Source organism: Lucilia sericata, unplaced genomic scaffold, assembly GCF_015586225.1.
Source record: "Lucilia sericata isolate MDLA Ls3-8-SP2 unplaced genomic scaffold, ASM1558622v1 Contig000235F_arrow, whole genome shotgun sequence".
Taxonomy (NCBI): domain Eukaryota; kingdom Metazoa; phylum Arthropoda; class Insecta; order Diptera; family Calliphoridae; genus Lucilia; species Lucilia sericata.
In genome coordinates this window covers 182,501-312,500 of record NW_023994262.1, presented here as the reverse complement: position 1 = coordinate 312,500, position 130,000 = coordinate 182,501, and the positions used below count along the sequence as shown (strand labels likewise).

Sequence of the window (130,000 nt, the reverse complement as noted above, 5' to 3'; positions counted from 1 at the left end):
TTATTACTCAAAGATATAGAACAACAACAACAACAATATAGGGCCGATTAATAAAGAAGAACTAAAACATAGATATGTATGTACAATTATGTCTATATGTATGTATCTATATTTAATGTTGTTGCTTTGCCGTATGAATAACAATTGGAAATCCTCTTTGCAAAAAAAAATCGGGAAAAACATTTATGTGTCTGTATACTTTTAGACATTTTTATGTACATAAATATATATGAACTTTACATAAATATTTATGTATGTATACATATTTATCATAATGTTGTTGTATGTATGTATTTAATTTGTGTATGTATAAATAAGCTTTAGTTACAAGTGTTTGTGTATAAGTTAAAAATCATATGTTGTTGGTTTTAGTTTGTTTGTTCATAATCAATCATTCTCAATAAAAATCATATGTTTATATTAAATTTAAGTTAATGTTAAATTCTATTTCCTAATAAATTATATTTCCAATAAAACATATATTCTCAAATGGAAATTTCTCAAAGAAGAAAAAAGTACCGATAGTTCATAAATAATAAAAAATCCTGTTTAATTTGTATATCCCTGAAGGCCCAGAATCTAGCGACTATATAATCTGCAGATATTAAAATTTCTCTCAAATGTGGAACACCAATTTATGTTGACTAAGAATTTTCGCCTCGGTTAAAACTATTTTCAGATCTGAGACACATTATCCTGCAGCAAATCTTCCTTGTATTTCAAGGCCGATCCAGTAACAAAAAACATCAAATTCAAATCCCGATAAATAGGCCTCCATAATTCCAATTGATCAGACAATTAGCACGTTAATTGTCAAACATTCCATTACAACACTCAATTTAACTTTATACGACAATAAGGTCTTAGTCTTAAGTACCCCTTGGCTGCCCGATATCACAAAGATTCTTAAACTACCAATATATTTTGTCATGCACACCTTAGTAAAGATGATGATGGAATAGGTTTCCGACTGAGATTTATTTATGTTGACTAAGCAGTTCCGCCTGAGCTAAAAACTATATTGTTCTATGAAAGATCTGAGACCATAGTATCCAATAACAATCTTCCTAGTATTACAAGGCCGACCCAGTAACAAGCAACATCAGATCAAACTGCCGATCAAAGTCCTCCATAATCCATATTAATCAGACAATTAGCACGTTCATTGTCAAAGTGATTTTCACGAAAATTTGTCGTCGAAATTGCACGTTACTGATTCATTCAAATAGGTTAAAGTGGATGGAATCACTCAATCTAACATCATACGGCCATTGGGTCTTAAGTGACCCTCGGCTGCACGACATCTTTAACTATCAATCTTTCTCTTCAATCACTCATTAGTAAGATAAAGATGGAGTATGTTTATGTTGACTAAGCGCCTGAGCTAAAACTATATTGTCCTATGAAAGATCTGAGACCCTAGTATCCTGTTACAACTCTTCCTAGTATTCCAAGGCCGACACAGTTAAAAACAACATCAAATTAAACTGCCTATAAATAGGCGAATATTTCATTCATCCAATGTAGTCAAACTTTCCATTACAACACTCACTCTAACTTCATACGACAATAAGAGGTCAGGTGACCCTTGGCTGACCTATTTTACAAAATTTTCTTCAACTACCAATCTTTTCTTCAAACACTCCATGGTAAGGTAGGTTTTCGACCGGGATTAATTTATGTTGACTAAGCAGTTCCGCCTGAGCTTAAACTATATTGTCCCATGACAGATCTGAGACCACAGTATCCTGTAACAAATCTTACAAGATCGACCCAGTAACAATCAGATTTAATAAAGTCATTCTTAAATCCTAAAGATTCTTCTGGTAAAAGTTGTATCTCTGTTTGTAACTAGAGGTATCCATGAGGATGGAATGATATATACATAAGGAAGAATGCCATCTGGTCTAGGAAATTAATAGTGTCTAAATTTTAATGCAGCCTTTCCTAAATCCTAAAAATTATTCTGGTAAGAAGGGAAGTACGTGTAACCAAATTACACAACCCTCTTAAAACAAAGTCTGACTACTTTAAAACTCCGACATTATCAACTCTGACCAATAACCTGTTCCAAGAAATTGATAGTTTCTAAATTTTAATAGAGCCTTACCGAAATCCTAAATATTCTTCGGGTCAAAGTTCTATCTCTGTTGGTCACTAGAGGTATCCATGTAGTACGATCTGCTTTACACAATTCTCTTAGATCTAAATCTCTGACTACTTTAAAACTCCGCCATTAGCAACTCGTAATTTTTCAAGGTCAATCAGTGCTGATTTAATTAATAACCCTTTACGCCTTATTAGTCGCTCGTAATTTTGTAATAATATTTTGAATGGGTCTTAAATTAATTACGTGTGGTTATTGCTTTTTTTGTGACCTGTTGGCTTGGTTGGCATGTCACTATTAAATATGGCCTATAATTAACAGACTAACTTTTCGTCTCTTAAAGGTTCTTTTGATTAATGACAGAAAGTGGCAAAACATCCTTAAAATGAACAAAAAGTAAGAAAACAAAAAATAAATAAATAAACATTTCTGCTTAAAATGATAAAATGCGTCACGCAATTTTGACATTGGCCAAAAAGAAAAGAAAATAAAAGCACTAATAAATACTATGACACAATATACATTTGTATGTACGTTTTGTTTTCGAGGCAGGGACGGCAAGATTTGAAAGTTCCAATGGTACTATATGTAATTTGTATTAAGTATTTAAACATTTCTTTAGTTATACAAAAGACTAAGAGTGTGAATTGGCATTTTTATAAAAATCTTCTATACTATATGTTTAGTTAATAACAAAAACCCATATTCTGCGTATTGCCAAAAAAAGAGCAGTAAAAAAACAAAACACTTACAACTTTATTTATTACTTCTATCCTAAAACCGGCGACAAATAAATGGGGCCAAAGGAAATACAAATAAATTTAATACTCCATGTACAACTTTGTTTTGTGAAAATTTAAAAATACAATCATTTATGTATGTACGTTTGTTTGTTATGTTATTTTATTTTCAAGGTCAATGTTAAAAGCTCTAAAAGGACTTTCATTTGAATTAAAGGAATTTTCTAAGCAAATAACTATTTAAATTGCCATACCATGAAATGCGTGTGTGTTTGTGTTGACACTTCTTTCTTTCTTTTTTGTTCTAACAGTATTTACGCCATATTGTTTTAGTCTTTTGCAAAAATTCGTTATATTTTAATCTTTTCAAAAGGCAAGGAGCCTCTAACCCATTCAATCGTTTATGAAATTTTAGGGTGGCTAATAATATTCTATTCTATTTTTTGGCGTTTTTACGGCATTTGGTTTTATATTTTGTTTGGTTACATTTTTGTTGTTTTCTTAACTTTGCACACAATACAATGGTATCACGCGATTTACTTTATTTAGCTTGTAGCTAAAAATTGTGGCACAAACGCCAATTTGACGCCATGTTGGCACGCAATAGACACATGTTGTTGGTATGTGTTAAAATCAGTTGTAAAATTTTTCATATTGCCAACATTGTTTCATTTTATAATAATAATTTGGTAGATAATTAACACAGATAGATAGATAGATAGATAGATAGATAGATAGATAGATAGATAAGATGGATAGATAGATCGATAGATAGATAGATAGATAGATTAGATAGATAAGATAGATAGATAAGATAGCTAGATAGATAGATAGATAGATAGATAGATAGATAGATAGATAGATAGAATAGATAGATAGCTAGATAGATAGATAGATAGATAGATAGATAGATAGATAGATAGATAGATAGATAGATAGATAGATAGATAGATAGATAGATGATAGATAGATAGACGATAGATAGATAGATAGATAGATAGATAGTAGATAGATAGATAGATAGATAGATAGATAATAGATAGATAGATAGATGATGATAGATAGATAGATAGATAGATAGTAGATAGATAGATAGATAGATAGATAGAAGATAGATAGATAGATAGATAGAAGTAGATAGATTAGATAGATAGATAGATAGATAGATAGATAGATAGATAGATGATAGATAGATAGATAGATAGATAGATAGATAGATAGATAGATAGATAGATAGATAGATAGATAGATAGATAGATAGATAGATAGATAGATAGATAGATAGATAGATAGATAGATAGATAGATAGATAGATAGATAGATAGATAGATAGATAGATAGATAGATAGATAGATAGATAGATAGATAGATAGATAGATAGATAGATAGATAGATAGATAGATAGATAGATAGATAGATAGATAGATAGATAGATAGATAGATAGATAGATAGATAGATAGATAGATAGATAGATAGATAGATAGATAGATAGATAGATAGAGATAGATAGATAGATAGATAGATAGATAGATAGATAGATAGATAGAATAGAGATAATAGATAGCTAGATAGATAGATAGATAGATAGATAGATAGATAGATAGATAGATAGATAGATAGATAGATAGATAGATAGATAGATAGATAGATAGATAGATAGATAGATAGATATAGATAGATAGATAGATAGATAGATAGATAGATAGATAGATAGATAGATAGATAGATAGATAGATAGATAGATAGATAGATAGATAGATAGATAGATAGATAGATAGATAGATAGATAGATAGATAGATAGATAGATAGATAGATAGATAGATAGATAGATAGATAGATAGATAGATAGATAGATAGATAGATAGATAGATAGATAGATAGATAGATAGATGATAGATAGATAGATAGATAGATAGATTATTGTTTTGCAAACATGTAATGGAAAATGTTCACATAAGTATGTTTTTGCCTTAAAGTATGCTAGGTATCTTAAAAACATACACATGGCAACTCTATACAAAAAGTTGCTGGCAATAAATTAAACCCTTAAGGAGATGAGTAAATAAATATTTATAATTAAATATGTAGTACTATAGCTTAGACCACTACTCCTAAAATGTGTAATATGTGAATATTTTGCTGTTATTTTACAAGAATTTTTTATTTATTTATTATACATTTTATGTCGGTAATTACAAACATACTTATATACCTATTTACATGTAAATGCAATAGTAATTATATTTAAAACACGTGTATGTATTATTCGATATAGGTATTTACATATGGTATATACTTCCATATGTATGTATATTTAAATGTATTAAATATAAAAAGTTGCACAATACTTACAAACATATCGCTGTTGCCACCAAAAGTTTTGTTTTTAAAAATCATGTAAAATTAAAGGAGCCTTTATCTAAAGTTATTCTTAGAATTTTAGAAACCAGAGTACCTTTAAACAGTTTTGCTCCTATGACAACAACAGAACAAATCTTTTGGAAAGTTGTTAAAAAAATTAATGTAGGACTATTTTGGTCCCGGCAACCATATGCCTCAAGTGTGTGTTTGTTTGTTTGTTTGTCCCTTACAACATTTCATGGTCACAATTGTTTTGTGTATGTTTTCTTGTTGTTGTTTTATTCTAATTATTTAGTTTTTGTTTTCGAGTTAACTAAAGTTCATATGGTTCTTTTCAAAAGTAATGACAACTGCATTAGAATAAGCGCATGTATTACATACAAGCATTTTAAAGGTTAAAATTTATAAAAAAATGGTACGAAACACAAATATATGTATGTATATGTACATATATATGTATGTACGTATAAGTGTCAAAGAAAAAACTTGGTAATGACTAGCACTTACTTAACAAATTACTTTTCAGTGACAACTAAGTACATACCGTCTGCATTACTTATACGATTTTCTTTATCGGATATAGAAGTAATTATTTTCGAATATTGTTTTCTTATGTCACAATTATTTCCCAATTGGAGCGTTATTTAAGGTTCTACAATTTCAGATTACACTTTTTAGAGCGATATTTAAGGATCTACAGATTTTCCATATACAGTCCGCCTAGAGCTAGAGCTCTATAGAAGCAAGTTGTTTGGTAAAAAAGCGGTCAATACATGTACAGTGATTTCTTGCAAAACTTACTGTGTATCTTTAGCCTGCTGTAGCATGCGTCACTGATGATATATTACTTTAAAATATTTAGGAGGTTTAAAATCTAATATAATATATTATAGCAGTATTTTTTTTATATATTTACTTAAAAAAGTTTTTTGTAACATGGTCATCTTTAAATCAAAAATGCCATGCACATACATACAGTGGGAAGCAAAACTGTCCAGATGTTTTGTATTAAGAATGTAAGGTAATGAAAGTAATACAAATATAGGTGTATTATCAAATATATGTATTTTTTTATTTTATTGAACATTATTCCGAATTATAAGGAACAAAAACTAATATAAATTTCTTCACAAAAAATAAAAAATGGAAAAAACAAAACTTCACTATTTGGACACTTTTGCACTGTACAATTAATATCACTATATTGCTTTCTTAAAAGATAACAGTATTTGACCCGTTAGTTTTTTTTGTTTTTTTTTTTTTTTTGATATTTCGTTGTCAAACTTTTATTGCTTAATTTACGCATTATTGATTCACCTGTGAAGTATAATTTTGTGAATTTTAATTAAAAAATAAAAGGTCTTTCAAAATGAGAAAAACGCCATCTGACATTGAAAACAACGTGATAAATTTGTTGCAAAATAATTACTCATGCCGTAAAATTGCTGAAAGATTAAATTTAAGCAAATCCACGGTAAAAAACATAAAAACCGATGTAATGTAGCTTGCAATAATAACAAAGGGGGTCGACCAAGACTGCTTTCTGATGGTGATGCCCGGCACATTGAACGTTTGTTACATCATAAGGCCACCAAAACACCTAAAAATGCTGCAAAAAGTATTGGTAAGGATGTCAGTTCCTGGACGGTCAGACGCGCATTAAATAGAATTGGTTTAGTAGCCAGTGTGAAAAGAAAAAGCCAGCACTTTCCGACAGAAATGTGAAAAGGCGCCTTCAATTCTGTAAGACCCACAAAAATTGGACAGTAGATGATTGGAAACGGGTTATTTGGAGTGATGAAACGAAAGTCAACCGATACCAGTCTGATGGAAAAGAATATTTTTGGCATAGGCCTCAGGAGCGCATCCAAAAACACCAAGTGAAGGAAACGATGAAACATGGTGGCGGCAGTATTATGGTGTGGGGATGTTTTACTTGGTGGAATATTGGACCCTTGGTGAGAATCCAAGGTATAATGAAGAAGGAGGATTACTTGAATATTTTACACACAAATTTACCAGATTTTGTTGACCAGAGTGCCTATCCAGCCGAAGAAGTTGTTTTTCAGCAAGACGGGGATCCGAAGCACACTGCCAAAATAGTTAAAAGCTGGCTACAAAACCAAACTTTGGGACAATGGACTGGCCTGCACAAAGCCCAGACCTGAATCCAATAGAAAATTTATGGGCTATTGTTAAAAGAAAGCTGATAGCATATGAAAACCCACCAAAAATGTTGACGAGCTTTGGGAGAGAATACAACATGAATGGAGAGCTATTGACCGCGATATCATCCAAAAGTTGGTGGAGAGTATGCCAAAACGTATTAAAAACGTAATTAAAAATAAAGGCCTTTGGACGAAATATTAAATTGAAAACAATAAGTGATTTTCAACAAACTCCGCAAACAGTGCAGAAGTGTCCAAATAGTGAATTTTTTGTTTTTTCCATTTTTTATTTTTTTGTGAAGAAATTTATATAAGTTTTTGTTCTTTATAATTAGGAATAATGTTCAATAAATAAAAAAATACATATATTTGATAATACACTTATATTTGTATTACTTTCATTACCTTACATTCTTAATACAAAACATCTGGACAGTTTTTGCTTCCCACTGTAAATATTATTTAAGTTAAAGAGGCAACTATTGAGCAGGTCATGGTTTTGGGGTTTCTTTTTAAATAGGTATCCGTTTGATTTTTTCACAAAGATAAAAAATGACGTATTATAAAATTTGCATATTAATAAAAACAGTTTATAAAAAGTAAAAAAATTGGGGCTTAAAATGTTGCTATCAGTTAGAGTTGTTTTGAAATCCAGCAGCAAATAAATTATAAGACAATTTTTGCATAAACGTTTGATTAGATATGTATCATGTTTCGACACGTTTGCCTTAAATTCCCCAAAATCCAATAGCAATTATTTTGCAACCCCTGCTTAATTTGTTTAAATTTGATTTAAGCATCATTTATAGATGCCAAGTCATGTACAATAAGGTGTTTGTAAAACAATAAATCGAGGACTATATTCAATAGTCGCTATCTGTCATTTTATGAAAATGAGATTTTGATGGCAAAATATTCAGCAAACTATCGCGCATCAGTGATATAAATTTCAAAGAAAAAAAATATTTTTTTGGCAATTTTATAGCATTTTTTAAATTTCTCTATCTTAAAAAAAGTAAAATTCTGAATGCAAAACTCTCTATCTTATCCAAAATTGCTTCAAACTCGATCCCTTTGGATAATTTTCTGTTGCAAAACAAGTCTTCTTAATAATTTGGACATGCTGAACACAAATCCGTCAAAATATTTACAATCAGTCTAATAGTTTTTGAGATATCGCTCATTATGATACTAATTAAATCAATTTTATTGTCGCGTTTAACCATTATAACATTGATTTTGGACCAAAACATTATAATCTGTTGCTTTTTCAACAATTTGGTTTCTTTTCCTCCATTAAATTGTATAAAATATAATATTTATTGATTTAATTCAAATAAAAATTTTATGTTTCCATGAAAACTCTCTATCTGTTGGTTGAATGAACCTTTTCGTAGAAAAATAAGCTCTATCTGATATAAATTTGTGAATAATTTTGTAAATAATGCAAAAAATTAAAATTCTTTTTATATAATGGTTTAGAATATGGTCGTAAAAATATATTGTAAAAGAAAAAATTAAAAAATTTCACGAACTAGCGAAATAAAACGGTTTTTTTTTGCTCTCCTGAAAACTTGTATTATTTAGATAGAGACTATTGAATATAGTCCCTCGAAATACTAATTTAATTTATAATTAGTTTAATCATTTAGATATGTCTGAATGTATGTATCTGTGTCATTATAGAAACACTAATAATTTCTATTGAAAACGAAAGTTGCTTTGAACAACTTGTTTGCGGTTCATTTGTTTGCTGACAATTTTCTTTTTGAAAAGTTTGTTTCAGAAACTAATGTATGTTGGATTAAATTGAGGTGATCGATAAGACTACTTAAAGCGCTACATTTAAACATTTAGATTTTCTTTAATTTTAAAATTTCATTTTTATGTCTGTATTGAATATAAAAGAATTTCAACTGTTTGTACCATTTGGAAGTGATTACAGATTGACTTTATTATACCCTTCTTGAGAATGGTATATACAAACATACATATAAGTTTGTCATTCCGTTTGTAATTCCTATAATATTATTTTATACCCTTTAAAGCTCATGTACTCGAGCTTTTTAATCTCTGACCATTGCTGACCCGTTGTTTAACGTCGGAGATGTAAAAACATGACTTCGGTTTACAACCACGCAGATGGGTCTCTTAGCTCTGTTGAGTCGGTAACAGCACCTAGAGACTTAACCGGTAGACCGAAGTACGAATCCATCAAATAAGCCGAGACTTTGTTCTTATTCACAGAGGACACACTGTGGTAAATCTGGTATGAACAGAGTTTACACTTAACATACCTGGACCAAGAAAGAAAATTCAATGTTATCACTTGTATAAGTTACCTTTCATCCATCATCATTCAACACTGCACACTTCTCATTAATCCGACTCACTCTAGGAATACGGGCGAGTACGATCCATAACCCCTACAACGTTTGGTCCCACAGCCACTCCTCTGTGGGGTATCTTTTGACTTCGGCTACAGCACCGAACTTAACCCGAATTATAGATTTCACCGTGCATCAGTCCTTTAACCGACATATTCTTCTCCGGGAAGGCGACTTTGGGTTTAAACCATAGCCACTACGTGGATCCCAAAGGAACCGAAACCAACTGACCAGCCAGGACAAAGTCTTGCGGGCAACAGGCAGATTATGTGATTGTCTGGTTCGACCCCATGTCAAATCACTTCCAAGAAATGCCGAGGATACATTTGATCACCACCAGTTTACAGTCCCGGCAGACTAGAGGTACTGGTAGCACCTCTTTACCCCGGTATTGCAATACACCAAGATGAGGGTCTTTCACCAAGGAAACATGCCTCTTGTGTAGCAGTATGTCAGAAAATTTCAGACCTGCTGCTAGGCCCACTTCTGTGGATCTTTGGACTAATTTATCGATGCTTTACAAGCGGACTAACTAATCTATCTTTTGTATAAAAGGGATCGTGATATTCAGATATTAAAATTACTGTGATATTAGCTATAACGTATAACAATCCAATCCTACAGTAGGGTGTAAACATGCAGAGAGGTATATACATACATATGCAAAATATGTCCATATAATAGTGCTAATGTCATGGCCAAAACTGGCATGGTTCTTTTTTTTTTTTGCAAATCCTTTTTCGACAAAAAATTAAACCTTTTTTGCAGGCATTTTTAACCAAACATTCACCAGCAGAATATCAAGTAGGTTCGAATACTCATCCATAGTAAACAAATCACACGGCTTGTACATGCCAATTTAGGGTTTTTAAGTTTTTGGTTCAAACTATAAAACATACATATACATATATGTATAGGTATATACTCAGACTTAAAGAAATGAAAAAAGCAAGAACTGTATGAATCACAGTCTATACACTGATGACGACAAACAACTGCAGCAAAACAGTAACTATTAAAAGAACAAGAAAATAAAAACGGCCAACAGCTAATAGGTCACAACGGGAATAGAGGAGAATGAGTGAAATAGAGTATGGACTATATCTACATATATACTGGTCATACAAGACGAATTTCTATAAACTTAAATGTACAACAATTTGTGACAGTAGTAGTAAAAGTATTGTTGTTGATTGTATCTTAATTGTTGCAACAGCATTTCCACATTTAATATTTTTTGGATGGATGTCCATATGTGAGAATAATCTATATAGTTTTTTCTTAAGGTATGAGGAGAATCGCATAATTTTGATGCAGGGAGTTCAGTGCATATGCTACTAGGGTATAAGTGATGTCATGAGCAATATGTCAACCCATTCCACCCATTGAAACTTATACATATAAGATATGGCACTTACAGCCGAACGACCTGACAACTTAGGCGATCATAGGCGGTTAAAGGAGACGTCATAATGTATACTGTACATATTGAAGGCAATACAGAAACATCGGAAGTGCCCGATCGCATACCATACACAGAATAATATAACATTGAAATACTAATCGGAGATCGTATGTCATTGTCATGCGGAACATTGGAGGCAAATATCCGTAGGAATCCGTTGCTACCCCAAATGCTGTAAACTGGGGGACAATGCGTGCCTGGGTTTCATTTTAAAACCTAGAAATTTGACGTTTTCAGACGAATGTAGAGAGGACAGTGAAACTCTAGTGCCATTTTCTGCCATTGTCAACTTTCGCCGAAATTAGATCCAAATATATTGGGAGTGATATTAAGAATTACGTCCAGTTTCTGAACATAAGGCGACAAACATTTTCCATGAAAAAGGAGCGCACAACAGATCTGATAGAGACCTAGATGTATTTCTTCGGATTTCATGTAGTATACATCCTTATATCAACCTTACATAGTCTACTAAGTAGTCTATGGACTTGTTTATTCGACTAGTGTTTGAATAAGTCTATGGGCTGGCCTTTTTGATACTTTTGGACTAGTCGGCTAGTTTATTAACTACTCTATGAACTAATCTATGGTATGTCTACTAACTAATCTGCTGACTAGTCTAAGAAAAGTACTTAATGTGTCGGTGAACAGTTCGGTAGTTTTTATTGTCAAAGTGCTTATATAAATTTAATTTCTAACAACATTTGACCTCTAAAATATGTCATTATTGAAATACAATTGGAAACAGTGTAAATTGTAACACTTTCATTTCACGTGTTGAAGTTTTTCTGCAAAAAAAAAAAACTACAAATATTAAGTCATCTTGGCCAACTAAACCAACCGAAAAAGAACAAGCAAAAAAAACGTAGCAATGAACTAACTACAAAAACATTTTATTTTAAATTTAATACATGTTTTAAAATATAAATCGTATTTGTAAATTCTAGCCATTAAAGATTTACGTACGTACATATTTGGGACTAAACTAAATGTGTATGAGTAATACGGTTTTAGTACTAAATAATAATTGTTCTCAACACGTGTTTAACATAACCTTGATTTTAAAATAAATATTATATTTATATTTTATATTAAATCAAGTGCTAGGCAAATGTCTGCAACGGAATGTTTCATCATTAAGGTCTTAGAAGGCTAAAATTAATTATAGTGTTAGGAAATGCCACAATCGATTTACTGGAAGGACTTTTCGGTATAACACTTTGAGGGAAAATCCAAGTGATCGTCAATTTTCATCCTTTTGGCCCTAGGTTTTCACTAAAATAAATTAAATTGAAAGTGATCACATATTTTCCACATGTCGGTTATAGCGACTCAGATATCGTCAGAAAATGTTCGTTTAAAAATTGTATATTGGTTTGATAAGTCATATAGATCCTGATGGAGCGACAAAGACTCAAACCTAGAAACATAGAATTAAAGACGCAGCATCCTGATTGAATGGAAATCTATACAAGGGCACTTCCAACTGGTATTTTGTTTATGCTATAATAATTAGAAAATAAAAAAAGTGCCAAATGAATGATGAAAAAGTACCACAAAATAATTAGTAACTTGATACCACTGTGGTATTATCACAGTTACATATAACAGCACATATTTACTTAATAAAATTAAAAAATTTAAATAATATTTTCCTATCCCTACTTAGTTTCACACTCACAAATTTCCATCCCTGATTTGACAAGCTGCCGAGGCGCCAAAAGTTGAAAGTTGCAGAACTTTTCGCGGCAGACGCGTTACAAACTATAGTGTGTAACTTGTTAAATGAAAATACGCTATCCAACTTTTGACGGAAGCCTATAAACGCGTTTGCCACGCACAAACACTTGTTGTGTTTCCACTAGGGTTCTATAGTTGTGAAACCGAAAAGTCGACTTTTCGACTTTGTTGGCATTTCGTTAAAAGTCGACTTTTCGACCTTCGCCTTTTGCCATTTGATGAAAAGTCGATTTTTCGACTTTTCGACCTTTTTCATTTATTTAAAAGTCGACTTTTAGTATTTTATTAAATGGTCGGACTTTTCGGACTTTTCCTTCCGACTTTTTCGACTTTTTTTCGACTTTTTTCCGACTTTTTCCGACTTTTCGGCTTTTTCCGGACTTTCGACTTTTTGATTTTTTACGACTTTTGACTATTTTCGATTATTTCGACTTTTTTTTCGACTATTTTTTACTTTTTTCGAATTTTTCCGACTATTTTAGATTTTTGACCTCTTTTTCCACTTTTTTAAAATTTTTCGACTCTTTTCGACTTTTTCGACTTTTCGAACTTTTTCCGACTTTTCGACTTTTTTCGACTTTTCGACTTTTTTTCGACTTTTTCAACTTTTTCGACTTTTCGACTTTCCGATTTTTTGACTTTTCGACTTTTATTTACAAAGTCGACTTTTCGACTTTTTTTATAGGACGATAGTCGAGTTATCGACTTTTTTGGAACAAAATAGTCGACTTCGACTTTTCGACTTTTTTCGACAAAAAGTCGATTGTTCGATTATTCGAAAGTCGATTTATAGAACCCTAGTTTCCACCTTTAACATGTTGCTCTTTCTCTGTATTTGTTTTTATAAAGAAGCAAACTAAGTACAATAACAAAATTTCCCATATAAAGCTGTATGTTGTTTGTTTTTTTTTATTTCTGTCAATCATATACAAAAATGTAAATTTTTATGAAATTTTTAGAGGTTGTCCAGGATTTTTGCTCATATTTCCGTTATGCTGGCTTTAAATTGCGATGGTAACCCATTTTCTGACATTTGTATAATGAACACAGCCATCAGCTGACATAAACAAAATGCAATTTGACAGTTGTGTATTGTTTTGTTTCTACTTATAAAACTGAAAAATAAACATCTGTGAAATTATTTTTTGTTACATTTATTTATAGAACTTTTGTGATAAAAGTATTTCAATTAAAAATAGCAACAATCAAACATTTTAGTCAGTAAATCATTATAAAAAAGTAATTACAAGAAGCAAAACAAATACAAAACGTAATCTCGAAATAAAAGCAAAAATGTCACGTCGCCGAACAAATGCTGGTTCTTATGAACTATTAAGTAGTGAACCTGACGAGGAGGAGCAACATGATCAACCCGATGGCTTTGTAGATGAACAATGGGTGGAACCACAAAGAAAATTCCCCTGGAAAACAATATTATTTATATTGTTTTTCTTTGTGGCCGGAGCGGTGAGTCATGAAGGTTATTGCGCTAGATTTCGTTTATGGAATGTTTTGTTTGCCTTTTATTGCAGACCTGTTTGACTTTTAGTATTTTAGTATCGTCTGGTGTATTTAATGAAAAGTATGCTGATCGTGCTTGGCCCCTATTAATATTGGGTATCTTGATGTTTATACCCGGCGGGTATTATGGCTATATTTTGTTGTGTATATTTCTTAAACGTGATGGTTTTACGGTGGAAGACATACCCATGTTGTAATTGAGAGGAGGATAAAGAAAAAACGAAAAACAAACTCTGCCATTATTTTATTGGTCTTTTGTAATTTAGTGTTTAAGAGGAAATTTATTTATAACAATTTATATTAGTGTTATAAAACTATTATTTATAGCAAAATTGATAATAAATAATGTAATTAAAGGATTTGACTTATAAAAAAAACATGCAAATATGTACTTATTAACGGTTTTGTTATATTTTATTGTTATCGTTATTGAGCAAATCAACAGAAATCGCTATAATAGCCGCTTATAACAAATCGCTTAAATACAAGAAAAACAGCTAAGTTATCTACACAAATGTAAACAATTACAAGGTTGCATTTTCTTAATACTGTGAGTTTAGTTCCGGTCTATGTTGTGTTTTTAAACAAAATACCCCAAAATTTCTAATCTATCGTGTAGTTTTGGGGGGTAATTTAACTCTTTAAAAGTTCAACGTATGCGCATTGCTGAACGACAACAAATACCAACGTGAAAGAAAAAATTCGCATAACTTAGTTTGTTCTTTTTTTAAGTTTGCCTAATAAAATATTTTCCAGCTTTTTATTAACTAATAAATAAACAATAACAGTATTATAAACAAATTTAAAAGTGAAAAAGAAAGAAACCAATAATAACTGAAACCTTAAAGCAAATGTTTTCTCTATAAACTTGAATATTCGAAAGCAATGCACTCTGTTTTCGGTTGTTCTGATGTCAATGAACGTCTCTTGGCTGCTGTTCACAATGGCAATTATGAGGATACATTGTCCTGTCTTATGCAAGGTGCCAAAGCTACATTCATATCCTACTCCTGTGGCCGTACCGCTGTCGGCTTAGCTACTTTAATGGGAGATCCTGAAATATTGCAATTGCTCATACAATCCTGTGAAGAACCGGATTTAGAAATATTTCATCAAGGTGTTTTTTATTTATATTTGTGTGATAATGTTATAAAGTTATTTTTAACTAACTAGGTCATTTACATTTAAAAAGAAATCGATAATTGAAGGTAATTTAAAGTTTTTTACATACATAGTTCGTTTGAAAGGAGGATGTATGTTAAATTAAATCGGAAGATATAGGCCTCCATCGGAGTTCAAGTTCAGTTCTAGTTCGATTCTAGTGTAGTTCCAGTTCTGTTCTATTTCATTTCTAGTTGTAGTTTAGATTTAAATATACTTCAGATTCTATAATTCTATTATTCGCCATTCCAGGTGCTTCCACCACAAATGAAGTCGAGGTTGATACGACACCCGATGGCATGGACTGTTTAGAATGGGAGGATGAATTTACCGCTGATGCCGATCAAATGAACAATTCAAACGGCACAACCGACGAAACTATTGAAGAATTCACCTCACTCTACTATTATTATGCGAAAACATTTGAACGTACTGGTGATATAGTCAGTAATTTAGAAAATTATTGTTGTGGGCACAATAATTGCAATAAAATTATACACCAAGATCCGCACACAGTCGATCACATGACAATGGCTCCTTTGCATTATGCCGCCATTACGGGAGATGTTGAATGTGCTCGTATACTCTTAGAACATGGTGCTAAGGTAAATGTCACAACGGCTGTTGGTTATACACCTTTGCATGTGGGTGCGAATAATTGTGATATCAGTTTGCTGCTGCTCAAATATGGAGCCAATCCAAATGCCAAAACCTTTAATACGGGCGAAACACCTTTCCATGCAGCACTTAAAAATCGTAATGCTGCCGTTTGTCAAATATTGTTACAAACAAATAAAGTCAATATAAATGAGATTGATGAAGATGATAAGACGGTTCTAATTTATGCCATAGCTTATGAACAGATTGAGGCGGCCATAGAGTTGATATGCCGAGGAGCTAAAGTCAATTTGCAGGATAAAGATGGTAAAACAGCATTATTTTATGCGGTCGAAAAGAATAATATCATTTTGGCTTCCCGCCTATTGGAACGTGGCGCTAGACATATCACTTCCCATTATCTATTGCATCAATGTGTGGCCCATAACATGATGGACATGTTAAAATTATTGCTATGCTATGATGATCACAGAAATAGTCTTAAAGTGCGCAACTCGGAGGGCTATACACCCATACAAATTGCCATTATCAATAAAAAATCAGACATGTTGGAATATATGTTAAAATTAGATGCAACATCATTGCAATTAGAAATGGATAATAATCTTTTATTGGCGGTGCAATCTATAGAGAATTTAGTTGAAATTAAGTGTATTTTAAGAATATTATTTGCTTATGCCAATTGTTCCGTTTGGCATAAGAGATCGTCGAATTTTATGTCAACTTCTAGTGCGGGCTGTTATACGCCATATTGTCATATGCCTTTATCGCGTGCAATTATGTTGAATAAATTGGATATTGCAGAGTTTTTGATAAAGGAAGGCATCGATTTGCAGCAACAAATATGTCGCGAACATGTGGTCAATCATTTAAGGACCTTACAGGCAAAAGGATATAAACAATTAACGAAATTATTAGGTGAGTATAAGATTAATGTGAAATTATTGGGTTTTGAGAATTTAAGTTTAGTTTAGAATTTTTAGTTCAGTTCTAGTTTAGTTCTAGTTCAGTTCAAGTTCAGTTCTAGTTTAGTTCAGTTCTAGTTAAGTTCTAGTTTGGTTCTAGTTCAGTTCTAGTTCAGTTCTAGTTCAGTTCTAGTTCAGTTCTAGTTCAGTTCTAGTTCAGTTCTAGTTCACTTCTAGTTCAGTTCTAGTTCATTTCAGTTCTAGTTCAGTTCTAGTTCAGTTCTAGTTTAGTTCTAGTTCAGTTCTAGTTCAGTTCTATTTCAGTTCTAGTTCAGTACTACTTCAGTTCAAGTTCAGTTCTAGATCAGTTATAGTTCATTTCTAGATCAGTTCTAATTCAGTTCTTGACCAATTGCAGTTCAATTCTTGTTCAGTTCTAGATCAGTTTTAGTTAAGTTCTTGTTTAGTTCAGTTCTAGATCGGATTAAGATCACTTCTAGTAGATTTCTAGTTCTTTTTCCAGTTCAGTTCTAGTTTAGTTCTAGTTAAGTTATAGTTTAATTCTAGTTCAGCTCTAGTTCAATTGTAGTTCTGTTCTAGTTTAATTCTAGATCAGTTCTAGACCAGTTGCAGCTCAATTTTTGTTGTAGTTAAGTTCTAGTTTAGTTAAGTATTAGTTAAGTTCTAGTTTAGTTCAGTTCTAGATCGGATTAAGATCACTTCAAATACAGTTCAAGTTCTAATTCTAGTTCAATTCTTGTTCAGTTCTATTCAGTTCTAAATCAATTGTAGTTCAGTTCTAGATCAATTCTAGATGAGTTCTAATTCAGTTCAAGTTTAGTTCTAGAACAGTTGCAGCTCAATTCTTGTTCAGTTATAGAACAGTTTTAATTAAGTTCTAGTTCGGATTAAGATCACTTCTAGTTCAGCTCTAGTTCTGTTCTACATCAGTTGTAGTTTAGTTCTAGTCCAGTTTTAGATCAGTTCTAGTTCAATTCTAGTTAATTTCTAGTTCAGTTCAAGATCAGTTCTAGTTCATTTCTACATTAGTTCTAGTTCAGTTCTAGTTTTGTTTTAATTCAATTCTATTTCACTAGTTAATTTATTAAATTGAAATTCTTTTATCCATTTTCAGTTTTTAAACGGTTTTAAATTTCCCCAACCCAAATATCCCTCTAGTATAACGAATAAATTTTCCAAAGAACGACAAGATTACGAAGACTACATACAGCAATTAACCAATCAACCCTTGGAACTGAAGTCATTAACACGTATACAAATACGTAAGCATTTAATGGAAACATTTTGTAATTCCACCGTAGAATTAAAACAAAACTATCGGGCAACGAATGATAAATCAACATTACAACAAATGATCGAACAATTAGAAATACCTAAAATATTACAAGAATATTTAATAGACTTTTATGATTGTGAAACTGTGATGCCGTTATATGTGTTAAACGGAAAATGAAACTAAAATATAGTACCATCTACTCCTTTTCTTTCACACATACACTAACATTAAAAATTCTCAAAAAGAATATATTTTGAAAAAATAAACAAAAATCTCTCAATAATATATAACGGATAATAGTTTTTAAGAATATTTATATATATTTATTTTTTGCAACATTTTTAAAAAAGAGAAAAACAAAATTGATATTTTTTTATAATACTTAAATGTTTAAAATATTGTTTATTTGTGTTTTATTTGTTAAACGAATACTATTTTTGAAAGGATATTTTTTATTATTATTAGTTGTGATTCTTTATATATTAAATTAAATGTATATGATTTTATTTTTTAACACAATAAATTATTTTTTTTTTTATATTCAAAATATTTATTTGGTTGTTGAAAGTAACAAAGAATAAAAACAGTAAATAATAGCTGAAAGAAAATATATTTAAACCATATTTAAAAGTAATATTTCTTAGAGATTTTTAGAAACTATTTAAGAAAAAAAAATATAGCAAAACCTACAACTACAATAGTAATTCCGTAATAAAAAGTACACATTATACCAACAATATAGTTTTAGAGAAAACCCTAGAGTTTTGTTTTTAAGAACATTAACAATTTTAAAAGTAAAACAAACAAACAAAAGAAAATGTTTATCTTAAATGTTACAACAATTACCAGACAACTAAATAAAAACTAAGAACAATAATGACAAATTGTTAAAGGAAAAAAAAAACGGTTTAAAGGACTTAATAATATATAGACTTTATTTGTTTATGGTATGTATTGTTAGAGATATATTTTTATATATTATTTGTTTCTTTTCAACTATTCTTCATAAAAATACTTTTAAAGTTTATAAAAAAGAAAATATTATTTTTTTTGTTTTCTCAAATGCACTTATTTAGTTAATTATTAGTTAAGTATATATTTTAAAAAGGGGGTTAATATTGTTTGTTTTCTTTTTTTTGTTTAATTTATATGTTGATTTTTAGGTTTATCATTTGAAATTTTCTCTAAGGTTTAAGCAATATTTTAAAATCATCATTTGCATTTTTTGCTAAATATTCAAATGGTATTTTATCTTTATTATCGGGAACATCTTTAAGATTTGGTTGTTTTTCGATTAAAAGTTTACTAACATCTAAATGACCACGAGCCGCTGAACGATGTAAAGCTGTCTGGCCATCTTCATCCTTTAACTCGATATTGGCTTTAGAGTCAATGAGGAGTTTAACGACATTTAGATGACCTGAAAAAGGGCCGGAAAAAAAGAAATATCATTAGAATTTTTAGTACAAAATATAAATTTTCGAACAAAGTTTTAAATTTTAGTAGAAATTTGAATTTGAAAGTAAGGTATTAAATTTAGTACATTGTTCGAAATTTAGTACTTAATTTAAATTTTAGTATGAGAATTAATTTTAGTTCAAAATTTTAAATTTTAGTCCAGATTTAAAAATTTAGTTTAAATTTGGCAATTTAGTGCAAAATTGTAATTTAGTACAATTTTAAAGTTTAGTACTAAATATAAATTTCATTTCAGAGTAAACTTAGTACAAAATTTATAATTTCGTACAAAATTATTGATTTAATAAACATGGAAATTTTAGTACAAAATGAAATATTAAATATTTAGAACAACATTTAGTACAAAATTAGTAAGTTAGATCAAAATTTAAAATTTAGTACAACATTATAAATTTAGTATAAGATTAATAATTTAGTTTTAATTGAAAATTTAGTACAAAATTGGAAATATAGTACAAAATTGAAAATTTAGTACAAAATCGAAAATTTACAGAATTTAAAATTTAGTACAAAATTGAAATTTTAGTATGAATCCTCAAAAATTATAATTTAGTACGAAATTAATAATTTTATACAAAATTTAAATTTTAGTACAAAACCTTAATTTAAGTACAATATTGATAATTTAGTACAAAATTAAAATATTAGTACAAAACATAAATATTAGTACAGAATTTAAATTTTAGTACAAAACAAAAATTTTAGTATAAAATTTATAATTTAGTACAAAATTGATAAGTTAATGCCAACTTAAAAATTTAGCATAAAATTGAGAATTTAGGCCGTAAGCGAAAATTTAGTACAAAATTAAAAATTTAATACAAAATTAAAAATTTGATACAAAATTGAGAATCTAGTACAAAAATGAAAATTTAGTACAAAATTGAAAATTTAGTACAAAATTAAAAATTTAGTACAAAATTGAAAATTTAGTACAAAATTGAAAATTTAGTACAAAATTGAAAATTTAGTACAAAATTTAAAAATTTAGTACAAAATTTAGATTTTAGCACAAAATCGAAAATTTAGCACAAAATTGAAAATTTAGTACAAATTTTAAAATTTAGTACAAAAATTACAAATTTTGAACAAAATTTAAAATTTTGTAGTCTTCAAAATTAAGTAAAAAATTTAAAACTAAATTTTTAGAACAACATTCAAATTTTAGTACAAAATACAAATTTTAAAAGTTTAGTACAAAATTTTAGCTCTTACCCATCATAGCAGCACGATGTAATGCTGTTGCCCCTCCTTTGGTAACAGCATTGATATCAGCTTTCCCTTCTTGCAAAAGTAATTTACAAATTTCGACATTACCATTACGCGCCGCATAATGTAAGGCCGTGTAATCACAATTATCACGATCCATTGTTTTGCCTTTGGCTATAAAGTCTTTAACGCGTTCAACTTCGTTGTAAATAACTAAAAATAATGTCAAAAACAAAGGATAAATAAAAACAAACACTTTCATTCTGAAAAAAAATTAAAAACACACAAACCTGCATTCCAAATACCACGATCAAAATCCATATCGCTTAATGATTGCTGGGCTGGTTGCACATACTTGTGGCATTTGCAACAATCAGCTTTATGACGATCCATTTTGTTGTTTAAATGACTTTAATTTTTTGTTAATAAAAATTTTATTTTTTTTTATAAAGAAGAAAATTTAAATAGTTTTTTTTTTAAGTGTCTTTAGAATTTACACGTTACACGTATAAGTGCTCTTAATATTGAGAGAAATGTAATAGAATATTTATTATTAATATTTTTTTCAATGTCCTTTTCGTTTTCCTTTTTTATTATTTTATAATTTTTATTAGATTTCACGTTGCATAGTCCAACAGATTTCAGCTTCTCCACAACTGCAAACAACTTTATAGCTCAATTGTGCCAAGGTATTTAGCATAACAAGAGGAGAGGCTGATACCATAACACCATTCACTACGGGCTTAACACTGTTTTCGAAACGTTTCGATAGCGCCTGTATTTCAGTGTCATTCAAACCAAAAACAGAACAAGAACGATCATGTAAAGAACCTTTAACGGTTATATAAGCATAAGTGCCTTCGTTATTTACAATGGGTACAGGAATAGTAACTACATTAGCTGTAGTCGCTGGGGCTGTATTTGTTACCGAATTGCCAGATGCAAGTTGTTGTATATTTGGAGGATTAACACTGGGATTTGCGGTTAAAGTTGTTGTGGTGGTATTATTAGTAATGTTAGTTTGATCAGATTCCATTTCCATTTAAAGGTAAATAATTACACTCTTTTCACTACTCTTTTAATGTAGGTGGAGAAAAAGAGTAATTAACAATTTAATTTTTTAACCAGAAAATTTATTTTTGTTGTGTATTATTTCGAAAGATTTCCTTTTTTTTTTTGCTTTTGGTAACAAACTTGGCTTTGGAGTTTGAGGACAAGGGTTGGTTAGAGATTAGAGAGTAGAAAAATGGTACAAAAAAAGTAGTTTTCGATAAGTACTTTCCAATTTATTCGGGAGAGTGCACTTTATGATAGTTGCCTAAACTAGCTGCTTCTCTTCCTATATTCGAAAGATTTTCTCTTACAACGGCTGATTCGGTTCTAGTGGTTCAGGTTCGGTAAACTCTTTACGCATGGTCCACATATACTCGTTATAATCTTGTTTTACGGCTGTGGAGGAGGATGCTACAACGCGAAAACCTAAAATCTGTAAATAAAAAGAGGGTGTTACAAACAATGTCGATAAAAATTGCAAATTTTAAAAAGATTAAGTATTGACCCTAAATTTGCACTCAATAGAGAGATAGATAGATAGATAGATAGATAGATAGATAGATAGATAGATAGATAGATAGATAGATAGATAGAGATAGATAGATAGATAGATAGATAGATAGATAGATAGATAGATAGATAGATAGATAGATAGATAGATAGATAATAGATAGATAGATAGATAGATAGATAGATAGATAGATAGATAGATAGATAGATAGATAGATAGATAGATAGATAGATAGATAGATAGATAGATAGATAGATAGATAGAAGAAAGATAGATAGATAGATAGATAGATAGATAGATAGATAGATAGATAGATAGATAGATAGATAGATAGATAGATAGATAGATAGATGATAGATAGATAGATAGATAGATAGATAGATAGATAGATAGATAGATAGATAGATAGATAGATAGATAGATAGATAGATAGATAGATAGATAGATAGAGATAGATAGATAGATAGATAGATAGATAGATAGATAGATAGATAGTGTAGATAGATAGATAGATAGATAGATAGATAGATAGATAGATAGTAGATAGATAGAGATAGATAGATAGATAGATAGATAGATAGATGATAGATAGATAGATAGATAGATAGATAGATAGATAGATAGATAGATAGTAGATAGTAGATAGATAGATAGATAGATAGATAGATAGATAGATAGATAGATAGATAGATAGATAGATAGATAGATAGATAGATAGAGATAGATAGATAGATAGATAGATAGATAGATAGATAGATAGATAGATAGATAGATAGATAGATAGATAGATAGATAGATAGATAGATAGATAGATAGATAGATAGATAGATAGATAGATAGATAGATAGATAGATAGATAGATAGATAGATAGATAGATAGATAGATAGATAGATAGATAGATAGATAGATAGATAGATAGATAGATAGATAGATAGATAGATAGATAGATAGATAGATAGATAGATAGATAGATAGATAGATAGATAGATAGATAGATAGATAGATAGATAGATAGATAGATAGATAGATAGATAGATAGATAGATAGATAGATAGATAGATAGATAGATAGATAGATAGATAGATAGATAGATAGATAGATAGATAGATAGATAGATAGATAGATAGATAGATAGATAGATAGATAGATAGATAGATAGATAGATAGATAGATAGATAGATAGATAGATAGATAGATAGATAGATAGATAGATAGATAGATAGATAGATAGATAGATAGATAGATAGATAGATAGATAGATAGATAGATAGATAGATAGATAGATAGATAGATAGATAGATAGATAGATAGATAGATAGATAGATAGATAGATAGATAGATAGATAGATAGATAGATAGATAGATAGATAGATAGATAGATAGAATAGATAGATAGATAGATAGATAGATAGATAGATAGATAGATAGATAGATAGATAGATAGATAGATAGATAGATAGATAGATAGATAGATAGATAGATAGATAGATGATAGATTGATAGATTGATAGATTAGATAGATAGATAGATAGATAGATAGATAGATAGATAGATAGATAGATAGATAGATAGATAGATAGATAGATAGATAGATAGATAGATAGATAGATAGATAGATAGATAGATAGATAGATAGATAGATAGATAGATAGATAGATAGATAGATAGATAGATAGATGATAGATAGATAGATAGATAGATAGATAGATAGATAGATAGATAGATAGATAGATAGATAGATAGATAGATAGATAGATAGATAGATAGATAGATAGATAGATAGATGATAGATAGATAGATAGATAGATAGATAGATAGATAGATAGATAGATAGATAGATAGATAGATAGATAGATAGATAGATAGATAGATAGATAGATAGATAGATAGATAGATTGATAGATAGATAGATAGATAGATAGATAGATAGATAGATAGATAGATAGATAGATAGATAGATAGATAGATAGATAGATGATAGATAGATAGATAGATAGATAGATAGATAGATAGATAGATAGATAGATAGATAGATAGATAGATAGATAGATAGATAGATAGATAGATAGATAGATAGATAGATAGATTGATAGATTAATAGATAGATAGATAGATAGATAGATAGATAGATAGATAGATAGATAGATAGATAGATAGATAGATAGATAGATAGATAGATAGATAGATAGATAGATAGATAGATAGATAGATAGATAGATAGATAGATAGATAGATAGATAGATAGATAGATAGATAGATAGATAGATATATAGATAGATAGATAGATAGATAGATAGATAGATAGATAGATAGATAGATAGATAGATAGATAGATAGATAGATAGATAGATAGATAGATAGATAGATAGATAGATAGATAGATAGATAGATAGATTTCAGTCTATAAAAGGAAATACTTCTAAAACCGTTGCAGAGTTATCTGAGAGCTTCTAATCGAGGACTCAAATCTTAGAAGGTTTGCTTTGATTATTTATTATAATTCCATATAAATATTAAAACCAACCCCCGACTAGTTTTATCTAAACATATCTACATCATTCAGACTGCAGAGAATGCATATAAATGATTGCATAAACTCTTGAGAAGTGAGTCATAGCTACATAACTCTAAATTATACAGACAATTTATACTTGTACTTTTTATGGAGTTATTTAAGCATATGGTGAAATTTACTTATAATGATAAAACAATTTTTACTAATTTCCATAATATATCTCATAAAAGAACTTACCTCCAAAGCAGATAAAATATGACAAGGATGTACTAAATAAACTATAGTAGTTTCATCACTATAACCGCCACAAGAAAACTTATTCAATTGCTCTATATCAGAAGCTAAAATTTTACACAAAAATTAAGCAATTAATTAAATTTTGTTACACATAATAATGTTTTTTATAAATAATTTAACAATAAAAACTACAAATAAAAGTTATATATCGCAAAGATAAATAAATCACACAAGGCAGCGTAAAAATAGTAAATAACTAAAATCAATACAAACTATTTGACAGTATTTTGAAGAAAATTAAACAAATTTGCTTTTTTTATATAACCTTTGCAAATTGATAATAATTTGTTAAACAAAAATATATTTTGTGATTTTTTTTTTTTCAAATACCACTTGGTCTTAACTAAGCAACGTTACTGGATAAAGTGCCAAAACATAAAAAAATCGTTGAAAAAAAAAAACCAAAACATTGTGTCATACTCTCTACTAGTTTATTATAAAAAAAGTTTATAGTTGTGTCGTAGTATCGATAAATGTATAGAATGAATGTATAAGTAAAAAATAAAATGAGTAACATTTATAGAGAATATAGTAAAGAGTTTGTATTACTAGTGGAATTGTGAAGATAACTAGCTGCCAGATTAAACATTATATTTGCGATTTTGTATGACATTAAATTGTAGAGATTTTATATTGAAGATAGTAGTTTCTTAAAACAATGAAACGATACAAAAAATTTCGTTTAGTTAATTTTTTAAATGTGACGTGTTTTTAAATGAAATCATCTTTATTGATTATTTTTCAAAAGCGAGTAATTAAAAAAACTAAATTTGGAATATGAATACCAAATAATAAACATATTTGATAACATTAATACTTGACCGATGTTATGTTCAGCTACGGGGCTCATTTTTTGCTTAATTGATTTATTTATAACAAAATTGCAGCGTATGGAGTGAGACCAATACCCAATATATCCTACACTCTTATCTCTCGTTCGTACGACAATCGGTTCTTCGCACCGGAACTACTCGGAGTTCAACGAACAACGAGCAAGGATTGTCAACCCTGCCACACCGGACTTTACACATGTCGCTGCTACAACAACAACACGTCGAGCGAAGCGAGGAGCGAGCGAGGAGCGAGCGAGCGGGCGAGCGAGCGAGCGAGCGAGCGAGCGAGAGCGAGCGAGCGAGCGAGAGAGCGAGCGAGGGCGAGCGAGCGAGAGCGAGAGCGAGCGCGAGCAGAGCGAGCGAGCGAGCGAGCGAGCGAGCGAGCGAGCGAGCGAGCGAGCGAGCGAGCGAGCGAGCGAGCGAGCGAGCGAGCGAGCGAGCGAGAGAGCGAGCGAGCGAGCGAGCGAGAGCGAGCGAGCGAGCGAGCGAGAGAGAGAGAGAGAGAGAGCGAGCGAGCGAGCGAGGAGGAGCGAGCGAGCGAGCGAGGAGCGAGCGAGCGAGCGAGCGAGCGAGCGAGCGAGCGAGCGAGCGAGCGAGCGAGAGCGAGCGAGCGAGCGAGAGAGAGCGAGAGAGCGAGCGAGCGAGAGAGAGCGAGCGAGCGAGCGAGCGAGCGAGAGCGAGCGAGCGAGCGAGCGAGCGAGCGAGCGAGAGGGCGAGCGAGCGAGCGAGCGAGCGAGCGAGCGAGCGAGAGCGAGCGAGCGAGAGCGAGCAGCGAGCGCGAGCGAGCGAGCGAGCGAGAGAGAGAGCGAGCGAGCAGCGAGCGAGCGAGCGAGCGAGCGAGCGAGCGAGAGAGCGAGCGAGCGAGCGAGCGAGCGAGCGAGCAGCGAGCGAGCGAGGAGCGAGCGGAGCGAGCGAGCGAGCGAGCGAGCGAGGAGCGAGCGAGCGAGCGAGCGAGCGAGCGAGCGAGCAGCGATCTAGCTAGCGAGCGAGCAGAGCGAGCGATCGAGCGAGCGAGCGAATCTATCTATCTATCTATCTATCTATCTATCTATCTATCTATCGATCTATCTATCTATCTATCTATCTATCTATCTAACTATCTATCAAGATTAGTCGGAAATGAAAAAGCAAACCACTCGACAAAACGAGGACCCTCTTGGAATATTGAAACGGTGTCAGAACGAAATTACCAAATCTGAGGTTATGATGGTATGTATTTTGAGTGAACACACAGGATTAGGGGAACACCTATACAAAATTGGACTTGCGGGCTCAGACGAATTTAGATGTAGAACATGTTATATCCGAATATAACATTCCTCACGAACACAGATTAAAAAATTCTTAGGATTTACATTCAGAAATATGAGCGAGTTGGTTAAAAGTTAATTCTTATAACTATACTTTTGCAATATATTGTATTCAACTCAGTCCAGTTGTTATAATATTGACTTCCCAGTGTGATATAAACTCTTTACGCAGCATATAAACTATAATTTATAATTTATACCTCTGTTATTTCTTTAATAAATATCTGGCAACTTTATCAATATTAAAAAAAACAACAACAAATATTATCCATTCATTACCACTGGTCTTTTACAAAACATTCTACTACTAATATTTAGAATATTGTATGTATAAAAAAACAAGTGTGTCATTAAACTTTTATATTGAAATATTTGCTATGAACTTAAATGTGTTGATGACTTGTTTTTTTTTTTGTCCATCTTTATATAAATATCAATAAAAAGCCATTTGGAAATAAAACAAAAACTTTTTAAATAAATATGTATAATGAAGTTATATTTAAATATGTAAATAAAAATATTCAATTAAGAAAAAGTTCTTCAGAAATTTATGGGCAATAAATTGGAGTAAGAAAATAATAATAAAGTTTTTGACTTCAGAGAACGTGTAGGCAAATATGCGTTTAATAAGAAAAATTGTTAAAATTTGTGTGCCGTAAAAATCTTTCTTTAAAATTTAATTAAATAATTAATTTTTCGAACTAATCATAGTTTAGTTCTAGTTCAGTTTTAGTACAGTTCTAGTTAGGTTCTAGTTCAGTTGTCATTCATTCTTGGTTCAGTTTTAGTTATAGTTCTAGTGTAGATCTAGTTCAGTTCTAGTTCCAGTTCAGTTCTAGTTAAGTTCTAGTTCAGTTCTAGTTTAGTTCTAGTTTAGTTCTAGTTCCAGTTAAGTTCTAGTTTAGTTCTAGTTCAGTTCTAGTTCAGTTCTGGTTCATTTCTAGTTTAGTTCAGTTCTAGTTCAGTTCTAGTTCTAGTTCAGTTCTAGTTCAGTTCGAGTTCAGTTCTAGTTCAGTTCTAGTTCAGTTCTAGTTCAGTTCTAGTTCAGTGCTAGTTCAGTTCTAGTTCAGTTCTAGTTCAGTTCTAGTTCAGTTCTAGTTCAGTTCTAGTTCAGTTCTAGTTCAGTTCTAGTTCAGTTCTAGTTCAGTTCAGTTCTAGTTCAGTTCTAGTTCAGTTCTAGTTCAGTTCTAGTTCAGTTCTAGTTCAGTTCTGTTCTATTTCAGTTTTAGTTCAGTTCAAGTTCAGTTCTAGTTTAGTTCTAGTTCAGTTCTAGTTCAGTCCTAGTTCAGTTCAAGTTAGTTCTAGTTCAGTTCTAGTTCAGTTCTAGTTCAGTTCTAGTTCAGTTCTAGTTCAGTTTTAGTTCAGTTCTAGTTCAGTTCTAGTTCAGTTCTAGTTCAGTTCTGTTCTATTTCAGTTTTAGTTCAGTTCTAGTTTAGTTCTAGTTCAGTTCTAGTTCAGTTCTAGTTCAGTTCTAGTTCAGTTCTAGTTCAGTTCTAGTTCAGTTCAAGTTAGTTCTAGTTCAGTTCAAGTTAGTTCTAGTTCAGTTCTAGTTCAGTTCTAGTTCAATTCTAGTTCAGTTCTAGTTCAGTTCTAGTTCAGTTCTAGTTCAGTTCTAGTTCAATTCTAGTTCAGTTCTAGTTCAGTTCTAGTTCAGTTCTAGTTCAGTTCTAGTTCAGTTCTAGTTTAGTTCTAGTTTAGTTCTAGTTCAGTTCTAGTTCAGTTCTAGTTCAGTTCTAGTTCAGTTCTAGTTCAGTTCTAGTTCAGTCCTAGTTCAGTTCTAGTTCAGTTCTAGTTCAGTTCTAGTTCAGTTCTAGTTCAGTTCTAGTTCAGTTCTAGTTCAGTTCTAGTTCAGTTCTAGTTCAGTTCTAGTTCAGTTCTAGTTCAGTTCTAGTTCAGTTCTAGTTCAGTTCTAGTTCAGTTCTAGTTCAGTTCTAGTTCAGTTCTAGTTCAGTCAGTTCTAGTTCAGTTCTAGTTCAGTTCTTGTTAGTTCTAGTAAGAAGGTTATTCACTGTTTACCAGACTTTTTAATTTTTAAATGAAAACCTAACATATTATTAAAACTTTCAAATAACTTCTTTTCAAGCACGAAAAGTATATAACAGAAAAAAAGCCGGCATGACCAAAAATAGAATTATACGTGGCTCATTTGATCTGTGCATTAAAATAAAATTTTTTGTTTGAAATTATATTATATTACAACAATTTTTAAATTCTTTTTTTCAAATCAGACGCTTTAGATAACTTTAAGTATAAAAATTTAGTTAATCATCAATTACACCACTTTGACATAGAAATCAATTGAAATAACTATGTATAAAACGTTATTATTTACCCAGCAAAAAATATTTGATGGCATACTTTACAAACCACATCTTAATCACATCTTAAAATGCGATTTCATATTTTTCACTTTTATAAACCAAATATTTCCTTACAAATGAAACCCCAGTTAAAAGTGAGGAAAGAGATGTGGAAAAGTCATTACAAATAACATATTTGAAGTACATCATGATTTGGTGAAAGAGCAGTGAAATTTACATAAGCGTGTCATTAAGAGAATGTGTTTTATTTTTGACATCCAAATATCGGATTTTTACTGCTTCTAAAAATAAGATCAGATGTAGTTCAAAGCTGCCAAAAATGAACAACATCCCTCCAATGACACGCTAATGTAAAATTCATAGGTTTTACACCCGAATTTTAAGCACTTCGGGTTACTAGTTGTGATGAAAATTCTACATCTTTTTCCACACTTTTTTTGCTGGGTAGTTTATTTAAAAGTATACAATAAAGTTGAATTTATAAATAATAAATAAGTAAATAGTGTGTAAGAAAAAATAGGTAAAGTTGTTCATTTTTGTTGGTAGATATGTATTTTAAAACAAGTGACATATTGACATAAAGTGCTGGTATAATATTTATTAATGGCGTAAGATAGACAACGAACTATTTATCTATTGAATAAAAAATTGTAAATGTACGTTTCTTTTTCTTCTTTTCAAATAATAAAAGCTGTGGTGCCATGCCATAAATAATAAAAAAAAACGATAAACAAACAATTATTTCATTCTATAAATAATAAAAGGAACGTTGAAAATATGAAAATAGAACAACTGTATTTGATTACCTTTTAGTCCTGACACTAAAACACGCCATGGATACTTATGACTATATGAAGCTAAATTACCACGTATAATAATGTAGGGCATTTGTATAGATTAAGTTGGTCTTGTTGGTGCTGATGAAGCGTATATTTATTTATTTAAATGTTGGTGCTGTTGTTTCGTTGTTTAAACTGAATTTGTTTAAATTTAATAAAAATTTAATTATAACACGTTTATTGCATTTACGTTGGTCTATGTTTTTGTTGAAGTTGCCTTTTACTTAGGATTAATTAAATTTTTCTATGTAAATCAATTTCTCTTTGATGTTGCTTAATTGTTAGATTTATAATATGATTTCTTTTAATTTGCTTTAGTTTGATTTAATTTACTTTTCTTTTTTATGTCTGTTAGTGCTTAGTTGCTCAATGGCTTTAAGTAAAAGACTGAAATATGAGCTTGTTAAAAATATTTGTTGTTGGCTTATTATTTGTTTTACTTTTTTTTTCGTTAGAGTCGTTTTGCTGATGTTTTTCTTCGTATTCGTTTTTATAGCACTTGGGTACGCGCTAATTATTTTTTCATATTTCTGTATTATTTCGTTGGTTGTCTTCAGATCTTATTAAGTATTTAAACTTTTTCTGATATTTATTGTTGTAAATATCTATTTGTCTCATACGAAAGCTATTAAAAATTTTTGAAATCTAGATAGGGTTCATTATGATCCCCTTCAGTAGCATTTATGTGAGAAAAAAAAAATTAAAAAAAAGAAGATGAAAATAGAGGCTGTGGTCTAAAGGATGAAGCCCATTTCAAGATCTTAGAGATCTTCAAATATCGATAGAACAAAAATGGAACGAGATCTACGTCTACAATTGCTGATATATTCCCTTGATAAAACCTAGCAGTTTATAAGGATTGAAACAGAAAAATGCTTTCAGGTTTATTGTAAACCTAATTCCTAGACAATCTTGTCTGAGACTCTGTATTCCGCGATCGATATGGAGCAACAGGCTCAACGCCTACTGGTTCCGCATAGACCGTGTCGTCCCTAACATATATCCAGCATGTGGACAAGATCCCCACATTACTTAGCCCAATGGATTTATGGATTAACCCTGTAGAAGTGGCCCAATACTTTAAGCTGTTACAACAACAACATGTCTTTTAGGATATCTCTACAGCTCCTCGTCCTCATTTCTGCTATTTATATGTGAAAGAAATTGTCCAAGTTCAAATAAAAATTAATATATATTTTCCTTGATAGTATAATGACAATACAATTTCTTATAACTTAGTCCATACGTTTTCAAATTTTATGATTTTCTTCAATAGTATAGTGATCATACCGCCTACGTTGTAAGATCTGACAAACGTGTATACATAGATAGCTTTATCCTCGATAGTATAGTGATTAGTATTTTCACCTCAAAATGAGTTTGCTGATAATAAAATAAATTTAAACATCTTTAAATTAATTTTATACACATTTTAGCAAACCAGACAACAATTTTCCTCGATAGTATAGTGGACAGTATTTCTGCCTTAAGATGACGTTGTGTAAAAAAATATTTTTTTTTTAATTTTTTTCACAAATGTTTGAATTCTTTTAACATCTGTTTTTATTTGTTTGGCGGTTTCTACTAACTTGGCAGCTACCATCGTTTTAGCTTTGCGTCTAAAAAAAAGTTGCTTGTTTTAGCACTATTTAATTCTGTTGATGTTTTTTTTTTTTTTGAGTAGATTTATGTTATTTTGTGTAAAGTATTGCATTTAAACGACGCATTTAATCAAAAATTCATATAACACTTATTTAAATTATAAGCAAGAAGTTGTTGGTTTTGTGGGTTTTTAGTATATTTAATATTTACTTTATATTTTTATTGCGAAATTTGTGGTGTAAACGCATGATTTTTGGATTTTTCATTTTATTAGAGGGCTAAGTTATACCTATATTTTGGTTTAATTTAAAGATTCTTTATATTTTTAGAGATTGCTTTGTAGTTAATAGAGTAAATAAGAAAACCTGTGACAACTTTAAAATATTTGTAAAATGTTTTCTTTTACTTTTAAAGGTGTAAGTTCTAAAAATAATTTTGACACATTTTATCTGTATAAGTTAGTATCATAAATTTAATGTTAATTTTAAAACTACACGCATGTCTGGCTGCTGTCATGTTTAATTTAAATATATTAGCTATTTAGTTTATTTGATTGACAAATTTTAAAGAACACATTCAAGAGAATGTCGAATAAAAGAAGAAGGGTTTATGGGATGTTCAAGGTAATTTGGCCAAAGCCTAATGTCAAGACAATTAAATCACTTGGTTGCAATAGATGTGTCAAAGTGCTGAGATATCATGGAATATTTGTTTTTTTTTTTAAGTTCCAAATGATTAACGAAAAAGTTCCAGAAATTCATCTTTTATAGGTAGATGACGCAGCATACATTAAATTAGTAAGCAGCGTGTTTTAGATTTTCATTATATCAATATGTTTGATTATATGTTTCTAGGTTATTCATGGATGGATAGACGGATATATAGCTAAATCGGCTCCGCTATCTATAAGGATTTAGTATTTATATACATATATACTTTAATGGGTCAGAAATATTGTAGAAATTACAAACAGAAAGACAATTTTATATTTTCCTTTCGCACGAAAGTCTATTATTGACTAATTTCTATATTAGTTTAGTCCACGGAATATAGAGAACATATTCCGTACTACTTGCCATTCCTATATATTTATTTCAAACTTTTTGAACTATCCTCGTAAAAAGGAACAACTCTTTTGTCAGAATGTCAATCGTAAGGAAACAATATGAAATCTAAATGATTGCCCTTTTTGTTAAAACCTTTGTATAATATATGTAGTTCTTTTCAAAATTTCCTACAAAATTCTGACGAATTCAAAGTTTTTGACAGCACACTTTGTTTATTTATTTCACTTCCACCTTTGCTTCCAGTTCCATTTCCTGCCAACAACCTTGCTGATTATTTGCGGTAAGATACAATTAGTGGGTCGATAGGTCTGAGTTCGTGTCGCAAATAGAGGGAGTCAGTCGTATGTATTTTATTTCGTTTGTTTACAAGACCTTGAGGTATAATAGAAAAAAAGCCAAACAAATGTAGAGTAAATGCAATGACCAACTTTCACACAGGTGGTGTTAATATTGTGTTTTATGACACAGCAAAACTAAAACAACGTACCGTACACCCACAAAACTTTACAATGAAATTATGTCTAGGTCTTATAATTATTTTGTAATTTATTCAATACAATTGTTTGTTGGGTTTTAGTGTGCACTGAAGCTGAGCTATTATTTTCTAAACAGACAGACAACGCCCTGTACCTATTAATTTGCTCCGTAAAAGTAAATTGTTTTGCAATATTGTTGTTATTTATCTTTAATTAGCTTGATGCGTAAATTTCCACTTACGTTTTTTTTTTTTTTTTTTTGTTTAAACTTTTCACAATTTCTTTTTTTTAATTAAAGTCCGTTTTACAAATAAATCATTATTTTTGTTTGTTTAATTTTACATTAATTTGAGTAGATATTTTTCACAAAAAATAAAATTAAGCCCAGAGCAAAATAATTTCTTTTTTTTTTCGCGTTAGATTTGCAAAATAATTGTTTTTCTTTCGACTTGTTCGGAAAACAGACACCAAAGTGAAACAAATTTTAAGGTAACGCCGTTCGATTCTTTGAAACACAGCGGCGGTCAAAGTAAATTAATAAAGTAGCGACACGAGTTGTTGTACAACAAACGTCTACAAAAACCACAGGCAATTTGTTTTTGTTCGAAATACTCACTTGTCAAAATTTGTTTACAAAAATGAACCAATAATTAATGGAAAATATGGCATTATTGTTGTACTTTCCAAAAATATGTTGTTATTTATATTAAAAGTCACAGAGTTTTCTTTATTTTTTAAAAATTAGAACATTTTTAAAAATATTATACATTTAAAATACACTTTTTCACATTAAATACAACAAATTACTCAGAAATTTGTACAAAAGCAAGCGTTAAAATGAAAACAAATATGGCAACATAAACATTTTTGACAAGTAAGTCCACAAATAGCAAGTTTAAGAAAAATAGTCAGCTGTTCAAATGAGTCTACTTTATAAATTTACTTTGGCGGCGGTTAACAATATATAGCACAAATTAAAGCAACAAAATTTATAAATTTTTATACAAATTACATAAATTTAACAAAAAACATAGTAGAAATAAAGAAAAAATATTTTTTTTACTATGAGCCAATGCGCAGTTAATTTAAACCTGATGGAATATAATAGAAAGTACTGTATATATAAATATTATATTACTAAGCTATGCTTCCCAAACTGTAAAGTCCATTGTTTATTTTATGCAGCAATCCTCTTCAAACCATAAAAAGAAAACAAAAGTTATCAAAACAAATCGATAACAGATTTATTGACAGCTGCCAGTGCAAAAAGAAAAACTAAAAAAAGTAAGTCAAATTGAAAAAAGACGCTGTCGAAGTTTTTTTTTACAAGTTTTCAATAAATATGTTAGAATAGTTACTCCAAAAAATTAAAAATGCGTTGAATATAAAAAATTAACTACAAATTACTTATTTTCTGGTATAAAGGTAAGTCTTAAATGCAAATAAAGTACCACATATGGCTGCTTTTATTTGCCACCGGCATTCATAGCCTTTTTATGGAAATTTCGGGAAATTTTATTTTGATTTGCTTTAAAAAACTCCATCTGTATTTAGTGTCGAAATATTTTACTCTAAAAAGGCTTATTTATATTTAAAATGTATTATATTTAAAATGTATGCCCAGCACCATTTTTAAAGATGAGACAAGTCAGTCATTTAATGTAATTAATTCAATTCTTGTGCAATTTTTTTCGGTTCCAGTTCTAGTTCGGAAATAGTTTAATTCTAGTTCAGATCTAGTTTAATTCTAGATCAGTTCTATCTCAGTTCACATTTTGTTTAATTCTAGTTCATTTCTAGCTCAGTTCAATTCTAGTTCAGTTCTAGTTCAGTTTAAGTTCAGTTTTAGTTCAGTTCTAGTTAAGTTCTACTTCAGTTTCATTTCTGGTTCTAGTTTAATTCTGGTTCTGTTCTACTTCAGTTCCATTTCTATTTTAGTTCTAGTTCTTCAGTTATAGTAAGTTCAGTTCTAGTGCAGTTCTCGTACAGTTCTACTTCATTTCTAGTTGTAGCTCAGCTCCATTTCAAGACATAAATCTCACTGTTTCTTATACAATTAGATTAAAACAAATTTTTTTAAATTGAAAAAGAATCCTATTTTACTCATTCTAAATTAAATATATAAACACATTCGCAGGTATGATAATTTAAACATACTTAAGGTCAAAAGAGTTCATTTCTTTAGGACACAAAATAAACCAAAAAAATAATAAATTAATTCTAAAACATATCTTTTATACAAAGACACACAAACACGTCTACAAAAAGTGACGTGGTAAAGAACAAAATTTACTCAGCATCCAATACACAATACAAAAGAAAAAAAAAAACATTTCTTTTTCTCAATAGAATAAATTCATTTCTTTAAATTTATAATTTTTTACTTAATTTTAATTTCAGTTGCTCAGATGAGCTCTTGTGGGACACAAGTAACGCACGCACCTTTCTTATAAAAACCGGAAATTTATCAAAATTAATTAAGAAAACACCAAAGAATAAACTAAAAGTTAATAACATAAATAAAGACCCAAAAGAAGAAGAAAACATAATAATAAAATTTTAAAACACTTGTATAAACATCCTCTTCATCAACCACCAAATATCATTGACAAACGACAGACACATATTTAATGCCATGAGCAATTGTCTAATTTTGAAGAAAAGCCAGAAAATTAGAAAAACAACAATTAATTAAAAAACAGCTGTATTGTGGAAAAGCAATTTTACTACAACTCGTGTATTATAGTTTTAAAAAGAAAATTGACTCAGAAAATAAACACATTGCCTGTCTCTGTGTGTGAATGAGTGCGTCTGGCTGCTGCCATTAATTCAAGTGTTTTGCAGAAAATAATTAATTTGTTTCGAACAATTTTTACATTTAATTAAAAGCGCGTTATAGTTGTCCTATATATGCTGAAAAATATATAAATTTTAGACTAACTAAATACAATTAAATAGCATTACAAATATGTCAAAATTATTTTTATTACTGTTTTGTGCCGCCTTTATATTGGTTGTTAGCACAATGCCAGCATATGCTGGCGTAACCCAACATAAACATGAAAAACACTCGAGCAAAGAACGTGTCAAGGATGGTGTCTATCAGGCCAGAGATGCACATCATCATGAAAATGGTGAACACAATGTAGAATTCGATCATGAAGCCATTATTGGTAAGTTGAAAAACATTTTTGGAGTAGAATTGTTCTAGACAGCTGTTGTAGTTCGTCTTCAGATCTAGATCAATTCAAGTTTGAATCTAATTTAGTTGTAATTCAGTTCCAGTTCAGTTCTAGTTCATTTCCAGTTCAGTTCTATTTCAGATCTAGTTCAGTTCTAGTTCAGTTCTAGTTCAGTTCTAGTTCAGTTCTAGTTCAGTTCTAGTTCAGTTCTAGTTCAGTTCTAGTTCAGTTCTAGTTCAGTTCTAGTTCAGTTCTAGTTCAGTTCTAGTTCAGTTCTAGTTCAGTTCTAGTTCAGTTCTAGTTCAGTTCTAGTTCAGTTCTAGTTCAGTTCTAGTTCAGTTCTAGTTCAGTTCTAGTTCAGTTCTAGTTCAGTTCTAGTTCAGTTCTAGTTCAGTTCTAGTTCAGTTCTAGTTCAGTTCTAGTTCAGTTCTAGTTCAGTTCTAGTTCAGTTCTAGTTCAGTTCTAGTTCAGTTCTAGTTCAGTTCTAGTTCAGTTCTAGTTCAGTTCTAGTTCAGTTCTAGTTCAGTTCTAGTTCAGTTCTAGTTCAGTTCTAGTTCAGTTCTAGTTCAGTTCTAGTTCAGTTCTAGTTCAGTTCTAGTTCAGTTCTAGTTCAGTTCTAGTTCAGTTCTAGTTCATTTCTAGTTCAGTTCTAATTCAGTTCTAGTTCAGTTCTAGTTCAGTTCTAGTTCAGTTCTAGTTCAGTTCTAGTTCAGTTCTAGTTCAGTTCTAGTTCAGTTCTAGTTCAGTTCTAGTTCAGTTCTAGTTCAGTTCTAGTTCAGTTCTAGTTCAGTTCTAGTTCAGTTCTAGTTCAGTTCTAGTTCAGTTCTAGTTCAGTTCTAATTCAGTTCTAATTCAGTTTAATTCTAGTTTGATTTCAATTCAGTCCTACTTCAGTTTTAGTTTAATTTTAGTACAGTTTCAATTTAGTACATTTATGACTTGCAATTAATTCTTCCATTTGCAGGCAACGTCAAAGAAGCCCAAGAATTCGATAACTTATCACCGGAGGAGTCAAAGAAACGTTTAACCGTTTTAATACGTATGATGGATTTAAATAATGATCAATACATCGATCGTCATGAGCTGAAAGCCTGGATATTAAGGTCTTTTAAGTGAGTTGTTGTATTTTGTGTTTTATTAATGCTTTCTTCTTTCTTTAACCACACAAATCGTTAAAGCTTTTAAGCCGGCTGCTTTTTAATTTATGCTTTAGCACAAAAATACAAACTCATTTTATTTATGCATATTTTTGTTTGCGCACCCTTATGTTCTATAACTTATTAAATAATGCGTGCTTAGCCTAAGGTTATAGAAACAATTTATAAAATGTTTTATAACCTGGTAACAAACGATATTCTAAATGAAGTTAAACGACCTTTCTTTCTTTCATTATGTCATTTTCATAAGCTATTTATACAAAAAGTTAATTTATGCGATTTTAGAGTCTTAAATATGAAATTGTTTTAATATTACCAAATTTAAACGTACATTTGTTCAAAAGTTTTACGTGATTTAAGAGGAATTTTAAAGATTTTTTAATTGTTAGGAACATAATTACAAATTTTAATTAAAGCGTCAAGCCAATTAAATTAATTAATTGAATTAAATTCTTTTGATATATGTATGTTTTTTGGAAAGATGTGGATGTTTTCAGGACATCTTTGCAGTTCATTTCATCATTTTCGGATCTCGTTCATTATTGTTTTTACATTTTTGTTTTTTGCTAATCACCCTTTTAAAAGTCATGTGTATTATCATTTTCATCAAGTTCCCAAAATACTAACTAAATCAAAAAACTAACAAAAAAATATTCACAAAGTTTAAACCAAAATAAAAAAGAAATTCCTAAAAATTTAAATATTTAGAAAACTTGCTGAAGAAGAGGCAGCTGATCGTTTTGAAGAAATGGATCAGGACAACAATGACCAAGTGACCTGGAAAGAATATCTTTTAGATGTTTATGCCATGGAAGATGAAAACTACAAAAAAGAAGTCATCGATTTCGATAGCTACGACGAAGAACAAAAAATGATTAAAGACGATAAGGAAATGTTCCAAGCGGCCGATTTAAATAAGGATGGCATGTTAAATTCCGAAGAATTCGTTTTATTCCAAAATCCTGAAGAGCACCCACAAATGTTACCCGTTGTATTGGAACAAACAATGCGCGATAAGGATAAAAATAATGATGGTAAAATTGATTTCAAAGAATTTGTAGGGGAGACCGCTGAACATCACGACAAAGAATGGTTGATCACTGAAAAGGAACGTTTCGATAAGGATTACGATTTAAATAGTGATGGTGTATTAGCTGGCAATGAAGTCTTGAGTTGGATAGTGCCCAGTAATGATGTGGTGGCCACCGATGAAGTTGATCATTTGTTTGTGTCAACAGATGAAGATCATGACGATCGTTTGTCTTACTTTGAAATACTTAACAACTATGAGACATTTGTGGGTAGTGAGGCAACAGATTATGGTGATCATTTACAAAATATACATCATTTGGCTGATGAATTGTAAAGTGTGTGTTGTGTGTAACGTTTAAGTTCTTTACATAAGTGATCGTATTTATTTTTTATTATGATTTACAACTACCTTAACTTCATATTACCTCCAAATGTAGCTTTTAGTTTTATTTAAAAGTGCTATCATTTTTTTTATTATTTTTAATGTATTTTTTTACATTTATTTTATTTAAAATTTATCATTAGTTTTATTAATGCCAATAATTTAATGTTCAATTAAACCAATCAACAAATACACAATAATAAAAATATACCTAAAGTTTGTATGATTATAAACATTTAAATATATGTTGTTCTTTTTATTAACGGGTAAGGATAACCGTAAAAGGGGGGTTATTTTGTAACTCGAGTCGAATGCATTAATGTTCGAATTTGTATGTTAAATACACTGTGTTCCGAAAGCTTTTTCTTTCGAATCGAAATTCGGAGTTACTCCCAAAGTTTTTACCTGATAGGAAACTGACAGTGAACATTGGTTTTATGTATTACTGGTAAATAGAAAGTTTGTTTCCGAAACCTTTCATTAGCTGAAATTTCTAAAATACTTAAGGTTTCGTTTAGTACAGTTTTAGTTCAGCTCTAGCTCAGTCCATTTCTAGTTCAGTTCTTGTTCTAGTTCAGTTCTAATTCAGTTCTATTTCAGTTCTACTTCGGTACTAGCTCAGTTCTAGTTCAGTTCTAGATTAATTCTAGTTCAGTTCTAGATTAATTCTAGTTCAGTTCTAGTACATTTCTGGTTAAGTTTCAGTTGAGTTCTACCTCAGTTATAGTTCGGTTCTAGTTCAGTTCAAGTTCAGTTCAAGTTCAGTTCAAGTTCAGTTCAAGTTCAGTTCAAGTTCAGTTCAAGTTCAGTTCAAGTTCAGTTCAAGTTCAGTTCAAGTTCAGTTCAAGTTCAGTTCAAGTTCAGTTCAAGTTCAGTTCAAGTTCAGTTCAAGTTCAGTACAGTTCAGTTCAAGTTCAGTTCAAGTTCAGTTCAAGTTCAGTTCAAGTTCAGTTCAAGTTCAGTTCAAGTTCAGTTCAAGTTCAGTTCAAGTTCAGTTCAAGTTCAGTTCAAGTTCAGTTCAAGTTCAGTTCTAGTTCAGTTCTAGTTCAGTTCTAGTTCAGTTCTAGTTCAGTTCTAGTTCAGTTCTAGTTCAGTTCTAGTTCTAGTTCAGTTCAGCTCATTCTAGTTCAGTTCTAGTTCAGTTCTAGTTCAGTTCTAGTTCAGTTCTAGTTCAGTTCTAGTTCAGTTCTAGTTCAGTTCTAGTTCAGTTCTAGTTCAGTTCTAGTTCAGTTCTAGTTCAGTTCTAGTTCAGTTCTAGTTCAGTTCTAGTTCAGTTCTAGTTCAGTTCTAGTTCAGTTCTAGTTCAGTTCTAGTTCAGTTCTAGTTCAGTTCTAGTTCAGTTCTAGTTCAGTTCTAGTTCAGTTCTAGTTCAGTTCTAGTTCAGTTCTAGTTCAGTTCTAGTTCAGTTCTAGTTCAGTTCTAGTTCAGTTCTAGTTCAGTTCTAGTTCAGTTCTAGTTCAGTTCTAGTTCAGTTCTAGTTCAGTTCTAGTTCAGTTCTAGTTCAGTTCTAGTTCAGTTCTAGTTCAGTTCTAGTTCAGTTCTAGTTCAGTTCTAGTTCAGTTCTAGTTCAGTTCTAGTTCAGTTCAGTTCAGTTCTAGTTCAGTTCTAGTTCAGTTCTAGTTCAGTTCAAGTTCAGTTCAAGTTCAGTTCAAGTTCAGTTCTAGTTCAGTTCTAGTTCAGTTCTAGTTCAGTTCTAGTTCAGTTCTAGTTCAGTTCTAGTTCAGTTCTAGTTCAGTTCTAGTTCAGTTCTAGTTCAGTTCAGTTCAGTTCTAGTTCAGTTCTAGTTCAGTTCTAGTTCAGTTATAGTTCAGTTCTAGTTCAGTTCTAGTTCAGTTCTAGTTCAGTTCTAGTTCAGTTCTAGTTCAGTTCTAGTTCAGTTCTAGTTCAGTTCTAGTTCAGTTCTAGTTCAGTTCTAGTTCAGTTCTAGTTCAAGTTCAGTTCTAGTTCTAGTTCAGTTCTAGTTCAATTCTAGTTCAATTCTAGTTCAATTCTAGTTCAGTTCTAGTTCAGTTCTAGTTCAGTTTTAGTTCAGTTCTAGTTCAGTTCTAGTTCAGTTCTAGTTCAGTTCTAGTTCAGTTCTAGTTCAGTTCTAGTTCAGTTCTAGTTCAGTTCTAGTTCAGTTCTAGTTCAGTTCTAGTTCAGTTCTAGTTCAGTTCTAGTTCAGTTCTAGTTCAGTTCTAGTTCAGTTCTAGTTCAGTTCTAGTTCAGTTCTAGTTCAGTTCTAGTTCAGTTCTAGTTCAGTTCTAGTTCAGTTCTAGTTCAGTTCTAGTTCAGTTCTAGTTCAGTTCTAGTTCAGTTCTAGTTCAGTTCTAGTTCAGTTCTAGTTCAGTTTAGTTCAGTTCTAGTTCAGTTCTAGTTCAGTTCTAGTTCAGTTCTAGTTCAGTTCTAGTTCAGTTCTAGTTCAGTTCTAGTTCAGTTCTAGTTCAGTTCTAGTTCAGTTCTAGTTCAGTTCTAGTTCAGTTCTAGTTCAGTTCTAGTTCAGTTCTAGTTCAGTTCTAGTTCAGTTCTAGTTCAGTTCTAGTTCAGTTCTAGTTCAGTTCTAGTTCAGTTCTAGTTCAGTTCTAGTTCAGTTCTAGTTCAGTTCTAGTTCAGTTCTAGTTCAGTTCTAGTTCAGTTCTAGTTTAGTTCTTGTTCAGTTTTAGTTCAGTTGAGAAGAAAATCTATAGAATTTTAGTGAAATTGAAAAAATTGTTCAAACTTTTTGTTAAAAACAATATTAAACACATTTTGTTACAATTATTAAGATTACATGAATTTCTTTATTATTTTCTTTTTTTTTAACAATAATTATTTATTTCTTCAATACATAAAACTTAAATAGTTGTGTATACATATATAGTTTATATATATTTCTTTGACTAGTTTAGAAAATAATTATACAGCTAAAATGACTAGATAGATGCCTTTCTTTCAAGAAATTAGTTTTTGACTTTTTTCCTTTAATTTAACATATATACGAAATTTAAAAACAAAATATGTTTTCTTTGTTTTTATCAAAATTACAGCAAATTAAATGCAAAATAACTTAGTCATGCCATTTATGAGCAATATTTCCCCGAGAAAACAAATTCCCCGGGATATTATTATTCAGTATAGGCCTGTTGTATATTCTAAAAAGGAATTTTGTTTTTTTTTTTTTTTGTTCTTAATATATTTTACGAAAAATTATAATTTTTAAAATTAAATAAAAATAATTTGTCTAGTTTTATTTAAAATTGCATACTTTTTTTAAATAAGCAAAATCAGTTAATTAAACAATTCAAATAATAACAAAATAATACAACTTATATCACAATATTGCACCAAATTGGCCTGTCTTTTATGTTTAATTATTAGTTAATTAATTATAAATATAAAAATAAAATATTATTTGACTATTTTAGTTTTTACTTTTTTGTAAATGACTAGTATTTGAATATACTTTTAATTATTTAAGCATATTTTTCTGGGGGATATCTATATAATACAATTTTGAAGCTTTTTTGTCTTCTATAAAACTGAAATAATTTCCAAATTGCTCGAATAGCTAGTGTAGGATTTAAAAAAATCATTGTTTTTAATCTAGATCGGTAGTTGGTATACACTAAAAAAACTTTCTAGAAAGATTTTGGGAGTACTCAAGTCCTTTCTTTAATTGCGCAAATGATAAAACAGTTATTTGTTTTAGAAAAAAAGTTGTAGATCGTTTTTATACCTATCGATAGCTATCTGAAGCCAGCAACTGATTGATCATCAAACAAAATCATATTATATTCCTCTGTTAAACGATCACTGATCAATTTTGTTCCTATCGAAAGTAATCGTAATATGTATTATATACTCGACTCCTCTATGAGGATCCATCTTGCGGATCTTTCTTGCATCATTGAAAATAATTTTCGATTCCTCTTTTAAAAGCGCATCTTTTTGATTATAAAAAGTAGTTGATAATCACTCATGATCACCAAACGATTAAAATTTTGTTCCTTTGAAACGTAATCGAAATCGAATCTTCCACTGGAATCCTTCATGAGGATCTTTTCTGATAAGCATCATTGAAAACCATTTTCGATTCCTATATCAAAGTAGTTGAAAAGACTCATTCATGATTACCAAACATTCGATTCCTATGTTGAACGAGCACTGATCACTGATCAATTTTGTTCCTATCGAAAGTAATCGAACTATTATATACTCGACTAATCTATGAAGAGCCATCATGACAACTTATTGATTATAAAAAGTAGTTAAAAAAACTTACTCATGATCACCAAACGATTCAAATTTTCTTCCTATGAAACGTAATCGAAATCGAATCCTTCATGAGGATCTTTTCTGATAAGCATCATTGAAAATCATTTTCGATTTCTATTTCAAAAGCGTAACGTATTGATCATCAAAAGTAGACAAAAAGATTCACTCATGATCACCAAGCGATCAAATACTGTTCCGGTAATTATTCATAAGTTTTTCTTCATTTATAATACAAAGTGTAATCCATCCATATCTCTATAAGTACTCTCGATCATGATCATCAAACGATCAAATACTGATGCGGTAATTCTTCATAAGTTTTTCTTCGAACTTGATTTATGCTACTAAGTGAAATCCATTAGTAACTCTATGGAACTTCCTATGAAACGCAATTGAAATCGGCTCTTTCACGCGCAACTTATTGATCATCAAAAGTACTACGATCTTCCGAATGCCTGAAGAATGATTAGCAGGTTAAATCATTCTTCAGGTTTGGCTTAGCCACGCTTTATAATACAAAGACATTCTAGTTCAGACTGGATTGTGCCTTTAGGGTTCCTGGTAGTCTGAGGTCTAGTCACTTCACTCTTCTCCCTGTTTTCCTGTGGTGTATTTCCAACGCGGTAAAGAGAAATGTTCTTTAAAAATTCACTAGTTTGGGTACATGAAAAATCTATTATTAAAGACTCAATTGTTTGAGTTTTGCTATGGCATGTGGATGAGGCTCAAATAACTGTCAGTGTATCCCTAAAAGATTCCAAAAACCCAGAAAATCAAGCGTGTCTGTTTAGAAAATCATTCCACTGAGCCAGATATCTAATACAGTCATTCAGAGATGTCAAGCAATCCAATGCTATCCTCATAGAAAACGGTGCAACTTGAAAGTCCTTTACTGATCTGGATTTTCAAAATCAATGATTTTTTCGATCTACCACTGACTTTCGAGACCCAACTCTTTTGGACTTTAATACTATTTGTATTTTTAATATATTTTGCAGCCTCTATATAATACAATTTAAGAGCAAATCATGTCTGCGGTATGAAAATATTTGTTTGTTTTTTTCTCTTGAAATGGCACTGTAAGCTTCACGGTTTTCTATATAAATTTAAGTTGATTTGAAACAGTTATCTTTTGGTTATTTGGTTTTGCCCTGCATGTACTACTAATAATAAAACTTTCTAAAATTCATAAAGCATATCATAGTTGTCTACCTGACGCAGTGGAACATTATCATTAAAGGCTTCGCTTAAATAATTTGTTATAATTGAAGGTAATTTAAGTTTTACAAGATCTTGTCGGGACTTAATGTGTTTCATAACTTCGGCACGACAACGATCTTGTAAATGACCAATATCACTGCGTGTACTATTTAAAGTCATTTCAGTTTTGGCGGCTGTTGAGCAAACAATGGGATATAAGGGTTCCTTGATCTGTTAAGAGAAATGGAGAAATTTATTATGTAATCAAGTTTGTGTTGTACGCCCAAAAACTTACCTTATCTAAACCCCGAAAAGCAACACCTAAACATTTGCCATCCTTGTAATAGGTTAAGGTGCCCTCGATGCCATCGAATAATATGCCCACCACAGTGGCTTGATTCTCTTTAAAACGATCTGTGTATAATAGAGCCACACCTTTGTGCCACAACACACCCTTGTGGGATAAACCCCAGCCATGTTCGTTTTCACCCAAAATATTGCGAAATGAATTGGCATGCAGGCGTGCCCTACGCGTTCCTATGCCAAACATTATGCTAGTGCCAAAAATTCTCTGCGATACATGTAGTTCCCAATAGAAACGTCCATTATTAAGGGGTCTTTTACCCTGAACACCAGCGGTACCTTTACTCCAGTTGGGATGAAAGTGTACGGTACGATCATTTGTGCCACTCAATACCACTTCTTTCGATCGATGCCGCCTACTCCAGGTCCAATTGTCCTCACAACCTTGTTCTAGGGGTATAATCACTTTTTTATTACTCAGACGTTTAGTTGCTGCTGTTAGGGAACTGTTATTCGTTCGTGTTGAACGTTTTCTTTGACGAGGTGATGTATTCGGCGAGGTTGTACTGCTGCTGCTGCCACTTGAAGTCATTATTTTCGTGTTGTTGCTGTCCTGTTTTAAGTTTGCAAAATTTGTTTTTTTTTTGCTTAAGTTTTTGTTTTTACTTTAACAATTTGAATGTTCTCATTTGTATTTTTGTTTTTTTTTTTCTATGTATGTATTTTTTTACTATTCTTGGAGTAGTTTCTCAAGTGTCCTTTATCGATAAGATTTTTCTTTTTACAAAACGTTTTCAAGTATTGTTTGTTTTTTATTGATTTCTATAAGTGCAGCAAATTTCTCTTTTTTGCAATAATTGTTTTCTAGTCCTTGTTATAGATGATTTCTGAGTACCTGTAATGAATAGAAAACTGGTTTATTAAAGTGGTATGTAGTTGGAAAATGTAAAAGAAAATGGGTTTGTTGTTATTGTGATTTTATTCGTTTAATGTAATGGTTTAACCCAAATGGTTTCTTGCGGCGATTTAAGGCAAGAATGTTTTATTTCGATAAACTAAAGCCGATATCGCTCTCTTACTCTCTTGCTTTCACAGCATTGCTTACAAATATGTAGCTCTCTTGTCACTCTTTGTCGAGCCAAAATCACAAACGAGCTGTTTTCAAGCTCTATCGCAACTACGTAGCGTTTCGATCTGCGAAATTGTCCCACATTACGGAAGGACGTGCGCTGGTCTTTGTCAACAACGTTAGAAGAGATGCAGCAAAATTTCTGATATTACGGTCGACTTCGGCTAGAGTCATGGACTATTGGTTCACTAGTACTATTTTCATTTAAAAATATACTAATTTTCATAACTATACCACATGTTTTAAGGTGAAAACAAGTTAGAATGTAAAATAGTCGGGCATAACCGATCATACGACACCCTAAATCCTCTGTAGTATGTAAAAAATTTGGATTATTTTTAATAATAAAGCATTTATGTTTTTTTTTCGCCTTAATTGTAAACTATTTAAACAATTTTTTGACAAAAAAGGGATTTTCTGAAAGATGGGTTATGCGGGGTCACGGGTAAATATGGACCTATCTTTATAAATGTTTGTAGAGAGATTTTCGTTTAAATTAAAGTTATTTATGCAAAATTTGGTGGTGGCAATAATGACTAGTATCCTTCAAGCTGAAATATCAGCGATAAAGAGGGCGTCGAATTGGCTAAGGTACTATCGGATATCTAACAGGGATATCAGAATTTGTACTGATAGTCAAGCTGCTGTTAAATCCCTAATTGGTGTGTTTTACACATCTAGAATTGTCCATAAATGCCGGACGTCTCTCAACAAGATGGCGAGACATTCGAACATCACCCTAATTTGGGTCAGGAGACACGGGATTTCATATGACAATAATATTCCTGACACCTTGGCAAGAGCTGGTACCACGCTTAGCGGACTATTGCTCGTATATAGATCCACATATAGATCCATGCAGGTCTAAATATTTCCTTGGTCTCCAAAGACCACGACTAGGTAAGCTGGTATCGGTTGTTACTGGTCACTGTAAATTTGGAAACCAATGCTAGACGCATTGGTCTTCCGTTAAATGATTTCTGTAGGAGTTGTCAAAATGAGGATGAAGAAGAGACTATGTCTCATCTTCTCTGTAATTGACCTGCCTTGGCAGAGACCCGTATTCGGACGCTTGGATCAGCCTATTTTGGCGATCTATCCGAATTGTCGAATATCCAATTGGAAAGTCTTATGGCATTCATAAATTTGTCAGAATGGGTGTGAACTTTGGTATTCGCACTAATCAGTCTTTGTAGTCACGTCTCTGCCTTTCTATTTCTCTCTTTTCTACTTTTCCCTATCCTAATTTTCTTCTTTGTATCTTTGTATTTTTACAAAGGGATCAACTTGGACTTAAGTAAAGCTGATAATCTAACCTACATTAAGTTAAAGTTGAAAATACGACCATGTCGACGCCATAAATTTCTGTCTGTAAAACAAAGCGAACTAATAAGAGACCAAAGACCCAGCACATCGGAGAGCATAGTCGATTCAGCATGTGTAATAGTTTTTAAGAGATCATGTTGACCCAAGAGATTTGGTTTGTCAGTGCAGCGTTCGCTTATTGGCATTCCGATGTCTACATATTTATCAATGGGTCCGACTTTCGAAAATAATACACTCGATAATTGTCTGGAGTGCTGGTAGAGCCAGCATTGTCTTCAGACTGACCTGGGGTGTTGTGATCTTTAATATAATGACAAGTCTGTCAGTGTACAAAATGGATAAATCTATTATCAGCAATCGGAATAGGTCTTATTAAAGCTGATTACATTTATCGAATGTTTAAAGTCTAAAATTACGGCATTGCTCGATATAAGGGCTTCAAAGGAGAATTTAATATCAATTAATTTCCTCACCTCATAGGATTTGGAGGGGTTTTGGAGGGGTTGAAGTAAATTATCTTTCCTTACTCCATAACATGCTTGATTTGATAATGGTAATGGGGGTACTAAGGCTGATGTCAGAGTGCTTGCTACAAGCAATATAAACTTTTCCTTGTGTTTTCCTATGTGTCAAATCAGAGTGAAAGCGAAGCTTGATGCGAGGAAACACAAGCAAAATTTTGTAGCACAAAGCTTCGCGTCGCTTATAGCAGGCACTCTGTCATCAGCCCGAGACATTTTTCACTTAAACTAAGATACTAGGTTAGGTAAAAATTTGATATCAATATCGGTTAATCCTTTAATCTAGGAACAATTTAATGTGGGAGATTTCAAAGGCAGTCGTATATCGTAAATTACACGAAATCCACTGATTCCTTTTAATTTTTTACTTATATTAATTTCACTTTAAAGAGAAAAAAGGGCTTTATCCTCAACTTACCCGATATTCTGCTACTAGAAGATATTGAAATTTTCCTCTTTCTACAAATAAGATGTAGACAATGTCGAATATTCACATGACACAAAACTATTGTACGATGCAGTCTTTGGAATTGGTGTGGCGTTAGAGTTGGAGGCGGGCGAACGTTGTGGTGTTTCACAGCATGTTTCAAAACTATAAGTAGTTTCCACTAGCGATGCAGACGGTGAAGGCAATTCTATATCGACATAATCATGAATGGAATTGGAATCGACTATGGAGGCTAATTCTGATTGTTGTTGCTGTTGTAATAAGTCACTATTTTCTTCGCTTTCTAAGGTAGATGAAGTGCTTACAGATATCGTTTGATAACCTGAATCATTAATGCAATACGATGAATTCAAGCTATTTGATTGATAGGTTGGATCCGAAGGTGAACTAGATGGGGGCGGGTAAGTGTTGGTGGTTGAGTAGGTGGTAGGTTCATATATAATTGTTTGAGCTTTAGACGATTTTAGTTGTTGCTGCTGCTGGATATTACGTTTAAGTTCCCGTTTTATTTTACGCAATTGACGATATTCTGTCGAGCGATTAGAGCCGTTAACCACACCAGACAAGGGACACCAGAATTTCTGTTGTCGTTGTTGTTTTTGTACTTGTAACTCTTGCAAATGAAAATGATGACGACAGTAACCTTGTGGCGTATTGGCACAAAAACGACAATTATCACTGTCTGCCAGTGAATTGGAAAGGGGTGATATGTTAGCCGATGCTGAGCTGGCTGCGTAACGTCTTCTTTTCGATTTCTTAACTTGACGATATTCTTCTATTTGAAATTTGGAGCCTTTGGCCTCAGCAGCTTCCTTTAGCAGCCGCACATTTTTTGGATTGATCCATCGGTCATGTATATGTAAAACTAAACGTTGACAATAAAGACAGATTGATTTGAAAAATAAAAGCAGCACGATAATCATTCAGATGTAATTAGAAAATTTTTTGTTTTGCTCTTTAAAGCTGTCGCCGTTGATGATGACGTTGTAGGCAAGCAAGAGTGCGTAAGTTTAATGTTGAGGTTTTGTGTTATTTTCTTTTTTCGTTTGGGGGGGTGTTTCACTTGTTCGTAATTTAAGGGCTGTTTCTTAGTTTTCTTTCATTTACTGTAAATTCTCTTTGGTGGCGTTTTCGTTAATGCTGCTGATTTAATATTTCAGATTTTTCTAGCTGGAAAATTTTTAAAGATTTTCCTTTAATTCTAATTGGATTTGGTAAAAAAACTAGTTTTATTTTATAGTAATATTAATTATTTTTATAATTTTTTTATTAATAAACTATTGTATAAACTTAAAATCACTTCAACTAAAATATTGTTGAACGAAATACAAATAAAATTTCTAAATTATTTCGTAGAGCTAACTTGACAAACGCTTTTAAAACACGTCTGTTTTTCTCTATTCCAATTTGACTTCTGTTGAGACGAAGGGCAAACACCCAGTTTACCACTTGCTTATTTGTTTTGCACAACCCATATCAATCTACCCTTATTTTGTTATCGTCGACCATGTACAACAACAAACAACTACAACAATTGTACATACATTTATATCTGATGTGTAATCGTTATCGTTTTTAGTTTTTATACCCTACACCACTTTAGTGGGGAGGGTATATTGGATTTGTGCTGATGTTTGTAACATACAAAAATATTCGTCCTAGACCCACCTTAAAGTATACCAATCGGCTTAGAATCGTTTTCTGAGTCGATTAAGCTATGTCCGTCCGTCCGTCCGTCTGGCTGGCTGGCTGGCTGGCTGTCCATGTAAACCTTGTGCGCAAGGTACATGTCGCAATTTTCAAGATAATTGGATGAATTTGGCACGCACGTTTTATTTGACCCAAGGACGAAGCCTTTTGAAAATGGTTAAAATCGGTCCATTATTTCACCTAGCCTCCATAGAACAGAACCCCCCGAAAAGGGCTTTTGAGCTCATAATTATGTTAAATATACAGATATATCGATAAAATGCGGCACAACTAAGTTTTATAGTAGTCTTGATGACCCTGCCAATTTTCATAAAGATCGGGCCCCATTTGACCCTAGCTCCCATACAAAGTCCCCTTCAGAAAATTACTTGAATGTCCCAAATTTACTTATAAACACAAATATCGCGATGAAATTTAGCAGAATAAAATATTATGTAAATATAAATATATTCACAGAATTTTATCGGGCTTGGTCCATATTTGCCCCTAGCCCCATATAAAGCCTCTTTCAGAAAATTAGTTTTTCATCCATAAACTGCTTAAATGTATCGGAACAAGGGAATATTGAAGATAAATGCTTTATTATGAAAAATAAATCACATTTAATATTCATAACTGGTGTAGGGTATCATATGGTCGGCCACGCCCGACTATACTTTCTTACTTGTTTTATTTTTACTTTTTCACCCCCATCTGTTTAATTTCCTTTCTGTTGTGCTGCTTTGTTTTTTTAGTTCATTACTCTGTTTGCTTTTTTCTTATTTTCGTGTTTTATCATGTTTATATCTTAGTTTCTTTATAACCGGCTTTTGCTTTTGGATTTTCCATTTCCCTTGGTAAATTCAAAGCTTTTCTAAAGGGATACCATCCCTTAAGGAAAACAAATGCATATTCGAAGAAAGTTCGCATAACATTAAAGTAAGAGAGAAGAACAATAAAAGTTCTAGTGTAGCAGGGATGAAATATTTGGTACAATTGGATATGAATGTAGTGCAACAATAATTATAGTACATGCAGGAATATAAAGGATACCCTGGGTGCTTCGCTACCCTAACTTAAATTAAATACATTCAAAATTTTGTTTACTTTTATAGAAAATTAAAATTGATTAAACATTTTTTTAATGTTTCAGTTTTATACGTTCAATATCACGTGATTAAATTCGCATTCAGTAAGAAGCTTTAGCTTCCACATTATAGAAAATTTCGAAAGTAATATTTGAAAAAAATGTGCCATAAAATACCTCTAATAGATCATCATTTAATAAACAATTTTATGTTTCTGTGTTCAATATTATATACAATTCAAAAAATATAATTTGATGAATGAAAAAGTACCAAAAGTTCCTTTCAGTAGATACTCATTCACTAAGGTCCCTACATTTTAAATTTTATTTTCAATATCGTAAAAATATCAAAAAGTACCATCGGAAAAACGAAAAAGTACAAAAATCTCTCTCAATAAATTCTCATTCCGTGTTCCGGTTAACCATTATAAAGAATCTAAAAGGTACCATTTGAAGAATCGAAAAGAACCAAATAGTTCCCACTTACAGAATATTTTTCAGTCAAGACCATGTATGTTAAAATTAATGTTCCTAGGTTGAATATTTTAGAAAATTAAAAAAAGTACAATTTATGAGATAAAAAGTACTAAAAAAAGTTGTCTCTTAAAGAATCTTATTCAATGAGGACCGTGTATGTTTAATAATCATGTGTTTTGAGTTCATATTAAAGAACATACATAAAGTATCATTTGAAGGAAGAACAAGTAAGAGTGTTATATTCGGCAATGCCGAATCTTATATACCCACCATCAAACCTCGTTTGACTAGAATGAAACTTACTTATGTCGAACTTCATCTATATACTCGTATTTTTTAGGCCAGTTATAAGCGTTAAATTTTCTGAAGGGGACCTTATATAGGGGGTAGGGTCAATTATGGGTGGATCCTAATATAATTTGGTAGACAGAATTTGGTTCGTATTAAATTTATTTGTGTCGAATTTCATCGCTACACTCGTATTTTTAAGCCATTAATGAGCGTTGCAGTCATTTTCTAAAGGGGACCTTATATGGGGGGTAGAGTCAATCATGGACCTATCCTCATAAAATTTTTTAGATAGATTTTGACTCGTATGAAACTTACTTATGTCGAATTTCATCTATATACTAGTATTTTTAAGCCAGTAATGAGCGTTAAAGTCATTTTCTGAAGGGGACCTTATATGGGGGGTAGGGTCAATTATGAACCGATCCTCATAAAATTTTGCATAATGATTTTGGATCATAAGAAACTTCCATATGACGAATTTTATCGCTATATTCGTATTTTTAAACAAGTTATGGCTGTTAAAGCTGCTTTTCGAGGGGCCACTTGTATGGGGGCTATCAGAAAATGTGGACCGATATTGCCCATTTTCAATACCAAACAAACCTTACCTGTTAGAAATATTTATGTAAAATTTCAACCCTCTAGCTCTTTCCATTGGGACTCTATCGTGCTTTCAACAGACAGACAGACAGACAGACAGACGGACAGACATGGCTAGATCGACTTAGAATTTAATGAGGACCCAGAATATATATACTTTTGTGGGTCTATGACCAATATTTCGATGTGTTACAAAAGGGAATGACAAAATCAATATACCCCCCATCTTTTTTGATGGTGGGTATAAAAAGTACCAAAAGTGGAATAAATTTTACCTAAGTGGAAAGTACTAATAAAAAGAGTACAATGTTTCCCCTTTTCGCTTAGAAATATACTTTTTCGAGAATTAAGTTTACAAAATGTTCCGTATTTAAATCTATATATCACAGATAAAACTCAAACGATTGAAATCTGCATTCGTTTGTTTCAGAAAAATTGTGCTTTCAAAAAGGTACCAAACAATTTACACGAATTTGGTCCTATATAGGCCTTAGTACTCGAATTCCAAAATAATATACCAATAGTTTATTTTGTGTGAGTAAATAAACTACTTTTTGAAATTTTATAAAAATTGGCTCAATGAGTTTGAATAAAATTAAATTTCCCGTTTTTTCCCTTTTTGGTACTTTTTTACCCAGTGAAATAGCAAAAATTTTATTACAATAAATATTACAGAGTTAGTCCGTAATTTAATAGGAATAATTCCATAAACCGAAAAAGTTATCTTAATGTGCTAAAAAAAAGTACCATAAATACAGTTTTCTCCCTTTTACACCCAAAAAGGATTGAATTTAAAAAAAGTACGAAACTGGTGTCTCATAATTTTGGGAGATGTATCCAAAATATTTATAAAAATGTAATGTTAATTATTTCAAAAGTTATAAAGGGCCAAAAAAAGGTACCAAAATCACTTTAGTTACACATTTTTACCCCTTAAAAGTATGAATTTCAAAAAAGTGCCAGATACCCATCAGCTCATTTTAAGAGTAGATACAGGTGCATTTAAAATTTTACTTGTATAAGATAATTAAGAAAACCTGTTTTACCCGTTTTTTCCCCCTTTTTACCCGTAAATGTACAAATTTCCAAAAATCCCTACTTAGTGGATCTACATAACCAAGAGCACATCTACTGTCAAAATTTCATGATTCTAGATTCAGCCGTTTGGGCTGTGCGATGATGAATCAGTCAGTCAGTAACGTTACTCTTTTATATATATAGAAGATAAGAAAACCAAAATCGGCTGTAGATTGAAAATTGAGAAAATAATGAAAATATTCACTTGTATTTCCGATAAATAAAAACCAACTTTTATATAAGAAATATATAACGCTGCAATTGAGAAAATTGTAAAAATCTATGATCACTTTCATTTTGCCAACAAAAATCCATTTTTATATATGAAAACTAAAATCGCCTTTAGTTCCTTAAGTAACGTTCCGATCGAGAAATTAGTGAAAATCTGTGATCACTTGTATTTTTCATCAAAAAATCAATTTTGATAGAAGAAAACTAAAATCGCCTGTTGATTCTTACATAACGCTCCTATTAAGAGAATAATAAAAATCGTTGATCACAATCATTTGAGCTGATCATAATTTTTTTAATAATTTTTTTTTTTATTTTTTAAGTTTTCATTTATTGTGTTTTTGTGTAAATATTTATTATCATTTTTATTTAGATAAAAAATGCATTATAAAATTCTTGAAATATTTTTATAACTTAAACTAAGTTACTTTCTTCTTTATGCTTTATTTTCTCGTTAACTAAATTAATTTGTAATATTTTTTTTTTTTGCATTATATATGTACAACAATTTGGGGGCAGTATGTTAAAGAAACAAAAACAAAATTAAGGAAAATTTTCAGGAGTCAAATAGAAAAAATGTTAAAAGTGGTAGTGTTATTCAAACAATACATTTAAAATATTTTTGTTTAAATTTCATTATGCAATTAAGTTTTTATTTCATAGTTTTGTTTTTTTTTTTTATTAGTTTTGTATTTATATGCTTTAATAAAAAAAAGATGGCACACTCAGAGAATAATGGCAGATTTGTTTCGTTACAACTTAAAATTACAAGGAAAAAAAATTACGTTTGGGGATTTTTTGATTTTGATTAATTTACGGCTACTTAGATTAAAAATGTAGAGCAAAATAAGACATTTTTTGTAATGGAATTTTGTCTAAAATCTAGGGGGCAGTGGTATCTGATCTGGGATACCGGTAGCGATTGACGCGCCCATAGCCATTAGTGCGTGGAGCAGTTCGTCTACCGTTGTAGGGGTTTGTACGACGTGATGATGTTGGTGCTGGGGCAGCCTGAGGGGCGGGAACAACACGCTCACGGCCACGTCTGAATTCACGGGCCGATGAGTCTAAGGTGGCTTGACGTGTAATATAAGAATCATTACGGCGACGACAAACAGTACATCTGGAATTTCAAATAAAGAAATCGTAAATTATAGTTAAATTTATATATTAACAATGCCACCGATAACTCACCTGCTGATTTTGCTTGTTTGATCCTTTTTCAAAGTTTGTTGTCTGGGCATTGACCACATTTCTTGTTCTTCAATTACCGCCAACCAGAATGAGAATACAGGATCAAAATAATTGCAACGTCCCTGACCGTGACATTCGATAACGGGTTGAGCACGGAATTCTTCCAAACAGGAACCGGGAGAAACCAGATTTTGGCCAAAGCCTCCAGTGTTATCAGTGGTTGTCTAAAAGGGAAATTTAATCCATTGTATTACTTAGTTTTCCTATTTCTTAAAATAATACTCATTTACCATGTAGTAACTGTAACCGGTCCACATTTCTTCCCAACCTCCGGGACATTCGGGTATACTCATACTTTGACTGTGCATAGCAATAACACGAGTTGAGGTCTCACACACAACGCAACTGAAACATAAATTAATCATTAGAAGAGGTTTCGACACATATTGAACAAAATCAACTTACCGTGAGATGTATTTCTGAATTTCATTAGGCTGTATGGGTGTCATAGCGACATTCATAGGTTCGGCTGTACCAAGCCATAAACTGTCATCGTTAGTTTGACCGTAATTGCAGACGTTGTTAATGTCACACATCATGTAGGGCATCATGCTGAAACGCATCAAACAGGAACCAGCTCTACCTAAATCTTGGCCAACAGTTCGACTGTTACCGATGTTACCGGCAAGCGAATAACCTTCCCAGAGTTTTTGAGTGTTGGCTGGACATTTAGGCACATAAACGGATTGTGAATGACGGGTAAATATGAAGCCACGACTCTTGGCGCGTGGTGGTGGTGGAGCTGGTTCACCAGTGTAACCCTTAGGACCACGAATACCTTGTAGACCTGTTAAACCAGGAGCACCGATCATACCACGTTCACCTTTTGGACCATCTGCACCAGCCAAACCCATCAGACCTTGATCACCTTGGTAGCCCTTTGCTCCGCGAGCACCTTGGAAGCCCATTTCACCTTCAACGCCCATATCACCCATTGCACCTTTGAAACCATCCAAACCATGTTCACCACGATCGCCTTTACGAGCCATATTGAAGGGGAATGTTACACCTGGTTCACCCTTAACACCTCTGAGACCATCTAAACCATCACCTCCGTTCCAACCGGGATCACCGACAGGGCCGCGAGGACCACGAGGACCGACGGGTCCAGTGCGACCTGGGGTACCGGGCATACCGCGTTCACCTTTTCGGCCATCAAAACCAGGTGCACCTTGGGGTCCAGTATCACCTTTGTCACCACGCAAACCGGGTATAACCATACCAGCATCACCACGCATACCTCTGGGACCAGTCTCACCCATCATACCCTTCAAACCAGCCATACCGTGTAAACCGTTACGTCCCATGGGACCAGGATAACCAATATCACCAGTGACACCCTTGATACCCATGATGCTTATGCCCATTTCACCCATTTCTCCGTCCATACCATATTCGCCCATATCACCTGGAGCACCTTTGGGTCCTACGCGACCAGGGCGGCCAGGAAGACCATCATAACCAGTATCACCTTCATCACCAGGTTCAGCAAAGTCGGGTGTTATACCTGGGGCACCGGGGTAACCCTTATCACCACGTTCACCCTTAGCTCCAGCATATCCATCAACACCAGGGACACCAGCTAAGCCAATATCACCATATTCACCCTTGCGACCAGGGTAACCTGGGGCTCCGTCAATACCTTGTTCACCCATTGGACCCATTTCTCCTCTCAAGCCAGGTTCACCCTTTTGACCTACTTCGGCATAAGCAACCAACAACACACCAGGACGACCAGGCATACCTTCATCACCCTGTTCACCTTGGGGACCAAATGGACCAGGCATACCGGTCTCACCGCGATCACCACGGGGTCCATCATAACCAGCAAAACCAATCTCGCCTCTTTCACCAACTTCACCCTGCGCACCCATGGGACCGATAACACCAACAGCACCTTTTGGACCTGGGGCACCATGTCTGCCTGGATATCCAGGAACGCCTTCATCACCACGATCACCTACTTCACCAGTGAAACCCATAACACCATGGTCACCGCGCTCACCTTTAAGACCTGGGAGACCATCAAGACCGGGAATACCAGGTGCTCCAGTTTCTCCTTTTCTTCCTGGTAAACCATCGTTGCCGTAAGCTTCATCACCAGGAAGACCCTGAATACCCTTTTCACCAGGCAAACCATCATAACCACGAGGACCTGTGTATCCCATATCTCCAGCTTCACCTTTAATACCGCTGCGAGATGCAAAACCCTTAGGACCAACGGGACCCATGAAACCTTTATCACCAAGTTGACCTTTACGGCCGGGCACACCGTCAAAACCAGGACGACCGAAACCACCAATATCACCACTTTGACCTACAGAAAATACATAATATATTTATATTAAGTTGCTAGGGAAATGTAAACGAATTAATTTACCTTTAGGACCCATGTTACCGATAGCACCTCTTGGACCCATATCGCCATGACGACCATCTTCACCAAGATCACCACGATCACCTTGTACGCCAGGAATACCAACAATACCTTGCATACCCATAAGACCAGGAACACCAGCGAAACCTTTGTCACCAACGGGACCACGACGACCAGTATAACCAATATTACCTTTGGCACCTTGTACACCATCAGGACCGGGGTAGCCAGTTTCACCCTTTTGACCCTTGCGGCCATGAGGAGCAACACGACCGTCGCGACCAGGAGCACCAGCCATACCAGGTCTGCCCATTAAAGTATCACCACGCATACCCTTGTTACCAGGCAGACCTTGTAGACCGAAGGGACCATTGTCACCCTTAGTACCTTTAACGCCTTTAACACCAGGTTTGCCAGAAGGACCGGGGAATCCATTAAAACCAATATCACCAGTGATACCAGCTGGACCAGGAAGACCGTCGGGACCGATTTCACCAGCCAAAACGTTTGGACCGGGATCACCACGAACACCTTTACTACCGCTGAGTCCATCGATACCGGGAGCTCCATTGCGACCTGGTAAACCAGGAGAGCCATGTAAACCAATATCACCAATAATACCAGGCCAACCCTTGAAACCGGGAGGACCAGTAATTGTGTCTCCAGGAAAACCAACATCACCGCGAGCGCCTTCAGCACCCTTAGTACCAGCTTCACCCTTTGGACCAGGTGGGCCAGGTTCACCAGGATAACCTTTGTCACCATGTTGACCTTTATTCTCATAAATTTCTCCAGGCTTAGGTTCACCTTTTTCACCTTTAGGACCCACATCACCAGGCTCACCCATTTCACCTCTAAAAATGTTAAAAATATTTATATTATAATAATTTCGTAAGTTGTTTTATTAAGTAAACACTTACTTGCGACCATCGTAACCGGGATCACCAATAAGATAAATTTTAGGAGTAGTAAAATCACGACCAGGTCTTCCATCTTTACCGTGTCTACCAGGAGCACCATCCCTACCGGGATAACCAGCATCACCATATTCACCACGCAAACCAGTTTCACCCTTAAAACCACGAAGTCCATCTATACCTTTAGCACCACGGTCACCAGTTTCTCCTTGCATACCACGTTCGCCCATATCACCAACATCGCCAGTTTCTGCTATACGTTTGTTACCAGTTCGTAAAACTTGACCAGGTCTACCGGGGAGACCAGGCTGACCGGATTCACCAGGAATACCATCGGTACCACGAATACCTTTGAAACCAACTAGACCAGGACGACCAGGCAAACCCTTGAAACCACGTTCTCCAGTAATACCCGAAAGACCTCTAGCTCCATGAGCTCCAGGATAACCAGCATCACCACGAATACCAGGAATGCCTTTTGGACCAGCAGGGCAAATTCCACAGTCATCACCACGAATACCTTTGTCACCGGGCATACCACGATAACCAGGAATACCGTCAACACCAGGTTGACCGCGAGGACCGGGCATACCATCTGGACCGGGGGGACCAACTTTGTCAACACCTAAACCAGGTAAACCTTTCTCACCAGGTAAACCCATATCACCACGGTCACCACGATAACCATCAAGGCCGGGAATGCCAGGTTGACCAGCAAAACCTTTGGGACCAAGTACATTTTTACCGGGATTACCAGGTTCACCAACACGACCAATTGGACCAGGTTTTCCAGGAGGTCCCATAGGACCAGGGGGACCCATTAAACCAAAATCACCATCGTCACCCTTTATACTGGCACCACGACGACCAGGTAGACCATCCAAACCAGCATCACCAGGAGGGCCAGTTGGACCACGGGGACCCTGACGACCAGGACGACCGGGTATACCTGACAAACCGGGCAAACCAGGTTCACCAATATCACCTTGGGGACCAATAGGACCGGGTAATGAAATATCTAAATTGGGATCGTAGATACCGGGTGGACCAGGAGGACCTTGTACACCGGGAATACCGTTGTAACCATCATCACCAAGTTGACCAGGAAGTCCATCTTCACCATCTCTACCGTTGTAACCAGGAGCACCTTTAACACCTTTAGCACCAGGAAAACCAGGATCACCAGGTTTACCGGGTTTACCACGTTCACCAGCTTCACCAGTATCACCACGAATACCGGGCAAACCTTGACGACCAAGTTCACCAATTTCACCCTGAGGACCGCGAATACCGGCATCTCCTCGTATACCTTTTTCACCTTTTTCACCCTTAATAACTGGTGTTGGATTCCATTCACCCTCTTCGGCATCAGCTGGTTCACCCTTATCACCTTGTTGACCTTGTTCTTGCAATTGTAAATCGGCCGGTTCAGCCATTTCACCCTTGTAACCCTTGGGGCCAGATTCACCTTTTGCACCTTCTAAACCAGGGAAACCGGTGTCACCCTTATAACCCTTCATGCCTTGATAACCTTGTTGACCATCGTAGCCATCAGTACCACGATCACCACGACTACCTTTGGTTCCCTTGGAGTTAATACCACCTTCACCGGCATCACCAGTGGGACCTGGGGGACCAGGTTTACCAACTTCACCGCGACCACCATGTCTACCGGGGACACCGGGAGCACCTTGCTGACCAGTCTTACCATCACAACCATCAATACCACGAGGACCTTGTGGACCGTCTTCACCTTGACGACCCTAAAAAACAAATAATTAAACTATAATATAAAAGCAAATTGAAGTAAATACTAAACGCCATAAATACTTACACGAGGACCAGGAGCTCCAGGTAAGCCAGCTAAACCAGGGTCACCCTAAATATGAAAAAAATATATTGAATATTTGATATGAATTATGGATATTCTATTATTAACTTACACGATGACCTTTTTCACCTGGACCACCGTACTCACCAGGATCACCCCATTCGCCAGGACGACCGGGTGGACCCATTGGACCAAATTCACCAGCTGGACCTTCATAACCTTGAAAACCGGGTACACCAATATCACCTGGTCGGCCCTTCAAACCTTTACAATCGCACACAACACCATTACACTTTTGATCGGGTTGCTAAAATGGAAAATAAATTTTTTTTTAATTTCGCTTCATATGCATACATATGTAATTTCAAAAACTTTCAAACTAAACACTGCTCATCGTATTAAGATCTATAGATAAATTGTTGACTAGCATTTCAATTAAAATCAATAAAAATAAAAAACCATATATAAGCAATGTCCCTATGCCGTTCGTCCGTCTGACTTCTAAGTGAAGCAAACACAATTGAGGAGTTTATGTATTGGCTCTTAAAGAGATCTCTTCTTATTTATATACATTCCTCTTGATAGGAATGTTTGTATACAAAAAAATAATTATTTATTTATTTGCATCTTTTTTTTTTGGTTAGATATACAAAAGACATCAGATAAATGTCGATGGAAAAGATACTAAGAAAGATATATTACTTATGTATGTGTATGTGTGTGTGCCTATACTTAATTACTTGTACTTCCATATGATAAAAATTATAATTGATGACGTCATATTAATTTTATTGAAAACTGCTTTTATGGCTAGAAATGTGTAACAGGCTGTTCCACTATTATTTGGCTTTTCTTTCGCTTTTGGGTCATAAAGTATGGCAAAGTGTTCCAGATCTATAGAAACCGTCATAACTAGCATAACCACTTCTACTAGGAATGCGTATTATATCCGCATTCATTTGCCAAAATGTATTGTTCCTAATACTGAAACAGCAATTGGATCCTAAAAACCGATTACCAATCGGCCATAGATCTTTAACTCTATAACGGAACTAGAACTGAACTAGAACAGAACTAGAACAGAACTAGAACTGAACTAGAACTGAACTAGAACTGAACTAGAACTGAACTAGAACTGAACTAGAACTGAACTAGAACTGAACTAGAACTGAACTAGAACTGAACTAGAACTGAACTAGAACTGAACTAGAACTGAACTAGAACTGAACTAGAACTGAACTAGAACTGAACTAGAACTGAACTAGAACTGAACTAGAACTGAACTAGAACTGAACTAGAACTGAATTAGAACTGAACTAGAACTGAACTAGAACTGAACTAGAACTGAACTAGAACTGAACTAGAACTGAACTAGAAGTGAACTAGAACTGAACTAGAACTGAACTAGAACTGAACTAGAACTGAACTAGAACTGAACTAGAACTGAACTAGAACTGAACTAGAACTGAACTAGACTAGAACTGAACTAGAACTGAACTAGAACTGAACTAGAACTGAACTAGAACTGAACTAGAACTGAACTAGAACTGAACTAGAACTGAACTAGAACTGAACTAGAACTGAACTAGAACTGAACTAGAACTGAACTAGAACTGAACTAGAACTGAACTAGAACTGAACTAGAACTGAACTAGAACTGACTAGAACTGAACTAGACTGAACTAGAACTGAACTAGAACTGAACTAGAACTGAATTAGAACTGAACTAGAACTGAACTAGAACTGAACTAGAACTGAACTAGAACTGAACTAGAACTGAACTAGAACTGAATTAGAACTGAACTAGAACTGAACTAGAACTGAACTAGAACTGAACTAGAACTGAACTAGAACTGACTAGAAACTGAACTAGAACTGAACTAGAACTGAACTAGAACTAGAACTGAACTAGAACTGAACTAGAACTGAACTAGAACTGAACTAGAACTGAACTAGAACTGAACTAGAACTGAACTAGAACTGAACTAGAACTGAACTAGAACTGAACTAGAACTGAACTAGAACTGAACTAGAACTGAACTAGAACTGAACTAGAACTGAACTAGAACTGAACTAGAACTGAACTAGAACTGAACTAGAACTGAATTAGAACTGAACTAGAACTGAACTAGAACTGAACTAGAACTGAACTAGAAGTGAACTAGAACTGAACTAGAACTGAACTAGAACTGAACTAGAACTGAACTAGAACTGAACTAGAACTGAACTAGAACTGAACTAGAACTGAACTAGAACTGAAGTAGAGCTGAACTTTAACTGAACTGAACTAGAACTGAACTAGAACTGAACTAGAACTAGAACTGAACTAGAACTGAACTAGAACTGAACTAGAACTGAACTAGAACTGAACTAGAAGTGAACTAGAACTGAACTAGAACTGAACTAGAACTGAACTAGAACTGAACTAGAACTGAACTAGAACTGAACTAGAACTGAACTAGAACTGAACTAGAACTGAACTAGAACTGAAGTAGAGCTGAACTAGAACTGAAGTAGAGCTGAACTTTAACTGAACTGAACTAGAACTGAACTAGAACTGAACTAGAACTGAACTAGAACTGAACTAGAACTGAACTAGAACTTAACTAGAACTGCACTAGAACTGACTTGAACTGCACTAGAACTGACTTGAACTGAACTAGAACTTAACTAGAACTGAACTAGATCTTAACTAGAACTCAACTAGAACTTAACTAGAACTGAACTAGAACTGAACTAGAACTGAACTAGAACTGAACTAGAACTGAACTAGAACTGAACTAGAACTGAACTAGAACTGAACTAGAACTGAACTAGAACTGAACTAGAACTGAACTAGAACTGAACTAGAACTGAACTAGAACTAGAACTGAACTAGAACTGAACTAGAACTGAACTAGAACTGAACTAGAACTGAACTAGAACTGAACTAGAACTGAACTAGAACTGAACTAGAACTGAACTAGAACTGAACTAGAACTGAACTAGAACTGAACTAGAACTGAACTAGAACTGAACTAGAACTGAACTAGAACTGAACTAGAACTGAACTAGAACTTAACTAGAACTGAACTAGAACTGAACTAGAACTGAATTAGAACTGAACTAGAACTTAACTAGAACTTAACTAGAACTGAACTAGAACTGAACTAGAACTGAACTAGAACTGAACTAGAACTGAACTAGAACTGAACTAGAACTGAACTAGAACTGAACTAGAACTAAACTAGAACTGAACTAGAACTGAACTAGAACTGAACTAGAACTGAACTAGAACTGAACTAGAACTTAACTAGAACTGAACTAGAACTGAACTAGAACTGAACTAGAACTGAACTAGAACTGAACTAGAACTGAACTAGAACTGAACTAGAACTGAACTTGAACTGAACTAGAACTGAACTAGAACTGAACTAGAACTGAACTAGAACTGAACTAGAACTGAACTAGAACTGAACTAGAACTGAACTAGAACTGAACTAGAACTTAACTAGAACTGAACTAGAACTTAACTAGAACTTAACTAGAACTCAACTAGAACGATATTTTACTTCTTATTAAGATCTGAACCTAAAAGAGAGTTTTCTGTCAACTAATTCAACATGTATACATATTTAAAATTGTATCCCAAAGATTGTTCCAATTTTTTAATCATTTTGTTAAATTTCAATAAAGTACTGAAATTAATACATATGTACATATTACTATTAATATGTAATCATTCCAGTGTGTAGCCTTAAATAATATTAAATTTTTAATTTGGTTGTTTTAAATACAAAAATATTTACTAACTAGACCATAATTTGGCGCCATTTTATACAATATTAATGGCAAATAAATTTCATATTCGCCATGGAAGAAAACATAAATTTCCATGAATAAATCTTTTTTTTTTTTTTTTTGTAAACACAAATTTATAACTTTAAATGATACATTTGCTGCTAACAAATGTAAATAATTTATATTTTTGTATATGATCACTTAAACAACATTCTAATACAATTTTTCTCCATTCTAAAATCCAAATGCAAAACAATTCTTTTCTACATCTCTCGTGTATACAATCGCACTCGTCAAATATCTGGTTGCAAACGGAAATAGTGCAATTAAAGCAGAAATTTTAGTAGATACGAGTATTTTTTTTTTTTTTTTAATTTTGCATGTAAGAGTATCTTAGCATTTGAACATTTTTTTTTCAGAGGATTTTTATATTTATTTGAAAAGTTTGTTTCGAATAAATGTTGTTGCCAACGTGTATTATGTATAAAAGAAACAATTAGTTTGTGCCGATTTTAAACAATGCATAATTTTTTTAATCTCATATTTTACTTATTCACACCACGGCATATAAAGTTGTGCTTCATATACCATAATCGGTTATACATAAGTTATCTATAATGAACATGTATATTTAAATACGAGGTATATACTCTGAACATAAGCATTGCGTTGAAATTCGAAGATACAAGTTTAAATTATTTTGGGCGCATGTTTTATATACATACTTTTGCAATATAAAATTTTCATTTTGATTTGATCATATTTTTTAGCATAAACCTTAATATTTGTAAAAGTATACGTTTGGAGAATTAAAGGGATTTAAAAAAAGTATAACAGAACTAGAACAGAATTAGAACAGAACAGAACTAGAACAGAACTAGAACAGAACTAGAACAGAACTAGAACAGAACTAGAACAGATCTAGAACAGAACTAGAACAGAACTAGAACAGAACTAGAACAGAACTAGAATAGAACTAGAACAGAACTAGAACAGAACTAGAACAGAGCTAGAACAGAACTAGAACAGAACTAGAACGGAACTAGAACAGAACTAGAACAGAACTAGAACAGAACTAGAACAGAACTAGAACAGAACTAGAACAGAACTAGAACAGAACTAGAACAGAACTAGAACAGAACTAGAACAGAACAAGAACAGAACTAGAACAGAACAAGAACAGAACAAGAACAGAACTAGAACAGAACTAGAACAGAACTAGAACAGAACTAGAACAGAACTAGAACAGAACAGAACTAGAACAGAACTAGAACAGAACTAGAACAGAACTAGAACAGAACTAGAACAGAACTAGAACAGAACTAGAACAGAACTAGAACAGAACTAGAACAGAACTAGAACAGAACTAGAACAGAACTAGAACAGAACTAGAACAGAACTAGAACAGAACTAGAACAGAACTAGAACAGAACTAGAACAGAACTAGAACAGAACTAGAACAGAACTAGAACAGAACTAGAACAGAACTAGAACAGAACTAGAACAGAACTAGAACAGAACTAGAACAGAACTAGAACAGAACTAGAACAGAACTAGAACTTGAACAGAACTTGAACAGAACTGGAAGAGAACTAGAACAGAACTAGAACAGAACTAGAACAGAACTACAACAGAACTAGAACAGAACTAGAACAGAACTAGAACTGAACTAGAACTTGAACAGAACTGGAACAGAACTAGAACAGAACTAGAACAGAACTAGAACAGAACTACAACAGAACTACAACAGAACTAACTAGAACAGAACTAGAACAGAACTAGAACAGAACTAGAACAGAACTAGAACAGAACTAGAACAGAACTAGAACAGAACTAGAACAGAACTAGAACAGAACTAGAACAGAACTAGAACAGAACTAGAACAGAACTAGAACAGAACTAGAACTGAACTAGAACAGTACTAGAACAGAACTAGAACAGAACTAGAACAGAACTAGAACAGAACTAGAACTGAACTAGAACAGAACTAGAACTAGAACAGAACTAGAACTAGAACAGAACTATAACAGAACTAGAACAGAACTAGAACAGAACAGAACTAGAACTAGAACAGAACAAGTAGGAAAGTATAGTAGGGCATGGCCGACCATATAATACCCTACACCATGAGTATATTTTAAAAATTTTAATTTTTCACAAAGAAACTTTTATGTTGAATTTTACCTTAATTCCAAAGTATTTAAGCAATTTATTGATAAAAAAATAATTTTCTAAATGAGGCTTTATATAGGAGTATAGGTCAAACATGGGCCGATCCCTCCTGACTTAAAGGTGGGTGTAGGACCAATATTTTTGTGTGTTACAAACATCAGCACAAACGTATAATACCCTCCCCACTATAGTGGTGTAGGGTATAACTAGAACAGAACTAGAACAGAACTAGAACAGAACTAGAACAGAACTAGAACAGAACTAGAACAGAACTAGAACAGAACTAGAACAGAATTAGAACAGAACTAGAACAGAACAGAACTAGAATAGAACTAACACAGAACTGAACTAGAACTAAACTAGAATTAATCAAGAACTGAACTAAAACTGAACTAGAACTATATTAGAACAGAATTAGAACCGCACTAGAACTATTGGTGAGAAAATTCTAGTTCAAAATTAACATACTCGTAAAAAAAGTCTAAACAATAAACTATTTACTAACAAATTTATCTAAAATAAAAAACATTTTTCTTTAATGTTCTTTGAAAAAAATTAGAACATAAACATTTTTATAGTCTAAACGCAATGATGAGGAAAAACACCAGAATTTTACAAATTAATATTGCAATTTTTTAATGTTTACACTTAAATCAAATTGCAAAGCATCTTTTTAAAATAAAAGAACACTTTTTCACACACAACATCTGTGTAATGTTTGAAATTTTTCTGCAATAAAAACACTCACAATTTTTATTTATTATTGCTTACATATTTTTTATTGATAAATGTAAAATTGCATTGTTTTTCTGTGAATGTTATTTATGTTCTATTTCTTAAATTTTATTGAATTTTCAAACATTGTTTTCAATTAAAAAATAAAGTAACGATGATTTGATTTGTTTTATTAAAACAAATATTTAAAAAGTATTTTTTCAATTAAAAAAGAATTTGTCGCCTTGTCCTGCTTAATTGAAACGCTGGGAGGCAATAATTGTTTTTATTGGCAAAAAAGGAAACAAACTGCAAAGTCAAAATCTAAATAAAATTATTATAAACAATTGACTCATAAAGATCTTAGATTTTTAAATGTATGGATGAGTAACAGTGGGACAGTTTTTAAATTTAAAAGTTTAAAAAAAATCTAAAAAGAAAAATGGGAAATTTGCGATTATAAATAAAATGATCATTTCGTGTAAATATCTTAATTCCGAAAGAATGGAATTTCTTAATAAAAAGAAGAAAAACTTTCGCTTCAATTGTGAATTGGCAATTAGTTAATTATAGGTTTCACTGTACTAAAATAATTTTTAGTGCTGATTTCTATTACATTTGTGACTTGGTCGTTGGTCTACAATTTAAATTAGTTAAAAAGTTTATTTTTCGCAAATTGTTTGCAAAAAACTATTAAGCAAATTTAGACAGTTTGGCATTTTATTGATTTATACTTCTATTTTAAAAAAACTGATTGCTATTTTATTGATCAATTTATAAAAATCTTAAAAAAAACATTAATTGATATTCATAATTTAATGTAACTGTTTGATCGAAATGATTTAATAGGAAACTGTTGGCACACACTTCAGTTTTTATTCAATTATTAATTAATTAAGAATTTAAAAATATTGTAGATAACCGATGCAAATTGAAATTAGAACTGATCTAAAATTTAACTAGAATTGAACTGAACTAGAACTGAACTAGAACTGAACTAGAACTGAACTAGAACTGAACTAGAACTGAACTAGAACTGAACTAGAACTGAACTAGAACTGAACTAGAACTGAACTAGAACTGAACTAGAACTGAACTAGAACTGAACTAGAACTGAACTAGAACTGAACTAGAACTGAACTAGAACTGAACTAGAACTGAACTAGAACTGAACTAGAACTGAACTAGAACTGAACTAGAACTGAACTAGAACTGAACTAGAACTGAACTAGAACTGAACTAGAACTGAACTAGAACTGAACTAGAACTGAACTAGAACTGAACTAGAACTGAATTAGAACTGAACTAGAACTGAACTAGAACTGACTTAGAACTGAACTAGAACTGAACTAGAACTGAACTAGAACTGAACTAGAACTGAACTAGACTGAACTAGAACTGAACTAGAACTGAACTAGAACTGAACTAGAACTGAACTAGAACTGAACTAGAACTGAACTAGAACTGAACTAGAACTGAACTAGAACTGAACTAGAACTGAATTAGAACTGAACTAGAACTGAACTAGAACTAACTAGAACTGAATTGAACTAGGACTGAACTGGACAAACAATGTTTACCAAACGCTTTAATTAAAAAAATGTGCAGTTGAAAAGTTTCCTACAGGAATTTGTCTGTCTGTATGTAAAAAAAATAAAATCCATCTTGTGTTTTAATTAATCGGCAATTGCTTATTAATTAAAATAAACAAAAAAAAAAAATACTTTTTTCAATTCATTAATGAAAATTTTAATTTGTGTTGATAAACTACAATGAAAGGGTTAATGATTTCAATCACCCTAAATAAAATCTATAATGACTTCAGTATTTTCACATATTTATATAAATAAATCTGTGTTTATAAAAATAAATCTGTGTCATTTTTTAAAATTAAATATGGTGATTTCCCCAAATAAGATGACAGTTTAATATGATCATTTGAAACTATGAAAATTACAAAAGAAAAGAAAACGTTATGCAAAAAAATATCAAATAAATAAACGAATGATTTTCATAAATATTTATTTAAATAACACATGTTGGCAACATGTGCGACGGTATATAAATTTTGTTTAAACAAAATACTAATATTTATGTATATAAAAATATTGTTTTATTTTTCGTTACAAATAATATTTATTTTTAGGTTTAATAAAAGCCATCCTAAAATTCTGTTGGCTAAAACATATTTTGCTTAAAAGGCAGTTTTTTATTTTTGTTATTGTGGTCATATGTAGTGAATATGTGGTAATTAAATATTTTGGATTTAAAGCTTCTGATTTAAATCTCGGGAAGACATTAGACACCTTTTTATGGGTTAATAAACTTATCACATAGATCAACACGTGTTTATAATAATTTTCCATTAAGTATTAAGGAAAAATATGAATTCAAAAATAATAGTAGTTGTAGTAACTTTAGTAGTAGTTTTAAGTGAAAAAGTAGTAAGTAGAAATATTATCACAGTTGCACAAATACTAGTTAGAGATGTGAATCTATGTGCATATCTTTAGGTTGGCATTTTTCTTATTGTCTATATGGTTGCTCTGGCAATTAGTGTCAATATCAACAATGTACAACTACAACTATCCACTGACATTGTAGTGTATATATGCAAGTATTTGGATCCACACATTATTCTTTGCCTACTAAAAAGAAGAAGCATATATCATTACAACAAATCCAACATATCATTGCTAGTTCACTTCAAAATCTAAATTAGAAAATTACACTGTAGTTTTACAACATACTACGAACTGCGATACATTTGATTCATGCTATCATCGGTCATATCGTTCAAAACAAATTCTTCACTTAAAAACTAATCAGAAGTGAACCAAAACTAGAATTAAACTGGAACTGAACTAGAACTGAACTGAACTAGAACTGAACTAGAACTGAACTAGAACTGAACTAGAACTGAACTAGAACTGAACTAGAACTGAACTAGAACTGAACTAGAACTAGAACTGAACTAGAACTGAACTAGAACTGAACTAGAACTGAACTAGAACTGAACTAGAACTGAACTAGAACTGAACTAGAACTGAACTAGAACTGAACTAGAACTGAACTAGAACTGAACTAGAACTGAACTAGAACTGAACTAGAACTGAACTAGAACTGAACTAGAACTGAACTAGAACTGAACTAGAACTGAACTAGAACTGAACTAGAACTGAACTAGAACTGAACTAGAACTGAACTAGAACTGAACTAGAACTGAACTAGAACTAGAACTGAACTAGAACTGAACTAGAACTGAACTAGAACTGAACTAGAACTGAACTAGAACTGAACTAGAACTGAACTAGAACTGAACTGGAACTGAACTAGAACTGAACTAGAACTGAACTAGAACTGAACTAGAACTGAACTAGAACTGAACTAGAACTGAACTAGAACTGAACTAGAACTGAACTAGAACTGAACTAGAACTGAACTAGAACTGAACTAGAACTGAACTAGAACTGAACTAGAACTGAACTAGAACTGAACTAGAACTGAACTAGAACTGAACTAGAACTGAACTAGAACTGAACTAGAACTGAACTAGAACTGAACTAGAACTGAACTAGAACTGAACTAGAACTGTACTAGAACTGTACTAGAACTGAACTAGAACTGAACTAGAACTGAACTAGAACTGAACTAGAACTGAACTAGAACTGAACTAGAACTGTACTAGAACTGAACTAGAACTGAACTTGAACTGAACTACAGTGGAAATGAAAAAGAGGTTAACAAGAATTACTATAAAAATTTAATGTAGTACCCAAGTGATAATATGTATTAATTATGATTCTTAAATGTAAAAACCCCTTCGTAGGGTGCACCTTGGTTATACATACTATATCGAAAATCAGATAACAGCTGTTTTTTATTTTTTGCATAAATGCATTTTGTAAATAGAAATTGTTAATAATAATAATGAAAAGCTTTATTTTTAATCTAGAGCTGTAATGAAAGTGGGCGTGTGTGACATCATGCCTAGGATAGATCATATTTTACTATTGTTGACATCTGCACACACATAAAGTTTTTTGTTTTGCTCAATTTGCAAACATCAGATTGCATGTGATACTTTTCGTTGTTGTTGTTTTTTTATCACAGCATACTACATACATAGTTGCATATTTACGTATTTTTTATGCATCTTTGTTTTTTTCTTTCTTTACTTTTGTTGTTGTTGTCTTTTTTTTAATGAAGGCAAAATATTTTGACCTTAAACTATTAAAGACAATGATATCAAATGTCATCAAACAAAAACATTAGAAAATAAGTAAATTTTTTTTGTTTTTATTTATATTATTATTTTGTTAGGATGCATAACAAAAGTATAATGTAACTTCCATAAATAAATATCAAATTCTAGAAGAGAATAATAAAATATAAAGAAAAAAATATGGGGAATACTTGAGTAAAAGCTTGGGAATGTGTATGTGAGCATGGATCATGTGTAAATGCACTTAAAATTGTAACACTGACATACATTTAACGTTTTTTTGTTAAAGATCCAACATAAATATGAAACTATTTTTGCATATTCTTTTGGCGACATAAAAAACTTGGAAATATTTGAGTTATTTTTAATTATTATGACATTTTGTAGTATGTGTCAAGATTCTGAAAAAAGAGTGTTTTATTTGTTAATATGTTAGATGTTAAAGTAATCCCATGACCTAATAATTTTGTAGATTCTGACGATTTAGGGCAAATATAAATCACTGATATCATATGTATAATGATTCACCTATAATGTCGTTTTGGCAACACTGTTTTTTACCCCATTACACTCTTTACTCTTGTCAACATTTCCTAACGTTATTTTCACTGTTTATAATAAAAACAGAAACTACACCGAGTCTCGCCAAGTCTCTTTTTCAAAATAAAAGTATCCCTTTCAAAATATTATTGCAATTTTTTTTTTATTCGAATACAAACTTTTTAGATTTTGCTGTATTAACAAAATTACAACCCGGCATGCATGGTGTGCTGCATATGAGTTGTCTACATAAAAAATAAACATTGTGGTTTTTAAAATATTTTTTACTTGGGGCAGTCACAAATTGCTATAGTATGCCATTTTTTGTCTAAATTGGTTAGTGTTTAACTAATAAAAAAAAAAAAATCTGAAAAAAATATTGAATTATTTCAAGTGTCAAGTTCAAGGAAATTTAGTAATGCAGACATTCGTTAGGTAGTAAATCAATGTTTGGTATGAATGTTATAAAATTTAAACATTTTTTGTTAAGCTAAGCTTAATTTGTCTTTAATTCTCATATTAAATAATAAATTTTTGTTAACATAATTATATGGGTCAATTTGTTGCAATCGCAAATTGATTTCAAATTTCATTGATTAGAATATTTATTATTGAAATGTAAATGTTTTATTTCAGTTCCAGTTCTACTTTAGTATAGTTCTATTTCAGTTCTAGTTTAGTTCTAGTTCAGTTCTAGTTCAGTTCTAGTTCAGTTCTAGTTCAGTTCTAGTTCAGTTCTAGTTCAGTTCTAGTTCAGTTCTAGTTCAGTTCTAGTTCAGTTCTAGTTCATTTCTAGTCTTCTAGTCAGTTCTAGTTCAGTTCTAGTTCAGTCTAGTTCTAGTTCAGTTCTAGTTCAGTTCTAGTTCAGTTCTAGTTCAGTTCAGTTCTAGTTCAGTTCTAGTTCAGTTCTAGTTCAGTTCTAGTTCAGTTCTAGTTCAGTTCTAGTTCAGTTCTAGTTCAGTTCTAGTTCAGTTCTAGTTCAGTTCTAGTTCAGTTCTAGTTCAGTTCTAGTTCAGTTCTAGTTCAGTTCTAGTTCAGTTCTAGTTCAGTTCTAGTTCAGTTCTAGTTCAGTTCTAGTTCAGTTCTAGTTCAGTTCTAGTTCAGTTCTAGTTCAGTTCTAGTTCAGTTCTAGTTCAGTTCTAGTTCAGTTCTAGTTCAGTTCTAGTTCAGTTCTAGTTCAGTTCTAGTTCAGTTCTAGTTCAGTTCTAGTTCAGTTCTAGTTCAGTTCTAGTTCAGTTCTAGTTCAGTTCTAGTTCAGTTCTAGTTCAGTTCTAGTTCAGTTCTAGTTCAGTTCTAGTTCAGTTCTAGTTCAGTTCTAGTTCAGTTCTAGTTCAGTTCTAGTTCAGTTCTAGTTCAGTTCTAGTTCAGTTCTAGTTCAGTTCTAGTTCAGTTCTAGTTCAGTTCTAGTTCAGTTCTAGTTCAGTTCTAGTTCAGTTCTAGTTCAGTTCTAGTTCAGTTCTAGTTCAGTTCTAGTTCAGTTCAGTTTAGTTCAGTTCAGTTCTAGTTCAGTTCTAGTTCAGTTCTAGTTCAGTTCTAGTTCAGTTCTAGTCAGTTCTAGTTCAGTTCTAGTTCAGTTCTAGTTCAGTTCTAGTTCAGTTCTAGTTCAGTTCTAGTTCAGTTCTAGTTCAGTTCTAGTTCAGTTCTAGTTCAGTTCTAGTTCAGTATTCAGTTCTAGTTCAGTCTAGTTTCCAGTTATAGTTCAGTTCTAGTTCGTTCTAGTTCAGTCTAGTTCAGTTCTAGTTTCAGTTTCTAGTTCATTTCTAGTTCAGTTATGTTGTTCTAGTTCAGTTCTAGTTTCAGTTCTAGTTCAGTTTCTAGTTCAGTTTCTAGTTCGTTCTAGTTCAGTCTCTAGTTCCGTTCTAGTTTCAGTTCTAGTTTCAGTTCTAGTTCAGTTCTAGTTTCAGTTCTAGTTCAGTTCTTAGTTCAGTTCTAGTTCAGTTCTAGTTCAGTTCTAGTTCCAGTTCTAGTTTCAGGTTCTAGTTCAGTTCTAGTTCAGTTTGGTTCAGTTCTAGTTCAGTTCTAGTTCAGTTCTAGTTCTTCTAGTTCATTCTAGTTCTTTCTAGTTCAGTTCTAGTTCAGTTCTAGTTCAGTTCTAGGTTCAGTTTCTAGTTCAGTTACTAGTTCAGTTATAGTTCAGTTCTAGTTCAGTTCTAGTTCAGTCTAATTTCAGTTCTAATTCAGTTTCTAGTTCAGTTCTAGTTTAGTTCTAGTTCACTTATTAGTTCTAGTTCGCTGATTTTAATTCTTTATATGAAGAGAACCTGACACATTAATCTGTCAGTGGCTGTGAAGAGAATAATGACACTTTAAGCCATAAAGTTTAAGGTATTCCGTGACAGATCACTTAAATAACCCAAAAGCGGAAATGAAGCCATTTTAAATTTCAAGAACTTGTTCTTTTAACTGAACTGTTTGGGCATATCGAATAAATATTTAAGAGTTAGAAAGTTAATTTTACACTCTCCGGCTTTCTGTGAACAATATACAAAAGTCTAAAATTTATATTTCCTGTTTAAAAGCTAAAACTATGCAAAAATACATAAATTTTTCTGCTGAACAAAGTCGGCACACATATGGCTACAAAAAGAGGCATCACAAAATTTAAAACAGATAACCTCTTTGTCACCCTAAAATATTAAAGAAATGAAATTAAATGTTTAAAAAAACACTACAAACAGATTTATTCTTTGTATACGATAGACACACAAGTTCAAGTATCAAACACATTGACAAAACTCCCGCCAGAAATTAAAACAACAAAAAAAGAAATGGCGCTTGTATATAAAATAATAACAATTATTAAACAATAATTGAAGAAAAACAATTTCATGCAAAATTTATTAAAAATAATCAAAGATCTTCTTGAAACAGCATAAAAATAAACATTCTTTTAAAAGAAAATCATGTTGAACAAATTTATATACATCCGGGATTTCGGGTTTAAATATTTTTCAATAATAAACTGATAAAATGCCAAAGAAATTAAACAAAATAAAAATTAAAACAATAAATTATAGTTTAAGAATGACAAAAAACTATTAATCTCAAGAACGTTTTTTGCAAAATTACATCATATTCTAAAAGAAAAAAAAAAAAAAAAAGACAACTAATTAAAAAAAAACACTGTTTAATTATTTAGTTTAAAACTGACTTTTGATTTATTTATTTATATGCGTGTATTTATGAATTCTAACTGATAACCTCATTTTTTCAAGATTTTTCTAAAATGTTGTTAAATGTTAGGCTTGAAATGGAATAAAATGAATTTAAAAATGCGAGATTATATTAAAAGTAATAAAAAGGAACCTTGAGGATTGTATGGACTAAAAAAAGGAGTCACAAAGGTTAAAAATTCATTTGTTGCTTTTTTCCAAAATATAAATTTTATAGGTAGTTTTATTTTAAAAATTCTTTAATTTTAATCTCTAAATACCACCCACATTTTAAGAAATTGTTTTATTTTTACGCAACTCATTTGTATATGATTATTTCATTCGTATAGTTTCTGGGGTTTTCATCGTCATTATCATCATCACTATATTTTAGTTTAATTCTTATTTGTTGCCATTGGAGCATAGAGTAATTTCCGCATTATGTGTTTTTCTTTTTTGCCTTATGAAAATAATCAATTTGTAATTGCTTGTAAAGCCGTTTATTATCTTTTCTTTTATGCCATTATTCATCTGGATTTCTTTAAATACTCAATTAGTAGTGGTGAAGTTGTAAAAATAAAGATATATCGTATGGAGCAGTTCTGTAACTAATGAAAATAGTCTTGCAAATGTGCAAGGAATATAATGATACAAAGATCGGTATTGCAATTGTTACATCATTGCGACTTTGCAGCTCATTTCAGTTCTAGTTCAGTTCTGGCTCAGTTCTAGTTCAGTTCTAATTCAGTTCTAGTTCAGTTCTAGTTCAGTTCTAGTTCAGTTCTAGTTCAGTTCTAGTTCAGTTCTAGTTCAGTTCTAGTTCAGTTCTAGTTCAGTTCTAGTTCAGTTCTAGTTCAGTTCTAGTTCAGTTCTAGTTCAGTTCTAGTTCAGTTCTAGTTCAGTTCTAGTTCAGTTCTAGTTCAGTTCTAGTTCAGTTCTAGTTCAGTTCTAGTTCAGTTCTAGTTCAGTTCTAGTTCAGTTCTAGTTCAGTTCTAGTTCAGTTCTAGTTCAGTTCTAGTTCAGTTCTAGTTCTGTTCTAGTTCAGTTCTAGTTCAGTTCTAGTTCAGTTCTAGTTCAGTTCTAGTTCAGTTCTAGTTCAGTTCTAGTTCAGTTCTAGTTCAGTTCTAGTTCGGTTCTAGTTCAGTTCTAGTTCAGTTCTAGTTCAGTTCTAGTTCAGTTCTAGTTCAGTTCTAGTTCAGTTCTAGTTCAGTTCTAGTTCAGTTCTAGTTCAGTTCTAGTTCTGTTCTGTTCTGTTCTAGTTCAGTTCTAGTTCAGTTCTAGTTCAGTTCTAGTTCAGTTCTAGTTCAGTTCTAGTTCAGTTCTAGTTCAGTTCTAGTTCAGTTCTAGTTCAGTTCTAGTTCAGTTCTAGTTCAGTTCTAGTTCAGTTCTAGTTCAGTTCTAGTTCAGTTCTAGTTCAGTTCTAGTTCTGTTCTAGTTCAGTTCTAGTTCAGTTCTAGTTCAGTTCTAGTTCTAGTTCAGTTCTAGTTCAGTTCTAGTTCAGTTCTAGTTCAGTTCTAGTTCAGTTCTAGTTCAGTTCTAGTTCAGTTCTAGTTCAGTTCTAGTTCAGTTCTAGTACAGTTCTAGTTCAGTTCTAATTCAGTTCTAGTTCAGTTCTAGTTCATTTCTAGTTCAGTTCTAGTTTAGTTCTAGTTCAGTTCTAGTTCAGTTCTAGTTCAGTTCTAGTTCAGTTCTAGTTCAGTTCTAGTTCAGTTCTAGTTCAGTTCTAGTTCAGTTCTAGTTCAGTTCTAGTTCAGTTCTAGTTCAGTTCTAGTTCAGTTCTAGTTCAGTTCTAGTTCAGTTCTAGTTCAGTTCTAGTTCAGTTCTAATTCAGTTCTAGTTCAGTTCTAGTTCAGTTCTAGTTCAGTTCTAGTTCAGTTCTAGTTCAGTTCTAGTTCAGTTCTAGTTCAGTTCTAGTTCAGTTCTAGTTCAGTTCTAGTTCAGTTCTAGTTCAGTTCTAGTTCAGTTCTAGTTCAGTTCTAGTTCAGTTCTAGTTCAGTTCTAGTTCAGTTCTAGTTCAGTTCTAGTTCATTTCTAGTTCAGTTGTAGTTCAGTTCTAGTTTAATTGCTATTTTGCAATAGCAACTTAGCAACGTCACTAAATACGAAACTATTCTAATGTCTATCAAATCACAATATCAGACACTTGCACTATTATTGCAACACATTTTTTGAATCCCCTATTAACACCATCACCCCAAACATCAATCATGATTAATTGCCTTAGTGTTATTTTTTCCCATTTTCTCTCAATTTAATTTCATTTTTGTATAAAAATCAACAACATGCACTTTTTCTAAGAATCAGTTTTGTTCTTCAAAAAGAATTTGCAAATCAAAAACAAAAAAACTTAGAAGAATTAAACAAATAGCATGAATTCAAAAATTGGATCACACATGTTATTCTCCTGTTCCAAACTACAAACAAAAAAAAATAAAACAAACACAAAATTTTAGAACAGATTCCAAATCTTTACTCCGCTGACAGGCAACCACAATACTGAAATCATATGTATATATTTCCAAAAATTAAAAAAGGTAATAAAGAGAAAACCGATCTTGCAGCATGACATCATTTTTATGATTTTTTTGTTTTAATTTTTTTTTTTTTTTGCAAACAGATGTTGGTATCTATGAAACTGAACAAAAGTATAAAATCAAATGCATTTATTTCTTCTTTATTTTTTTTCCCTCAATTTTTATTTTATATGATGCATATCTAAGCATTTTTATGTAAATTAGTAAAAACATGAAACACGCAGGAAAAACTAAATAATTCTATTTAATATTTTGTAATTTTAAACGTTATAATAAAAAAAAATTGTCTGCTAATTTTTCAGAAAATTTATGGATTTTTGCATGTTTTCTATTTTTTTTATATATTTATTATTTGATAATAATCATATGTTCATATTAATATTTTTACTTAATTCATGTTATTTGTTGTATTTTTTTCTATTTCTTTCTTTTTCATTAACTACAATTTAGATTTTATACATATTATTGCAGGAATAGTGCATGACAAAAGTACACACATAACTTTATGATATTTATTTCCTTATATATTTTATTGCAAATTTAAAGAAAAGCAAATTCAATAGAGGAACATATGCTTGTCACAGAACTACTTCCAAGTTTGGAGATGATCAATTCTAGTTTAGAGGTTTCAACTTCAGTACAATTCAGTTCTAGTTCCATTTTAGTTCATTTCTAGTTCAGTTCTAGTTCCATTTTAGTTCATTTCTAGTTCAGTCTAGTTCAGTTCTAGTTCAGTTCTAGTTCAGTTCTAGTTCAGTTCTAGTTCAGTTCTAGTTCAGTTCTAGTTCAGTTCTAGTTCAGTTTCTAGTTCAGTTCTAGTTCAGTCTAGTTCAGTTCTAGTTCAGTTCTAGTTCAGTTCTAGTTCAGTTAGTAGTCAGTTCTAGTTCAGTTCTAGTTCAGTTCTAGTTCAGTTCTAGTTCAGTTCTAGTTCAGTTCTAGTTCAGTTCTAGTTCAGTTCTAGTTCAGTTCTAGTTCAGTTCTAGTTCAGTTCTAGTTCAGTTCTAGTTCAGTTCTAGTTCAGTTCTAGTTCAGTTCTAGTTCAGTTCTAGTTCAGTTCTAGTTCAGTTCTAGTTCAGTTCTAGTTCAGTTCTAGTTCAGTTCTAGTTCAGTTCTAGTTCAGTTCTAGTTCAGTTCTAGTTCAGTTCTAGTTCAGTTCTAGTTCAGTTCTAGTTCAGTTCTAGTTCAGTTCTAGTTCAGTTCTAGTTTCAGTTCTAGTTCAGTTCTAGTTCAGTTCTAGTTCAGTTCTAGTTCAGTTCTAGTTCAGTTCTAGTCAGTTCTAGTTCAGATCTAGTTCAGTTCTAGTAGTCTAGTTCTCTAGTTCAGTTCTAGTTCAGTCTAGTTCAGTTCTAGTTCAGGTCTAGTTCAGGTCTAGTTCAGTATTCAGTTCTAGTTCAGTTCTAGTTCAGTATCTAGTTCAAGTTCTAGTTCAGTTCTAGTTCAGTTCTAGTTCAGTTCTAGTTCAGTTCTAGTTCAGTTCTAGTTCAGTTCTAGTTCAGTTCTAGTTCAGTCTAGTTCAGTTCTAGTTCAGTTCTAGTTCAGTTCTAGTTCAGTTCTAGTTCAGTTCTAGTTCAGTTCTAGTTAGTTCTAGTTCAGTTCTAGTTCAGATTCTAGTTCAGTTCTAGTTCAGTTCTAGTTCAGTTCTAGTTCAGTTCTAGTTCAGTTCTAGTTCTAGTTCAGTTCTAGTTCAGTTCTAGTTCAGATCTAGTTCAGTTCTAGTTCAGTTCTAGTTCTGTTCTAGTTCAGTTCCAGTTCTAGTTCTAGTTCAGTTCTAGTTGAGTTCTACTTCAGTTCTAGTTCAGTTCTAGTTCAGTTCTACTTCAGTTCTAGTTCAGTTCTTCTTCAGTTCTAGTTCAGTTCTAGTTTAGTTCTAGTTCAGTTCTAGTTCCGTTCTAGTTCAGTTATAGTTCAGTTCTAGTTGAGTTCTACTTCAGTTCTAGTTCAGTTCTAGTTCAGTTCTAGTTCAGTTCTACTTCAGTTCTAGTTCAGTTCTTCTTCAGTTCTAGTTCAGTTCTAGTTTAGTTCTAGTTCAGTTCTAGTTCCGTTCTAGTTCAGTTATAGTTCAGTTCTACTTCAGTTCTACTTCAGTTTTACTTCAGTTCTACTTCAATACTAACTACTTCAGTTCTAGTTAGGTTCAAATGAAAGCAACTGAAAATTGTTAGATTTCTTAGATACATATTTTTGCTCACGACTGTATTCATTTAAAATTTCTAATCGTTTAACATTTCTATGCATTTTAATCATTTTAATAGAGATAATAATTTTTTTATGACATATTATTATTAATTGTAAAGTGAGCATTTATTGCGTGCACATAGAACATGTGCAGTTGTAACTAGTGCATCATTGTTAACAGTGTTGTCAATTAGCACCTTATTATATGTATTTGTAAATATTGAATTGAATATTTTACTGATAACACAATATGTGTAGTATTTTTTTGCAACATTGTTGTTAGAAATTAAACAAATTATGTTTCAACTTTAAACTTAAATGATTAATATTATGAAAAAAGCAACGAACGACTTTGTTTTGATTAAAATTAAAAAATTGATTTGAAAAAAAATGATTCTTTATAATTAAAATAATGTTAAAGCTCAACCGATCACCAAAAAACTAGACTTCATACCAGTTCTAGCTTGGTTCAATCCATTTAGTGTTAAATCTTTTCAAGGTCATGGTATATTGTTTAAAATATTACCATGTTAATTAGATTGTTTTTGCCAAATTTTAATTTTTTAATGGATGGTTTAAAAGATTTATTTAAATTATTAAAAAAAATTCTTGCAATTAAATAACTAACGCAGCATATGTTGTTCTTTATTTCTGTCTGAAATTTTAAAATTTATTTAGAAACTAAATATTCACATCATGCAGACAGACACATTAAAAAAAGTTTAAACGTAAATATAAACAAAACACCAAATAAAAGCAAACAAACCGCGAAGAAAACCATCATAATAATAAACTTTTGAAAGGGGAAAAAAAAGAGAAAAAGTAAACTATAAGAAATAAGGCAGAACAACTCCAAAAACCACTGCGCGCTGTAGTATAGAATCTGTAAACACATTACACCTCCTCAGTGAAAAGAAAAAGGAGTCTTCTATTTGAAGAAGAAAAACAATGCCTTTTTCATCAATGATCGGCATGGACAGATCAGCAGTGAAGAAGTTTAAAAGAATGCAGTATTCTAAGACTAAATGTAATACATACAAACCCACTGCTAAAAGATTTAAAGAAACTTAAATCGTCAACCATCATTTACTTAATAACCAGTTATGTAACTAGTCCTTTGTCTAATTACCATCCTCAGACTACTTTCAATAAAGAATCAATTCTTTATCAACTCGAAATGTTTAACTTTCAACAAACTCATAGTAATTTGCGCTAAAAACAAACATCGATCATATGAAAGAAGAAAATTCTAAATGCAACATATCAATATGATCTTAAATGTTTACATTATATGTATGTTCAACCAACAAAACCAACATGTGCAACATGAATCGACTTCTAATACTCCCTAATTGAGGAAGAACAACTTGCAGTTTGCTGCTGCTGCAGCATCCATAAACTATATAAAAATTAAAATGAATGAATATATAACTATAAGTAATGAATGATAAGAAAGAAATAACAACAATAACAAAAAAAAAATACTTGAGAATGCAATTTGTAAGATTAAGATAAAGTACACAAGACACATTATTTCATTTCGATTTATAAAGAAAAATTAAAATACATAAAACAATTCCTTTTTACTAATATTAACATATAAATAGAAATGCAACAACACACTTGTTGCTAAACAAGTAAGAGATATCTATTGACAGAGTTGTAGGTACTCTTCTTTTATAAAAGATCTTAAAACAAATGGCCGGCTATGTATGAATGATGAAAATTGTTCAAATTTTAATGAGAAAATAACTTTGAAAAAGAAAGAGTTTAATTTTTTCATAATATTAAAGAGAGTTTTTTCCATCATATTAAAGAGAAATCTAATTGAAAGAAAGTTTAAATAAATTATAAAACAAATTGAAACAAATTTAGCATTCTCTAGTTTTTTGTCTTAAGTTCAGTTCTACTTCAGTTCTTGTTCAGTTCTAGTTCGGTTCTAGTTCAGTTCTAGTTCAGTTCTAGTTCAGTTCTAGTTCAGTTCTAGTTCAGTTCTAGTTCAGTTCTAGTTCAGTTCTAGTTCAGTTCTAGTTCAGTTCTAGTTCAGTTCTAGTTCAGTTCTAGTTCAGTTCTAGTTCAGTTCTAGTTCAGTTCTAGTTCAGTTCTAGTTCAGTTCTAGTTCAGTTCTAGTTCATTTCTAGTTCAGTTCTAGTTTAGTTCTAGTTCAGTTCTAGTTCAGTTCTAGTTCAGTTCTAGTTCAGTTCTAGTTCAGTTCTAGTTCAGTTCTAGTTCAGTTCTAGTTCAGTTCTAGTTCAGTTCTAGTTCAGTTCTAGTTCAGTTCTAGTTCAGTTCTAGTTCAGTTCTAGTTCAGTTCTAGTTCAGTTCTAGTTCAGTTCTAGTTCAGTTCTAGTTCAGTTCTAGTTCAGTTCTACTTCAGTTCTGGTTCAGTTCTAGTTCAGTTCTAGTTCAATTCTAGTTCAGTTCTAGTTCTAGTTCTAGTTCAGTTCTAGTTCAGTTCTAGTTCAGTTCTAGTTCAGTTCTAGTTCAGTTCTAGTTCAGTTCTAGTTCAGTTCTAGTTCAGTTCTGTTCTAGTTCAGTTCTAGTTCAGTTCTAGTTCAGTTCTAGTTCAGTTCTAGTTCAGTTCTAGTTCAGTTCTAGTTCAGTTCTAGTTCAGTTCTCGTTCAGTTCTAGTTCAGTTCTAGTTCAGTTCTAGTTCAGTTCTAGTTCAGTTCTAGTTCAGTTCTAGTTCAGTTCTAGTTCAGTTCTAGTTCAGTTCTAGTTCAGTTCTAGTTCAGTTCTAGTTCAGTTCTAGTTCAGTTCTAGTTCAGTTCTAGTTCTAGTTCAGTTCTAGTTCAGTTCTAGTTCAGTTCTAGTTCAGTTCTAGTTCAGTTCTAGTTCAGTTCTAGTTCAGTTCTAGTTCAGTTCTAGTTCAGTTCTAGTTCAGTTCTAGTTCAGTTCTAGTTCAGTTCTAGTTCAGTTCTAGTGCAGTTCTAGTTCAGTTCTAGTGCAGTTCTAGTTCAGTTCTAGTTCAGATGTAGTTCAGTTCTAGTTCAGATGTAGTTCAGTTCTAGTTCAGTTCCAGTTCAGTTCTAGTTCAGTTCTAGTTCAGTTCTAGTTCAGTTCTAGTTCAGTTCTAGTTCAGTTCTAGTTCAGTTCTAGTTCAGTTCTAGTTCAGTTCTAGTTCAGTTCTAGTTCAGTTCTAGTTCAGTTCTAGTTCAGTTCTAGTTCAGTTCTAGTTCAGTTCTAGTTCAGTTCTAGTTCAGTTCTAGTTCAGTTCTAGTTCAGTTCTAGTTCAGTTCTAGTTCAGTTCTAGTTCAGTTCTAGTTCAGTTCTAGTTCAGTTCTAGTTCAGTTCTAGTTCACTTCTAGTTCAGTTCTAGTTCAGTTCTAGTTCAGTTCTAGTTCAGTTCTCGTTCAATAATTCTAGTAAATATCACTTACAAATTGAGAACATACTTAAGTTTATCATTATAAATGTATAGTAATACTACGATTCCATCTATTCCTTTTTATTTTTTATAAAATATACATATATTGAGGCACTGAATGAAAATTAACAAAGTTTACCTATACACTGTCAAAATTTTCTGGACAACATCTATGACTAAGATATTCAAAATCGAACCCGTTATTGAAAAGTGACAAATCTTTTTACACCCATAGAAACAATGAAGACATTAGAACCAATGATGAGATTAGTAGAATTTTGAATAAGGTTCACCATCCAATGAAACAGCTATTTTAGAGAGATTTTTTTCTGTGTATTTATTCAAATTTAATTTCATTATGACATAAATATGCTGATTATGAGAGTCGAATCGGTTTGATTTAAAGTAAAATTTAAAGGCATAATAATAAACTTTTGAAAGGGGAAAAAAAAGAGAAAAAGTAAACTATAAGAAATAAGGCAGAACAACTCCAAAAACCACTGCGCGCTGTAGTATAGAATCTGTAAACACATTACACCTCCTCAGTGAAAAGAAAAAGGAGTCTTCTATTTGAAGAAGAAAAACAATGCCTTTTTCATCAATGATCGGCATGGACAGATCAGCAGTGAAGAAGTTTAAAAGAATGCAGTATTCTAAGACTAAATGTAATACATACAAACCCACTGCTAAAAGATTTAAAGAAACTTAAATCGTCAACCATCATTTACTTAATAACCAGTTATGTAACTAGTCCTTTGTCTAATTACCATCCTCAGACTACTTTCAATAAAGAATCAATTCTTTATCAACTCGAAATGTTTAACTTTCAACAAACTCATAGTAATTTGCGCTAAAAACAAACATCGATCATATGAAAGAAGAAAATTCTAAATGCAACATATCAATATGATCTTAAATGTTTACATTATATGTATGTTCAACCAACAAAACCAACATGTGCAACATGAATCGACTTCTAATACTCCCTAATTGAGGAAGAACAACTTGCAGTTTGCTGCTGCTGCAGCATCCATAAACTATATAAAAATTAAAATGAATGAATATATAACTATAAGTAATGAATGATAAGAAAGAAATAACAACAATAACAAAAAAAAAATACTTGAGAATGCAATTTGTAAGATTAAGATAAAGTACACAAGACACATTATTTCATTTCGATTTATAAAGAAAAATTAAAATACATAAAACAATTCCTTTTTACTAATATTAACATATAAATAGAAATGCAACAACACACTTGTTGCTAAACAAGTAAGAGATATCTATTGACAGAGTTGTAGGTACTCTTCTTTTATAAAAGATCTTAAAACAAATGGCCGGCTATGTATGAATGATGAAAATTGTTCAAATTTTAATGAGAAAATAACTTTGAAAAAGAAAGAGTTTAATTTTTTCATAATATTAAAGAGAGTTTTTTCCATCATATTAAAGAGAAATCTAATTGAAAGAAAGTTTAAATAAATTATAAAACAAATTGAAACAAATTTAGCATTCTCTAGTTTTTTGTCTTAAGTTCAGTTCTACTTCAGTTCTTGTTCAGTTCTAGTTCGGTTCTAGTTCAGTTCTAGTTCAGTTCTAGTTCAGTTCTAGTTCAGTTCTAGTTCAGTTCTAGTTCAGTTCTAGTTCAGTTCTAGTTCAGTTCTAGTTCAGTTCTAGTTCAGTTCTAGTTCAGTTCTAGTTCAGTTCTAGTTCAGTTCTAGTTCAGTTCTAGTTCAGTTCTAGTTCAGTTCTAGTTCAGTTCTAGTTCATTTCTAGTTCAGTTCTAGTTTAGTTCTAGTTCAGTTCTAGTTCAGTTCTAGTTCAGTTCTAGTTCAGTTCTAGTTCAGTTCTAGTTCAGTTCTAGTTCAGTTCTAGTTCAGTTCTAGTTCAGTTCTAGTTCAGTTCTAGTTCAGTTCTAGTTCAGTTCTAGTTCAGTTCTAGTTCAGTTCTAGTTCAGTTCTAGTTCAGTTCTAGTTCAGTTCTAGTTCAGTTCTAGTTCAGTTCTAGTTCAGTTCTAGTTCAGTTCTAGTTCAGTTCTACTTCAGTTCTGGTTCAGTTCTAGTTCAGTTCTAGTTCAATTCTAGTTCAGTTCTAGTTCTAGTTCTAGTTCAGTTCTAGTTCAGTTCTAGTTCAGTTCTAGTTCAGTTCTAGTTCAGTTCTAGTTCAGTTCTAGTTCAGTTCTGTTCTAGTTCAGTTCTAGTTCAGTTCTAGTTCAGTTCTAGTTCAGTTCTAGTTCAGTTCTAGTTCAGTTCTAGTTCAGTTCTAGTTCAGTTCTCGTTCAGTTCTAGTTCAGTTCTAGTTCAGTTCTAGTTCAGTTCTAGTTCAGTTCTAGTTCAGTTCTAGTTCAGTTCTAGTTCAGTTCTAGTTCAGTTCTAGTTCAGTTCTAGTTCAGTTCTAGTTCAGTTCTAGTTCAGTTCTAGTTCTAGTTCAGTTCTAGTTCAGTTCTAGTTCAGTTCTAGTTCAGTTCTAGTTCAGTTCTAGTTCAGTTCTAGTTCAGTTCTAGTTCAGTTCTAGTTCAGTTCTAGTTCAGTTCTAGTTCAGTTCTAGTTCAGTTCTAGTGCAGTTCTAGTTCAGTTCTAGTGCAGTTCTAGTTCAGTTCTAGTTCAGATGTAGTTCAGTTCTAGTTCAGATGTAGTTCAGTTCTAGTTCAGTTCCAGTTCAGTTCTAGTTCAGTTCTAGTTCAGTTCTAGTTCAGTTCTAGTTCAGTTCTAGTTCAGTTCTAGTTCAGTTCTAGTTCAGTTCTAGTTCAGTTCTAGTTCAGTTCTAGTTCAGTTCTAGTTCAGTTCTAGTTCAGTTCTAGTTCAGTTCTAGTTCAGTTCTAGTTCAGTTCTAGTTCAGTTCTAGTTCAGTTCTAGTTCAGTTCTAGTTCAGTTCTAGTTCAGTTCTAGTTCAGTTCTAGTTCAGTTCTAGTTCAGTTCTAGTTCAGTTCTAGTTCACTTCTAGTTCAGTTCTAGTTCAGTTCTAGTTCAGTTCTAGTTCAGTTCTCGTTCAATAATTCTAGTAAATATCACTTACAAATTGAGAACATACTTAAGTTTATCATTATAAATGTATAGTAATACTACGATTCCATCTATTCCTTTTTATTTTTTATAAAATATACATATATTGAGGCACTGAATGAAAATTAACAAAGTTTACCTATACACTGTCAAAATTTTCTGGACAACATCTATGACTAAGATATTCAAAATCGAACCCGTTATTGAAAAGTGACAAATCTTTTTACACCCATAGAAACAATGAAGACATTAGAACCAATGATGAGATTAGTAGAATTTTGAATAAGGTTCACCATCCAATGAAACAGCTATTTTAGAGAGATTTTTTTCTGTGTATTTATTCAAATTTAATTTCATTATGACATAAATATGCTGATTATGAGAGTCGAATCGGTTTGATTTAAAGTAAAATTTAAAGGCATGCATCTATTTATTATTTCAGAAAAAATGTTGTCAAAAGGCTATCAACAAAATTTAGCAGTTGATGGATTTATTAAAGCAAATCATGACATATGTATGTATGTATTTGAAATGTTAACATTTATTAATTAAATTAAAAGTATATGTTCTACTTTTAAAATAAAAATAAACCATAGATTATAAATTAATAAGCTTGGAAAAAATGTGTTAGTTTTTCAGAAAAATTTCGACAAAATCTTATCAATTATAAAATAGTTTAATGGAAGGGAAGGAATGGAATAAAAATATTTGTTTTAAAGTTTTGGGTTTTCTTTCTCTAATATAAACTCTAATAAACTTTTGCTCTCAGTTCTTGTACCCACAAGATCTATAGAAGTAAAGACATTCAATTAACTACTCAGTTGATTATAAACTTTAAACAGTTGTGGGCAAAAAAATAAAACAATTTTTAAAATATACTTATATACATGTAAATTTTGCTATAATTTTTAACAAAACTTTTATGAACAACAAGTAATTTAATCCTTTTTTAGTAATAAGCACTTTTAAACTGAAGTGTAAGCCGTTTGATATTGTGGTCTTTAAAGACCAGTTAATAAAACACATAGAAAAAAGAAAGATTTTTTTGTCTCTCCAAAGCCAACGGTTTGAAAATTACGTGTTTGCAGTACTGGCGCAAAATAAAAATAGAGGGAAAAAATAAAAACCGCAAAAAAAGAAAAGTAGTGACAATGGCACATGAAAGAAATTGTAGAGAAAAAAATTTTACTATAATAACGGCAAAATTTAATTAAAACAAATAAAAATTCATTATCAAATGAGTTATTAAATAAAATATGGAAACTGGTTTTGTAATCTTAAAGAAAGAAAATTTTGTTTCTTAGTTTAATAACGCCCTAGAAAGAAGGAAAGTGAATTAAAACTAGTTCCGTAACTTTTACTAAGAGATACTTCTACTAAGTAATACTTTTTACGACAACGGACCGATCTTTAATATCTTATAGATATTTTATGGCTGGTTATCGAATTAGCTTTTGCAAACAAGTTTTGTTTTTTGTACCTTCAAAGAGGCGAATTAGAATTTACTTTTAGCAAGTGCTGAAAAAGAGCTTCTAAAGTTATACATTTAATGTGGTTCTATGAAATTGCTTCGTAATGTATTCAATAGAAGTAATTTGGATGGCAGTGAAATCAATAGTAGAGACTAAAGTCTGGACTATAATCTGTTCTGAATAGTTAAGCCAATACTACGACCTATGTACATGTAGTTTAGACAGTAGTCTGGTGTTATGACTAAAGTTAAAACTATAGTTGAGAAAACAGTTTTAACTATAGTTAAGACTATGGTCTGTATTATAGTCAAGACTGTAATCTGGATTTGATTGGACGAGGAATAGTCCTATAGACTAGACTATAAAACCTAATCTGTGGACTCACCTATAGATTAAACTATAGACTAGACTCTAGCCTAGACTGTACTCTAGATTATAGACTAGTATATTGACTAGATTATGGACTAAATTATAGACTATAGTTAAGTAGTCTGGACTATAGATTTGACTGGGCCAGACATGGTCCTATAGACTAGATTATAGACTGGATTATATACTAGATTATATACTAGATTATATACTAGACTATAGACTAGACTATAGACTAGACTATAGACTAGACTATAGACTAGACTATAGACTAGACTATAGACTAGACTATAGACTAGACTATAGACTAGACTATAGACTAGACTATAGACTAGACTATAGACTAGACTATAGACTAGACTATAGACTAGACTATAGACTAGACTATAGACTAGACTATAGACTAGACTATAGACTAGACTATAGACTAGACTATAGACTAGACTATAGACTAGACTATAGACTAGACTATAGACTAGACTATAGACTAGACTATAGACTAGACTATAGACTAGACTATAGACTAGACTATAGACTAGACTATAGACTAGACTATAGACTAGACTATAGACTAGACTATAGACTAGACTATAGACTAGACTATAGACTAGACTATAGACTAGACTATAGACTAGACTATAGACTAGACTATAGACTAGACTATAGACTAGACTATAGACTAGACTATAGACTAGACTATAGACTAGACTATAGACTAGACTATAGACTAGACTATAGACTAGACCTATATAGACTAGACTATAGACTAGACTATAGACTAGACTATAGACTAGACTACTAGACTAGACTATAGACTAGACTATAGACTAGGACTATAGACTAGACTATAGACTAGACTATAGACTAGACTATAGACTAGACTATAGACTAGACTATAGACTAGACTATAGACTAGAACTATAGACTAGACTATAGACTAGACTATAGACTAGACTATAGACTAGACTATAGACTAACTAGACTAGACTATAGACTAGACTATAGACTGGACTATAGACTAGACTATAGACTAGGACTATAGACTAGACTATAGACTAGACTATAGACTAGACTATAGACTAGACTATAGACTAGACTATAGACCTAGACTATAGACTAGACTATAGACTAGACTATAGACTAGACTATAGACTAGACTAGAACTAGACTTAGACTAGACTAGACTAGACTATAGACTAGACTATAGACTAGACTATAGACTAGACTATAGACTAGACTATAGACTAGACTATAGACTAGACTATAGACTAGACTATAGACTAGACTATAGACTAGACTATAGACTTGACTATAGACTAGACTATAGACTAGACTATAGACTTGACTATAGACTAGACTATAGACTAGACTATAGACTAGACTATAGACTAGACTATAGACTAGACTATAGACTAGACTATAGACTTGACTATAGACTCGACTATAGACTTGACTATAGACTAGACTATAGACTTGACTATAGACTAAACTAATGATCAGAGTAATTTTAAATATCTCGAAATTGTTTTAACTAATATATAAATTTTCAATATTCCTTGCTCTTTGTGTAATTTAATGAATCATTTAATGTAAAATACAAAGTTTTGATAAAAGTTTTCTTTATTTAAAATTTGCACTCATACAGGAAATTTAAGTTTGTTTTAAAAGTTCTTTGTTTAATTTTTAATTAATAATTGATATGCATGCATAGATTTAGAGAAGAAAAAAAAGTTTTAATTTAATAATTTTCTTTCTTTTTTTATAACAACAAAACGGAAACATGTGCCAATTTTTAACTGCATTATTGAAGGCTAATCAAATAAATATATTGTTGTTTTAAAATTAGAAATAAACAAATAGTTGTTGCCTACTTTTAAGCGTTACAACTACATACATATTTAGACAAATACATTAAAAAAAACCCTAAATTTATAACACAAAGGCTTAATTGAATTATTATCAAAGAAAAAAACTTAAACATATTTTATACATAAAAATGACAACCGGAAATGAACAAAATTATAAATAACATAAACTAAATTTATATAGAAAAGATTTTAAAAATTTCTTTAAATGTATTGTTAATATTTTATTTTGTTCAAAGGTTATCTTGTGAAACAAAAAAAAAATAACTTATTGACCTTTTTTTATTAAAAAAAAAAGTCTTTAATAATTTAGAATGTTTTGATAAGACTAGACATTTGTTTTTTGACAATTAAATATGGTGTTATATTTCTAAGATTTATATTTAATATTTAAGATTATTTAAGAACAAAACAGAAGTATTTTAAAATATTAATAAAGCATTTATAAAAATTTATTTTAGTAAAGTTTTATCTTTAAGGAAAGAGTCTTATAAATGACAACTTTGTTTTGTATATACATATTTTTTTGCTTTCTAAGTATTCCGGAAATATAATATATTCATGTTGGATCCATTCCATTTATTTCTTATTTACTTACATTACCAGTAAGTGCACTCACTCACTTATTCATACATTCATTCATTCATTCATTCTTTTCATTTACTTTAAAAGTTTAAACGTAAGTTTTTCTTTCTATCAAGTCTGTGTTTTATTTCTGTTAAACTTATGCTGATTATTTTACTTAAATTGACCCAATTTTTTTGTTTTCTTATTTTCTGTTTCAATTTGTTTATTATTATTTTTATTTTGTTTTGCATTTAAAATTATGTTTATGTTTTTTTTTATCAATTTTTATTATAATTAATTAAAAGTCTTAAGGGTTTATATATCTTTACTAAGAAAAACAAAAAAAAAGTTGTGATAAAAATTTTTAAAATTTAAATTTATAAAAAAAAATCTCTTAATTTTATTTCAAAAAAACTAAGAGAGCTTTAATTTATAACAAAACAAAGAGTATTGTTGTTATAATATTGTAAAGAGCGATATCAATTATTGTTATTTTAAAAGAGAGTGATAGAGAGCGAGTACAATTGAACATATTTTTAGAGCATTGTGTGTTTCTAGACTCTCTTATGTTTAGAAAATGTCTCTTAAATATTTAAAATTTGCAAGCTCTCTTTTAGCCATGTTTTTATAATATTTTTTTTTTTGCAATTTTTGTACTTATCCCCTGACTTGTGTAAGGAGGACATATTGTCACTTAACCTGTCAAATTTTGACATTAACAAATGTTCTTAATATTTTAAAAGAACTTGTTAGTTTTATTACAATCTTCTAGCAGTCTTTTAGATAAAATGAAACCTGTTTATTTAGACTAGTTCAAAAATCTGTTGCAGGAGGCCTAAAAGTGGGCTCTTCGATACCAAAATTACGCCCTATTGAAGCCACAAGTATGAATTACTTTGTACGCAATTTTAGACTCGGAACCAATTGCTTCTATTGTTGAGTTTAAGACTTAATATTCAAATAATACCAAATAATTCTCCTCTCGAGTCAAATAATCCCAAAACCCTAAGATTTATGACTTAAGAATGGAAGGACCATTATCACAGAGGATCATAGTTTGTCTAGGAGAAGTTATAGACTGATTTTTTGGGAAATAATATTTCAAATAATCCTCCTCTCAGTCAAATTATCCCAGATCTCGTTTATATTTGGTTTACAATAAGGTAGTTGTATAACTTAGATTTATGCCTTAAGAATGGAAGGACCATTATCACAGAGTTTCATATTTTGTCTAGGAGAAGTGATTGACCGATTTTTTAGAAAAATAACTTTCAAATAATCCTCCACTGAGTTATATTATCCCAAATCTCGCTTATACTTGGTCTACAATACGGCAGTTGGTTTTTTACTTAGATTTATGCCTTAAGAATGGTAGGACCATTATAACAGAGTTTCATAGATTGTTAAGGAGTAGTGGTTAACCGATATTTTAGAAAAATTATTTTCAAATAATCCTACACTGAGTCAAATTATCTCAAATCTCTCATATAGTTGGTTTACAATAGGGCAACAGGTGTTGATCTTAGATTTATGCCTTAAGAATCGAAGGACCATTAAGACAGAGTATTATAGTTTAACTGGAAAGAGTGACTGCTGATTTTTTGGAAAAATAACTTTCAAATAATCCTCCTCTGAGTCAAATTATACCAATTCTGCTATATTTGGTTAACAATAGGGCAGTTGGGTTTGCGCTTAGATTTATGACTTAAGAATCGAAGGTCCATTATTAGATATTATAATAGTTTGTCTGAGAGAACTGATTAACCGATTTTTTGAAAAGATAACTTTCAAATTTGCATATATTTGGTATACAATTGGGCAATTAGAGTTGAGCTTAGATGTAATCCTAAAGAATCGAAGGACCTTTATTACAGTTCGTCTGGGAAAAGTGATTGCTCAGTATTTGTAAAAATAACTTGTAAATATCTTCCTCTCGAGACATTTGGTTATCATATTTGGGTTATCATATGGCAGCAGGTTTGAGCTTATACTTGTTCCTAAGGAATCAAGGACCATTACTACAGAGTAATATTGTTTGTTTGGGAGAAGTGATTGCTGCATAACTTTCAAATAATACCATTCTCGAGTCAAATAGCCCTAAAACTAGATTATATTTGTTTTACAATAAGATTCGAAGGACCATTATCACAGAGTATGATTGTTTATTCGCAAGATCTAATGGTTTCGAGTTTGTTGTGAAAGAGTTCTTTTGTAATAACTTATGTTAGAAAACTAACGAAGTACTTTTAATAGAATTACATCATTTTGTAGAAGTGATGAAGTAATAACTTCCAAAAAAGTGAATAAAATCAAAATGAAATGATGATACCACATACCAAATATGTAACTAAGATCTTCTTAAAAAAGTAGCATTAAAATCACTTCCTTAAAATAACATATAAATCACTTCTGTGGAAGTCATTACAAAGCAATGAAGAAAAGAAGAAAGAAAATAATATTTCGATTCGACTAATTGCTTTCCGTGCTCATTTCTAAACAAAACCTTATAGTGAATTACACTTCTTTTTAGCCTCCTTGGAAGTTCTTTATGAAATTTTAATTTAAAAACTTAACATTTTATTACAGCAAATAAAAAAAATCATTTGCTGCCATTAAGTATTTGATTCGTTGAAAATTTTGTTTGCAACTGATAGATACTCTTTGTCCAGAATCAGAGGATTACAGTTTTTACATAATGTCTTTCTAAAAATTATGTTATATAATACAAATCTTCTCTTTTTTCAATAAATCAAAAAAAAAAAAAAAATATGTTTTAAACACTAATAATTCCAACAATAACAAAATTTTGAAACAACAAACATTTTAAACAAAAAATTCAAAATTTTCGTTTTTGTCCCATTTAATTTATTACCAAAAAAAAAAAAAAACAAAACTCACCTTAGCATCAGCAATATTTCCAAATAGAGCAAAAGTAAAAAGAATTACAACTACTGTTGGCAACAGTAGACCATGCCTCTTAGGGGCACACAAACCCGAGAGACCCAAAAGGCCTCTGGGTAATGGCAACATATTCCGCAAAACTAACGCGTATCCGCCACGAACAACAACAACTTTTTATAGTAAAACGACACTGGAACACGCACTACTTTGTTTTCCGTTTCTTTCGAAGATTTTGTGTTTTTTTCTTGTTAAAATTCAAAAAAATTATAATAGTACTTTTTTTCTTTTCTGATGGTAAAACATCAGAAAATTTGTTGGTAGGAGTAGAGCACTACCGTTTGTTTAACACTAAAAAAAATAAATAATAAAAAAAGAAAAATATTAAAAAACCGTTATATTTTTTTAAAAACGTCTTTTCAAAAAAAATTAACAAAATTTTATTAATTAAAAAAAAAACGAACAAAATAAAACTGTCTTAAAATTTCAAAAAAATGGAAATAAAAAAACTAACACAACTCGACGTTAAGCACTCGTAACATACACTGATTACAGATAGATTTTATTTATGTAGAAGACTAGTGGGTACGCAATACGATCGTCGTATACTCTCCCTACATGGAGATCGACAAACGTTCGAAGTGTTACTAAACATGAGGCCAGCAAAAGATTTTTCATGCTGCTCATATTTGCTAAATCAAACATTACGCCACTCACACTCTCTCACAGTCAGAGCCGAACATTGAAACGAGTGCACCACTACCAGCTCCAAATCCACCCATACTCTGGCAACTGATAAAGTCACTTTTTTTGTGTCAATGTATGTGTGTCTCTATGGTTCATGCCTTCCGTTCAAAATTTTCACTTTAAAACTGAATGAATTTCATGAAATGGAGTGGATGGGATGTGAGGATCTAGATTTATGTTAAAGAAAGAATGGAAACCCAAAAAAAAAAACATCTTTAAATCCACTAAAACGGATGAACATATAGAGCGTATGAGCTTTATTTTGAAATCGCTGAAAAATATTTAATGTTGTGGTAGTTGTTGTTTGTGTTAGATTAAAACCCTAAGAACAACTACAACATTAGTAAAATCAAATCAAAAGAGTCATCTCATATAAATTAGAACTTTGCCTTGATGTGAGGAAATGGTTGGTTATTTTTTGTAGTGTTTTTGTTTAGAAGATTTCGTAAAGCTTCTTCTCACCCAGAAACAAAGAAGACTTGAATAATCATAATCCACCCATAAAAAGTACATTGAAATACGAGGGTATTAGGATTAAGTCCTCATAAAACCGATAAGAAGGTAAACAAAATATAGACTATAGTCAAGTCTATAGATTAGATTATGGACTAGATTATTTAATAGACTATAGACTAGAATTTAAAATAGACCCTAATCTAGACTATGGGCTATATTATAGACTAGGCTATAGACTGCACTATAGTTTGGATTATAGACTATGCTATATATTCCTTTTTAGAATGACTAGACTATAGAGCAGACTATAGAATTGACTATAGACTAGACTATAGACTTGCCGTATTGAAAGGCCATTGGCTAGACTAAAGACTAAACTATGGACTAGACAATAGACTAGACCTATAGACTGACTAGACTAGATAGACTAGACTATAGACTAGACTATAGACTAGACTATAGACTAGACAATAGACTAGACTATAGACTAGACTATAGACTAGACTATAGACTAGACTATAGACTAGACTATAGACTAGACTATAGACTAGACTATAGACTAGACTATAGACTAGACTATAGACTAGACTATAGACTAGACTATAGACTAGACTATAGACTAGACTATAGACTAGACTATGACTAGACTATAGACTAGACTAAGACTAGACTAGAGACTAGACTATAGACTAGACTATAGACTAGACTATAGACTAGACTATAGACTAGACTATAGACTAGACTATAGACTAGACTATAGACTAGACTATAGACTAGACTATAGACTAGACTATAGACTAGACTATAGACTAGACTATAGACTAGACTATAGACTAGACTATAGACTAGACTATAGACTAGACTATAGACTAGATTATAGACTAGACTATAGACTAGACTATAGACTAGACTATAGACTAGACTATAGACTAGACTATAGACTAGACTATAGACTAGACTATAGACTAGACTATAGACTAGACTATAGACTAGACTATAGACTAGACTATAGACTAGACTATAGACTAGACTATAGACTAGACTATAGACTAGACTATAGACTAGACTATAGACTAGACTATAGACTAGACTATAGACTAGACTATAGACTAGACTATAGACTAGACTATAGACTAGACTATAGACTAGACTATAGACTAGACTATAGACTAGACTATAGACTAGACTATAGACTAGACTAGACTAGACTATAGACTAGACTATAGACTAGACTATAGACTAGACTATAGACTAGACTATAGACTAGACTATAGACTAGACTATAGACTAGACTATACTAGACTATAGACTAGACTATAGACTAGACTATAGACTAGACTATAGACTAGACTATAGACTAGACTATAGACTAGACTATAGACTAGACTATAGACTAGACTATAGACTAGACTATAGACTAGACTATAGACTAGACTATAGACTAGACTATAGACTAGACTATAGACTAGACTATAGACTAGACTAGACTATAGACTAGACTAGACTATAGACTAGACTAGACTATAGACTAGACTATAGACTAGACTATAGGCTAGACTAGAGGCTAGACTATAGACTAGACTATAGACTAGACTATAGACTAGACTATAGACTAGACTATAGACTAGACTATAGACTAGACTATAGACTAGACTATAGACTAGACTATAGACTAGACTATAGACTAGACTATAGACTAGACTATAGACTAGACTATAGACTAGACTATAGACTAGACTATAGACTAGACTATAGACTAGACTATAGACTAGACTATAGACTAGACTATAGACTAGACTATAGACTAGACTATAGACTAGACTATAGACCTAGACTATAGACTAGACTATAGACTAGACTATAGACTAGACTATAGACTAACTAGACTAACTAGACTAGACTATAGACTAGACTATAGACTAGACTATAGACTAGACTATAGACTAGACTATAGACTAGACGATAGACTAGACTATAGACTAGACTAGAACTAGACTATAGACTAGACTATAGACTAGACTATATAGACTAGACTATAGACTAGACTATAGACTAGACTATAGACAGACTAGACTAGACTATAGACTAGACTTAGACTAGACATAGACTAGACTATAGACTAGACTATAGACTAGACTATAGACTAGACTATAGACTAGACTATAGACTAGACTAAAGACTAGACTATAGACTAGACTAGACTATAGACTATAGACTAGACTAGACTATAGACTAGAACTATAGACGAGACATAGACTGGACTATAGACTAGACTATAGACTAGACTATAGACTTGGCTATAGACTAGACTATGACTTGACTATAGACTAGACGATAGACTAGACTATAGACTAAACTATAGACTACACTATAGACTACACTATAGACTACACTACAGACTACACTATAGACTGCACTTCAGACTACACTATAGACTACACTATAGACTATACTATAGACTAGACCATAGACTTGACTATAGGCTACACTATAGATTACACTAGACATTAGCTCTAAATGCCAATTTTTGAAAGACCTTTTCAGTATATCCTCCTATATACATATTTCTACAGATTTTTTATTGTTGCTCGTTTTTCAGACTTTATCAATCGAAAACTTAGTGTAAGTACGAATAAATAATAGAAAAACTTTAGTTTAAAACAATTATGGTTTAATACATTTCATTATTATGAATTAAAAAAATATTATTAGGTTTCTGAGATTAGTTGAAGGTTTTCTTATTATTTATTTATTTTTTTCTATAATTCTAATACTGATAAGGCGGATATTGCTGCGTATTTCCGTTTAATTAATTTATTTTTAATATTATTTATATAATATATATTTTTTATAAAAATTCATTGAAAAATAAGTCCATTTAACTCGATGAACTAAATTTATACAAATTGTCATTTGGGTCAGTTTCGAAATTTTATTATATATTTCAAAATATTTTGAATAATATAAGTATTAATGTGTATTGAATAAAGGGTGTTTAAAGGAAATTAGGTGAAAATTTTAACATTTTCATTACTTGAGGTTTTTATATCAAAAGTTAGTTTGATTTTAGAAAATATTTAGGTTATTGTGTTTCTGAAATTCTTTCTAGATATGGAGTTATTTTTAAAAATTAAATTTTAAAAAAAATTTCAGTGATGCTCTGGTGACGTTTGTCTTTCTTCTTATTGATAACTTTTTTGTCGAGGGCACTTTAGATTAAAGTGGATCTACTAATCATAAATGCAGCAATAGGGGTTTCGAATAGGTGTGTGTGTGAAATACTTTTTTATATGTTAATTTTTTTTTAAAGAAAAATGCTATTTTTACACATTATTTAATACTTTTGTTGCTGATACCCATATTTAATGACAACATTGCAATTATTATAAATTGTTTATTAATCACCCGTTACAACCCATTTTAAAAAATTATTTAACAAAAAAACTTATCACGTTTTTGTTTAATATTTATTAATTTTTATATTTTGGCATCATCATATTGTTTTACAAATTTATTAAACTTATTTGTTTTTGTGTTAAATAATTCCAAGAATTGATAATGTTCTTTTATTTACTAACCGGAATTGTAAAATTTTGAACTTGATCTAAATCTTCTGTACAATTAACTTTGTTTCTAGAGACGTTATATTAGAAGATGCAGATAATTTTCGTTGTTAGGTGAAAGTTCATAAAGGTTTTTTTTAATTTTAAATTTGTACAGTATGTTTCTGTATATCTGGAAGTAACTATAGCCTAATTTTTGTTATGAAATTTGAAGTGGGCGGGAAGTGTCATGCCCATAAAAATAAAAAACCTATATATGGGCGAACCAGCAGTAGTGTTCGTAGGATTTCCCTTATGGATTCGTGATCTGAGAAACGATAACGATTAATGTCCTCAAATTTTGTACGAATAACTTTACTGTCAATATAAAAGAGGGCGTGGCACCTCCCATATTAAGTAAATGTTAAATTTTGAAGTCGATGTGCTCTACGTGAATATCTGTTTGAGCTAATTCGACGACTCACCACTGCCCCTTTGCGTTTCTTACACGCTGGTGGCAATGGTTCATCCGGTCCATGTACAAGCACTTTGCACTCTAAGCTATCTAATCTCTTGCCATAGTAGCCTCGTCGAGGAGTGAAATATATCATGGGACGAGCCCAATACGTACCCCGACAAGGAAAAGTCAATCACTAGTTCAGTTTAGAAGGAGCGTACCCAACATCAAATCCTATTGATGTTATGAGGAATGCTCATTTCCCTAGAACATTGACATCATCTAAAGACTCACCCCAGTGTATTACTTAACCTCTTAAAGTCGCACAACCAAACCGCTGAGATGGCTCTTTTATTTCGGAAACACGACCTAGGGACGTAATCGGTAGTCCGAAGAACGGATCCATTTTTAATTTCTATGGCCACAAGGACCTTCACGCAGGTGGTAATGGTTCTACCGGTCCATGTAAAAGCGATTTGCACTTAAGTACTCAAGCTATCTAATCTCTAGCCATAGTAGCCGCGTTGACGAATGACAGGTATCATTAGACAAGCCCTATATATACCCCGACAAGGAAAAGACAATCACCAGTTCAGTTTAGAAGGGGCTTACCCAACATTAAACCCTATTGATATTATGAGGAATGCTCATTCCCAGAGCATTCCTTAACCTCTTAAAGTCGCACATCCAAACTACTGAGATGGCTAGGGACGTAATTGGTAGTTCGAAAGACGGATTCATTGTTAATAGAAAACACTTATTTCAATGTCCAAAAGGACCTACTGTGATATCATGAGCATTTTATAGAGTAAACTCCAACAAACTCAACCATAAAGGAAAATCGCCGATAAATTAAAGATTATGGTATTCACAGCTCTACTCAGCTTCGCAAAACATCTCTCTATCCATCATTACCCAAAAACACTGAGAATCCCTCTCATCTATCAGATATAAATATCCGATGTTACCTACATCGCACACCAACTCATACCCAATCTTTGCATTATCAGCTCAAATCCAACATTTTATTTATCCACAGCTTTACCCTTATCCCGAAAATTGTATTTTGGATCGTGTAGTACCTGATTATCTGGTTCGACTTCATGTCAAATCATTCCAAGGAAAGGGCGAGGATATATTTGATCTTTACTAGTTTATAGTCCCGGCAGACTAGAGCTACGGTGTTACCAGTACCATCTTTCCCCCAGGCTTGCAATAACACCAAGATGAGAAGGGTCATCCCGCGGGGGAGCTATAATAACAAGAAATCTGATTTAACTACAAATCTGACATGCCCGTTTTACCCATTTTAAAACATTTCATCTCTGCTGTCGTGACCTCAGAATGAGAGGCTTTAAGGGCCAGTTTTAAAGTTTACACTAGGGGAGTAAATTTTACAAACATTTTGAAAATTATGTGAATATATGAATATGTAATGAAGTTCAGAATATAACACATCAGATCTAGCTTTGATTAAGTAAGTAGTATCTACACTGAAGTTAATCATATTGGAATCATATTGTTTCTACTTTAACCGTTACAATAGAAAGCAGAGACCTATGTAACTGTGGGATAGAGGAACCAGAGACAGTAAAACAACAAAAGTGATCTAGCATTAACTGAGAGGTACTTCTGGCCAAAACCTGGACAGATATATCAAGCAAAGTGTTAATCTCTGGCATGCAGTGATTGCAGAAAGAATTAGCAGACAGATTTCTGAATTACATCTTAATAACATTATTTAAATATATTTTGATTTGAAACTGAAATGTTAACTTAGATATTTTGTAGTTAAACTCTACCGTAAATACTGTAAAAATGTTTATTTAGATCCTACGATCCTTTTAGTAGTTAAAAAGAACAAGATAGTGCATATTATATATTTTAAAAGCATTTGTAATAGGATTGCTTTCTATCTATATAAGATTTATATATGCAAAATTTGGTGGTGAATAGACTGAGTTATTAATAATGAAACCATGGATGATGTATGAAATTTTGAATCCAAATTTTACTCATATCTCCGTTATTTATGAACCGATTTGGCTCATTTTAATTAGAAGTCTTTACAAAACTGTGCCGATTTGGAGAAACTATAAATGGGTTGATGAAAATTGGGATATTTTTAGGTCTTTAAACTTTTAGATCGGAGGCATCATTATAGCCTTTAGCCAAAAATATTTGAATGAAATTTCAGGTCTGGTAGCATTTTTTCGTTGCCCATTTTAAATACAATTTCGAAAATTTTCCCTTCCCACGGGCTCCTATTTTTTTAGCAGTTCAATCTTTGTGGTTCAAATCAAATATTTTGGATCAACAAAAAAATTTTTAAAATTTTAAAATTTTAAAACATTTACTAAAATTTCATAAATATAAATTTTTTCACACAATTTTTGTTCATATTGTTGTTTTATGAACATAATTCCTGTATAGTTTTTGTTGAGCAATTAAAAAATAGTAGTGTTTGTTATCTGTTTAATAAATATATATTTCAAAAGAAAACGATGATGACATCTATAATTTTAGATGTAGTCACTCATTCACATGTTACTTTTTTAGTTTTTTTGTTTTGCGCTAAATTTTACAAACAAAATAAATATTTCACATTACGTATACGTTCAGTGTGCCTTAACAGGTAGGGAGAAGACAGTTAAAAATAATGGTAGAATTTTTTATTTTGGGTTTTTTTATTTTTATTAATAAATTAATAAAAATAAATATGTCACAATTATATATTTTTTCTTTAGTTTAAAAAAAATTATACATTGTATGTATGATTGCCTTGACTTATAGAGCACGTAATACGAGTAGTATTGGCTAATTGCAGAGTTGCGACAACTTAGGCACGTTGAATAATTTAAATTTAGTTATGGATTTTTCTTTATAGTTGAAAATTAGTCTATATATATATATATATATATATATATATATATATATATATAATTCTAACTTTACTGACTCACTGACTGACTGATTCATCAGCACACCGCCTAAACGCTAAAGATCTAAACTAGAAAAGGTACAAAAGCAGTTTAAAGCTTATCGTCGTTCATTTAAAAAATAAACGGACAGGTGTCTGGTACTTTTTTCAAATTCGACTTTTTGAAATAAAATGTTTATTACTTCAATAGGGAGAAAAAAGTACCAAAAGGTGGAAAACGGGAAATTCTATTTTATTCAAATTCATTGACTCAATTTTAATAAAATTGGAGAAATTTTTAGATTTACCCCCATTTTCACAAAGTATAGTTATTTTTTAACTTTAAGATATATTGACAGATCTCATACAAAAATTGTCTTAATTGGAAGAATAACTGCCAGTTAAACAATAACTGGAGGTGGTGAAATTGGGGGTTAGTAACATTATATATACTATTGGGGTGTTTTTCGTTTCTCAGCAGGTACTTTTTTATAATGTTGATCCTAGAAACACGAAATTAAGCATGAGAAGAAAGGAGTTAATGAGAACCTATAAAATGGGACCTTTTGGTACTTTTTCGTTCTTTTACTGGTACTTTTTAAGTTTTCTATTATAATGAACTTATAAACATAAAACTAAGCAATATAAACATAGAATAAACACGCAGTGTCCTAAGTTTACTAATACTGTTCGAATTTTCTAAATTATTGAAGCTAAAAACATGAAGTTGGACACGCATAAAATTGGACAGAAAGCTGATTGTATAAAAATCTGATTGAAAATTAATTAATGATGAATCCTGATTTATGATGATGATGACATCTATTTATCTATCTATCTATCTATCTATCTATCTATCTATCTATCTATCTATCTATCTATCTATCTATCTATCTATCTATCTATCTATCTATCTATCTATCTATCTATCTATCTATCTATCTATCTATCTATCTATCTATCTATCTATCTATCTATCTATCTATCTATCTATCTATCTATCTATCTATCTATCTATCTATCTATCTATCTATCTATCTATCTATCTATCTATCTATCTATCTATCTATCTATCTATCTATCTATCTATCTATCTATCTATCTATCTATCTATCTATCTATCTATCTATCTATCTATCTATCTATCTATCTATCTATCTATCTATCTATCTATCTATCTATCTATCTATCTATCTATCTATCTATCTATCTATCTATCTATCTATCTATCTATCTATCTATCTATCTATCTATCTATCTATCTATCTATCTATCTATCTATCTATCTATCTATCTATCTATCTATCTATCTATCTATCTATCTATCTATCTATCTATCTATCTATCTATCTATCTATCTATCTATCTATCTATCTATCTATCTATCTATCTATCTATCTATCTATCTATCTATCTATCTATCTATCTATCTATCTATCTATCTATCTATCTATCTATCTATCTATCTATCTATCTATCTATCTATCTATCTATCTATCTATCTATCTATCTATCTATCTATCTATCTATCTATCTATCTATCTATCTATCTATCTATCTATCTATCTATCTATCTATCTATCTATCTATCTATCTATCTATCTATCTATCTACTATCTATCTATCTATCTATCTATCTATCTATCTATCTATCTATCTATCTATCTATCTATCTATCTATCTATCTATCTATCTATCTATCTATCTATCTATCTATCTATCTATCTATCTATCTATCTATCTATCTATCTATCTATCTATCTATCTATCTATCTATCTATCTATCTATCTATCTATCTATCTATCTATCTATCTATCTATCTATCTATCTATCTATCTATCTATCTATCTATCTATCTATCTATCTATCTATCTATCTATCTATCTATCTATTATCTATCTATCTATCTATCTATCTATCTATCTATCCATCTATCTATCTATCTATCTATCTATCTATCTATCTATCTATCTATCTATCTATCTATCTATCTATCTATCTATCTATCTATCTATCTATCTATCTATCTATCTATCTATCTATCCATCTATCTATCTATCTATCTATGGAGTAATGCTTCATCTCAAATTCCTATCTACAGAATACATTTCAAACTGAAATAAGGATGACAGATCTTAATTGCAAAAGTGAAATATGAATTAATTAGAAAGTTTAATCTTTTAAAAAAGGTTTGGACATTTAAGAGGAAAATATATAGTATATGAGTTTCTTAAGTTTATTAATTTATTTATATTTTCACATACATTTAAAAATATGAATAGTATACATATTAATTCTAATTTTTTTTTATATTTCACATATATAAATGTATAATATTCTTTGATAACAGCACAAAATTAAAACGACTGCTTGAGATTTCATGAAATTCACAAGTCCAAATCTACAAAGTATGCACTCAGACTATGTAATAAGTATGTTCTCAATTTTGTTTTAAAGCTTATAAAGATAATAATAATAATTTAAAAAAATAATAATTACAACAATAACTATTTAACAGCAATAACAAAAACAAATTAAGCATGTAAAAAAAAACAAAAACAACTACATAAAACAAGTGTCAAATATGACCACGAGCAGGAATGATATTTCAAAATTTAAAATTCATAAATACTGAAATTTAAACATAATCTCAACAAAAAAAGTCAAAAAAGTTATCATACATTAATAAAAAAAAAAACATATAAGAAAAAAAGAATTGAAAGAAAAATATTAAATTAATTTAAAAACGAAGATTTTTTTAATAAAAAAACATTTTTTTTAATTATAATACAAGTAACTATCTATGTGTGTATAAATATTTTTATGAAAAACTATATAATAATCAAACAAAAACAATAACAAACATTTAAATAATAATACAAAAAAAAAACGGCTTATGTAGAGTATAAACGAGTGAGTGTAAGTGTCGTCAATATGTGTAAATAACTGTATATGTACAAGAAAACAAGTGATCGTTCGTGTTTTTCATTCATTTTAAAGATTTGATTACTGATGTGTGTGTGTGTGTGTTCACACACATATTGTATACGAGTTCATGCATATGCTGATTTATGTGTAAAAGGAGTAGTGTATGAGTATGAGAGTAAGTACGAGTACATCGTGTAACATCGTTTATTTTTGTCAGCTTGTTCTTCATTTTCTTTTTTGTATTTGAGCAATATATTCATTTTTAATAATACAACTAACAGTTTTGTTGATCGTGTATTCTATTTGTCTGAGATGCTTTACTGTTGACTGGAATTTATACTATAATTAGTCGTATTGTGCCTTCGCAAGTAAGTAGTAGCATTACTTCTGCTCGTACAACAATCAAAAAAAAAAAAAAAAAAAAAAAAAATTAAACAGTTTTTTTTATTACTTGCTTTATTCAAACAAAAATTCTAAGCAAATCAGTACGCTCTAGTCGATTCATAAAGTCAGATCGACACGCTTTATATATAAGTTTAGAGAAAACATAAAAATCCATCATTCTTCCCTCTTTTGTTGTTTTACTTTTTTTGTGCAAAAAGTTGGGGGTAGATGGGGTTTTTTTGAAAAAAAAAAAAAAATTTTTTATTTTTTTAATTTTTTGATTTTGTTAAAAGAAACTAACTTTATAAAGTAATTTTTAACGAAAATTTTAAAAAGTGTTAAAGTTTTTCTTTAAGTGTTTTAATGTTTTTTTATTTTAGGAGGTTATAAACATAATATTTTTTAATTAAAATCCGTGCGGGATCTGTAAGGAAACTAATATATACGTATACAAAATTGGGGTATCATGGAGCCCCTCTGGAAGCGGTAAGTTTTGAAAATATTTATCTTTTAATTGTTTAAAAATGTGTTGAAAATTTGTGCAAAGAATTTTTTTTAAGTGAAAAATTTAACTTTAATCTTCAAACTTAAATTTGGTAATTATGAAATATTTCGAAATTGTATGAATTTAGTTTTCAATCCCAAAAGTTTATGAAACAAAATTTTCCTACAAAACTTATTCTTTCAGAATTTATTAAATATAGACTTCATTTATTTTGAAAACATAATAAAATTTTATTTTTAATTCAAATTATTTAAAAATTTTTTCAATATTTTTTTTAATATTTTAATTTTCTTTTTAAATATTTTATTTTAATTCAAAATTATTTATTTTTGATTTCAATTCTGGACAATTTTTTTGCCTTTTTATGGTAAATTATTTAGTTATATTCAAAATTTTGAATATTTTTTGTTTGTTAAAATTACAAAAAATTAAATATTATTTTTGTATTTTTAAAAATATCATATTAAATTCGAAAAATTTGCAAACTTTTTAAAAAAAATTAAAGATTTTCATTCAAATTTTTTTTCATGTTGAATAATTTACAAATATTTGAAAGTTTAAATAATTTGTAAACAAATTTCTTACAATTATTTTCCCCATTTTTTTATAAATTAAAAAAAAAAAATATTATTTATAATTTTTAACAAAAGTAAAGTTTAAATATTTAACTTTAATAAAAATCTACTGCAGACTTTTAATAAAAATTTCATTTAAACAATTCCTAGGCTTGAAGAGTTTACAGATGTTGAGGATCGATGACGAACGATCACATAAACAGGGCCCAAATTATGGCCGATACGATATCGATCGAAATCTCCATTTAGATTCAAATGAGATTTCAATCGATATCGTATGCCATAATTTGGGCACAGAGTTTTTTCTTAACTTAGAAACATTTTGTTATTATAATGTTTAAACAATTCCAAACTTTTTTGTATTAAAAGCTATCAGCTAAACGATCAACTAAATCATTAAATATCATTTGAAAAAAAAACGCTTAAATATCAAATTGTCTCTTTTTAATATTCAATTGTTAATAAAAAATTTTCAAAATATATTGTCTCACCTTTGAACCGATTTCCTTTTCGATTTTATATTAAATCAAATAGAATTGTTTAGATATTTTAAATTTAAATGTGTGTTCTTTTTTGCAAACTCTTACTTTTCACTCTTTACTCAAATAAAGAGAAATTCTCTTAACAACTTTAACTCTCTATGTGGACTCTCTTAAATTGAAAAAAAGAACTCTTTAATTTGTCATTCTTTACGAAAAGGAGACTTACTCAAAAACTCTCTTGAATTAAAGAGTATTAAAAAAAAAACGAAAACTCTTAAAATATTTTCTCAAACTTTTCACTTAAAACAAACTGATCGAATCAAAATAAAATCTATATAAGTCATTTATATATTTAAATATTCGATATTTTTTTAATTTTATTTAATAAAATTTTCGATAAATTAGAATTTTAAATTTTTAATAAATTTATTTTTATACCCAACATCACCAATTATGTTCAGAGTTAATTAAGCTATGTCCGCCCGTCTGTCCGTATAATTTGTCATTGTTGTCAAACTACAGGACGCAATTTTTAAAATAATTCAATGAAATTTGTTACACTTAATATTTTTGACTCGGAAGACCTAACCCATTTTTCCGTAAACAGTCAAAATTTCAATAAAATAGATCATACTAAGATCACTCACTGAGATATGGTGCATACAAGTTCTCCTCATATTTTACACAGAAATACTTACATACATACATACACATGTATATCAAGATTCATATTTTACCCTAGACCTAGCATTATGCCCCTCCTTCAAAAATCAGTTTGTCGCCAATAAATAGCTTTAAAATATCGACATATATAGCTAAATGCATAAATGATTTATTGTAAGAAAATTGTGCAGCCAAACTCTGTAGTGGTTGGTCCACCATTAACTAAAGCTCTAATAAAGGACCTCTCTACCCAAAATCAAGCTAATCGTCATTTATTTCAAATTGGTATTAATTTTTTAATAAAATTCTAACCTAATATGTTTATAAGAAACTAGCTGAACCTGGTCCGCGTTTTCGGTCGTAATTTTAACCCATATTTCTCTTCATACAAGGATCTAAGAACTCTTACAATTTAGAAAAATTGGGTCCTGCGGTTTAGCTTCACAGAAACACATCCCACGACCCCGGAAAGGCACATTTGAAATTTTATCCTTTTAGTTACCGTAGTTTTGGACCTTATCGATTACGAACAAACATTACTTTTTTAGCTATATAGATAGATATATGAGGAAATACTTATATATATGGGGAATTTCATGTCAAATGACCCAACTCAAAAAATTTGATTTTGACGAAATTTGCACTAAGGTTAGTATTATTGGATAGTAGATCAGACACAATTTTTCAGCTCTATCGTTCAAGAACTGCCTTACATAGAGGGGGTCAAAGTTGGACATTTTGATCATACAGGGTTTAATTCCAATGAGTGTAACTTTTCACCTATTGGTTCTAGCAAAAATTGTCCAAAGGAGTTCAGATAGCTATTTCTTTATTCTTTCCAAAAGAAAGCTTATACAATTTCCTTGAAGGACTTTTAAGTCCCATAATGAGATGCGAATGGGATTTCTATCAAAAAAAAAAATATTTTTTAACTCAAGAATAAAATTTTTTCAATATTTGGCACTTAATTTTCCCCTATTTTTTCAAAATGGACTTTTTTGTTGTATATTTTTGCTCAAAAGTTAGCTAAGACCATTTCCTTTAAGTGCTTTGGGGCCACTTAGTGGGATGCAATTTTCTGAAGACAGCAGATATATTTGAAATTCAATTCCTCAATAATGCTATCCGATTTGATTTTGAAAAGTTTCCTATTTAAAAACAGCAAAATCGGTCCATAAATAACGAATATATAAGCGAAATATTATGTTCTTTCTTTCATTCTTGATAAATTTCTTTCAGAGAACTAATTAAACAAGTTTAGCCCAAAGACCTTCTTCATAATTATTTAAATCGGTTCAAAACTTCTTAACACAAAATTTTACATATATAAATCTAACATCAGGAAAGAAAATCTAATACATAGAAATAGAAATGGTACATAACTGACCATAGCTTCTATATAAAGTCCACTTGTGAAAATCGCTTAAATGTACATAACTTATGAACTAATAATGATATCGGGTCATATAATATATTACATTCCGACATTGTTATTAATTAATGAGTTATTAATATGGAAGCTATGACAAATAATTATGGGCCGATCCGGAAAAAATTTCGATAAATAATTCGTCCAACATATTAGTGTTAAATTTTATGACGTTATGTTAATCAATTATGTTCATTTAATTGATTTTCGGAAGAGGGTCTTATATGGGAGCTATGGTCAATTATGGATACCGGTTTTAGTTAGTAATACAACTTCTATTGATATTTTATATAATTTTGTGGTAATAGAGGGAATTATTAACAATAATAATACCATTTTGCGGGATTACTTAAATTTGTATAGGAGCTATATTAAATTTTGAACCGATTCTTATATGGTTGAAAACCGTGACAAAATTCGTTTAAATAGCTGAAAAAAGAATGTGAAAACTATTATGTGGTGGTTTAGAAATTTGCTCATATCTCCGTTATGTATGGACTTATTCCCAAAAGCATGTCTGATAGAATTATTGAAGTTTCGAATCTTGCAGATATCTGGAGTCTTCTCAAAACTGATTTCAACATCCACACGTTCAGACATGGCTAAATCGACTCCAGTATAAACATTTCTTTCAAAATATTAGAACTTTATCGGCATTATACGTTTTCACTGAAATTTATAGAGTTAAAATTGTATATTAGGCATATCCCTAAATATTCATAATTATTTTTTTTTCTTATAAATTTCAGGCTACTTTTTGCCGCTGTATTAGCTGGAGCGTTAGTGGGAATTAATGCTGTAAGTAGAAATACTAAATAATTTATTTTAAACCAAATTAAGAAAAACCCCCCATTTTGAAATAAATAAATTTTACCTGAATGAAATCCAACAAAACTTCGTTCCTAGTTATCTTATTAAAATGTAAAATACAATTCTAAAGCCATAACTCTAATTTTGTTAAGTTCAAATCCAAATAGTTAAAAAACTCACGTTTGTATTAATTTATTAAAGCAATTTTGGAAAACTGCCGATACTGGAGCTATCTATAACTCCGCCAAACATTATAGACCTGAAGTCGAAACTCCCAGAAATCCCATTGATGATAGTTATGCTGTAATTGATAGCGCTACAACCACCCGTACCGGTCAAGTACCCTCAAATTGTACTAGCGGTACAGTCGGTTGCATACCAAAATGTTTTGCTGAAAAAGGTAACCGTGGTCTTCAAGGTGCCATCGGTGCTCCCGGTCCCAAGGGTATGCCTGGTTATCCCGGTCCCGAAGGTCCTCCAGGTGACAAGGGTCAAAAGGGTGATCCCGGTCCAGAAGGTCCTCGTGGTCTTAAGGGTGAACGTGGTACAGCTGGTATTCCCGGTATGGCTGGTGTGCCCGGTATTCAGGGTATTGCTGGTAATCCCGGTGCCCCTGGTATTCCTGGTAAAGACGGTTGTGATGGTGAAAAAGGTTTACCTGGTGTTACCGGTCTCAGCGGTATGACTGGTCCTCGTGGTTATCCTGGTCAACCCGGTGCTAAGGGTGAAAAAGGTGAACCTGCTAAGGAAAATGGTGATTATGCTAAGGGTGAGAAGGGTGAACCTGGTTTTGCTGGTCGTTCTGGTAATCCTGGTCCCGAGGGTCCTATTGGTCCCAAGGGTGATCGTGGTGATACTGGTGCATATGGTCCTCCTGGTCAACGTGGTGACCGTGGTCAAAAGGGTGAAAAGGGTGCTCCCTGCTTTGCTCGTCCTCAACCCGGTAAGAAAGGTGAAAAGGGTCAAAAGGGTGAACCTGCTCGCAAACATAAATTGACTGGACAAGAAACGTACAGCGGCGAACGTGGTGAAAAGGGTGACAAAGGTGATACTGGCCCAGCTGGCATAAAGGGCGAAGTCGGTTTCCAAGGTGAACCTGGTCGTGATGGTATGAAAGGTGAAAAAGGTCTTCCTGGTCCTTCCGGTGATAGAGTAAGAAATTTTAAGAATTCTTCCTCGTCTTACATACTGATTTGCTGTATTTATTTAAATTTAGGGTCGTCAAGGTAGCTATGGTCCTCCTGGTCCTGCCGGTCAAAAGGGTGATCGTGGTGATACTGGTTTGAATGGCTTGCCTGGTAAACCCGGTCAAAAGGGTGAACCTGGTCGTCCCGGTCAACCTGGTGAACGTGGTCTTGTTGGTCCTCCTGGTCCCCCCGGTGGTGGCCGTGGTTCCCCTGGCGCTCCTGGTCCTAAAGGTCCTCGTGGTTACACTGGTGCTCCCGGTCCTAAAGGTTTGGATGGTTTTGATGGTCCTCCTGGTCCCCAAGGTTTGCCTGGTGCTAAAGGTGGTCCCGGTGTTCCTGGTCACAATGGTGTTGAAGGTCCTCCCGGTGAAAAGGGTGAGAAAGGTAATCCAGGTCGTGAAGGTTCAATGGGTCCTCAAGGCCCTACTGGTCACACTGGTCCACCAGGTCCTGAAAGGTCAAAAGGGTGAGGCTGGTCTTCCTGGCTATGGCGAAAGAGGCTTTAAGGGTGATGATGGTATTCCTGGGTAAATATTAACCTTATTCTTATGTTTGACTTTAATGCGTGATTGTTACAATGTTGTTTTAAAATTTAATTAGTATGCCAGGCGCAAAGGGTCAAAAGGGTGAACGCGGTTTCCCTGGTAATGTCGGTGCTCCTGGTGACTCCAAATTAGGTCGTCCTGGTACTCCTGGTCGTATTGGTGCCCCTGGTCAAAAGGGTGATGCCGGTCGTCCTGGTACCCCCGGTCAAAAAGGTGACATGGGTCCTAAAGGTGATATTGGTGGTAAATGCTCAAGCTGTCCTTATGGTCAAAAGGGTGACAAAGGTGAACGCGGTGTTGATGGCGCTCCTGGTCAACCTGGTCTTCGTGGTCCTCCTGGTGAACGTGGTTATCCTGGTGAACGCGGTGCTGATGGTATTGCCGGTCCTCCCGGTGCTCCTGGTGAAAAGGGTAAAGATGGTCTTCCTGGTGCCCCTGGTCCATATGGTCCCCCTGGTAAAGATGCTCTTATTGACTTGAACCAAATCGAAGCTGAGAAAGGTGACAAGGGTGAACGTGGTTATCCTGGTCCCGCTGGTCTTAAGGGTGAACGTGGTGAAAGAGGTGAACCCGGCAGAAACGGAGAAAAAGGTGAAATGGGAGCCAAGGGTGACAAAGGTTTTATGGGTCCTCCCGGCTCTGACGGTACTCCTGGTACTCCCGGTAGAGATGGTCTTGATGGTATTCCTGGTCAAAGCATTAAGGGTGACACTGGTCGTGCCGGTTTTGATGGTGCCAAGGGTGACAAAGGTTTCTCTGGACCCCAAGGTGAAAAGGGCGAACCTGGCTCCTGTGCTGTTGATATGCTTCAGTACCCGCTAAAGGCAACAAGGGTGATCGCGGTCTTCAAGGAATCCTGGCCCACAAGGTGTTCAAGGTATAAAGGGTGATGCTGGCAGACCTGGCGAGAAAGGTGAACGCGGTCCACAAGGTCCAGTAGGTCCAACTGGTGCTCGTGGTTTGACTGGTCCTCGTGGTGAAAAGGGTAACCAAGGTCCAATTGGTGCTCCTGGTAACCCCGGTAAAGATGGTTTCAATGGTCCTCCCGGTAGAACTGGTGCTCCTGGTCAAAAGGGTGAAATGGGTATTGCTGGTATTGGTCCTCGTGGTCCTCAAGGTCGTCCTGGTTTAACCCGGTGAGAAGGTGAACGTGGTCCCACTGGTAATTATGGTCCCCCCGGTAAAGACGGTCCTCCTGGTTATCCTGGTGACAAGGGTGATGCTGGTTATCCTGGTGCCCCTGGTATGCCTGGTGTTGATGGTGCCAAGGGTGATATGGGTCCAATTGGTCCCCCCGGTCCACAAGGTCCTCCCGGTATTCCTGGTGTTGATGGTGTACAAGGTCGTGATGGTGCAAAGGGTGAACCTGGTAATCCCGGTTTGGTCGGTATGCCTGGTTTGAAGGGTGAACGCGGTGCTCCTGGTAATGATGGTCCCAAAGGTTCCCCCGGTGTTACCGGTCAACCTGGTAAACGTGGTCCTCCTGGTCCAGCTGGTATTCCCGGTAAGTAATTTAAAGTTACATAAAGATTGGAAAACTATTTTAATTCATCATCCTAATTATGTTGTATATAGGTGCCAAGGGTGACAGAGGTGAACGTGGTTTAACTGGTAGGGATGGTTTGACTGGTCCTAGAGGTCCTCCTGGCCCTCCTGGTTTGATGGGTGTTAAGGGTGATTTAGGTCCAGTTGGTCCCCCCGGTGCTGACGGTATTCCCGGTCTTGATGGTGAAAAGGGTGATCGTGGTTTCACTGGTGAAATGGGTCCTCGTGGTGAACCTGGTGATGCTTCTGAAAAGGGTCAAAAGGGTGAACCTGGCGCACCTGGTCTACGCGGTGAAGATGGTCTTCCTGGCGCTCCTGGTATGCAAGGTGAAAAGGGTGTTGCTGGTATTGCTATGCACGGACGTCCCGGTCTTCCTGGTGAGAAGGGTGATCGTGGTCGTGATGGTATGAATGGACGTGATGGTGCCCAAGGTATGAGGGTGACCAAGGTTTGCCTGGTCTTATGGGAGCCAAGGGTGCTAAGGGTGAAATGGGTCTTCCTGGTGTTCCCGGAGCTCCTGGTATGGATGGTAAACCCGGTGAAGTCGGCGCTCCTGGTCCAGTTGGTTACATGGGTCTTAAGGGTGACAAGGGTGAACGTGGTTATTCCGGTATCAATGGTGCCAAGGGTGAAAGAGGTGAACCAGGTTTACCTGGTTTCGCTGGCGCTCCTGGTCCTAAGGGTGAACGTGGTTTGACTGGTCCCGCTGGTTTAGATGCTAAACCTTTCACCATCAGGGGTGACAAGGGTGAAATGGGTGAAGCTGGTTTAATTGGTTTGCCTGGTCCTATGGGTCTTAAGGGTAATCAAGGTGCACCTGGTTTCAATGGTCCTAAAGGTGATCGCGGTATGACTGGTCCACCTGGCGCTCCTGGTTTGAATGGTCTCCCCGGCATGAAGGGTGATATGGGTCCCAGAGGTGATGTTGGTGCTCCTGGTTTGACAATTAAGGGTGAAAAGGGTTTGCCTGGCCGTACTGGTAAAATGGACGTGAAGGTAAGTTTCAGGAAGTTTCGGCCCAATTAGCATTCCTAACGTTTATTTTTTTTAAGGTGCTCCTGGTCCTGCTGGTCTTAAGGGTGACAAGGGTTTGCCTGGTCTTCCAGGTACTCCTGGTGCCATGGTCCTCCTGGTGTTCCTGGTCCCCAAGGTCCTAAAGGTGATCGCGGTTTAGTAGGTCAACCTGGTAGAGATGGTCATGACGGTATGCCCGGTGTTCAAGGTATTAAGGGTGATATGGGTTATCCCGGTCCTAAGGGTGAAATGGGTCCTCCTGGCTTCCAAGGACAAAAGGGTGAAAGGGTGATTTAGGTTTCACTGGTGCCCCTGGTCTACCTGGTCGTGCTGGTATGAAGGGTGATATGGGTATGAGTGGTCTCGATGGCTTGCCTGGTCCTGTTGGCGCTCCCGGTGAAAAGGGTTATCCTGGTCCTGCTGGTATTAACGGTCGCGATGGTAAACCTGGTACTAAGGGTGATAAAGGTGAACCTGGTATGGTACCTCCTCCCGGTCCTAAAGGTGAACCTGGTTATCCTGGTAGAGACGGTCAAAAGGGTGAACGTGGTGCTCCTGGTCCTCGTGGTTTGATTGGCTTGCAAGGTGAACGCGGTGAAAAGGGTGATCAAGGTTTAATTGGTCTTACTGGTCCCACTGGACGTCCCGGTATGAAGGGTGATCAAGGTCTTCCTGGTCCCATGGGTCGCGAAGGTCTTCCCGGTGCTCTCGGTCCTAAGGGTGAACCTGGTGCCCCTTGCACTGCTGCCCAAGATTATCTTACCGGCATTTTATTGGTCAAACACAGTCAATCCGAAGAAGTACCACGTTGCGAACCTGGCCACATTGAATTGTGGACTGGTTATTCTCTCATGTACGTCGATGGTAACGATTATGCCCACAACCAAGATTTGGGTTCCCCCGGTTCTTGTGTACGTCGCTTCTCTACTCTGCCCGTACTCTCTTGCGGTGCCAACAATATTTGCAACTATGCCTCCAGAAACGATAAATCATTCTGGTTGACCACATCGGCACCTTTGCCAATGATGCCAGTTCCAGCTCAAGATGTCAGCAACTACATTTCTCGTTGTACCGTATGCGAGGCTCCATCAAATGTCATTTCCATTCACAGTCAATCTTTAGACATTCCAAGCTGTCCAAATGGTTGGGAAGGTCTCTGGATCGGTTACAGTTTCATGATGGTGAGTTTCTCATATCTCATATATCCGACAATTTGTGTATTTCTATTTAACGATATAATTTATATTTCAGCACACTGCCGCAGGTAATGGAGGTGGTGGTCAAGATATGTCCTCACCTGGTTCCTGCTTACAAGATTTCCGCACCACACCCTTCATTGAGTGTAACGGCGGCAAAGGTCACTGCCACTTCTACGAGACCATGTCCAGTTTCTGGATGGTCACTATGGAAGAATACCAACAATTCCAAAGACCCGCTATGGAGACCCTTAAGGCTGGCAATCTGCTACAAAAGGTCTCAAGATGTCAAGTTTGTATTAAGAACTCATCATAGAGATTCAACAACTAGCAGTTATAATACAAACATCTGTAGTTTTTTTTCTCCACTCCCCCACCATGCTCTCTTCCTACTTATTAATAAATTTTGTCTTCCTCTCGTGCTCCCTCTCTCCCAGTGTTTTAAGAAGTCCCAGTTAATGTATTTTTTATTCTCGTACTGCACACCAGTTGAAAGTTCAATTTAAACCGTTTCCTTAAATATATATAAATAAATAAAAAGTGAAGAAGAGATAAATTTAATTAAATGCAAGAAACAAAATAAGAAATAATTAATGTTTTATAATAATATTTACGTATACATAATAATAATTAATATTCTTATAAATATTAAGTAAACGAATACCAAAAATAATTAAAATTTGCTTATTTCCAAGCATTTTTTTTTTTAATAAAACTAAAATATGTGAAATAAAAAGAAAATTTAATCGAACAACAACAACAACAACATTCTCTTATCTGCCATTTAAACGAATTTATGAAATTCTTTTTTTAATATGTTTTTTGTAATAAATCTAATGTTTAGTGTTTAAACTTAAGTAACAACAAAAGAAAGATATACAATAAATAATAATAAAAAAAATTTAAAATAACTGATTTTTCACTAAAGGTTTTACACAAAAGAAATCAATTTTTTCCAAATCAACAAAACAATTCTACTCTTTTAAAAATTTCGAACTTATGGTCGAATTTTCGAACATGTCTTTAAAGGCTTATATTCTGAAAATCCATTAAAATTTTAAAAGTATTTTCGAAATCCTAATGTTTGAAACAAAGTATAACGTTTGAAATTTCAAAAGTTTGCTAATTGTTCTCAAATAGAACTAAAATTGTAGTTTTATGAATTTTCATAATTTTAAGAGATTTTGAAAATTTTCAAACCTAACTTAGAATTCGGTTTCGTATTTTCGAGCATCACTAATAAGTTAAAATTATGAAACAATGTATTTTTTTTTAATATTCTTGAATTTTTGGCATTTAATTTGAAGATTTTGAATATTATTTCAAAATTCATGAAAATTTTTAAAATCCTTAAGTTCGAAAATGCAAAAGTGTTTAAAATTATATTCAAATAATACCGAGAATATAATTTTATTAACCTTCATGTTTTAAAGAAAATTTTAAGAGTTTTCGAAAATTTTCGAATATAAGTTCGAATTTTCGAAAATCACTAAAAAACTTAAATTCTGATTACATAGAAAAATGTTTTATAAATCGTGCAAATTTTAAGAAAATCCGAATATTTTCGAATTCGAATTTTCGAACATTACTAAAACGTCTAAATTCCGATATGTTGAGAAATGCTTTAAATTAAAAATTATGAAAATTTCTAAATTTTCAAAATCTTTGAGTTCGAAATTAAAAAAGTTTCAAAGTTGGTCCCAAATTAAACTAAATTAGTATTTTATATAAATTCTCTGGAATTTTCAAACATTATTTTCTGAAACTCTAAATTTGAAAATTTAAAGAGATTTAGATAATTTTCTAACAAAACATTATCGAATTTAATTTCTTCCATTTTTAAAATCCTCAAATTCGAAATTGGTTTCAAATAAAACTAAAATAATATTTTTACAGATTTTCGAATTTAATTTTATGTTTTCGAAATTAAATTTTTTCGAAAATTTGAAAATTTATTTCAAAATTCTCCAGTTCGAAATTACAAAAAATTTAGAAAAAGTTCTCAAATAAAACTAAAAAAGTTTTATCAATCCTCATAATTTTTCGAACTTAACTTCGATTTATCGAATATAACTAAAAAGCTTAAATTCAGAAATTGCATTCAAATATTCTGAAAATTTAAAAAAAAACTCAAGATTAAGATGAGATGATCTTACCAGCCTTTAAATTCATAAATGTCAAGTTGAATTTAGTCCTTTCCTTCAAAAATACCATTCGTACCCTTTATTCGATATTCCTCTATTTAATTTTCTTTTATTATCTTTTATTTTCGATTTCGTTAACAAAAATCCAAAACAACATTTTAAACTTAATCCCATTATTTTAACTATTTATTTTACAAAAAAGGGTAAAATGATTTATAATGTTTAATACGTTTTAAAAATTACAGTTACAAGGAACAATAAAGGTTTGATAAGAAAAATTTAACTAAAAATGGGAGAAAACTGAAAAGTTACAAATCTTTAATGTTAAAACGTAAGTTTACACTTCCTTTACAACAGACACTAGGAAGAGGGTCTAAAGAAATATTTGCATTTAAACCTAAGTCTAAACATTAAAAAAAAATAAACAAAATACAATTTCTTTTGATAAATTTGCTGATGAAGTCTTAAAAATTGTTACAAATGTGCTGTTTTGCAAGCGCAGCTACAAGTTAATTATTATTTCACAAATTCGGGATTTTCTTGAATTTTATCGCCAAATTGCAGTTGATTGTCGATGATTTGGAAAAGCTCTTGGGGAGCGGGTATACGACCAGTTTGTAGTTTTGACCAAACAGGCACATCATTTAATGAAATCTCAAAGGCTCCGGAAGAAACCAACTAAAAAAAAAGATAAGCAAAGTAGTAATACAATTAAAAGATAGTTATAATTTTGTTATCACAAAGGTAAATAAATAGATAAGTGTTTTTTTTTTTTGTATAAACCCACCTGGCCTTCTAACATATTGCCTACGAAAAATATCATCATACAGGCATACAACTTATTGTCCAGCAAATGACGCCACCAGCTGGGAGTGGCTTGGCCAATAGCTCCAAATATATCAAAAGATGATACTATCACAACAATGAGTAAGATTTTCACAGCAAATATCAATTTCGAGAAATACATATTCATGCCGGGTGGATCATAATTGCCACCTGTCACTGAAATCTGTGGATATTTCTCTGATAGTATGTTAACATAATCCTCAAAAGCTTTGCGATAGCCACAGGAATAGCTGAAATTTTAAAAATGTTGTTCATTGTTTTTTTTTTAATTTTGTGTTTTGTGGTAAAAATTACCAATATAAGAAAGTCATGGTGGGTCCCCCAACATTTTGTCCAAACTTTGTTGTCGGTATTTCTTTTTCGGCCTCTACATTTATGCTGCCAATCAAGACAAAGGCTATGCATATGCAAAATGCCAGCGATATGTTGCGTCCTCCTAATAAGCCCATTATTTTGTAGATTTAATTTTTATTAAAGAGATTAAGAGGAAAAATTTCACCAAATGATTAAAAAAAAGCAATTTAATCAATCAATTACACGACTTTTTTTCTTTTAATGATATTTGACAATTAGTTGTCAAATTTTTTTCCTATTCATGTTAAGCAACAGAGTTGCAAAATTTTAGTACAAAATGTAGGGTTTTCATGTAGGAATTGTGAAATGTGTGTGGTATTAGGAAAGTTTTATATTTTTGCGATTTCTAGAGTTCATAAGTAATATAAAAAACTAAAACATACAAAAATGTAAAATAAAGTATTTAACAAAGTTTTTATAGAGTTTGTTATACATAATGATTAGCTTTTAATTTAAAATAACTTTTTTCGAAGTTTTTATATATCAGATATTTATGTACCGATTTTGTTTATATCAAAGATCTAGAAAACATGTCAAATGTAATTATTCTTGATTTATATCCTAATGATATCTTGGATCTTTAGAAAGTTCAAATGGCTTCGCTAAATCATCGCTATCTGTAATGGTTGGACTGGCTTATCTATAACTCACACAGACCATGATATTTCAAATAATATTTTTCGTTATTTGGGGACCTATTTTGCTGGTTTTAAATAGAAAACATGTCTAAAGCATATCTGGAAGATTGATCAAAAATGATTTGTACCCGAAGATATTAAGGGCTTACAGAAAACAAAAAACAGACCACAAATCGACACAAATCCATTACTTCCCTATTTATGTGTGCGACAGAACAAGTACATATATAGAAGCAATTGTACCCATAGAAGACTAACACAATTTTTAAACTACAAATTTATAAAATAATTTCTTTGTTTTTATTTAAATTAAAGTTTAAAATATGCTTAATTCTTTTGTGTGTTTCATATTTTTGTTTGCTGTTCGTTATTACAAAAGATTAGAAAATAAGAAAATAAGCCTTCAAGGCCTTAAGAAAATTTTGTTTTGCAAAAAATAAATGCATAAATTATTTGAAAACAATAGTATCAAGCATAGCACCCAAACATTGAACAATGTTATTTTGCATAACCTTATCAACTTTCTCCTCTAAATGACGTTTAGGATCCTGTTTGCCCACATTTTTAATGGCCAACTGTTCGGGAGTCATTTTCTCTTCATCCTCCAAGGCCTAAAAGTAACAAAAAATCCAAATTAATGTTTGTTTTATTTTTCCTTTTCAAAAGACAAAACATACCTTATTATAATTCTTAGCCAATTCCAACATTTCTTGTACTGTATTCTCATTTATCGAACAGTGTTCATTGTAATCCTCCAGAGTAAGACCATCCTTCCAGGATTTTTTGTGTAGATTCAATAACATTTTCTGTTCCAATTCATTTTTACGATAATTGATACTTATCGAGTAGTAATGGCGATTTAGACCATGTATCAAAGCCTGCACTGAAGGTTTTTGTAAATGGCCCAAATTGGAGGTGGTTTGTCGAGGCTCTTGACCCAATACCAACATATTGGGATTGATTAAACGGAAGGCATCTATAACAACTTTACCCTTAACCGATTGTATGGGATCTACTACTACGGCAACGGCTCTCTCGGATAAAGCCTCGAATGACTGTTGAGTATTTATATCGACACCGGATAACCAACAACCAAAACCAGGATGAGAGTGATACCAACCTACCACCATTTCGGGACGGCCAGTCTGTTTTAACATATCCAACATTTTGGCTTGAAATACAGGATCTACAGCTTCTACCGAAACACCGGTACCCGTCTGAGGCATAGCAAAGACATCAATGACTTGCACGGTATAATCATCGACAAATTCACCCAACATAAGGCCCATAACTTCCATGGGTACACCAGCACGACCATGTTTCAACATTTTCAATAGAGCCAAAGAGGAAATGTAAACTTGTTCAGCAGTATCCACTACAGGAGCATCAGTTGGTGGTGGAGCTTGAGGCATAGCGCCGCCCCAAACGTAATAAACGATCCATGCTAATAATTTGCATACGAATTTTTAGTTTTTTATCTTTATTATAATATTTCACACAAAACTTACCTTTTAATATGGTTTTTACTTAAAAAATTTGCAATAATTTTTTGCTGCTTCTTTTTCGAAACAACACAGCAGAATTTTTTTCTTCTTTCTTCTTTTAGTTTAGCTTGTTTTTTGACAGTTTGCAAATGTGCAAGTAATCAACAACGACGTCTGGCTGTGTAAACCCAGTAACAGGGTGCACTCATAAGGTGAAGTCAATTCAACAGCTGATCATTTTTTTTTATTTTGAGAGTTGCCAGAATTCATTCTAGGGATTCATTATATTTTTAGAGCAAAAAATTAATAAATAAATTTTATAATCATTTTAATCCGTAGTAAATTTATGCGAAATACTCAAAAATTGCACAAACTATTTGTCTTAAATATGCATCTATTTTATCAATTATAGGAAACTTTTTACTAATCAATTGAGAGTACAAACATCCACAATTGTAAATAAAATTATTAAAACTTGATTTTATCATAGATATCTTAATTTTTAACAACTTTCCATGGTAGTGGTTTGGTCACATTTCTATAAAGATCATTATATATTTCTTATACGACAATGGTAGAGATCTACACGGTATTATAAGTTCCCAATATTGACTGATAAAAAATAATATGTATATAATTTGTATTTTTGCTACTACATACTTACAATTTTATAATCTAATACTAATTTTTTGTTATTTTAATTGATAATTTATTTACTTTTTTAATAAGTAAATAATAAATAATATTCTATTTTTCAATTCATGTATAATTTTTAATAAATTTTATCTTATAATACATATTTACTTTACGTAAAGAGATTTTTGGGCATGTGGGATTGTTTTTTTCTAAGGTAAATTAAAAAAACACGGTAAATTTTTTGACAGAAGTATCTTATAGGGTTCTATAGTTGAAACGAAAAGTCGACTTTTCGACTTTTTGCATTTAGTTAAAAGTCGACTTTTCGACCTTTCGACTTTTTCCATTTTATGAAAAGTCGATTTTTCGACTTTTCGACCTTTTTCATTTATTTAAAAGTCGACTTTTAGACTTTTCGACTTTTAGTATTTTATAAATGGTCGACTTTTCGACTTTTCGACTTTTTCCGACTTTTCGACTTTTCGATTTTTTACGACTTTTTGACTATTTTCGACTTATTTCGACTTTTTTTCGACTTTTTTCGACTATTTTTTTATTTTTTTCGAGTTTTTCCGACTATTTTAGAGTTTTTGACCTCTTTTCCACTTTTTTTAAAATTTTCGACTATTTTCGACTTTTCGACTTTTTCCGACTTTTCGACTTTTTCCGACTTTTCGACTTTTTTTCGACTTTTTTCGACTCTTTTCGACTTTTATTTACAAAGTCGACATTTCGACTTTTTTCATAGACGATAGTCGATTTATTGACTTTTTTGGAACAAAATAGTCGACTTCGACTTTTCGACTTTTTTCGACAAAAAGTCGATTGTTCGATTATTCGAAAGTCGATTTATAGAACCCTAGTATCTTATCTACTTTTGTTGTTTTTGTAGAATTGACTTCACCTTATAAGTGCACCCTGCCCAGTAAAAGAAAAAAATGTCAATTTAGCATAAGAGTTGCTTAAAAAGGTATTTGTAAACAAATCAAATGGTAGTGGTTTATATTTTTAGCATCGATAAATAAAAATAACATAAATTAAGGGTATAATTAAACTAAATAAAATTAATTATTTATTGAATGATAAATAAATGTTGGAAATATAAATTTTTAAGTGAATTTTGTGTAAAATGTCTATTTTACGAAAGCGTAGGCGTAAAAATGTATATGGTTGTTTGTGTGTTTTGTAATTTACCATGGTTGTTTTATAATGTAAATATATTACCGTTATAATTTCTATATGTCAAACCAAGCTATAATTAATATATCTTGCCTACCCTGTGATCTTGTGTCAAACATTAGGGGGGGAAAATTAAGGATTGTTGTTGTAAAAATGCATTGTAATAGATATTTGGAAAATTTAACAAGAATTTAAAGAGTTTTGAATGTTTTTATGGACTTTTTAATGTTTTCGAGGGATACAAATTAAAAAAACTTATTTTGCAGTGATGTAAATGTGTGACTTAAAAAAAAAAACATCAAACACCGCTGACTTTTCTTCATGGAATGGATCTTTGGAAGATCTTTAAGAAAATGAATTCTGGGTAAGTTTAATGTTTAAAATACATAATACTATAAGTAGCACATACTGAGCTGTCTAGTTTAGCAGTATGAACACTTCATCATCTTTAAAAATGTTACGGGTCATTGCCAGCTAGTCTTAGGTAGATTAAAAAAATGCTCCCTGAAATGATGTGCGAAGAGTAGCTTTAGCACTCTATAAGCCAATCAGCCAAACTTAAAATTGCTGTAAATAAATGCTTCTCCTTCATATCCTGCAATAAGTTGATGGATTTTTACCTCTTATCTATGTTAATAGTTGGCTTTGTTTACAGTACGTTTCTTGTTCAGATTGGCTAAGTTGTTGTTGTAATAGATTGGCGGTGATTGGACGTGCATCCCTGGGCAAAAAATTATAACAATTTTCAAAAAGCCTTTTAGTTATGTTCGCAATTTTAAAGGTTTATATTCGAAAAAATGTTTAAAGCTTTTATTTTTGAAGTAATTTTAGTTATTTAATTATTATTTTTATTTTTCCAATTTCAAAATTAATTCGATTATGTTCACGATGAATTCTCTTTTACAAATTTAAAACATTCATTATGTAATAGCAATTCTAAATATTTAGCACGAAATACTGCTAATCCAATTGTTAAAATCTTCATTCGCTCTAAAACATATTTTGTATAAACTCCCTGCGAAATAAATTAACTAACTACACCTTCTCTAAATTACAACAGTACAAAATGTTTATGTACATTTACTTGCTAGTACTTGCATATACATAAAAACAACAACAAAAAACTCAATTTAAACTAAAGCAAAGTTCATGCTTAAATAATTCACTTTTAAACTATTTACCACAAGTTATTGGAATTTCAATTGTTTAACGTTTAAACCAGAGTTTACCAAATCGAAAATATAAATTTACTTATTTAAAATGTTTATTATTTTCCTTATACAAAGCATTGAGAAATTCTGTTTCCTACCATACATCTTCTCACTTTTTGTTTTTCATTATTATTAGTTTTTCTTTACGTTGAGGCAGACGATTTTCTTGCTGATAACTTTTTAACTTAAAAACATAGAAGTAGGAGGAGTACACGTATCACTACAAGCTTGTTTTAACTTTAACATTTTTTGAAAAGTATATATTTTGCGGTTGTATAGCGTAACGTATGTAATTTCGAAAATAAAGTACTAACAACAATGCAAAAACGAAAAAAAAAAAAAATCGAAAATAAATTTGAAATAGAAAAAATAAAACAAAAACCGTAAGTGAAGGGAATAAACTTATGAGATTTATTTTATTGTGATTAAAGCAAATTAAGTACATTTTAGTGTGTACTTTAAATGTGCTAAATTTGGTGCATGATCTAAGCACACCCATTTCGAATTTAAAATCTGGTAAGTTCTTTTATTTCATGTTTTGAAAATTACTTTTGTTTGTGAAAGGTTTGTTAAATAACATTTATAATTGGAATTGATTGAAGATAGATAGATAGATATAAAGATAGAAAGATAGATAGATAGATAGATAGATAGATAGATAGATAGATAGATAGATAGATAGATGGATAGATAGATAGATAGATAGATAGATAGATAGATAGATAGATAGATAGATAGATAGATAGATAGATAGATAGATAGATAAATAGATAGATAGATAGATAGATAGATAGATAGATAGATAGATAGATAGATAGATAGATAGATAGATAGATAGATAGATAGATAGATAGATAGATAGATAGATAGATAGATAGATAGATAGATAGATAGATAGATAGATAGATAGATAGATAGATAGATAGATAGATAGATAGATAGATAGATAGATAGATATAAAGATAGAAAGATAGATAGATAGATAGATAGATAGATAGATAGATAGATAGATAGATAGATAGATAGATAGATAGATAGATAGATAGATAGATAGATAGATAGATAGATAGATATAAAGATAGAAAGATAGATAGATAGACAGATAGATAGATAGATAGATAGATAGATAGATAGATAGATAGATAGATAGATAGATAGATAGATAGATAGATAGATAGATAGATAGATAGATAGATAGATAGATAGATAGGTAGATCCATCAATCTTATAAAATTATAGAAAATATAGATGCTGAATTTTAAATTCGCTTTCTAAGAGTACTTGGAATATAATTATTTAAATATATTTGGAATAGGAAAACTTATATACATGCAATTCTCACCAAGGTGAAGGGTATAATTAAAGTGACATAATTCCAAATAGAGTCAATTGTCCAATTACTATACATACATATCTCATTTCTTTGAAGCCATTAAATCATATCATTTCCCCTAGTAAACAAAATCAGTGTGGCTAAGGAAGTGCTGATTGCTATCTGTGCTAATTTTTTTAAAAAGATTTTAAACCAGTTAACACAATTTATCTTCGCCTTTTAAATTTGCCCAAAATCATCGTAGTACCTCAATAAACATTAATTTTTATTGGTATTTTTATTAAGATTTCAAATATATCTTTAACGAGTTTAGGAAACTGCAAAAACTAAAATAAATTAAACGAAATAAAATGCAGCAATTTTATTTCGGCTTAATCTTTTTAGTACCCGGTTTTATAGGTCATTTACATTATACATTTAACAAATTTAAACTACTGCTCTCTTAAACTATCTGTTAGTTAGTGTTCTCATGCTCTCTCTCTACGGCTTAATTTTTAGATTGTTTTTGTTTTAATAATTCATTCGTCAGCTAGTATTTACTACATTATTACAGTCTAGTCCCCTTCGTTAGTTTTTTCATTTATATTTTGGTTCATTATTACCAAAAGTCACATATTAATGATGTTATTTTTTCTAGTTGGTTTTTATTTTTTTTTAAACTTTAGTTTAAACTCTAAAGAGAATTCTTTTTAACAATTGTTATTGTTTTTAAAATGGTACATTATAAAAATTATTAGAGTTAATTTTTATGTTATTATTGTTGCTGTTGTCTTTGTAGTTTCTACTTCTTGACTTGTTGCGTTTGTTGTAGTTGTTTTTATTATTATTTTATACAACATTAACAAAAGTTTTATACATTTTGTTTGTTAATAATGAATGGGAATCGCTTGAATGCTAAAAACGATTGTGGCCAACTTTCAGTTGCATTTTGTTTCTTGTTCAAGTGTGTTGAATACAAATATAAATAAAAAAAAAAAAAACTTAAATTTATTTCTTTTTAGTTTTATTTATTCTAAAGATACATTAAATATTTGAAAATTTCTTAACAAAAAAAAAAATAATTATTTAATACTTTTAAATGTTTTTTTTTAAAGTTCTAAAAATAAACAAAAAATTTTAAGTTTTCATAAAAAATTATCTTTTTAAATTTTGAAAACTCTTAAAAAAAGAAAGAACAAAAACTTTTTTAATTAAATTCTAAAATATTTATTTTTTTAACCATTTTTATATGGTTTATAATTTTATTTAGGAAAAACTATAAATCTAACTACAAAACTAAATTCAAGGTAAGTTTTAAAAATTTGCAAATTTAGTTTTATTTATAAAATTTGAAATTAACCGTCTTTTTAACCAGATTAGTCCAACATTTGATTGTGAAATAAAAATGTTTGTAATTGAAACCCATTACATTTTTAAGTCGGCCTGTAAGCTAGACTGCCTGACTGTCTGTCAGTTTCACTAACAATATGAAAGCTGTCTGTCTGTCTGTTTGGTTTACGAAGTATATTGTGGTTGCGTGAGGCATACCGCAAATATTATTTACGAAATATCCATGTTCGACGCCTTTACGTTGCTATTTGGTTGCATTTACAGTACAGGGTGTTGAAAATAAGAAATATGAATATTATATTAGAGTAACTGGTCTTAAAAGTGTTGCCGATTTAATAAATATGTTTACGTTATGTAACCAAGATCCTCTTTAGCACACAATGGGTAGGATTGTAAGATATTGTAATATACAGGTTTGGAATGTTCTTGAATTCCTGTCAATAAGACAACTAAACGATTATTGATTTTGTCTGTCTGCTTGTACGACATAGAGCTATCGGTCTTGGGACCCACAAAATTGTATACATGCTTGATCCAATATACTCTGGATTTAAGTCGTACTAGTTTTGTCAAAGGAAGTAAGCTTAACATTTCCACAAATATTTCCTGTTGATAAGATTTGTTTGAACGATATGGCACAAAACAATTTCGAACAAAATGTCTGACCAGTTGAAATACAACAGACCTTAAAAGAGAGGATATAGCGAAGTGAAGACAAACAAGAAGTAAATTGTTTGGAAAAAAGAAATGCACCGAGCCCATTTATTGGACAATAAACATTATTTGCTATTCCCTAAAGATACATTGGGGAAAAATATGGTTCTTATGTTGACTCCTAATTTCTTCATTAGTGCGAGTCAATATTAGGACTCAGAGAGGCAAAAGACTTCATAACGCTGACAAAGGGTAAATAACAAAAGCTTTTGCCCCTTAACAAGATAATTAACGCGACTATATAACGGATAATTTGGACTTAGATATCACCAGGACATTCTTGGCAAAAATGAGATGGGATTCTGTAGATTCTTTGAATTGTATTAGGGCCGGCACATTTTTATCGCCTAATGAAATATTGAATCTCTCCATCGACTAGAACATTAAGATTTATACGAGAACTTAACCACCAATGGTGAACCAAAGGGCTGCACAAATGAGTAAGTGACCCCTCTATTGCCCTAACGAATGTTACTATTGCGATATAAAACAAATTTCAGACTAGATGTCTAACTCTCAAGCTTTAGTATACCTTAAAGACGAAGTTGTTGACCGAATTGTGTCATAATCGACAACGAGAAGCAAAAGTTGATTTCGCATCCTGAAAATTAATAGTATACTGAGCTAAGATTGAAGCTCATTTTGAGTAGTATATGGGACTAGGTTGATAACCCAAATTAGGGAGCTTCTTTCCTAGCTCAATTAAAGTTTAAATTAAACAATATACACAGTTGCAACTGCAGGTCATATTGAACTCTTTAACTCTACTTATTCGACCATTATCATGGTTTTTGCTAAAGTCAAATGATTTGTATTGTATTACTCTGCTTTAAATTTTAAAAACCATTTCACAGAAAGGCCATAAGTTCACACAAAGAAAGGAGAAATTTCTGTAAAATATATTACGACTATATTTGGTTGATGTCATCTTAAAAGAAAAAAAAACAAACTCATTGCGAATTTGTATTTAATATGCTAAATGAGTTTCGCTCTTTTTTTAAAAAAAAAACTTAAGACGTCGAGGTCTAAAAAAATAATAAATTCTATACACATTTTCTTGAAAAAAATGTGTTGTTTTCTGTGCAGATTTATGAGTTTATTTAAAACTATTATTAAAATATAAATAAAATAGCTACTATCGGTGAATACGCATAGTGTAAATATTGGCAAAATGTAAACTTTGAAATAATAACAATAATAAGTTTTAAGGTTCAATTATCTGCAGTCTTGGCGAGAGTAATTACATTAAGTAATTCATTTTAAGTACTTGCTTGTCGTTTCCACGATAATTGGAATTGGCAGCGGAAGTTTTTTCTCAAGGAAGAGCTTCCAACTATAGCGAAACTGTTACAGTAGCATAATTGCAATATATTGTAATTACAAGTAATTGTAATACAAAATATTCCAATTACAATTATATAATTCAAGAGGAGTAATAGTAATGGAAGCAAAAATTTAATAATTACTTTCAAAATTACAATTACAAGCCATTGTAATTGGTAAAACTTTAATTACTTCCAAAGTAATGTAATTAGCATCACCCAGGTTCGATTATCTGTGATTTTCGTTAGTACCGAAATCAGAAGATCCCTGTAACTTGCCTCCTTAACCAGATCTAAAAGTAGTCAATAAACATCTGATAAATATAAAGGTTTGAGTCGACAATAAGAATAGAGTGATTGAGTCTAGTGTCTCTGCCATCTTACCAAGTCTAGAAGAAGTCGTTTGAAATTATTCAGAAAGTTTTTTTCATGTTTTCTTAAACATCGAATTTGGGATTGGAAATATAAAGTTTTGAGTCTGTTTTATCGACAATAAGAAGAGAGTCATTGAGTCTAGTGTCTCTGCCAACTTACCAAATCTAGAAGAAGTCGTTGATAAGAAGAGAGTGATTGAAGAAGTCGTTTGAAATTATTCAGAAAGTTTTTTTTTCATGTTTTTTAAAGATATGATTTGGACTTGGAACTATAAAGGTTTAAGTTTATACTATCAACAATAAGAAAAAAGTGATGGTCGTTATGAAGCCAAATCAAGCGATCCGTGTACATTCGTCACTTTTGTCAAATATGTTATAGTGTGAACATAGCAAAAGTTTGATTTGTTTTGTTTGCTGGGTATAAACCATTAACAACTGTTATGGTAATTCCTTTTAAAAGCTAAATCTTGTCTGGGAATTTTTTTGTTTTAAGCGGATAAAAATGCTGCAATCGAATAATTGCAAACATTACTTTAGATAAATATTTGCAACGGTAAATTTGTAAATTTAGCGGATTATAATCGATTAAAATTCGCTTATAATTTAATTTAGTTTTTTAACTGTTTTTTTTTAATTTTATTTTTATCATTGTTATTTCGATTCCCATGACTTATAAATAGAGATTGTACATGACTGAGTTACTGACTGACTGGCTGATTTTTTTTTTTTTCAAACAATAGACTTTTGTGTTTAAACTGCGATTTTAACATTTTAGCAACGGAAATGTAAAAAAATTGGGTCAAGAATTGAAATTATAAAAATTTAATAAAGACTTTTTTATGAATTATTAATAATTAGATAAATAAAGGTTAGATTGAAAATAAACAAATTAAAAAAGATCTTTGACTTTATTTAAAAGATTTTTGTCTTTTTTACACATTTCTTTTTTAAATTTCTTTAAACATTTAAATTTCTCAAAATAATTGATGTGTTATGGAAAAAAAGATTTTAATTATTAGAAACTTGATTATAATGATTGCCACAACCACAACAATAATGATGTGAAAATGATGTTTGCATATTGTCTATTTGAAATCTGTAGAAAATATCTCAACGACAAGATATTTTTTTTTCAGTAAATTACAAATTTCACTTTAAATAAGTTTTTTCTTAAATTATGCATTGTTCACTGTTATAATTATTTTAACAGCTCCCTATACAACAGATACAAATTTTTGCATATGACCCACTCACTATTTGCAAGAAAACGGCTGACAAATACTGCAAAAAATCAAAATAAATTAAAATACCAAAAGAAAAAGGTGAAAAATCTCATTATGTAGGCGTTTGGCTGTTTCTTGTGTCTGGCAGACGACTCACTGACTGTCTTTAATCAAGATGTTACGTTGAAAATTTAACATTCATATGTTGTACAAAGCAAAAACTGCAACTTCTCCATCCAAATACATACAAAAAGATACCATC

General features: G+C 31.8%; 13 protein-coding genes across 18 annotated transcripts in view; 5 read left to right on the top strand and 8 right to left on the bottom strand.

Moving 5' to 3' along the window:
• The first annotated feature begins 14,068 nt into the window (after positions 1 to 14,068).
• LOC119602496 (transmembrane protein 230) lies at positions 14,069 to 14,882 on the top strand. The gene is made up of 2 exons (XM_037954036.1): positions 14,069 to 14,437; positions 14,503 to 14,882. Exons 1-2 carry the CDS (start codon positions 14,264 to 14,266, stop codon positions 14,686 to 14,688), a joined length of 360 nt encoding a protein of 119 aa, XP_037809964.1. The 5' UTR covers positions 14,069 to 14,263; the 3' UTR covers positions 14,689 to 14,882.
• Positions 14,883 to 15,118: 236 nt separating this feature from the next.
• On the top strand, positions 15,119 to 18,905 carry LOC119602492 (ankyrin repeat, PH and SEC7 domain containing protein secG). Of its 2 annotated transcripts, none has more exons than XM_037954030.1 (3): positions 15,119 to 15,608; positions 15,905 to 17,188; positions 18,312 to 18,904. In XM_037954030.1, the coding sequence occupies exons 1-3, from the start codon at positions 15,377 to 15,379 to the stop codon at positions 18,647 to 18,649; spliced, it is 1,854 nt and encodes a 617-aa protein (XP_037809958.1). In that variant the 5' UTR covers positions 15,119 to 15,376; the 3' UTR covers positions 18,650 to 18,904. The 2 variants fall into 2 exon arrangements, with proteins under 2 accessions (XP_037809958.1, XP_037809959.1); XM_037954031.1 differs by lacking the exon at positions 15,119 to 15,608 and adding an exon at positions 15,753 to 15,845 and having other exon boundaries at positions 18,312 to 18,905.
• A 706-nt stretch (positions 18,906 to 19,611) lies between these two features.
• LOC119602493 (ankyrin repeat domain-containing protein 39) lies at positions 19,612 to 22,646 on the bottom strand. Its single transcript, XM_037954032.1, has 3 exons — positions 21,451 to 22,646; positions 21,167 to 21,373; positions 19,612 to 19,892 (listed from the first exon to the last, which is right to left on the bottom strand). Exons 1-3 carry the CDS (start codon positions 21,551 to 21,553, stop codon positions 19,657 to 19,659), a joined length of 546 nt encoding a protein of 181 aa, XP_037809960.1. The 5' UTR covers positions 21,554 to 22,646; the 3' UTR covers positions 19,612 to 19,656.
• Positions 19,756 to 25,904, bottom strand: LOC119602494. Its single transcript, XM_037954034.1, has 5 exons — positions 25,751 to 25,904; positions 25,478 to 25,581; positions 21,451 to 22,646; positions 21,167 to 21,373; positions 19,756 to 19,892 (listed from the first exon to the last, which is right to left on the bottom strand). The coding sequence occupies exon 3, from the start codon at positions 22,200 to 22,202 to the stop codon at positions 21,771 to 21,773; it is 432 nt and encodes a 143-aa protein (XP_037809962.1). The 5' UTR covers positions 22,203 to 22,646; positions 25,478 to 25,581; positions 25,751 to 25,904; the 3' UTR covers positions 19,756 to 19,892; positions 21,167 to 21,373; positions 21,451 to 21,770.
• On the bottom strand, positions 22,318 to 34,211 carry LOC119602495. Its single transcript, XM_037954035.1, is given in 4 exon segments — positions 22,318 to 22,536; positions 22,539 to 22,646; positions 25,478 to 25,581; positions 30,808 to 34,211. Coding segments are annotated over 4 exon segments (384 nt in total). The 5' UTR covers positions 30,890 to 34,211; the 3' UTR covers positions 22,318 to 22,446.
• Positions 34,212 to 35,232: 1,021 nt separating this feature from the next.
• Positions 35,233 to 39,904, top strand: LOC119602505 (reticulocalbin-2). Its single transcript, XM_037954070.1, has 4 exons — positions 35,233 to 35,410; positions 36,386 to 37,158; positions 38,132 to 38,279; positions 39,033 to 39,904. Exons 2-4 carry the CDS (start codon positions 36,954 to 36,956, stop codon positions 39,688 to 39,690), a joined length of 1,011 nt encoding a protein of 336 aa, XP_037809998.1. The 5' UTR covers positions 35,233 to 35,410; positions 36,386 to 36,953; the 3' UTR covers positions 39,691 to 39,904.
• Positions 39,905 to 42,510: 2,606 nt separating this feature from the next.
• On the bottom strand, positions 42,511 to 46,103 carry LOC119602504 (SPRY domain-containing SOCS box protein 3). Its single transcript, XM_037954069.1, has 2 exons — positions 45,467 to 46,103; positions 42,511 to 45,402 (listed from the first exon to the last, which is right to left on the bottom strand). The coding sequence occupies exons 1-2, from the start codon at positions 46,064 to 46,066 to the stop codon at positions 45,151 to 45,153; spliced, it is 852 nt and encodes a 283-aa protein (XP_037809997.1). The 5' UTR covers positions 46,067 to 46,103; the 3' UTR covers positions 42,511 to 45,150.
• A 7-nt stretch (positions 46,104 to 46,110) lies between these two features.
• On the bottom strand, positions 46,111 to 50,327 carry LOC119602503. The gene is made up of 2 exons (XM_037954068.1): positions 48,869 to 50,327; positions 46,111 to 46,369 (listed from the first exon to the last, which is right to left on the bottom strand). Exon 1 carries the CDS (start codon positions 49,819 to 49,821, stop codon positions 48,910 to 48,912), a length of 912 nt encoding a protein of 303 aa, XP_037809996.1. The 5' UTR covers positions 49,822 to 50,327; the 3' UTR covers positions 46,111 to 46,369; positions 48,869 to 48,909.
• Positions 50,328 to 54,986: 4,659 nt separating this feature from the next.
• Positions 54,987 to 94,223, bottom strand: LOC119602513 (collagen alpha-1(IV) chain). Of its 2 annotated transcripts, none has more exons than XM_037954080.1 (10): positions 94,109 to 94,223; positions 93,565 to 93,915; positions 60,842 to 61,036; positions 60,733 to 60,777; positions 58,902 to 60,661; positions 57,985 to 58,835; positions 56,010 to 57,921; positions 55,835 to 55,949; positions 55,545 to 55,768; positions 54,987 to 55,473 (listed from the first exon to the last, which is right to left on the bottom strand). In XM_037954080.1, the coding sequence occupies exons 2-10, from the start codon at positions 93,694 to 93,696 to the stop codon at positions 55,233 to 55,235; spliced, it is 5,475 nt and encodes a 1,824-aa protein (XP_037810008.1). In that variant the 5' UTR covers positions 93,697 to 93,915; positions 94,109 to 94,223; the 3' UTR covers positions 54,987 to 55,232. The 2 variants fall into 2 exon arrangements, with proteins under 2 accessions (XP_037810008.1, XP_037810007.1); XM_037954079.1 differs by having other exon boundaries at positions 94,079 to 94,217.
• Positions 94,224 to 105,044: 10,821 nt separating this feature from the next.
• On the top strand, positions 105,045 to 115,291 carry LOC119602510 (collagen alpha-1(IV) chain). The gene is given in 16 exon segments (XM_037954077.1): positions 105,045 to 105,308; positions 105,380 to 105,485; positions 109,403 to 109,451; positions 109,665 to 110,615; positions 110,680 to 111,105; positions 111,107 to 111,177; positions 111,251 to 112,002; positions 112,005 to 112,046; positions 112,049 to 112,699; positions 112,771 to 113,172; positions 113,175 to 113,720; positions 113,723 to 113,737; positions 113,794 to 113,859; positions 113,862 to 114,035; positions 114,038 to 114,936; positions 115,007 to 115,291. Coding segments are annotated over 15 exon segments (5,325 nt in total). The 5' UTR covers positions 105,045 to 105,308; positions 105,380 to 105,465; the 3' UTR covers positions 115,268 to 115,291.
• Positions 115,292 to 117,251: 1,960 nt separating this feature from the next.
• Positions 117,252 to 118,531, bottom strand: LOC119602511 (thioredoxin reductase-like selenoprotein T homolog CG3887). The gene is made up of 3 exons (XM_037954078.1): positions 118,236 to 118,531; positions 117,883 to 118,171; positions 117,252 to 117,773 (listed from the first exon to the last, which is right to left on the bottom strand). The coding sequence occupies exons 1-3, from the start codon at positions 118,388 to 118,390 to the stop codon at positions 117,612 to 117,614; spliced, it is 606 nt and encodes a 201-aa protein (XP_037810006.1). The 5' UTR covers positions 118,391 to 118,531; the 3' UTR covers positions 117,252 to 117,611.
• A 679-nt stretch (positions 118,532 to 119,210) lies between these two features.
• On the bottom strand, positions 119,211 to 120,376 carry LOC119602507 (26S proteasome non-ATPase regulatory subunit 14). The gene is given in 3 exon segments (XM_037954072.1): positions 119,211 to 119,544; positions 119,611 to 120,354; positions 120,356 to 120,376. Coding segments are annotated over 3 exon segments (927 nt in total). The 3' UTR covers positions 119,211 to 119,382.
• A 2,020-nt stretch (positions 120,377 to 122,396) lies between these two features.
• Positions 122,397 to 130,000, top strand: part of LOC119602498 (serine-rich adhesin for platelets) — a 55,297-nt gene continuing 47,693 nt past the window's right edge. For 2 of the 4 annotated variants that reach the window (XM_037954050.1, XM_037954047.1), the window contains exon 1: positions 122,398 to 122,596. The gene's annotated coding sequence lies outside the window, so the exon portion shown is untranslated. Of the gene's footprint in view, positions 122,597 to 125,831; positions 126,063 to 130,000 lie in introns of those variants that run through there. The other 2 variants (XM_037954051.1, XM_037954048.1) reach the window with 2 other exon arrangements.

Coding starts and splice junctions, on each gene's coding strand:
- LOC119602496 (XM_037954036.1), top strand. CDS start 14,264: ATGTCACGTCGCCGAACAAATGCTGGTTCTTATGAACTATTAAGTAGT. Junction 14,438..14,502: donor TTTTCTTTGTGGCCGGAGCG/GTGAGTCATGAA, acceptor CTTTTATTGCAG/ACCTGTTTGACTTTTAGTAT.
- LOC119602492 (XM_037954030.1), top strand. CDS start 15,377: ATGCACTCTGTTTTCGGTTGTTCTGATGTCAATGAACGTCTCTTGGCT. Junction 15,609..15,904: donor TTTAGAAATATTTCATCAAG/GTGTTTTTTATT, acceptor TCGCCATTCCAG/GTGCTTCCACCACAAATGAA. Junction 17,189..18,311: donor ACAATTAACGAAATTATTAG/GTGAGTATAAGA, acceptor TCCATTTTCAGT/TTTTAAACGGTTTTAAATTT.
- LOC119602493 (XM_037954032.1), bottom strand. CDS start 21,553: ATGGATCGTCATAAAGCTGATTGTTGCAAATGCCACAAGTATGTGCAA. Junction 21,374..21,450: donor TCGTGGTATTTGGAATGCAG/GTTTGTGTGTTT, acceptor CATTATTTTTAG/TTATTTACAACGAAGTTGAA. Junction 19,893..21,166: donor ACATCGTGCTGCTATGATGG/GTAAGAGCTAAA, acceptor GCCCTTTTTCAG/GTCATCTAAATGTCGTTAAA.
- LOC119602494 (XM_037954034.1), bottom strand. CDS start 22,202: ATGGAAATGGAATCTGATCAAACTAACATTACTAATAATACCACCACA.
- LOC119602505 (XM_037954070.1), top strand. CDS start 36,954: ATGTCAAAATTATTTTTATTACTGTTTTGTGCCGCCTTTATATTGGTT. Junction 37,159..38,131: donor CGATCATGAAGCCATTATTG/GTAAGTTGAAAA, acceptor TTCCATTTGCAG/GCAACGTCAAAGAAGCCCAA. Junction 38,280..39,032: donor TGGATATTAAGGTCTTTTAA/GTGAGTTGTTGT, acceptor TTAAATATTTAG/AAAACTTGCTGAAGAAGAGG.
- LOC119602504 (XM_037954069.1), bottom strand. CDS start 46,066: ATGACTTCAAGTGGCAGCAGCAGCAGTACAACCTCGCCGAATACATCA. Junction 45,403..45,466: donor CTTTTCGGGGTTTAGATAAG/GTAAGTTTTTGG, acceptor TTCTCTTAACAG/ATCAAGGAACCCTTATATCC.
- LOC119602503 (XM_037954068.1), bottom strand. CDS start 49,821: ATGATTATCGTGCTGCTTTTATTTTTCAAATCAATCTGTCTTTATTGT.
- LOC119602513 (XM_037954080.1), bottom strand. CDS start 93,696: ATGTTGCCATTACCCAGAGGCCTTTTGGGTCTCTCGGGTTTGTGTGCC. Junction 58,836..58,901: donor CCCGGTTACGATGGTCGCAA/GTAAGTGTTTAC, acceptor TAACATTTTTAG/AGGTGAAATGGGTGAGCCTG. Junction 55,474..55,544: donor CAAACAAGCAAAATCAGCAG/GTGAGTTATCGG, acceptor TTGAAATTCCAG/ATGTACTGTTTGTCGTCGCC.
- LOC119602511 (XM_037954078.1), bottom strand. CDS start 118,390: ATGGGCTTATTAGGAGGACGCAACATATCGCTGGCATTTTGCATATGC. Junction 118,172..118,235: donor ACCATGACTTTCTTATATTG/GTAATTTTTACC, acceptor TTAAAATTTCAG/CTATTCCTGTGGCTATCGCA. Junction 117,774..117,882: donor GCAATATGTTAGAAGGCCAG/GTGGGTTTATAC, acceptor CTTTTTTTTTAG/TTGGTTTCTTCCGGAGCCTT.